General features: G+C 36.0%; 1 protein-coding gene and 1 pseudogene across 1 annotated transcript in view; one reads left to right on the top strand and one right to left on the bottom strand.

Annotated features, from left to right (window-relative positions):
• Positions 1 to 366, bottom strand: part of LOC149551617 (uncharacterized protein At5g65660-like) — a 1,467-nt gene extending 1,101 nt beyond the window's left edge. Inside the window, exon 1 of the mRNA XM_089789717.1 lies at positions 1 to 366. This exon is cut by the window's left edge and continues 69 nt beyond it. Within this exon, the coding sequence (XP_089645843.1) occupies positions 1 to 258 (258 nt within the window). The 5' untranslated portion in view covers positions 259 to 366.
• Positions 367 to 31,883: 31,517 nt separating this feature from the next.
• Positions 31,884 to 81,729, top strand: LOC149551616 (pentatricopeptide repeat-containing protein At5g48910-like; annotated as a pseudogene).
• Positions 81,730 to 144,179: the final 62,450 nt, after the last annotated feature.

Genomic DNA, 144,179 nt, shown 5'->3' with positions numbered 1-144,179 from the left:
ATCTTGCTGAGCCGTTGTAGTAGAAAAACTGAAACTGGCATGGCGGCCATGGAAGCTTCTAATCTTCCCCCAGTGATAGCAAATAGAAAAAAGAGCACTGATGCCCAAAACAATCAAGAGAACAAAAGCAGTCCCCAGGGGAAATCCCAAGTTGGGCTTTTTTGAATCTGCATGTCTGTGTTGTCCGCCACTTAAATCCTCCATTATTATCCTCCTCAAGCTTTCAAGCTTTCCTCCATTAACGACTTTGGATAACATGCATCATACTACTTTCCGGTGGGCTTAAAAATCTTCTTTTTGTGCTCTTTTCATGTGGGGATGGATTTCATGTGATGACAAAGTTTAAAAGTATGAGACCGTACTCTGTGTTGCCGATGTGCCGTAAGCGAATAAGTATTTAACTTGTGGGATTGTGTACGAAGTTGAGAACGTTCTCCACGGCAAAAGATAAGGCTGTCCTCTCTTACAAGGAGAAGCGAGCATTGATGGTACATCCTTGTCTTCATGGAAAACAACTACGAAATGACAAGGTTTGAGCTTGCTAGGGATCCTTTCAATGCATGCCCACCACTTATTAATGTAGTACAGCCAGCCAATGAACTTGCAGTTGTTAGATTGGAGCTCTTTTTACTTGGTGGGTAATAGAGTAGGAGGGACATTGTTTCCGTCTGGAATTGGCTTTGGTTAATTAAAAATCTAGTAAAAGATGATTGATATGATTGAAGACTTGATCTCTATGGTATCGAAGATGGTGTGATACCTAGTGTAGTTGTGGGGCACTCTAGTAGTGCAAGGTGGTTGATGCAATAGTTGAATAAGAATTGATTGAGAAAGTCCTCATTAATAATTTGCATGGTATAAGTTATACTATTTTGCATCACGGTTTAATTCTTAGGCTTTATAATTTTCATATTCCCCTAGCTCCACCCTGTTCTGTCATTAATAATCAGGGCCCACCTTATTCGTCTAGTAATGGCGGGGGTTGTTATGTGGCCCCCACTCCTCAACCTCGTTCACACCCTCGAGAAATCTAAAAAAGAATGGTATGCAAAAAGAGGAGAAAATTAACCTTATAGATTCAGAGGAAGAAAATGAGGGGGGTAGAAGCAAATCTAGGAGACTTGCCAAAAGTAGGGTCGAGATGAAACAAAAAGCCAGTAGGAACTAGGAGCTTAACGAGGAAACAGAGTCAGAAGCTAGTGATAGAGAAAAAAAGGAAAAAAAGAAAAGAATGGGGAAGGAGAAAAATTTAGAGGGGACGGTGATTGAGGATGCTAGCTCGACATCAGAGGAAAAAAAAATTGATAAGAAAAAGAAGGTGGTTAGCTAGGATACAACTCTTGTGTCAACAAGTTTCACTATGAATGTGTTGGATTTTACCTCCTATGATGCCCATTCTCCGGGGAAACATAACCTAATGATTCACTAATGACAACTACTCCCCTGTGCGTGTGGAAAAGAACACTAAGAAAATAGTTTTCACTAACCCCACAGTAATGTAGGTTCAAACTACAAAGGTTGGGAGAGGAAAATGTGTTGGTTGCTAGGAGCTATCCAGAAATGTCAAGGACATTAAGTAGGAGATGATGGCCTTTAAGGAACAATTTGATACTTTGGATGAGAGTTTCATGACTCTATCCGAGTTTTCTCTTAAGGTCACTCATACTGTTGTTGTCACACTCCAGCTTTTACACTAGGAGAATGAGGAGGAAAACCTTGGTGCAGAGTACTTTGCTAAGCTCTATGGGCTTCTGGTGGATCACTAAGCCATAGTCTTGTTGGCCAAGAAAGGGAAGGAAAATGCAAATGTATAGGCATGGTGTCTTTTGACTATTTCTCAATGATTCACTGCTATTGGCTCTGTCCAACTTTTACTTTTACAATTGCTCATTAGGCCTTAAAAATCGTTTACATTTTTGTTTTAAACATTTAAGTAATTATGCTGGTAGATGCCTAGGTAGAATAGCTTTTATTTTCTGGAAGAACTTTATTCAACACGATAGATAGTTTGTTACTTATATTTCAACTATGCTATCCACAAGTAATTTTTTGGCTATTACTAGTGGATATGTGAATATGTTTGTTGGCATTTTGTTAGGTTTTCTGGGTGGGGTAGTATGTTTTTGATATTAAGAGAAGGGTGCTTTTGTTGGTAGTGTTTTTCTATTAATGTGTTGTTAATGGTTTATCCATGGTGATGTATTGAGGGCCAACCCCCTTGTTTTGGTTGCTTTTTATATATAAAATACGTCCTCATTACGATGCTTTGTTAATCTTGATATGCTCATCTTATCAACACTTAATTAATCTTCATATATTCATCTTATCTTCCCATAATACATAAACAAAGACCAAACAATACTCACACGACAAGATTTGAAAATATCATTTATTTAAACGTTTGAGAAATTATGCACTATGCTCACCACTTAATAATATTGGACACCCAACAAAGTACCAAACTTGTAGTTTCCCAAAGGGAAATATTTTACATGGTGGGGATTAAAGTACAAAGGATGATGTTCCAATTACAATTCATCCAATTTGGCTAATTAAAAGTACACTAAAAAATCTAGAAATGATAAAAGACTTAATTTCTGTTAGGTCAAACATTAGTTTGTGTGATACTTAGGGGAGCATTGAATAATGGAGGCTAGTTTGATAGTTAACATGCAAGTTGATTAGAATGGGGTCCTCATGGGAGCACTTATTAATCTTAAATATACATCTTATCTCCTAAAAGTACTCAAATGGAGACCAAACATTGTTCATATGATGCATCTTATCTCCTCAAAGTACTCAAATGGAGACCAAGCATTGTTCATATGCTAAGATTTGAGCTTACCAAAGATTTCAATGTTGGAGAAACTATGACTGCCACTCGATAATGCAATGCACCAACCAAGTAATGTGCAGTGTGAAACTCTTTTACTCAATGGGGACTAGAATAGAATTTGATAGTTCAAAGGTAGTTTGTGGGACATTAGGGGGAGGATCCAAAAGTGGAGGAGGGTTCAAAGCTAGCGTGTGGGGCACTAGGCATCGAGTTAGCTAGTAGAAGATCATACATAAATAGTTTATGAGACATTAGGGGAAGGTTAGATAGTGCAACACAATTCTGTAGTCAATTCAAGAGTTTTGTGGAATGGGGTCCTTATTAGAGCACTTGGTTAATCATAACATATCCATATTATCTCCCAAAAGCATTACAATGTAGACCAAATAATGTTCACAACATATTGTTTTTATAATTATAATTTGTATTTATCCTAAAAAATTGGCAATCAAATTTTTTTCTAAAGTCAAACAAAATATTGTGTGCATCCAACACAAATGATGCACAATCCACATTGCAAAGATACACAACCTTCATATAATATTATGCACATATATGAAAACATGAGCTTTATCTATATTCCTAGCTACATATGGTATGATGAACCAAACTTAAGTTTGTGAATTGAAAGGATAACTTATTTTGTCAACAAAAATCAGGCCAAGCTACTCCATCATATAATGATATATGACCAATTTAGATTTCTTAAATCTAATTGTGATTAATAGTTGGGTATGTGCAAGATCATGGTGTGCCAAAAAGCGGCAATTTGAAAAAAATAGAGTTTGAAAATGTCTAAAAACATTTCAACATCTGCTCTGACTTTTTTTCACCCATCCTGGTACTAAACCTGGAAAGTAGGCCCCCAACCTTTATCGGGTATCAGATCCCTGATATTATCAGATATCCGATAATATCAGGTATCTGATATCAAATTCGATACCTAATAACTATACTGTTATTTTAAAAAAAACACAACCCAAGGGTTGTTTTGACAACAATATAGCATTTTTGAGCTTGGATATCCGTTTTGTAAACAAATACACGATAATAGGTTTTAAAAAAAAATGTTTTAAATCAATTTTAGTATAAATTTATCAAATTTTATTATAAATTTGTTAGTTTTAGTTGAATTTGTTAGAATTTAGATTTTTTTTGATAGAAATTGTTAAAATTTAGGTTTTTTTAATATAAATTATGTTTTGCGAATTAATAGGTATGGCTGACCAAAACGATGATATTGAGGCAAGGAATATTGTTCCTCGTAACCCCCCACCAAACAATCTAGTGCCCGGTAAAATCATCCACCAAATGATCCTTTACCCCCTCAAAACCCTCCTCGAATCGAGGATTTGATATTTGAAAATCTTACCGAATTGAGGGCTTTGCGAACAACATATAATATTGTACCCACATTGGCTCCTATGTTATCCACATTAAACACCATAGTGGATAACATTAAAATGCTTACCGAGGAACAAAATGCTACTCTTCATTGACATGACGAAATGCATGAGATGTTTGATGATGGGTTGAACTATTATGAGGTTGCGACCCTCAATATAAGTAAAGATGATTTGGTTTCCATTTTTGTGAACCCAAAAACTAGTTTACCAGTTGACCGCAAAAAGCTCGAACTATCAATTAAATGGTGCACAAATGACGCCATATGTGCAAACTTTTGGGATCATTGGTGGATGGTTTTTGACATCCCTCCACATAGCAATTTAGAGGTGCCATTTTATTTCCTTAGAAAATTGTATGCAGAATTTGTGTTGAAACTCAAGGTGAACTATTGGAGCATGAAGCCCAACATAGGTGTAGGACTAGGAGCTCCTCAGGATAGACCCTCTTCCCAGCAGAAGAAAGCTGACACTTTTTCCCCCCCTACTGATGTCTCCCCTCCTCCTTGAGTGAAACATCCTAATATTATCACAAAGGCTAGCTCTCAGACCATTAGAGCCATCCATAGATTGAGTAGCCTACTGATATCTCAGGCTAGGTCAATCTTGCCTCCCTGTGTTGATGATGTTGACACGAGTTCATCATCGACTAGCTCATCACAGGTTTGTGTGCCTCATACTTACATTACATGCAAGAATATTTGTCTAGGTCCCATAGGCGATCTTCCTGAGTATTAGTTTGTATTAGATGAGGATACAATAGACAAACGTGCAGAGGCTACAGACCCTAATGCAAGAGAGGAGGGGCATACAGAGGCATGGACTCCTTCTGTGTTAGTACATGTATACATTTTTTTGTTATGAAATATGTGATTTAAAGTTAATTTTTATAATAGAGTAATTTTAATTTTTAAGCCATACTAACTTATACATGTATGTGATATTCATTCATGTTTAGTTGATGACTAAGGAGGAGCTGAGACAGGTTGATGATGCCATGCTCTCGACTATTTCATTTGGCCTTGAGACATCTACGGTACATTATGTTGTGTTCTCATTGTTTTTTCTATTTGATATTGTAGCATATATGGTTTCTAATTTTTCTTTTATCTTGCAGGTACCACCTCTCCCTGAGGGACAAAGTGCGGGGGATGAGCTAGGACCAATTGACAAAGGAAAGGTAATTAGGTGCTTTCTATTTGATTAAATATCGATGCATTCTTGTAAACTATTTGTGGTAATTAAAATTTAATTACATTATTTATTGTATAGGGCATGGCTACTGGTAATGAGCCCATGCAAATTCTGTGTCATAGATGCTTAGGCATTTCCATTCACACTAAGAGCCACATTGTATGTATAAGTATCATTTATTTTTTATTTTCCTTATCTTCATAAATAAATTCAAAACTGATTTCTGTGATATTAACAACTACTATTTTGTATCTCATACAAAACTCCTAGTGCACACAAGGTTGGATGGGAGAGTTTTGTATTTTTGATGATGCAACCACTATATCTTGAGGAGGAGCCTACACTAGTAAGTTGTAGTTTGAATTCTTGATTAAATATGTTATAAATTTAGCATGTTATAATTATAATATTATAGTTTAAGTTGTAGATTCATCTAACAAACATATTTGAACATACATAGGCCACAATCAACAAGGTACAAGCATTGTCGAGGGCATACAAGAGGACTCTTGACCGGCGCAGGAGGTCGATGAGAGAGGTATTTATTATGAAAGTTTAATAGTATAAAAGATCATTAAAAAAAAGATCATTATTCATTTGGGTAATTCAATGTTAGATACAAAGAATCATATAAATTTAGTAGTCTAACTTTGGGTTTTCCTTTTTTGTTTATGTAGGAGGCATCTGATCCACCTAGTGCAGCAAAGAGGTTGCATTTTGATCATCCACCAGTAGCCTAGGATAGTATAGTTGTCATAGGATGTGTCATGAGGCATTTTGAGATGGCATATGCCACATTGTTTACAGAAACATTGATATTATACACATTCCAATGGCATGATTAGCCACATTTTGTATATGGATCTATGTATTTTGATATATATTTGTGTAATTTGTCTATGGATACTTGAACTTTGATATATATTTGCGTAATTTGTCTATGGATACATGTATTTTGATATATATTTTTATCATTTATGTGCACAATGATATACATATTAATTTAGTATCTAGTATTGTTCAATTTATCGTGGATCATGTGTATTGTTCATGTTTATGGAATATCATTAATTTTGATCATGTTTTTTATATTTGATTCAAATGTAATAATTTTTGAATAACATTTTAACAACCTTTATTATCAAATTTGGATGCAATGTTTAATTTGAAGTGCTATTATGACATAAACACACTTGTTAACCTCCTACACAAGGTTCACATAACCCCAAATATGATTTTAAACTCCACCTTCAACCTTGAAACTAAATCTTGGCTTCAAATCTAATCTCAACACACTTAAGAACTCCACTCCTTAACCATGGATTCTATTCCTAACTACAAACACATTCCTAGACTCATAATCTTTGATAATTAGCCCTTCACTTTGTTACTATCCTCATACTACAACTTTTCAATTTCAACATAACCTCAAAATATCCCAACTTAAGAGACTTGATTGGACCAAACCTTTTTAACTTGGTTCCCCAATACCATATCCATATGAATAACATCTATACATTTCTCACATTGATCAGATTACCCATACTGATCCACTTAACAAAATGGGCTTCATTAATGCATGTTATCATTTCACACCTTATGTAGGTGTTTCCAACCTTGTATTCTCATGCTCAAACCCCTAATTGACTCTTTGCACTCATTTTCACTTTGCAACAAAAAGTTGTAAAAGTTGCAAAATTGCAATTTTGCAATTTTGAGCAATTTTTTCTATAACTTTAAATTCTTAATTAGATGTGTTCACCAAACTTGGTAAGGGGTTATCAATAGCTCGCACAAGCTTCGAGTTACAACCAGAAGATTGACCTCAAAACACACTTAGAGCATCTTAGAGTCTCCTCGGTACAGGGTGGCTGCAGACGATGGATGGTCTTTGTGGCCAGAAAAAGGGTGTCACTAGGGTTCACCTGCCCATTCGAAGCTAATGACACTAATGATTCGATGCCAAGATCAGCAGTTTCAAAGTTACGCTGTGGTGCACTTATGAACTGAGGCACACTACGAGTTTTGGCATCGAGTGAGATAGTTGTGCCGAATCCAAATGGAACATGATCTCTCAAAAATGAGATAGGTTATTTTAGGCCTTAGCATCACTGTCCCATAGCATTTGATTCTTCATTGATAGCCCACATGAGCTTTGAGTTATGACCCTTGAAAGATTGACCTCGAACCGCACTTATAGCACCTGGGAGTCTCCTCGGTACAGGGTGTTCATGGATGATGGATGGTCTCTATGGTCAGAACAAGGGTTACCCTCCCATCTAGAGCTAATGGCACTGACAATTCAATGCCAAGATCAATGGTTTCAAAGTTACGATGTGGTGCACCTATTAACTAAGGCACATTGTGAGTTTTGGCATCGAGCGAGATTGTTCTGCCGAATCCAAACATAATGTGATCTCTCAAAAATGAGATAGGTTATTTTAGACCTTGGCATCATCATCCTGTAGCATTCAATGTTTCATCAATATCCCTCATGAGCTTTGAGTTACGACCCTCAGAAGATCAACCTCGAAACGCACTTAGGCAACCTTGGAGACTCCTCGATATGGGTTGGCCACGGATAATGGATGGTCTTCGTGGCTAGAACAAGGGTTTCACTAGGGTTCACTCACCCATCCAAAGCTAATGGAACTGATGATTTGATGCCAAGATCAACATTTTTAAAATTACGCTGTGGTGCACCTATGAACTGAGGCATATTGCGAGTTTTAGCATCGAGCAAGATTGCTATGCCAAATCTAAAAGGAATGTGATCTCTTGAAAATGAAATAGGTTATTTTAGGCCTCAACATCACCATCCTATAGCATTTGACATTTCATTGATAGCCCTCATGAGCTTTGAGTTATGACCCTAGGAAGATCGACCTCGAAATGCACTTAGAGCACCTTGGAGACTCCTTAGTACAGGGTGGCTATGGATGATGGATGGTCTCTGTAGCTAGAACAAGGGTGTCACTAGGGTTAACCCAACCATCTAGAGCTAATGACAATGACGATTTGATGCCAAGATCAATGGGTTCAAAATTACGTTGTGGTGCACCTATGAACTGAGGCACACTGCAAGTTATGGCATCGAGCGAGATCACTGTGTCGAATCCAAACATAATGTGATCTCTAGAAAAAAAGATAGGTTATTTTAGGCCTCGACATCATTGTCCTATAACATTCGACATTTCATCAATAGCCCTCACAAGCTTCAAGTTATGACTCGTGAAAGATCGACCTTGAAATGCACTTAAAGCACCTTGGAGACTTCTCGGTACGGGGTGATTGCAGACGATGGATGGTCTCTGTGGCCAGAACAAGGGTGTCACTAGGGTTCACCCACCCATCCGAAACTAATGGCGCTGACAATTTGATGCCAAGATTTTAAAGTTACATTGTGGTGCACCTATGAACTGAGGCACATTGCAAGTTTTGGCATCGAGCGAGATCGCTGTGCCAAATCCAAACGGAATTTGATATCTCAAAAATGAGATAGTTTATTTTAGTCCTTGGCATGACCATCCTGTACAATTTGACATTTCATTAATAGCCCTCATGAGCTCTGAGTTATGACCATCGGAAGATCGACCTTGAAAAACACTTAGAGCACCTTTGAGACTCCTCGATACAGGGTGGCTATGGATGAAGGAGGGTCTCTGCGGCCGGAACAAGGGTGTCACTAGGGTTAGTATTAAAAGCAAAAACATTATTTTTTACCTCTCTCAAATTTTTGGCATTTGGCACAATCCAAATTTGGTGTTAATATGTATTAAAATCATCATTTTTTAGGTCCCACCACATAAATTGCATTAAATAAAATCATCTTGATTTCCTACATTAAATTAACAAGTTTACATTTACAATATATCAAGTGTTTCATCATTATTACATTAATACACAACAACAAATAATCGTTGTAAAAAATAGTAGTGTCAAAATCGTACTATCAATAAAAGTATTGTCAAAAATCGTAGTTTCAAAAATAGAATAGATTTTTCTTCATTTTGCTCCTTATTTAGTTTTTTATCCTCATGCATGGCTACTCTTCATGATGTACCTACGTTCCAATATCATAAAAAATATCAGTAACTTATTGTATTAAACAAGATAATCATTGCTTCACTGAATCATTATGAAGAAAATAACATAAGAAGTAAATATACCTAGTCAAGTGTTCCAGTAGGGGCTTCTCTCTATTTTAGGGCCTTCTATAGGGCTTCATGATCAACATTAATAATAGTAAAAAGTTCTTTTACTTTTTATCTTCCTTGATACTTCAACAACTTTACATTTGTTGCTATAATAAGATGCGAATATATGAGAATTATTTTGTGCTTTTGATATTCTTCAAATGTAGGAATTCCATTCCTTCTAAGCATGTATGTTTGCAGCCATGTTCCAACAACAACCATTGAACTAGTAGGATATGTGAATCCATCATCATCTGTGATTGGTTGTGGAAGCTTTTGTTTACCTCTTACACAATTTGCTAACCAATAATCAGATTTCTCATCATTCCCTTGTGGTGCAACCAATGCAAAGACATATCCAGGCTGAAGAAGATCTGATAGATGGTTATGTTCAAGTGAACTTTCCATGTCATCATTTCTAATAGAGGGTATGATAGACAATGAAGTAAGATAATGTGGAGCCCATGTGTCCGCTCACTCACTCGACTCACAGTGATCCCAATCACACTGAAAACAACTAGGACAAAGGCAAGCTAGTTGTTGTGTCCAAATGGTCCATGTACTAGAATCAAAGCTCCAGAATGAATACATTTTTGATGAGTCTCTCAATGTAGCACAATCTAATCTATCACCTATGGACCCTTCCTCAACGAACCAAAAGAACCTGCCTACCACTGAATCAAGAGTCCCCCCTTGTGATAATGCTAAACTACACCAATCAACAATGCTATGAGCATCAAGAAGCTCTGGTCCTGAAATCTTCAATGGCTCCTTAACTAGTACTCTCTTCACACATGCCCCTGCTCCAACATGTTCCCCTTTCCCATGGCTAGACTAAAAAAAACTCCAAATATGAGGCACCCCACTCTCTACGTGCATCCTACACAACTAATAAAATATGCAAGCATTCTTGAATTAACTTGTACAATTATCTGACCAAATGATATGTCTATCCATAGCAATTGTATGCTCTTATAAGAAATCAAAATAATTCTTGAAAAAATGTTGCACAAACTCGCGAGAGTGAGATCTATCATCACTCATATAAAAATCATACTATCTAATAATCTTCTAATTACCTTCCGCACTATCAATGGCATGTCTATATGTTATGGGGACGAAAATAACAATCTGAATGGAGTTATAATATTGAGATCGTGTCTCATTTTGAGGTTACAATGTGTAGTTCTCAGCAAAGTCAACAATTGATATAATAGTGCCAATGGGAAAAGTCTCCTTACACATTCTAAATTGTTGATCCAACCACTGAGACTTGTAACTATGTCTTGCATACTTGTAGAAAAGACTTGTGTTGAAATCTGAAATAAAACTAGCCACATTGATTTCTTTTGCAATGAATTCACATCTAGAGCCCTCACCCCCACTCTTCAATGTGTATTTCACCATTTCATATACCTTTTTTTTTACTATTTTCTTTCCAAGATCTTGTTTGGACCCCTCATGGAAAGATGTGTCAAAATTGGATAAGCCACCACATTCTGAACACTTCTCCTTTAAGCAAGCATTTCTATAAAAGAAACAACAATCAACTCTATGACATAAAAATTGATCGACATAAAAATTGATCTAACAAGTCTCTTGATGATTTTGGACTCCCACTAACACCACAATTCTCCAACATTTTTGTACTATGCAAAGTAGAATGGATGGAGTGTAATAGTTCATGGTGCATAGAAAACTTGACATGGTATTTTCAACAATTTGTATTTTGAATTTTAAGTGGCACACAATAAAATGGCTTCAAAGATTCAAAAGCCCTTTGTGATATATGAAGACTTGGATGACTCTTTCTAAATTGTTTGAACAACATAGTTTGACTTACCTCCAAATAATGTTTAGGATGTGGTGTGTGGTCTCTGATGCCAATTCTCAATTCCAACACGTCTTTAGCATTGGGTGATACTCTTGAGCTAGAGTGCCAAAATTGTGTAATTTCTTCCTTCACATCATCGGATAGATTCTTATTAGAATGTGGAAGTATCCCACCAAAAGCCCATGTTTCATTTTGAAGAGGATCATAAATTCTCTCTCGTCTACTAAGTGCTCTTCTCAAAGTAGTACGATTTAGGTTCAAGTCAATACAAGTTTGTCTCATATATCTACCCTTTCTCAAATGATGACTTACCAAAGAGGTTGTAATAACCCTTTGAGTAGCTCTTGTATCCTTTTCCTTGCTATTTTTCCCAATACTATTGAGAGCACTGAAAAGATTCTTCACAATAATGGCATTTTTTTCCAATTTTTTATTAACACAAATCTTCAATTTGGAAAGCACAAGTCTCATCTTTTACATCTTTAATAAGTGCATAAAAAGCTGATGTTGCTCCACCACTGTCTTGTTGCTGAAAAACATCTTATATAGTCTTGAAGCCCATAACCGAATGGTTCTTTCTAATTTTTTCCCTTCCAAATTGGTAATAATTGTTTCATGAATTTTAGTTATCCATTTTGGTGTTCTATAACCTTCATGTCAATTATAATTAAGAGATATGTAAGGTTCCTATGCATTGTCATGTTCGACATGGTCAATCATGCAATTTACATTATGACCTCTTAGTATTTCATCCTTCAAATTTTCATTCTCTAAATTTTTAATCCCAACATTATCATTATCAATTGGTACATTTTCATTTCTCAACTCCACATATTCATTATCTGACTCTATGATTTCACCTTCAACCAATTCATCATCAACTTGACTCACATTTAACATACCTTGTCTTTTCCTTCCGTGATTCACATTGTCCCTTTCCCTATATGCCGCAATGTCTTTATTAGATACATTCCTTTTGCGTTTACCCTTTTGATAACTATTGCTCCCCATTTAGATGACAATATCGAACACCTAATGATATATTATCAAACCTTTTCCGATTGTTTGGGCCCCAAAATGTGAGTTTTCCCAAAACTTGTGAAAATGGCCCACAAAAAGCAATGTTGTCAGGTCTGTAGTGATAGGGAATATTTTGAGAAAATCATGCCAATTTAATCGGGTATTCGATCTAAGATTAGATACACGATAATAAATCAGATATCCAATTTTAGATCGAATATCTGATATCGATGCCAAAATTTTGGAGAGAATTAAGGGGAATGTATGATGAGTAATATTATTTAGGATTATTGTTATGTATTATATATTATTATTAATATATGTGATTATTATATTATAGTATTATTAAATATAATAATATATCTTAATATTATTATTATAATCTATAAATATAATAATAATATATATATTATAATTATATATATATATATTATAATTATATATATATATATAATTATATTAATAATATATATATAGTCATAATAATAATATATATTATAATATTAATATATTATTATTATTATTATATAAAAATTATATATATATATATAAATATTATATTATTATTAATTTTACTATATTATTATTAAATATAATAATGTAATATATATTATATATATTATTAATATATGTTGTTGTTATCATTATTATTATTAAATATAACAACATATATTATTATTGTTATTATTATGACCTATGATCCATCTGGTTGGTTCTAAAATGCATCAAGAGGGGTCATAGGTCAACCTATGACTCCTATCGATGCATTTTATGACAGCGTATGTCCCTACGGGCCCTACGACCCCTAGCAACACATATGGCTGGTTCTAATGTGTCGAGAGGGGTCATAGGTTAACCTATGACCCCTCTCGATGCATTTTATGACAACCTATGTCTCTAGGGGCCCTAGGACCCCTACGAACGCATTTGGTTGGTTCCAATGCATCTAGAGGGGTCATAGGTTCATAGGTTAAACTATGACCCCTCTCGATGCATTTTATGACAACCTATGTCTCTAGGGGCCCTAGGACCCCTACGAACGCATTTGGTTGGTTCCAATGTGTCGAGAGGGGTCATAGGTTAACCTATGACCCCTCTAGATGCATTTCATGACAACCTATGTCCCTCGGGGTCCTAGGGCTCCCAGGGATGCATTTGGTTGGTTCTAATGCATTGAGAGGGGTCATAGATTAACCTATGATCCCTCTCGACGCATTTCATAACAATGTATGTCCTTAGGAGCCCTATGACCCCTAGGGATGCATCTGGTTGGTTCTAATACATTGAAAGATTTCATGACAATGTATGTCCCTAAGGGACCTAGCGACCCTAGGGACGAATGTGGTTGGTTCCAATGTTTCGAGAGGGGTCATAACATATGACCCCTATCAATGCATTTCATGACAACGTATGTCCCTAGGGGCCTTAGGACCCCTAGGGACACATCTGGTTGGTTCTAATGCATCAAAAGGGGTCATAGGTTAACCTATGACCCCTCTCAATGTATTTCATGTCAACCTAGGGCCCTTAGGGACCCATGTGGTTATTTCCAATGTATTGAGAGGGGTCATAAGTTAACCTATGACCCCTCTCGATGCATTTCATGAAAACGTATGTCCCCAGGGGACCTAGGACCATAGGGACACATGTGGTTGGTTCTAATGCATCAAAAGGGGTCATAAGTTAACCTATGACCCCTCTTGATGCATTTCATGACAATATATGTCCTTAGGGGCCCTAGGAACCCTAGGGACAAATGAGATTGGTTCTAAGGCATCGAGAGAGGTCATAGGTTAACCTTGACACCTCTTGATGCATTTCATGACAACTTATGTCCCTAGGGTCCCTAGCACCCCTAGGGATGCATTTGGTTGGTTCCAATGTGTCGAGAGGGGTCATAAGTTAACCTATGACCCCTCACGATGTATTTCACGACAACGTATGTCCCTAGGGGCCGTAGAAAATTTAGAGATGCATTTGGTTCCAATGCATTGAGAGGGGTCATAGGTTAACCTATGACCCCTCTTGATGCATTTCATGACAACATATGTCCCTAAGGGTTCTAGGACCCCTAGGGATGCATTTGGTCAATTCCAATATCTCGAGAGAGGTAATAGGTTAACCTATGACCCCTCTCAATGCATTTCATGATAACGTATGTCCCTAGTGGCTCGAGCACCCCTAGGGACACATTTGATTGGTTATAATGTGTCGAGAGGGGTCATAGGTCAACACATTTCATAACAATGTATGTCCCTAGGGGCCCTAGGACCCCTAGGGATGCATGCAGTTGGTTCTAATGCATCGAGAGGGGTCATAGGTTAACCATTGGCGTGCATGTCCCTAGGGGCCAAAGGACCCCCAGGGACACATGTGGTTAGTTCTAATGCATCGATAGGGGTCATAGGTTAACCTATGACCCCTTTTGACACATTTCATGACAGCGTATGTCCCTAGGAGCCCTAAGACCCCTAGGGATGCATTTGGTTGGTTTCAATGCATTGAGAGGGGTCATAGGTTAACCTATGACCCCTCTTGATGCATTTCATGACAACATATGTCCCTAGGGGACCTAGGACCCCTATGGATGCATTTGATTAGTTCCATTGTGTCAAGAGGGGTCATAGGTTAACCTATGACCCCTCTCGATGCATTTCATGACAACATATGTCCCTGGGGGCCCTTGGACCCCTAGGGATGCATGTGGTTGGTTCTAATGCATCGAGACTTGACACATTTCATTAGAATGTATGTCCCTAGGGATGCATTTGGTTGGTTCTAATGCATCGAGAGGGGTCACAAGTCAACTATGACCCCTCTTGACGCATTTCATTACAAGTATGTCCCTAGGGGCCCTAGGACCCCTAGGGATGCATTTGATTGGTTCTAATGCATCAAGGGGGGTCACAGGTCAACTATGACCCCTCTTGACGCATTTCATGACAAGTATGTCCCTAGGGGCCCTAGGACCCCTAGGGATGAATTTGGTTGGTTCTAATGTGCCGAGAGGGGTCATAGGTTAATCTATCACCCCTCTCAATGCATTTCATGACAACGTATGTCCCTACAGACCCTATGACCCCTAGGGATGCATGTGGTTGCTTCTAATGCATCGAGATAGGTCATTGGTTAACCTATGACCCCTCTTAATGCATTTCATGACAATGTATGTCCCTAGTGGCCATGGGACCCCCAAGGATTCATATGGTTTGTTCTAATGCATCGAGAGGGGTCAAAGGTTAACCTATGACCCCTCTTGACGTATTTCACGATAACGTATGTCACTAGGGGCCCTAAGAACCTTAGGGATGGATGTGGTTGGTTGTAATGCATTGAGAGGGGTCATAGGTTAACCTATGACCCCTCTCAACATATATCACAAAAAAAAATGTTCCTAGGGGCCTTAGGACCCATAGGAATGCATTTGGGTGGTTCTAATGCGTCAAGAGGGCCTCTCAACACACTTCATGATAACGTATGTCCCTAGGGTGCCTACAACCCCTAGGGATGCATATGGTTGGCTCTAATGCATCAACAGGGGTCATAGGTTAACCTATGAACCCTCTCGATGCATTTCATGACAACGTATGTCCCTAGGGGCCCTAGCGACGCATGTGGTTGGTTTCAATGATGCATTTTCTAACAACATATGTCCCTAGGGGCCCTTGGACCCCTAGGGATGCATTTGGTTAGTTTTAATGGATCGAGGGGGTCATAGGTTATAACCCCTCTCGGTGCATTTCATGACAACCTATGTCCCTAGGGGTCCTAGTGACCTTAGTGACCCTAGAAACACATTTGGTTGGTTCCAATGTGTTGAAACCTATGACCTCTTTCAACCCATTTCATAAAAATGTATGTCCCTAGGGTCCCTTAGACCTCTAGGGACTCATTTGGTTGGCTCTAATGCGTTGAGAGGGGTCATCAATTAACCTATGACCCCTCTCAACACATTTCATGATAATGTATGTCCCTAGGGGACCTATGACCCCTAGGGACACATATGGTTGGTTTTAATACATCGAGAGGGGTCATAGGTTAACTTATGACCCCTCTCGATGCATTTCACAACAACATATGTCCCTAGGGGCCCTAGGATCCATAGGGACGCATTTGGTTGGTTCTAATGTGTCCTATGACCTCTCTAGATGCATTCATGACAACGTATGTCCCTAGGGGCCCTAGGACCCCTAAGGATGCATGTGATTGGTTCTAATGCATCAAGAGGGGTCATAGGTTAACTTATGACCTCTCTCGACACATTTCACAAAAACGTATGTCCCTAGGGGCCTTAGGACCCCTAGGGACAGATGTGCTTGGTTCTAATGCATCAAGAAGGGGTCATAAGTTAACCTATGACCCCTCTCAATGCATTTCATGACAAAGTATGTCTCGGATGCATTTGGTTGGTTTTAATGCGTCGAGAGGGGTCATAGATTAACTTATGACTCCTCTTGACACATTTCATTATAACGTATGTACTTAGGGGCCATAGCACCCTTAGGGAGGTATTTGGTTCATTCCAATGCGTCAAGAGATGCATTTCATGACAACATATGTCCCTAGGGTCCATACAACCCCTAGGGATGAATGTGGTTGGTTCTAATGCATCGAGAGGCATCATAGGTTAACCTATAACCCCTCTCGATGCATTTCATGATGACATATGTTCCTAGGGGTCCTAGGGACGCATTTGGTTGGTTCCAATGCGACAAGAGGGGTCATAGGTTAGCCTATGACCCCTCTCGATGCAATGGAACCAATCAAATACATCCCTAGGGGTCCTAGGGCCCCTAAGGACATATGACCCCTCTTGATGCATTTAATGACAACGTATGTCCTTAGGGTCCCTAGGACTCCTAGGGACACATGTGGTTGGTTCTAATGTATTGAGAGGGGTCATAAGTTAACCTATGACCCCTCTTGATGCATTTCATGACAACGTATGTCCCTAGGGGCCCTACGACCCCTAGGGATGCATGTGGTTGGTTCTTTTGTGTCGAGAGAAAATGCATTTAATGACAATATATGTCTCTAGAGGTCTTAGGGCTCGTAGGGATGCATTTGGTTGGTTCCATGTGTTGAGAGTGGTCATGGGTAACCTATGACCCATTTTGATGCATTTCATGACAACGTACGCCCCTAGGGGCCCTAGGACCCCTAGGGACACATTTGGTTGGTTCTAATATGTCGAGAGGGGTCATAGGTTAACCTATTACCCCTCTCAACACATTTCATGACAACATATGTCCCTATGGACCCTACAACCCATAGGGACACATGTGGTTGGTTCTAATGCATCTAGAGGGGTCATAGGTTAACCTATGACCCCTCTTGACGTATTTCATGACAACGTATGTCCCTAGAGGCCCTAGGACCCCTAAGGACACATGTGGTTGGTTCTAATGTATCGAGAGGGGTCATAGGTTAACCTATGACCCCTCTCGATGCATTTCATGACAAGGTATGTCCCTAAGGACCCTAGGAACCCTACGGATGCATGTGGTGGTTCTAATGTGTCGAGAGGGGTCATAGGTTAACTTATGACCCCTCTCAATGCATTTCACGACAACATATGTTCCTAGGGCCCCTAAGACCCCTAGGGATGCATTTGGTTGGTTCCAATGCATCGAGAGGGGTCATAGGTTAACATATGACCCCTGTCGATGCATTTAATAACAACATATGTCCCTTGGAGCCCTACGACCCCTAGGGATGTATATTGTTGGTTTTAATGCATCGAGAGGGGTCATAGATTAACCTATGACCCTTGTCGACACATTTCATGACAAAGTATGTCCCTAGGGGTGCTATGGCCCTTAGGGACATATGTGGTTGGTTCTAATGCATCGAGAGGGGATGTATTTATTAGTTAATTTTCAATGAAGATGATTGTAAAGTGTTGATTGACATAATGATTGAAAAATAGCTATAATTTTTAAACGGTATAACATTTTTTAAATCTAAGGGTTGTGTTGCATTCTATGCTTTGCCTAGTATAAGGAAAAAAAATAAATTTGGTAAAGTTTTCAATGAGTTAAGGTGGTCAAACATGTGAATTTTTTTTTTCTGAAAAAGTTTTACTAGAAAATTCATATTTAATTATTTATTTGGAATAAAAATACCCAAAAATATGCGTCACATCTAGGCATGAGTCTACTTTTTATATCTATAATTATATTAAAAAATATTATCATTTGATTTTGATTAGGGTGGTCAAACATACACATACTTTTTATTTTCGCCTTGAAATTTTTGTTGTACTGTATTAAAATCCAAACTTTTGACCAATCAAATATTTTTTTCTCTAGATAAGGCCTAGTATTTTAGAAACTACATTCAATTTACTACAGATCATTTTCTTACAACTTTTTGATATAAAGTCCATAACCACTTTAAAATTATGTGTCAAGTTGACATAACCCTAATTTGCTGATTTTTCACTGCCACTTAAGGCCATAGTTTGGTTGACCATGATCCTACACATACTTAGTTACAACCTATAAAATTGAGAGTAACCTTTATACTCAAGAAACCCTTCCTAGATATGAAATACATTTTTTTTTTTTGACCCAAGATCATAAAATTGAAACAAGTTGACATAATAGAAGCACTATGACAATACTTAGATTGCTATCTATCTAATAGGAGGACATTTATACACAAAAATATATATTCATACTTACAATAGAATTATATCCTTTATTTAAAATTATCAACTAATACATAAATGATTACAAAAGCTTCATCTATTGTGGTAACAAATAATGTCTAAAATAATTATCGTTGTTTATACTAAAAATGAACTGAACTCATTATATAATCAATTCACTAATATTGTTTAGTGCTACAAGAATTGCGTGCAGATAAATGGTATAATTAAACACATTCTAAGAAAAATTATAAGTTGAACTAATTAAATCCTATTTAACATAAGATAAAATATGGAAAGTGTAGCACAAGTGAGCCCCCTAAGTATACCCAAAATATAATCAACAACAAGAAAGTACTAAAGCAATATATATATATATATATATTCTTTAAAATAATTTTTATCCTTTGTTACAACATACAAGGTTGCAATATAAAAAAGCTTTGAAAGTCTAAAACATTCAACCTCACATGTGCATGACTCCTTAGATCTAGAAATAAATTTAAGACTCACAAAGACAACATAACCATGAAAAATAATCCTAATGGATCTGATTAACCTTAATTGACTAAGACAAAACTATTAACTCCATACACGTCATTAAAATAATAATGATTTAGTTTTTTATCAACTATAAATTATGACTAGAATGAGTCTTCCACACTTTCATAATTTGATTGATTAACATGGACATATCAACCTACAAGATTGAATCAAATTTGTGTCCTATTTGGCGATAGCATATTTACCAATTTGAAGGTGAACAAATTATATCAATTTGTTATGCCCAAGTACTAAAAACCTAGTTAGTATGAAAATAACCATATCCATAATATCCATTCACATTTTTAACAAACATACACACATGCACTGTAATGTTTTGGAGGGAAGATGTCCCCCCAATACTACCCACACCACACTCAATGTGCATGGAAACCACTTACGACACCTTCCAAAGTTGACATGTCCATCAAAAACTCCCTGTGTGCACCTCCTTAGTCCATACTATATCTTTTATTGCACCCATATTGTGATTAGAGGTTATATGATGTATGTCATACTATTTGCACCCATACAATTATTATGGTGTCATACAATGTAGATAATAATCGCACAATGATGTATGCCAATGCCTCCATGTGTTGTAGTATCTATACATCACACTTCCATGAGGTGGCTAAGTAAGTTGGTCCCCCTTTGTATGACATGAAATTGTACATCTTCCATCCTTCCTTCAATGATTGTATGAATTGTTCCCTACTTGTGTACTTTAAATGCAATGATGTCACCATTCAAAAAAATACTATGAAGTGGTGTGTTACATTGCCAAGAACTAAGAAATCAATATTCAAATAGAAATCAAGATTCAAAAATACAAGAGGAAATGCATTCAATACTGATGACACTTCTTGTTACAATAAGTTTGGACCAAGGGAAGAGAAACAAAGGGGGAGGAGTGTTCCCATCAAAACTATAGATGCCAAGTAGGGAGGATATTTTACCTCCGACAAGGCATACAACTAAAATCCAAAAATAATTCTCACATACAAAAAAGAATACCAAATTTGTATAACTACGACAACTACCAAATCAACCTTATATATATCTGAGAAACTTCTTCAAGGAGTACTAATTTATTGACATGGTCAAAATATTACAAAAACTTAATTAGAAATGGGCTTGAAAGATTCTATTTTAAATATTGAGGCCACACACAAATAAACCTATAATTGAATTATTTAATTCTATTGGGGACATTGCAATCCCGCCTTCCAACAATTGCTTGAATTAATTAATTGGAAATTTGATCATTAGAATCTAGCTAAGGGTGGATAACGAATCTCTTTTGTGCTCATCTTCTTTAGTTTTGAGTCAAGTACATAATAAATTATATTATTTATAGAAAATGACATCATCAACCACCATGTATATGTCATCTTGTATGTGAAAATCCATCACTTGGGATGAAAAGGTGTTGTTGGAGTACTTTACCAACAATTGAGACCTCCAATGATTTAAAGTTTGAAATAATAGGCCTAAACTAGGCATATCGAGTAAAGTGTTGTTTTCCAACTTATACTTGAATCATATCTTCTTTAAAAATTCAATGTAGAGAATCCAACAGAGTCATTAAAACCTCAAGGGTATGCTGACCCAAAATTGAATTCAAGAACTTTAACTTGACTCAAGAGGCATCCAACAATATTAGTTTCTGTTCTTTACACAATATGATCATCAATGTCAACAAAGGCTTCACTTGCTCTTTAATGATCACCATACAATATCTTTCCATTCTTGACCCCAAAAATTATTGTACCATCTTAGAATGGAAGCGCCCATCATTAAGACCTTTTATCTATCATCATTTAGTGCCCTTATGGACCATGGATGGGTTCATGCTCACCTCTTTCTTCTATTCTATCTCCTCTCTTCCATTTCCATCCATGGAGTTTCTAAGACCCCAGGGTTAGCTTCTTGTGAGATAACCCTAGAATAGGTCAACATAGGTTGACCTATTTTGGAAGAGGTCAACCTAGGTCAACCTATTCCTTGAAGACTTTGGGTCATAGGGCCAATCTTGTCTTGAGGTTATAATTTTAGAAATTGGGCGACCTAATCAACTTTCTTCATTTTTGTGCTAAAAAAATAGTATAAATGGAAGTCTAGGTACCTCAATTTCACATCACATGGACATAAAAATACATCCATTAACATCAAGATACATCTAATCAATTTCAAGGCATAATTTCAAGCATTCAAACAAGCATTTTTTTTCAAGCATTAAAGATTCAAGGATCCTTTGTGAGCATATCTATAAAATTTTTGGCCATCAAGGGAGGACATCTGGATTGAGACATTCATCATCTTTTTTATTTATTCACATTTATATCCATGTCTTCCTGATGTGGTTTTGGTAGATCCATTAGATTTTTGGATATTTCTTACATCCTTCATTGCAAATTCAACATTGCCAACACACAAACATTGAAAAATCCTTATTGGTAAGGGTTTCTTCAAGAAAGGTGGACACTTATATTTGTATTTCTTCATTTCATATTTTACATTTTAATTTCAAGGTTGATTCCTTAATCTAGGGCTTGAGCAAGGGAAGTCTTCATGAAACCAAAAATAAAAATAAAGTTTTGTTGTGTGCAGGAGCAAGATATTTGAATTGCAGCCACAAATATGGAAACTACTTACCAAAACATTTATTGAGAAGTTGGGTTGACTTTGCTACTATGTCCTACAAATATGTCCATATTCCTATAAAGTGTCTAGACACTTCGTGTCTAGGTTGATGTCTTCCTAGAGGCTTGAGAAAAATAACATTTATTGGGTTTTCTATTGTGATCACAAATTCATAGTCAAAAGTTTAGTCATAGGCTTAAATCCCTAACTTTTTGAGAAAAAATGCATATTCCTTTGCACATTTTGAGGTGATTACTTTATCATTCATTTTACTTTTTAGTCTAGACCTATTTCCATGTCTTAATTAGGTTGATTGCAAATATTTAGCACCTAGATCTATCTTATACTTCTCATTTAGTTGATTAGTTCACTTTCACATTCACATTTACATATCTTAAATCAAACTTTGTATTGCATGAAAGAGTAACTTCTTGTGTACTTCCTTAATATAATTTAAATTTAGTATTGACACCCCTTTATCTTACTTCATTTTTCCTAATCTAACTTAGATTATATTGAGAATTATGTTTGGAAGACCCTCTTTCTATTGTATTTTTCATGTTAGTGTAGAAGTGATTAGTTAATGAATTCATCTCACATAGTTTATATTGTTAAATTCATTGGCTTGCATTTCACCACTAAACATTTTGGTGAACTTGATGTCCTACATCTCTTTCTTTCATCTTGGAGTAAGATCTTGGTATCTTGAAATCTCTCTTTTTACTTTGAAGTTAGATCCCTTGATCTCCTTTTTGCATGTTTTCAAAGTTAGATTTAGCTACATTGTGTGGTTATATTTCTCTTTTTATTCTCTTGGTTACATTGATATTCATGTGGTTAGATCTAGTTAGAGTTACCTTTCATGATCTCCCCTTTTATGAAATTTATTATCTTAAGTCGAACTATAACATTCCCATTAAGAGAAGTTGTTGACTCGTACCCTCTTTTGATCACGACTTCTCTTTTTTTCTTAGGACCCATGATGATAGTGATATTTTTCCTTAATATATCAATCTTGTCATGGAGAATAACTCTCCTCACTTTTTTCATGGTGAAGTTAAATCTTTAAGAGTTCCTCCTTCCCATGTTGATGAGTTGTCTCATGAGTTTGATAAGTTGGAAACTTGGCTTTTGCAAGAGAACAATTTTTTTGATAATGTTTCCACCATTGAGACTATTGAGAAACTTATTACTCATGATGATAATAACATTTCTATTTTTTATGGTATATCTCACCTTATTGATACTCATGTTAACCTTTGATGGAATGTGCTCAAGAGTTAGATTCATCCCCCTTCCACAATAGTTGAACCTTCTAATCCTATTTCCACCTCTATTCCTAGAATTCTAACTGGTGCTTGGCATCAACTAAACTTTACTTGGCTTACACTAAGTTCACTTAGCATACATTAAATTTTTACTTTACTCAACTCTAACCAATTTTTTGCTCGACTTGCACTAACTCTGCTCGGCACCTACTATGCACTTAGTCAAACTTGGCAGACTCAATTCTTCTTACTTGTTCTTCTAGACTTAAATCAGTGTATCCAACATTTGTAGCCTTAAGTAGATAATCAATACACTATATCATCACTGTCTTAATTGATCTGCTTACTTCTTTTTCATACCATAACTCAACCTTTCCTCTAGGTGCTCTTGTTATCTCATTTGATCAAATTCTCTTCATTAATCAAATAAATTACAGTAATCAAATCAACTAAGTAGTTGTCTTACCAACAACTAGTAGGTTTGACATTAGAAACAAAACAATGATTGAAACACATTCTCATACTTGTATCAATTTTTTCTCAACAATCTCCCTCTTTGGCATTGATGGAAAACCAATACCAACAATAGTACAAAAAAAAATTAATTCCTTGTATTAAAATCTCTCCCTCTATCATCAACTTTCATCTTCTGTATAGGCTACAAAATTCTGTTATGGTCAATAGACAACCAATTCTTCCTTATGACTCCCTTCATCGATCATCTTGCAGGGCTTCTCCTTCTGACTTATATCTCCCTCAATACTTTCTCCCTCTTACTAGGTAGATGTATTTCTTTTAGTCATTTCTTCTTCTTTAGTAAACATTATGTATACTATCTCCCTCTGAGTAGATATTTCATATTCTTTCTCTTTCTCATTGTGTTTGGTATTATTTATTTCTCCCTTTACTATTTCTCCCCATTCCTATATATCCCTCTTTGACAATAATGCCAAAGACTTGTCATCTCAACATGCAGATGTTAAAAAATTCAATTTCCCCCTATGTCACCTTACTTTTGATTGTCAATCTTCTATTCAGTTTCTTGATTACTTTAGGCAGCTCCTAAAGTAAGCTACACTACATCAATGTGTAAGATACAACATTCAACTCCAATTGATGCAAGGCATTACTAGTGCTTCTCAAGCAACTTTGGATAGTGGTATCACCCCTAGTTTACCTCTTTGATACTCATGAGAATCCTTAGGTAATACTTTACTAAAGATATTAGCTATCTACTCTTTTGTATTTGCATATTCCATCCTCACTTCTTTGTCTTGAACTAACTCTCTCAAGTAATGATACTTGATTGCAATGTGCTTATTCTTTGTGTACATCATAGGATTCTTTGATATATTTATAGCACTTGTATTATCACAATAAAATACCATAGGTTCAATGATTTCTTCTTTCATACCTTTGAATAGCTATCCGATCCATACAATGTTTGTACAATTTACTGCAACAACCACATATTCAGCTTCAATAATAGATTGAGATATGCAATTTTGTTTCTTGCTAGTCTAGGTGACCAACCCCTTTCCTAATAAAAATGATCCTTCACTAGTTCTCTTTCTGTCATCAACATTTCCAGCCCAATCAACATTAGTATATGCTCTCAACTCAATTTTTTTTCTCTTTTAGTATAGACGATAGTCTTCTGTTCCTTTTAGATATCTCAGAATTCTCTTTATAACCATCAAATGATTCTCCTTAGAATTAGCAAAAAATATTGCAACAATCTTGATAGATAATGTAATGTTAGGTCTTCTATGTACTACATATTGCAATTTTCTAATCATAGGCTTGTACAATGTTTGATCCACATTAGTTGAATCATCATTTTTTGACAACTTGTGTCCCATCACCATAGGTGTGCTAACTAGTTTGGAGTCTTCCAATCCAAAAATTTTCAATATTTCCTTCACATACTCAGACTGAGTGATGTATATATCATATTTCATCTGATATACTTGCAAACAAACAAAGAACTTGACCTCTCCAAACATAGACATCTCAAATTCTTTCTTCATTTCATTTGCAAATTCTTTACATAATCCATCTTGACCTCCAAATATGATATCATCAACAAAAATTTGAGCTAGTAAAATACCTTTACCTTTTTCTATCTTCAAGTGTAGATTGTTGTTATCATCAGTCCTCTCAAATCCAATCTTTACAAGATAATTGTGAAGCATTTCATACCATGTTCTTGGTGCTTGCTTTAAACCATATAAAGCTTTGTGTAGTCTACATACCATGTTCTTTTTGTTAGCATCAAAAAATCCTTCTGGCTGTTCTATATACACCTCTTCTTCTAACATGCCATTTAGAAATGTAGATTTCACATCCATTTGATAAATTTTGAAATCTTTGTATGTAGAATAAGCAATTAAAGTTCTTACTCCTTCCAATCTTGCAATAGGGGAGAATATTTCTCCATAGTCTATTCCTTCCTCTTGTGCATACTCCTTGCAAACTAATCTTGCCTTATTCCTTGTGACTTCACCATTCTCATCTAACTTGTTTCTGTACACCCACTTGGTTCCAATCACATTTTTATCCTTTGGTCTAGGAATTAGAGTCCATTTCTTATTCTTATCAATATGCTCAATCTTTTCTTTCATGACTTTTCATGTCTTTACTCTAGCATTCATTGTCTAAGGCATCTTTTACTGACTTAGGCTCATGCATGCTCACTAAACATGTATCACTTCTTAGCTTGTTCCTTGTCATTGGTCTAGCATGTTTATCTCCAATAATTTATGTAGCAGGGTGATGTCTCTTGACATATTTTGACAATCTTGGTTCTTTTCTAATTTTCTCACTAAGTCTATCAACTTATAAATCACTATGCACTTCTCTATCAAGTATTTCAATACCTCTTTCACGTACACTAATCTCAAAATCAGAATTTACCTCAACTTTAGTCTACAACTTGGCACCTAACTATAGCTTAGTTTCTAAATGCAACTCGACATTCATTGTATGTGACTCAACAATCATTGACACTTATTGTTGATTTACAACTTGATTTACAACATCTTCATCAGTAGGCATACCTTCATAAAAGTATACAAAATATTTGTATTCATTTGATTCCTTCATAGGTTCAACCTCATGTACCTTTGTATATCCATCAAACTTCACATTTGCACTTTCTACAACTTTGTTAGTGTTAGTATTTAAACACTTATAAGCTTTACTTCTTGTGGAATAGCCAAGGAATATACCTTCTACACTTTTATCATCTAATTTACCATTCCTAAAATCTTTAAGAATGTAGCACTTGCTTCCAAATACCTTAAAATATTTTACATTGGGTGAGTAGATCCATACCATTATTCAAAAGGTGTTGAATGAGTATCTTTCTTTACTTACACGTAGTCCAAGGTATTAACAATTGTACTTATAGCCTCTCTCCATTATTTCAAAGCAATATTCTTCTCCGTCATGTCCTAGCATAGTCCATTATAGATTTGTTCCTACTTTCAACAATTCCATTTTCTAGAGGTGTCTTAGGTGCAAATGTTTGTCTTTTGATTCCTCTGTCATTACATAACATCTCAAACTCACTTGATGTAAATTCTCCACCTATATCAGATCTTTGACATTTCAGGATTTTTCCTATTTCCTTTTCAACTCTTGCTAAGTACCACTTAAACATTTGGAAAGCATCAACTTTTTATTTTAGAATCATAACTGTCATCATCCTAGAATAATCATAAACAAATGACATAATGTACTTATCACCATTGTAACTTTGCACTTAAATTGGTTTGCACAAGTTAGTATGAAAAATATCCAAAATTCCTTTAGAAGTATGAGTCTTACTTTTAAAACTAGATTTTGTCATCTTGCCTAACAGACATTGTTTGTAGATAATATTGTTAGGTTTCTTCAATTTACATAAACCTCCCACTCTTCTCATGTTAGTGATACTTACTAAGTTATCAAAGTTAACATGACATAACCTCTTCTTCCATAACCACACATCATTAAATTCTACAACAAGACAGGTAGCATCATTCATATTAATATACAATAGATCACCTCTAGTTTGATCACCTTTCACAATTAGTTTCCCATCAGTATCATAGATCTTAGCTATCTTGTTCTCAAACTCAACCTTACTGTAGACACCTAAATTTTATTACACTACTTTGGTAATGTAATTTAGCCATCTCTAATGGCATCATTAATTAAATTCTTATTTAATTAATCCTTTGCCATCCCTAGTTGATTAATTTAATTAATCATCTATAGTCCTAATTGATAAATCAAATAATCTATTATTTATCAATTAAATCCTTTTCTCCTATCTAATTCCAAAAATCCCCATTTATTAAATAAATCTATTTGATAAATGAAATCCTCAAATTCAAAAACCCCTAACCTATCTCTAATCCTCCATTTAGCCTAATCCACCCCATCCACCCATACTAACCAAGCTTAGCCACTAACTCACCCACCCTCATTAATGCCATCCAATTGCACATCTCTAACATCTCTAATTTAATCCTAAACCCAAGCCTAATCCACCCCCTAATGTTGTCACATTCCTTAAACAAGTTTAAGACTTTCCTAATCCAAACCAAAGTCTCCCCTCAAAAATCCCGACCACTAAGTCATGAGTGCTCTTACAAAACATAAAAGACTCTTACAAGCCCACTCATGACTCTTACACCCATCTTCCACACTCTTCCCTCTTCCACACTCATTCCTCTTACATCCCTCTTACATACTCAACCCCACTCATCATGCCTTTAACCAACCCTTTACCCTACCCTCTCACACTCATCCTCCTTGTGACAAGTGTCACCTTCCCATTGGTGCTAAACAAGCACAATCCATGTGCTCCCCTTTGAGTGCATCTTAGCCCTCCTTAAGCCTTCATCCATCCTTGCATCTAAGCCCTCCATCCCTCTACCCCTTATCCTATAAATTGAATCTCATCCCAAGCCATTTCATCAACAATCTTTGAGCTAAAGTTACCATGCTATTTTGAGAACCAAAGCCATCAATCTTACCCTTATAATGCCAAATTGAGAGCTCACAAAGCTACCAATTTGCCATTACCCATCTCCATTGAAGCAGCTTTTGAGCATCTTGAGCATACATCCATAGCAAAAGGACACATCTACAGAATCCAGAAAGCATGGAGTGTTTTCTCTTGTGAGGTTTGCACTTCTTGTTTGCTTTTTTTGTCTAAGCATAAATGTGAATTTAGTTTTTGGTTTGTGAATGTTTACTTTATTTGTTAATGTTCTTTGCATACTAAATCTTGTTCTACACTTACAACCTGAACTATTCAGTTGTGACACACTCAACAAATTATAGTTAAGTCTTTCAACAAAATAAGTATTATCACACAATATCTTTTCTATGAGTTTGATGGATTATTTTCCTTTTATCAGATAGGGTGCATCATTACCAAACCTTACACTATTTCCACATAATAATTTAGGGTAATGAACTTACTTTTATCTCTGGTCATGTGATGTGAACACCCACTATCAATGATCCATCTATCAATTTTGTTCACATTAGATACGAGTGTAGTTGCCTCATCCTCATCTGAATCACCTTTCATTGCAACATATACCACTTCACCATCATGATCATCAGATCCATATTAGGTTTCTTCTTCTGTAATGTATTAAGACTTCTTGCCTTTGTCTTTGTAATCTTTGTTGGCCTCATCTCTTTTACATTTGTATTTGTCTCCACTTCTATAGTTCTTCTCTAGACATCAAGAAACAATATGACCAACCTCATTGCAATTAAAACACATGATAGGTAACTTACCTTTGATTTTTCCTTTGCCTCTGTGAAATCTCCTTGATAATAGTGATTCAAGTTGTTTTACATCCTCCTCATCTATGCCACTATCACTAGAAAAATATTTGACCTTTTTCTTCTTTTCTTTAGGTTCCTTTAATGACAACTTAGCTTTGAAAGTAGATTCAACATTTTGAGGTTTGAAGTTATCAAAATTAGAGAGCTCAAAGGTAGTGAGCCTATCTACCTAACCTTCCAGAGTTAGATTTGAACCTGGTATACATCTCAGTTCTTGTATTTTAGAAACTCTAATAGCATAGATGGGCAATAATGTTCTCAGTGCTTTACTCAATACGGTATCATCATCAATAATACTAGTAGCTCCTCTTATAGAATCAACAACATCTTTTATTCTGGAGAAATATTGAGAAACATTCTCACTTTCTTGCATCCTCATGTCATCGAACTTACCTTTAAGACTTTCATATTTGTCTCGCAAAACATTTGTGTCTCCTCCATTAATAGTGTGAAGAGCATCTCACAAATTTTTTGCACTATCACAACCCTTGATGCCATCAAACTTAGAATAAATTAGGGAAGAGGCAATATCCAACATTGCCTAAATATGTTCGTTCTTCTTTTTCAGATCTTCAGCAATTAGGGCTCCAATAGGATTGACATGGTTAGTAATAATGGTAGATTATGCATGGTCTCCAAGAACTCCTAGGTGTAGCTTCATTAGACTTTTCCATGTAAGGAAGTTCTCCTTGTTAAGCTTGGGTACCTCTCTTTTTGACATCTTGATGTTTTGCTTCAAGTACCTTCAAACTAGTCCTCTTGACCAGATGGCTCTGATACCAATTGTTGGAATTCTTTAGGATAACTGAGAAGGGTGTGAATCAGTTATCCAAGGTCTAGATGTACATATACAACTTTTCACAACTTAGTGAACCCATATCCATAAAAAATTTTCATGCATGCATCCATTAGATCATCCAACACTTAAACTTTGTAGGTTACTATCCTAGGTCAAAATAACTTTGCATAAATGTTAACATGAAACATAACAAATTCAATAACACATTTGACACATGGATTTTACATGGAAATCCAATTTGGGAAAAACCACTAGTAACATGCTACTAATTCTAACTTCTCTAAAGTGATGTCCTGTGAAAGGCCAACCCTATTAAAGGTTACAATACACACTATTAAACGTGATTTGGTTAGAGGATTTCAATCACCCTATTAGGATTGATCCTTGTTAGAGGACTTTATATCATTCATTTGGAATGTCACATGGTTAAAGTATTTACAAATGATTTTTTGTTCAACCTTAATCCAAAGGATTTACCCTAGACTAATACAATGATTAGAAAGTAATAGTAAGGCTTGATTTGATAAAAAATTACAACTCACTTGTAGATTACAGATCTCTATTTCAATCCTCTATTCTACTTGGCTTTCACAGACTTTAGCTTTGATAGATTTTTCATCCTTTAAGCACTCATACTCTTAAGCCTTCTTGCTTTTCTTTCCAATAAAAATCTCTTGTGTTCGACCACTGAATAAAGCAATACCCTAGACTCCTTATCTTCCTTAGGTTCTCACACATGACAACCTTTGCTTCTGACCAACCCTCTCTATAAATAGAAATTTAAGATGTTTTTCCATTTTACCTCAATCATCCATTTTAAGGTTAGGTAGGGTTAGGTAAGATACAATGAATCTACCCACTCTTCCATTTGGTTCCTCTAGAAACTTCTTCTTCACACTAGTACATTTGCACTTGTTTTTCTACCAAAATTTTTGACCAAAGCTATGAATTTCTTTTTTTTTGTTTCCATTCCCACATTGGTAAAATTAATAATTATATGCCTGATTTGGTCAAAATTTTGACCAACTTGAAAATCACATTATGTTTTAAAAAAAGAAAAGGGTTTATAATGTGTAAAGCTATGTATGAGCATGGGCAGTTTTGTTGGGGCTTCATTCACACGAGAAATTTTGCTAGGGTTTCATTGGTGCATCTGATAATCCATGGAGAAATTTTCCTCTTTGGTAATCCCTGAGCACATTGGTTTATTGGAGCAGAAGAAGTTAAGAATCGTGGACAATATCATTGGAATTGTCATTCTATAAATTGCATGGAATGGAAAATCATTCAAATTGTAATACAATCTCTTGCATCCAAAAGTTAAAAAATATAGGTAAGCTATCATTTCATTGAAAAACTTGAATAAATTTTGATTGAAGCAACAACTTCAGTTTTTAGGAGAAAACTCAAAAGTTTAATGTGCTACATCTAGGAAGAAATGAAGTGGTAAAATGAATCATCAATTGAATAACATGGTAGATAATACCTGAGATAAGTTTTTCATTAATGGAATCCTTCGCCAAGGTAGCACAGGAGTTTGTCGAAGCAGCTAGATTTTTCTTCTAGCAAGTTAAGTATCAGTATGAGACCTAGTTTCCAGAAATAAATGAAAGGCTCCAGAACCCGTAAGAGTATTAAGACAATGATAGTGTTTGGTTATAACTATGGTAGAAGAGGGATTAAAATAAATGACACAGGCTTCAAGTATAATCATACAATGCAAGCCATTTCTAATCTCAATTTTAATGTGGGAGTACCATGTAGAGAGGGATGATTGGAGGAGGCGGTTGATGTTTTTCTTAACACACATAACCCTCCTCTAGACTCTAACATGTATCTTCAATTGCTGAGCACCTCTATTGCAAAGAATGCACTTTCATAGGGAAAAAAATCTAGTCTTTCATCATAAATAGGGGATTTCCATTTGCTAGAAATACAATTTTCCAAAATAAACTAATAAACATGTATCTAAAGTGTTGCAATTTAGGTGACACTCGTGAAGTGTTTGATGAAATGATAGAACGAGATTGCTTTTCATGGAATGTGATGATTGCAGCTTACTAAAGGAATGAATATCCTCATGAAGCATTGAGAATGTTTTAGCAAATGCAACAAACAAATGTCAAACCCAATCAATTCACCTTTGCCAACATCCTTCTAGCCTATGCCAAAATACGAGCCTTGGAATAGGGTATTTATATTAATCAGAGTATAGTGGAATGTGGGTTTTTATTAGATGTTGTATGCAAGTGCATTGGTTGATATGTATTCAAAATGTGGAAGCATACACAAAGCATGTGAAGTGTTTGACAAAATATCTCAACAAGATGCAACCTTGTGGAATGCGATGGTTGGTGGATATGCATAAAATGGAATTCTTGATGAGGCTTTAAAGCTTTTCAAACAAATGCCTCAACCATGTGTAGTCTAATTTAATGTGATGATTGTAGGGTATGCACAAAATGGACATGTTGAGAAGGCTATGGAGACTTTGAAGCAAATGCAATTAGTAGGCATAAAGCCAAATTCCACAACCTTTGCCACCATCCTCCCAGCCTATGCCAAGATGGGATCTTTGGAACAAGGTATGAACATCCATCAAAGCATAATTGAAAGTGGATTTTTGTCAAACATTGTTGTTGCAAGTTCCTTGACAAATATGTATGTAAAGTATGGAAAAATACAGAATTCATGGAAGCTATTTGAAAAAATGCCTCAGAGAAATGTGGTTTTGTGGACAGTAATTATTGTAGGCCATGACACAATGGTATGCTTGATGAGGCTATAAGGCTTTTCAATGAAATGCCAAGATGAGATGTGGCCACATGGACTATAATGCTTACAAGATATGCACAAAATGGGCTTGTCGACAAGGCCTTAGACACTTTTAAGCAAATGCAATTGGTGGGTGTTGAGCGAAACTCCATAACTTGTGTTAGCATCCTCCCAACCTGTGCCAATGTGGGAGCATGAAAACAGGGTATTGTCCTCCATCAATGTATCATAGAAAGTGGACTTTTGCCAGATTTTGATAAATTGTCTCAATGAGATGTATGCAAAACATGGAAACATAAAGAAGGCACACAAATTATTTGATAAATTGTCTCAATGAGATTTCATCTCATGGAATGCAATCATTGCAAGGTATGTACAAAATGACCACCTTGATGAAGCTTTGAGGCTTTTCAAAGATATGCCTCAATGGGATGTTGTCTCATGGAATGTAATGATTGTAGGACACACACAAAATGGACTTGTGGTAATGGCCTTGGAGACTTTTGAACAAATGCAATTGGCAAGTGGGAAATCAAACTCCACAACCTTTGCCAACATCCTCCCAGCCTGTGCTAAATTGGGAACTATGGAGCAAGGTATGGACATTCACAAAAGCATAATGGAAACTAGATTTTCATCAGATGTTGTTGTTGCAAGTTCCTTGGTAGACATGTATGCAAAATGTGGAAGCATACATAAGGCACACAAACTATTTGACAAAATGTCTACATGTGATGCAATCTCATGGAATGCAATGATTTTAGGATATGTTCAAAATGGTTTTCTTGATGAGGCTCTAAATTTTTTCCAAGAAATGCCACTACCAAATGTAGTCTCATGGATTGTAATGATTGTAGGATATGCACAAAATGGAATTTTTGAAAAGGCCTTAGAGACTTTTCAATAAATGCAATTCACAGGTATAAAATCAAACTCCACAACCTTCATCAACATCCTCTTGGCCTGTGTGAAAATGGGGGCTTTGGAATAGGGTATGGATATCCATTAAGGCATAATCAAAAGTGGATTTTTGTCAGATCACTACTACATTTAACATCATTTTTTGACCAAAAATTTTAACCATCAACTAAATAAATTTAGGGCGGTCAAAATGTAAAGGCAAAAATTTCATTTTTTAACATATAAGACCCGTGTTGGTCAAAATTTTGACCAACACAAGGCTTATACATCTGCAAAGTTAAAAAAACATTTGCCCAATTATGTCTTTCACGCCCAATTTCATTTGACATTTTTGTAGCACTTTTGCATGGTTATCTCTACATTTTCACATGGTTTTCTCTAAGCCCAGTTTCATTTCAGGTTTTCTCCACCCACTTGATTAATGATGCCTACTAGCCCTGGGAATAATATGAAAGGGGGCCCTACATTTGCATCAATATAGGGGGGGCGAAATAGTAGTTCAAAACTCTCGATATTGTCTTTCTTTCATTCTTCCTAATGTGCTCGACTTCAAAAGCTCTCCCATTCACGACTCCAATCACACCTGCATCTCCGGTGGTTGAGGAGAGGGATTTCTCTTCGAGCATATTTCCATAGGTACATGTGTATTTTTGTTGTAGGTTTTTATGATAATATTGAAGATGGAAGTGAATACTATTACTATCATTATTATTTTTTATGCCAAAGTTCAGCCATTGTTGTGTAATATAAATGGGAGAGTCTCCGCTCAAGTGTTTTTTCTCAATGATGTTTTGATGATAAGTGTTAAAAAGAGTCTAGTTGCAAAAATAATGTAATGTACTTGTTGTTTCATTTTATTGAAAGTGTGTAGATGCAGATTTATCATTTGGAATGTTGGTCTATTGTAACAACTATTATACTTTTTTTTTATAGTAATGAAAGAAAAGAAAGGAAATGTATATGCAGAAGCTGTAGTTGTAAAAGCTTAATAGAAATAATAATGACAAATTTTTTGTTTTATAAATATAGTTGTGTTGGTATCATATTTTTCTTGTATTTTTTCTTTAATAATACATAATTATATTGTATCATTTAGACAATAGTTTCATATTCAAAAAAAGAACAAAAAGAAAAAAAATTGAGTGTGTTTCTCTCTTCAACTCTAGAACATTCAACTTAAACATCAACACATAAAGATAATAATTTGAAATCTGGTGTGTTTAGTGCTTAGAGTTGTACCCTCAATACCTAGGCCATGTGGGCTATAAAACATGATATTCATGTGATTCTATGTTAGATGATGATGATAATGAATAATCACCATCTACTACTAGCTCATGTAGTGATAAAAGGTCTTCAATGCACCTCTAACTACAAGTATGCCATGGAAAACTTGTGATGGAGATGACTCCTCAAACTAATAGACAATCATGGAATTTTTTTGATGAAGATGACACCTACAAGTACTGGACTATCTTCAAAAACTTATGATGAAGATGGCACCTAGATTTACTAGACTATAATTGAATTGATGTACTTTGGATCCTTCACTGAAAGTCTTTGTCTTTTTGTTAGAAGATGATTTATCTTCTAGTTCAACTAAAAGAATCTCTCTCCTATATTTCAACATTACATTTAATTTTTGCATTGTAATTAGGTCTTCCTACAAGGGTTTCCATTTCGATGAATAACAAACTTGTTGGTGTTTTAAAACTACTAAGCAACAAAATGCTTAATACCAAGATGACAATACTCACACAATCTAAAGACTAGCCAATTCTTATTATTAATTGTATGTGCACACCATTTGGGTCCAAATTCTACAAAACCAAGGGTGGTTTTCTACTCTTTTGGCTCTGCAAAACCAGGGTGGGTATACCCAGGGATGATACAAGACTGGGAAAACTGTATGAGAATTATCTTAGTTTCATTCTGATTCTCATCTCAAATTTTCCAATACATGTACATTCTTGATACTTTAATAAACACATCCCATATAATAGATATGGCCAAAAATCTTCTATAGGTCTGCAGATGTTCTCAGCAATAATGGCTAACTAAAGCTAAAATATTCCATGCAAACAAGTAGAGGCCAACTTTGAAGATCTACAGGAAATAAAAGTAAAGTTGATTATAATTCTGCATTTTGACAATCATGTGTGACACATTTCTCTTTCAACTGGATTAAATTTGATTAGTGCCTAATCCATTGGGGTTCAGAGTCTACTGCAAATCTCTAGATCTAATTTGTTGCCTTAAAACAAATTTTATCAGCAATTCTTATCAGAAATCATCATTCAAAATCCTTTCCACTACTACAGCAACCTTATCAAATTCATCAAAGCTTTTACTTAATCCATTGAATTAACAGCCATGATAAACAGATATACAACCTAATTGAACTGCATTCAATTGCACAAGCCTTTACTTATACAACATCAAGATAACCAAGTAATCAAAAGGAGACAAAGTTCATAAAGAACTGATATGGGGACAATTCATGATTTGTATTCAATTTCCTTGAAAATCGTATACAATTTACAATAGACTCAGAATGACCTTCAGAAAGAAACACAGATCATTGTATATTCATGTATTCTCAAGATCTGACAGAGAAAATACATCATGAATTTTTGCTCAAAAATGGTGGACCAAAAATAGACTAAGTCTATCACTTAGCAAATAAAATTTGGACCTTTTCTCTTGCCCTGGAATTTCACTTATATAGTGTTAAATGCAACAAACTTCAGGCTAAGAGAAACTGGCAAGTGTCTTTTACAAGGAATATCTACATACACCTATCACAAAATGACAAAACTATGGGTAACAGAAGATATCAAAATCAAATCATTCCTTTCGGTGGGTCAACTTCTGTTACATGTTCTGATGTTGCTGAGTTGGCTATAGATCTGATTTATCTTCATATGTAATTGCTAAATTAGCCAATGATGAAGCTTGTTCTGATGAGAGCACATTAACCTCCACCTGTAGGCTTCCACCACCTTCACTCTACATGGTAAGGACAACTTCTACCTTTTCATTTTATTTAATTGTATTGTCATCTTGTGGTCCCAGATCTGCAACTGAAAGTGATAGGTTTTTCTTGTCTTCTTATTTTTATTGGGTTTGAGTAGTGATGGTACCAATTATTTGGACTTCCTCACCCTGCACCTCATCACTGTCAGTTTCATCTACATCAAACTGTTCAGTAGAAGCCATTTCTGCCATCCACCTGTCAAATAATGTATCATCTAGCCAATTGAATTGCAAAATATCCTTTTGTTTCTTTATTATATAATCGACCTCATTATGAATATCAACAAATTCTTATTTTAAAGAATCAAAGAATATTTTGACTTTCACCATTTCTTCTATTGTGGTGGCCCACCGTGCATGCCTTGTTCCATTTATGACTTGATTCATTCTTAAACAAAATAAATCATCAAGTTCCTTTGCCCATTCCTCTTTGCTTTTCAAACTATTTTTCTTATCTAGGGCATGAGGAAATAAATTGAATTTTTGGCTCTTATATTTGTCAAAGTAGCCTATTATTATCTTCTGTAAATGTATCCTTTTGGTATCAAAATCAGCAAGATCAGAAACAATGTCAAAGGTTTTATCAATCTGATCACGACAATTATTTATAACAAATTGACACAAGAAGGTTATTGCTTTCTCCCTTCTCACCCATTTGTTCACAATAGGCTTCAGAGCCTCATCATCTTCTTTTAACTCCTCCCAGATGTTAATCACCCTGGCCAATTGATCGTGGATTAGTGGCCATTCAACCTTGTCTCCTAAATATGTAAGAGCTATTCTTAGTTTATCTTCATATTTAGATTCTAGCTCTACATGTAAGGCCCACAGTTTACTCTTTTCTTCTTCAAAATCCTCAGTAGTGTAATAATGTGGCCCTTGGGGTGTGTCTGGTATTTCAATGAGGGGGGTAGATTTGAAAGGTTCAACAGGGGGGCAAGGGTATGTTATTTTAGGCCTGGTGGATTTTACTTTTAGCTTGTTTTCAAGCTCAACTCTCCTTTTTACCTCTTTATTGTAGGCATCCACAACTGCCTCATATTTACTTTGTAATTCAAACATTTCCTTTTCCTCCCTTTTAGCAGTAGCCAAGGAAAACTAAGAATAATCCACATTCATGTGGGCTGCCTGTACATGTGAGGTATCAACAACTCTCCTCACAATAATATTCCTTATCAATCCCGAACCATCAGGCTGTGCTGATACAATCCTGGATCCTCTTCTTAATGACCACATAACAAGAGCAACTTGATCATCACTAAAAGCAGTCCTTGCAAATTTCTTTTTATTTGGGTCTTGTAACTCCAATCTATTAGAAATAGAGTTGAAAATCAATGCATCTGCAATATCCCAATTAGGCAACAATAGTATGTTAGAAGTTTTTACCATTTGCCTTCCCTCCTCAGGGGTAATGTTTTGGAATTCTTGCATCATTTGCTCCTTTATTTGGTTTTGGATGGAGGATTCATCCATTTCTGGATGCTCTATTTTCATGTTCTTACATCTTTCCTCAAAATTGTGGATGTTTTCCCTCCAAGCAAATTGATGGAAAGCCCTAGACCTTACAAAACTGTCATCTAACAAAAATTGCTGGTTGGCTTGTTCCAAGATAGGGTCCAATTCCCTTCCCTTAAAATCAGCTACAGTCAACTCAAGGCTTGGCATAGGAGGTTCCTGGGGGTTCCCTTCATCGATCTCTGCTTGAGTGACAAAAAATCCCCCTTGTGATCCAATTTGTTCAATTTTCTCAATAGTGAGCTGCTCCTCCCTGGTTCTCAAAGGGGTTTATAAAGGTGAATACTCCTCAACATGAGAATCCTTCTCTCTTATTATTTGCCTCCTCTTAGAGGAGGGCTTAGTAGGCCTCTCTTCCAAAACCCTACTAGTGGACTCAATTATTTGTTTTCCTTTGTCCACTGTATTCTTTTATTTTGAACAATAGTATATCTCGGCCTTTTTTGGACAGTTAATTGACCTGCCCTTATATTGGGAGTAAAACCTAATCTTCCCATTACTTCCCTAGCCTTATCTAGGTAGAACCTAATTAAGAATTGCTTCTTTTCATTCATTGCCTCTATTACTTCAGGAAAATTATTCAAAAGTTTTCTCATCTTATCTACATTTGTAACTGCATTGTCCAAAGGACTATAATCTGGATCAAAACAATGAATGAAATCCAAAATTTTAGAAAAGACTTCCCACTTTTCTTTCCTAGTCTCTTGCTCCTGCAAGGAGTACTCATTCCTTATTAAGTCTTCAGGAAAATAAAATTCATGCTCAATTTTACCAAGCTTAATTCTCTACCTCAGAGCCAAATGATAAAATCCTTCAGAATCACAAAAATGAGGATGGGAAGTGGCCATCTTATAAGGATTCAAAATCTTGTGCAGAGAAAGCCAACCTCCTTTTGTGATTACAAAATGATGAGCCACTGTGCAGGTAGGAAAAATTGACCCCTTTTGTCTTTCCAATAGAAGGGTTTCCTCCACTCCTCCTAGCTGCCACAATATCTCAGCAACTCCTACCTTCAAAGGCACTTGGTAGGGTAGCACGTGAGGTATTCCTTTAAAACCATGTATTTTAAATATAGTAGAAACAGAATATGGAATGACATCTCCCCAATTATGTGAAACTTTCAAACCACTTGGGTTGTCCATAGGCCTAATGAGATTCATTAATGCTTTGGGGATTCTAGGATTGTCCCTTAATAGGAGGCATCTTAGCTTTGAAGCAAAATACCTATCAAACATGACAAAACTGGCATTCTCTGCATCCCAAGTCATATCTGCACTCCACAATTGAACTAGTAATGCTTCCCCACTCTCTTCTCTGTCTAATTCCATTTCTTTACTAAAATATGTTACTCCCTTGAATAGGAACATGTGCATTAACAGAGAATAATGGCCTAAAGTTTATTCCACCTTACCCTTAGCAATTCCAATCAGTCCAATGTGAATATCCTCAGCTAAGTAAGAAGTAAAATAAAAAATTATATCCACACCAAGAGAGGAAATCTAAGTAATCATATACATAAAATCCATAGGCATGAACTCTTCTTCATCTCTCCCAAAAACTTTACACACAGACCTATATATTTCTATAGCCCTAGAATTGAAGTATGCCCTTTTGAAAGGCTCCTTGGAGGATGCTATTATTGCTGGCAGTGTTCAAATTCTACCTATGTGTGCACTCAACGCTCCTTGCCTAACTGCATCTCTCTTAGACATATACTCATTTTCTAACCCTTTCAAATCAATGGGCACATGATAATCAGTGACAGGCCCCAAATTGAAAACTTCCCTAATCTCCTCTGCGTTGATTGTAATCAAGATTTCACCATCAGTTCTCCTCACTACCCTAAGGGCTTGGTTGTAATTCTTAGCTACAACTTCCAAAAGATCATAATCCATGAAAACACTAGGAACCACCAATTTCCCTAGACCAAAATTCTAGATGTTGGCATGTGGGGCAAAAAGGTTCCTCTTTGAAAACCATTTTTTGAATAAAACAAGACCAGTCTATGGAGTTGTTGCATCCCTAACCCAGTTTCCTTTTTCATACAACCCATCTGCTATTTTCAGCCTAGGATTTAATGAAGTTAGCCTCTTAACTTCTATAGTTTCAATAGTGGAAGAAGGGAGCAGTTCAAGCAAATCATCATGGACATTCCTATCCAATAGTTCTCTTGACCAAAAAATGCTTTATGTTTTGGAGCCATTTTAATTAACTCTCGAAGGAATTGAAACAACATAAGGATTATAATGCAAGTACTTACTTTGAATTTCTCTCTAGTTCTGCTCAGTGTTATTGCAATCTTTTTATGAACAAATAGCTTCACAATCTTACCAAATCCATCACGATCTTTTGAACAACTATTTTTGCTTAGAAATGCTCTGAATCTTTGTTTGAGTATGGTGGAATTAAGAAAATCTTCTGTGTTATACTCTATTTTTCTTCACACGTGAAGCTTTTATCTCTCATAAATGCACAGGGTGGCATCACCTTCTATATTCAAATTTACACCGTCGATTTATTAAAAATCCTACGACCTAGGGATGCAAACAAAGACAACTCATGTTCCTCTTGACAAGCTAGTAGTCAACCCAATGAAAATTTTCCATGTGTACCTTTCTTTCATTGTTGGCACCTCTAAACTGGACCCACAAAACTCTGAGGACACATGTCACTTAGGCTCTATCTCGCTATACATAAAGAGTGAGCACCTTGCTATAGCGAGATAGCACCCGTCATTGATCCTGATTTGATCATGCGGATGACATTTGATGCATTTCTCAAAAGAAATATGGTGGGCCCCTTGTTGCCATGTTGCTATTCGTAACCTTCATGCAACTCACCATAGCGAGATAGCGACGATCATAGATCTGAGATAGATTTGACGATTAGAGTCTTTCATATATTTTGTGAATAGGGCATGGGTCCAATCATTGATGACATGATGAAATCCTACCCCGTTGGCATTTGGATTAAAATTTTTGTGGACCTGGCTATATTACCATGCTGTTTGGGGCCCATATTTGTTTATTTCTCAGCTGAGCGCTATGTCGCTAATGACGAGAAGAACAAGTTCCTGATAACGACATAGTGAATCCTGGTGTCTTCACTTTTCTCAATGTATACATGTAGCCCATTAGATGCCAGCATGTTCCAAATCTTTATAATTGATATTTGATGGAGTACTTTCTGGGACCCACTTACTTTGAAAATTTTCCACAGTACTACTTTTCGTCTAGGTGCTATGTCACTAACGGCGAGAGACACCAATTCTTTGATAGCGACATAGCGATTTCTGGTGACTCATCAAAATTCAGGGTCGGAAAGATAAAGGCGAGTGAAGTCATAACTACCCTCGTTAATGCATCTGACACATAATAAAACAACATGTGCACCACGCAGCCTAAAAAACTTACGATCATCAAAAAATTTAAAAGTGACTACTGGCCATTATTTTTGATGAAGGCATCATGTTGCTAACGACGAAGTGCCCAATTTCTCCAATAGCGACAAAGCGACTAATTGAAAAAGCTAAGATTTTAGTTGACGCCTTTTGTACCTCAATTTTGTAATTCCTTTTCAGGTTCTAACATGTTTGTTATAAACATGATGAAATATCTCTGAAACAGTAAAATCTTCGGTCATCGTATTTCCATTTGACGGCACTGCTTTTCAACTTAGTGGTGGTCGCTATGTCGCTAAGGGTAAAATATTTGTATCTTTTCATAGCGAGATAGTGATTGTTGTAGATCTTTTAGGGATTGAGCGGTCAGAAACACAAAAGAAAAGATGTGACTCAGGGTGCAGAAAGTTTGAAAAGGATGGGAATCTTCGTATATTTTTAGTTTCATGCCCGAAAAATTTAAAAGAAAACAAGACCTAGGGTTTCGACAAAAATTTGCTTCAAAGACCTACAAAATATGACTTGGCTAGAAAACCTATTCACCATAGGTGGATCCCAATTTGAATTCTTCTATACCTTGGACAAAGGAATTCGATTATGCAAAAATTCAGACCAACAAAACTATCATGGAAAAATTGTGATGAAGATGCCACCTACAACTATTAGACTATCATAGAAAAATTGTGATGAAGATGACATTAAAAACTATTGGACTATCATGTGTAAAAGTCACAAAATGATTCCAACATATGAAATTAAGTGTACTACATAGGATAGTGATGACTGAATTTCCATGCCCTCCAAATTTGGTGGTTGTAACATTTATACCAATTTCATTTGTGGGATACACACTCTTGATAAGTTAGTTAGCCTTGCAACTAAGGTCGATGGGGAATGTTGACACATGCAACCTGAGCATGAGTTTGAATTTGGTATTTCCTTGGAGATATTTACTTATTTTCCAAATAGAAGGTATCATCTCCATTTTGTTTGTCATGATAAGTTGTCACAAGTTTTTTGAATGAATTTATTTTCTTATGTGTATTTCTTCTCATAGAATGAACTTAGTCGAATGAAGCTGAACATGTGAATGCTTGATGACCTGGTTCAAGAATATTGTGTATATAGAGGCCTTGTACATTCTAGTATAATTTCTCCCTCATATAAGGTCACTTATGGGTTCAAGAAAATGCAAGATGCATTTTCAAAGGGTGTCTTTTGTTAGTTTTGAGACACCAATAATTATTGAAATAAATAATTTATCCTCAGCAAGATATTACTTCAAATTGTCATAATCTGTGACTTTTGTTGACAGGTTTAGACATCTCTCTCACAAGTAGATCATTGAAGCTAATTACAGATGATACCAATCCAGATAATACATGCTCAAAGGAATTTTCTACTATTAACATTAGGAGTGGATAAGAGTAGGTAGTTATTAAAACCATTTCAAATGACGTGGTGATGTATGAACTCCCATTAAATTTCTCACATAAGCATGATTAAGATGTTGAATTGAGATATCCAATCGAACATGTTCATGGTAGTGAAGCTTGTAGCTCCAACAAGACTTGTTATATTGATAAATTAGGAGTACATCTAGAAAATCATCCTAGGTGGAAAGGGAGACATAATGAGAGTGAATTACAAGGGAATTTAATGGTGGATTCTACCAAACACATAGAGATCATAATCAACTTCTTTCTGAAATCAGTAGTCAGACTCTTGATCATGTACATGTGAGCAAAAAAAGATCAATTTTCTCTTAAGGAGATCATGTTTTCTTAGATACTTACCCTCAATTCTTTTTGATCTTTTATTTAGGGTATTTTGAATTAAAATTATGCTGACAAAATTGAATTTGTATTGGAGATGCAAGAACTGGTAAATAAAGGCATATTTGTTATGGTTGTTAAAAATATCAAGCAGTGGAATTCAAACTTCTTTGAGGAAAATCTTGTGTTTCTATTTCAACTAAAGAAAGTATTGAGATGTTCTCATTGATTATAATTTTTAGTATATTTGATATAAAAGGATGGTCAATTATTTCTATGTTCACAATCATGATATTTTTAGACTACTAGTAATGATATACAGGTTGAGTTTCTTAAACTTGTAAGAGACATGGATTATACGGGGACTCTTAGAGTTTCACGATCTGGCATGGGTCCTTTTTCTTAAAGATATTCAAAAAAATTGAAACCTTTGAAAGAGATAATACTGACATTGATAGAGCTAGATTATAGTGCATCAATTAATTAGTGCATTTTTTTAATTTTTCTTGCGACTTCGCTTCAGGTATGATCTAGAATTTTAATGACAAAACTATTAGTGATGTTATGACATGAAGGACTTGCTATTTTGGTGCATCATTTTCTTATTAATAAACTTGTGCTATATCAGAAATGCTATCATAGTACAACATGATTATTTTATCTCTAGCTTAACAATTTGTCTTATTTTATTACCACATATTTCATCTCTAATAGTGGACCCTACTTTTCAATCCATGTCATTTCTTAGATTACATACCATCTTATATCTATGTTGTATATTTATATTTGATGTCTTCATTGCTGTGTAGAATTTTTACTCCTCTTCCATGTGAATGTGGCAAGTAGATTCCATTCATCCATATCTGATGCACCACATATTGCCTTCAATGTAAGACTCATTTCACACATGGAGATATTTCTCTGTCATAATCATCTTTACCATAATCTTCATGTTGCAGATGTGCTTTAAACTCCATGACATTAAAGACTTCTTTTACTGCAAAATTTTAGTAGAATATAATCATATCTTTCTGACATGCCCTGTGTAGGGCCATGTCCCTACATGGCTTCACCCACATAGCATCTTATATATACTATCAAGATCGCTGACGATTGGAAAATGCAAAAAATAATATTGAAAGTGATTTCAAGAAGATACTTATAGTTCTAGTAGTCAAACTATATATGCAAAACCTACAAGAAAAATTGATTAATCACATCATCAAGAAGATACAACTTAGTGGATTCATCGCATTAAGGGTATTCATATAATTTAAGAAGGTATTAAATTTGATCCTAATTTCCTTAAAAAATTCAAGTCGAGGATAACACACATTGGTAATAGAGGAATCTATTCATTAAGCATCTTACCATGTTGCTATATTTTCTGCTAACATTATGAACACCCACACAATGCATTAAGAAGCAGGCATTGTATTAGATTTACACATATAATATGAGAACTAAACCTATTAATCTTCAAAGAGTGTATATATACAATATTTTTGAAGTTGTTTTGTGCTAAATGAACCTTTTGTGATCAAGTCTTGTAAATATCTTGGTTGGTACAACTGCAGATTTCTTATTGCTTTGTACTAGTACCCAAGATTAACATTGATGACATTAGTAGAATTCCAAGTTTTGCTCTTGTATTCCTATTAATTGTACTTGATTTTCGAATATGTTAAAGAAGAAAAAAATGCCAGTTAATTTATAGACTGTAACAGACCTGAATTGCTTGATGTATTTTTTAAATGTTGAGATGCATATACTAAGAATTTTTTGTTGCTGAAGGCCAAGCCATAGTTGACAGATAGGTCAAAGCTTCCAACTATTGTGGATCTTGTGATTAAAGAGTTGCTGAACTTGAAATATCTTCAGCAAGTAAGTTGCATGCAAAATATTTTTTTTGAAGGGAATTGACATTTTTTTTAAAAATACATTCAGTTTATACAATTTTACTCATGTTTTGGTGGATTAAAACTTAACGTTCTTCCACATTTCTTGCCCATTTTATTGCATATCTAAAATAAGAAATGTCTTTAACTGTGATTGGAATTTGGCATAAAATGTATTTTTTAGGTTAGATTGTCAGCTAGTTCTAGTTGATTGCCATTTGAAAATTAGAGGTGCTAATCCTTTCATTGAAGAAAAAATTTATAGTGCACTACATATCATCACACTTACCCAAAAAATTTGAACCAAACATTTGATTATCTAGATTGAAAGTCATTGTCCACTTCATAATCTTAGCAAGAAGAACACCATAAGCGCTTGTGAACCAAGTATTTATGATGAAGCAAGAAGGAAAGAAAAATGAAAAAATGTGTTGAGTCGAGAGATAGACATTGGAAAGAAAGCCATTGATTATAAAAAGTATTAAGATCAAGTTTAAAAATAATATTTTAATTGACAAGCAAAAAGAAAGATTAGTAGCTAAAGAGCAACAAATTTTCCTTGTACATCCGTGCACTATCTCCATGATTTCATGTTTGGTTCTTAGCCTCTTTGCAATAACCACATGATCGATGATTGCCAAATAGTGCCAACATACTATGTGGAAAGGCCCTTTCTAGATCATATTTAAATGCAACAATTTATCAAATGATGGCGCTTTGAGGGGACAATGATCATTTTCAACCGTATGACTTTGGCTCATTGCTTCAAATTTGCTAGAGGATATAGAAACTTACTGACTATAAACAACAGGTATGTTCTTAGAAAAAAAACCCATACTCATTGTAAACAACAGGTATGGACTTAATGCATATTTTATGAGTTGTGGTTCATAAAAACCCATACTCATCAGCTTGAATTGTTTTTTTAATACCCAATGCATTGAGGTGATGCTTACAATTTGAATTCATAACAACCATTTCTCATCAACTTAAATTGTTTGTTTAGTACCCATTGCATTGACGTGACACTTACAAGGTTGAAGTATTGCAACTTCCTAGAAGGTCTGCCTATTCAATTCCATGATAATCCAACTTTCCTTGATCCTTGGGAGAATGATGCAGGAGCATCAAGGTCAAGGTTGAAGGAATGAGAAGACATTAAGGTCTCAAGATAACCAACATGACCATGTTAGAGTAGTTGATGTAATAAGACCCTGTGAAGGTCCTTTTTGATATGTTTGTAATCATTTTAGTTACATTTGGAAACATTTATTAATAGAAATGATATGTGCAGATATAAACATTAATCACAACATGTTCAATTTATTTGTAGGTATATTTTCTTGTGAAGAAAGACCACGCCTGACAATATGAATCTAGAAGAAAATAATGAGACAATGGCTATATTGTGGGCTCAGTTTCAAAGAAAACCTGATAAATTTTATTGTCCTTGCAAAAAGTGTAAGGGTTTAAAGAATCGAAGAATTCTAATCACAATAGCCCAAAGTCATTGTAGGCAATATGGTCATGTTGAAGGGGGCCATTATTTTCGTTCATAGCTAAATGTGGATTTCCTACTGGAGGAAAATGGAAGTGTGAATATTCAAGCTGAGGATAACACTCGCATGGAAGAAGATGATAATGTGCCAGAGGACATGATTGAAGAAGATGGTATTGGGGCAAGTGATGAAGAGGCTCACAATGATGGTACTAGCGAATTTGATAATAATGATCAAGATGGTCTTGATATACCTTTACTTGAGAAGGCACACAAGCCCTTATACCTAGGCTCCCAAACAACTCTACTGTCGACTATAGTGTTTTTGGTGAACTTAAAGGTTATGAATAGCATATGCAATGTAGCAATGTCACGTATGCTAAGGTATGTCATTTTTGTCATCTTCAATGTTAGCATACAATTACTATTCATTATATTAAAAATGCATATTTGTTGTTGTAGGTTGATTAGTGAGTTTTTGTTACCACCATCAAACATTTTGCCTCATTCATACCGAGAATTATCTAACATTATGGATCGGATTGGAATGAAGTATCAGACAATACATGCATGTCCCAATGATCACATTCTATATCATAAACAACATGAATTTGCAACAGAATGTCCTGATTGTCATGTTAGTAGATATCAGTTAGATCAAATAGCAAAAAAAGTACCTCACAAGGTTCTTCGGTACATTTCCATGATTCCACATTTGGAATGGTTATTCAGGTGCGCTAGCTTGGCACAATTTATAGATTACCATGCACGCAATAGAAGTTAGGATAATATTATGCGAATGCCTGCCGATGGTTCTGCATTTAAAGAGATAGAAGAAACATGGTCACACTTTAAAGAACTTCATAATCTAAAACTTTCATTGGCAACAGATGGTGTCAATCCATATGGAGATATGAGATCTGTTTACTCAGTATGGCCTATTTTTGTTATTAACAATAACATTCCTCCTTGGATGTCCATAAAGAGGGAGCACATAATGTTGTCAATAATTGTGCCAGGTTTTTTTAAATATTTATAGTTATCTAAATTAATTTATAAATAGTGCATGAAAATGGTTATAATAATTACATAATGTTTATGTTCATTCAATTGCTAGGTAAATACCAAGTTAAAGATATGAACGTGTATATTGAGCCCCTAATTGATGAGTTGTTGAAGTTATGGAATGGCATCACTATGTATGACATCTCTAGACCGATAGGACATCGACAATTTCAATTCCATGCAATGCTTGTATGGACAATACATGATGCCCCTGGGCTAACTCATTTTTGTGGTATGTTATATTGTTAAGATCACATATTTTTGGTCTGTTATAGTGCTTACACATTACTATTGAATGCTTAAGTTGCGCATGATAATTGTACATGATCCAATTATACATGATCTTTTAGGTCTTCGGACAAAGGGAAAATTTGCATGTCCAGTTTGTGGTCCGAAGATGAAATGTCGTCATTCGAGAAGTTTAGGAAAGCAGGTGTTTGATGAGTTTAGACACTTTCTCTACAATAATCATAGGTATCAAATTGCCGAAAAACATCTTTTCAATGGGAAAGAAGAGACATCATCAAGGCCACAAAGAATGACACCTCATTTATGGAAGTTGGAATACGATCAACTAAATTGTCAAGGTAATGTCCAATTTATCGTCCAAAGTTTACAATTTGTATTTCGATATTGTCTTATATTTACTAATGCTATAAATGATGCTTGTGTTCCTCCACAAAGCAATCCATTTATCCCATAGCCAGTTTATGTTCCTCAATCCCAACCTCAAATCCCATATCAACATCAAGCCTCGCAACACATGCAGCAATATGCGCCACCTCCCCCTCAACAACCCGTCATCCACCATGCAGCTGCCCAAACAATGTACAATCCCTATCAGCAAATCCCTCACAGCCATCCATATTCAGTGGCCCCATCCAGCACATACCTACCTCAAGGCACTCCTACATTGGGGGCACCCCAACCATCACCTATCAATTCAGAGTGGGAGCAAATGAAGACAGCTCTGAAAGCCATCCAAGAAGGGAATGATCCAAAGACATTCAAGTTTGAGAATGTGTGTCCTTACCCATTTGACAGAGCCATTACCATGACACCATTTCCCAAACACTTTGAGGTACCTAAATTTGACAAATTTAGAGGAAAAGGAGACCCTGTCACACATATCAAAGAATTTTACATGCATTGCCAGGACGTGGCATACAATGATGTCTTCCTCTTGCGCCTTTTTCCCAAAAGCTTGGCTGGACCAGCTCTTGAATGGTTTTATAGAATCCCCTATGGCACAATTAAAAACTTTGCTGAATTATTTGAAGCATTTGTAGCTCAATTTGCCCATCTTGTTGAAACAGAGCTATCAATAGTTGATCTTGTCTACACCAAGCAAAAAGGTGGAGAAAGCCTTGCCGAATACCTGCAAAGATGGCAAACCCTTACCACCCGCATATCCTGCACCTTGCCAGAACGCCATGTGGTGAAAATGTTTATTGATAATGCACATCCCAGCTTGGCTCACCACATGACCATGAACTGTTTGCAGACCTATAAGGATATCAAAGAGAAAGGAATGATCCTTGAGCAAGGACTCATCAAAGATGGTGTGGTAAAGATTTACAAAGAGGCCAACCAAAATCAATCACATTCCAATGACAAGTCTAGGTATTGGAACAAAAACAAGCATGTTGCAACAGATGGGGTTACTGACACTAGACATGTGAATATCGTTGGTCCTTCTCAAAAATAGTCTAACCCACCATATCAAACAGACAACCAACAAGCTATCAATTACCAACAACGAAATAACCAAAGCTATCAAAACCACAATACAAGACCCAACTTTCAAGGGTCTAACAATCAAGCTAATGCCATCAATGTAGCTGTAGGGAAAAAGCCCAGATTCCAACCTGCACCTAGAAACTATACACCCCTTGGTGAGCCATTGGATGTTAATTTTGAGAAATTGGCTAAGGAAAACCTCATCAAATTTCCTCCTACCCAGCAAATTGATCCAAGCCAATCCAAAGCTGCATGGTACAAGGACAATGAGTATTGCAAGTTCAATAGGGTAAACGGTCACACCACCCTCAGATGCATGAAACTGAAAGACTATGTGCAAGACCTCATTGATCGGAAGGAAATCACTGTTGGTGCCCAAACCTCTCCCAATGCAGGCTTACAGATTTATCAAAATGCTTTTCCTCCACACAACAACCAAAATCTTGGAAAAGCACCTATCCAAAACAACACCAACAACCCCCAGCCAAACCGATAGCATGGGAAGAACAATGACCACACTTCATCCTATATAGACTATGGTAGCCTTATAGGTTGTATATCTAAGAAAGAGCCTTCTGTCAATGTTATCAATATCTGAGGACCAGACAATGAGTGTGCGGTCACCACTCGAAGAGCGCAATTTAACATCGCAGGCCCACCAGTTTCATCAACACCATAAGCTCCATCAAAAAGCTGGTACAATATCTTGGAACACCTTGGGAACATGCCAGCCCAAATATCCATTTTAGACCTTCTCCGCACTAGTCCTGTGTACAAAGACATCCTTGACAGTGCTCTCATAGAATCCCGTGTCCCTTCTGATATCAATGCTACTGATTTTCGTAATCTTGTTGGACACCTTTCATCCTCATGTGCCCTATCTTTCAAACCAACCGACATACCCGCGATTGAGCCAGATCACACCCTTCTGCTTCGCATAGCCATCATGGTATCCAATTTTTCCATGAAAAGAGTAATGATAGATAATGGATCAGCCTTGAACATTTGCACCCTAAAATTCATAAAACAAGATGGGTATACTGAGGCAGATATGATCAGTGAGGTTATCACCATCAAAGCTTATGACAACTTGGAAAGGACCACAGAAGGGACTATTTTGCTACCAATCAAGGTTGGGCCAGTCATCCAAGAGACAGTTTTCCATGTTGTTGATCTAAACCTACCATTTAACATCGTCCTCGGTCGCCCATGGATTCATGCTATGAAGGCCATTCCATCCACCTACCATTAGTGCATCAAATTTCTGCATCAGGGCACTGAGGTAACCATCCATGCCGATCCAGAACCCTTTGCTTACTGCAATGCGGTTGAAGCTTCATATACAAACCATTGCCCTGGAATAGACATCGGCACATCCATCGCCAGCTCATCCCACACTTGTAATGATGCAGAAACCATCCTTGCCTCCACCCTATCTACCGTAAAGATCAACTACAAAGGTTGTGGAGAATATAGTCTGTCAGATGCATTTGCTGTCGGAGCAATCCCACTTGATCCACATACCCATGGACGGCCAACATATCACAAAGCTAAGGAGATTCCACCTCCTCAATACAAATGGTTTGGCCCAACCACCTTTGTATCCTCAAAAATGCCTCTTCATGAGGAGCTCACTCTAGATATCAACAATTGGTTACATAAGGATGCACCTCCAAAAAATCAAGCACGCCTTGATCACTTCAGCCAAAAGTATCCCCAGCAACATAAGCTCATCACTAAAAAATGGAACTATTAAGGAGGTGGACTAGGACCAGAAGAAAGGGGCATGCAATGTCCCATCGAAGCACATAATTGGGAAATGAATTCAGGACTTGGCTTTGGCATACCCACAACTGGGGGCACCAACGAGAACGGTCACGCTTTTTCGAACATCCACCGCGACCTTGTCAAAATCGAAGAAATTCTTGAGGAAGTTGAAAAGAGAGCCTACGATGATATCCCAGACCAAATCTTCCTAGGAGACTCTATTCTCCGAGAACTATCCATCCATCTCATTGACCTACCACTTGCTCATCCACAACTCTTAGATTGGGACCAACCAAGTGTCATACATATTGATGAGTTTGCATCAGAGGAAGCACTTCTAAGATTCATGGGAGCTGAAACTCCTCATAAGAAGATAAAGCCAGATTCTTCCTACATCTACAAGATAGATCCCAAGGGGTATTTTGGAGAAAATCCCCAACCTAGTTTCGATACACCCAAAACTGGAACTAAGGTAAATCTGGGACTAGCTAAGGCAGCGAAGAGAACCCCTCAGCAAGAAAATCCAGAGCCACAAGCAAAACATGAGGATTTAGTATTGCCTCCTCAAGATAATCAACCAGAGGTGTCTTCTATTCTAATAGAGGATACTAGAGAAGTCAACATTGGTTCTTCAGAGATCCCTAGAATTGTTCACATTGTTGCATCCCTATCACAAGACCAAGCTGACCTCCTCTTTGAGGTTTTACGAGAGAACATTGGCTGATTTGCATGGTCATATCAGGACATGCCAGGACTTGATCCAAAGCTTGTAGTTCATCATCTTACAGTCGATCCAAAGATCAAGCCCGTCAGACAAAAGCTTAGAAAAATGCACCCCAAGGTGGCATTACTAGTCAAAGTTGAACTAGAAAGAATGTTAGTTGCGAAGGTTATCCGACCTATCGACTACTCAGAATGGATCTCCAACATGGTCCCTGTCACTAAGCCTTCCGGTGACATCAGAACCTGCACTGATTTTAGAGATCTTAACAAAGCTTGTCCAAAGGATGATTTTCCCTTGCCTAACATAGATATGATTGTAGATCTTACAGCTAGACATGAAATTTTGTCCCTTATGGATGGATTTTCTAGGTATAATCAGATCAAGATTGCAGAAGAGGACCAACATAAGATAGCATTCACTACCCCTTGGGGAACCTTTTGCTACACCATGATGCCTTTTGGCCTAAAGAATGCTGGGGCTACCTATCAAAGAGCTATGACAACCATTTTCCATGATCTTATCCATAGCATTTTGGAAGATTATGTGGACAATAGCCTAGTCAAATCTCACACCTTCATGGATCATCTTGCTGACCTGGAAAAAGTCTTTGATAGGTTGGCCCAATATCATCTCATGCTAAATCCCAAGAAGTGTGTCTTTGGGGTCACATCTGGCAAGCTTCTAGGCTTCATAGTTTCTAAACGAGGTATAGAGATCGACCCCAAAAAGGTCAAGGCTATCTTAGACATGCCTCCTCCCCAGACACTACGACAGCTTCACTCTCTTCAGGGAAAACTTCAATCTATCCGGCGCTTCATCTCCCAACTTGCAGATAAGTGTACACCATTTTCACACTTGCTAAAGAAGAATGAGAACTTCAAGTGGGATCTTTTATGTCAGTGCAGCTTCGATCAGCTCAAGCAGTATCTCACACATCCCCCTATCTTGGTTCCACCAGTTCCTGGTCGTCCCTTGATCTTGTATATATCAGCAACACCTACTACTCTAGGGGCACTTCTAGCACAACATGATGATTATAGAGGAGAGAGAGCCATCTACTATATCAGTAGAACCCTAGTTGGTTATGAACTCAATTACACTCCTATGGAAAAAGCTTGTTTGGCAATTGTTTTCTCAACTCAAAAGCTTCACCACTACATGCTAAGTCATACCATCCAACTAGTCTCTAAGATTGATCCTCTCAAATATATGCTCTCTAGAACAACACTCACAGGTCGGCTAGCAAAGTGGGTTATGCTACTAAGTGAGTTTGAAATCCAGTATGTGGACAGAAAGGCAATCAAAGGGCAAGCTATCGCAGATCACCTAGTTGATGCACCTCTAGTAGATGCATATCCTTTGCTCACAGAATTCCCAGATGAGCATATCTGCCTAATTGAAGAACAACCCCCATGGAAGCTTTATTTTGATGGCTCATACACCTCTCGTGGATCAGGGGCAGGAATATTATTAGTTACACCTCAAGGAGATTACATTCCAAAAGCCTTCAAGCTACAATTCCCTAGCACCAACAATATAGCAGAATATGAAGCTCTTGTAGCAGGATTAAAATAGTTGCAGAATGGAATATCACTGAGTTACAAGTCTTTGGTGATTCCCAGCTCATCATCAAACAAGTCTTAAATGAATATCAAACCAAAGATGAAAAGCTATTACCCTACAAAGAGCTAGTTGATCAGCTGACCCAGCATTTTACAAAGCTTCAGTTTACACAAGTGCCTCGAATGTAGAACAAGGCAACATATGCCATGGCCACTATCGGCTTGCTCTTGGAAATTCCCCAAGAAGCTACGTAGTATGAGTTTTTAGTTGAGCAGCTCCTCACACCTGCCTATGCGAATGAGGATTCAAACCGTGTTTGTATCTTGGTTGGTCCCCAATCCCCTTGGTACCATGAAATTCACGCTTACCTTAATGATGTTATCATATCCCCTCACCTCACACGTACCCAACGCCAGAACCTCATCCGAAAATCATCCCGCTATGTTATCATAGCCAATACCCTATATCGTCGGGGTTATCATGATACTCTCTCTTGATGTTTAGATGAAAATGAGGCCGCGATGGCATTAAAAGAAGTACATTCTGGACTTTGCGGTGCCCACACGAGTGGTGTTTTCCTAGCACGACAAATCCTTAGAGCAGGCTACTATTGGCCTACCATTGAAGAAGACTCTTGTGACTTTGTCAGAAAGTGTCTCCCATGTCAGCAGCATGCAAATCTTGTGCACGCTCCAGCACAAGATCTACAGCCTATTGCACCACCTTGGCCTTTCGCTTGTTGGGGCCTTGATCTAGTTGGAACTATCACCCCTCTCTCATTTGATGGACATAAATGGATAATAACAGCTACAGACTATTTCACTAAGTGGGTGGAAGCAGTCCCCCTAGTCTCAGCTACAGGAGTTCAAGTCTCCAAGTTCATCTTGTACCACATTGTTTGTCGCTTTGGCATCCCATCCACCATCTTCACTGACCATGGAGGTAACTTTGAAAATCTCAACATGGAAGAATTATGCACTTCCCTCCGCATCCATCATCGCTTTTCTAGCCCATATTTCCCACAAGGTAATGGCCAGGCAGAGGCAACTAACAAAACCCTCCTCAAAATCCTCAAGAAAGTTGTCAATGATTCCGGCCGTGATTGGCACCTTCAAATAAATTTGGCTCTATGGGCCTATCGAACTTCCTTCCATACATCCACAGGCACAACTCCATACTCCCTAGTCTATGGTGCCGAAGCGGTATTACCTATAGAAGTTGAACTTCCCTCACTACGCATATCTTTGCGAGGGCAAATCTTAGATGAAGAATACAGAGTAGCTCGACTCACCCAGCTAGATCTCTTAGACGAGAAGAGACAACAAGCCTATGACCATCTCACAGTCTACCAAACTCGTCTCAAAAGGAATTTCAACAAGAAGGTGCTCCCATGACACTTTCAGCCAGGTGATATGGTCCTCAAAGAAAACATGAAAGTCCAAGCAGATCGAGAAAAGAAAGGCAAGTTTGAACCTACATGGCTTGGTCCCTATGTGGTTACTGCCTCCTTTGGCTCCGGAGCCTATCAATTATCTACACCAGAAGGAGAACTCTTGAATGATCCCACTAACATCATTCATCTCAAGAAGTTCTATGCTTGAAGATCCTTGGTATACCCAGCTTTTGAAAAAATAAAAAAAAAATAGTAAAGAGAAATAAGTGTCCAATGGTGAAAACTTGGCAATTCAAGCACCTTGGATAGGTACCTTGGTGAAAACCTGGTAATTCAGGTGCCTTGTGTGCTAAAGACTAATCCATTATCTATCACTACCCTATCCCTCATCCATTCACCCACCATCCCATAAAACACCTACTTGTTCCCTTGGTGTTCCAATCAAATATCCAAAATCTAATGGAGCTTATCAATACCTCCTGTGCAGCTTGTAAATCTTGTACCAAAGCTTGTATTATACCTTTTAAATCTTGTACCATACCTTGTATATATTCGAATCTTGTCCAAAGCTTGTACCATATTCCAGCTTCTAAATAATCTTGTATCCTAGCCTGTATCCTATCACATGCACACACAGAATCCCATTTTCCTTAAGCTTTTCACAAACCATCTACCTATCCACCTATCAACTATTATAGACATCCCATCCTTCACAAACATTTCCATCTCACAAAAAACCAAAACATGAACAAACTTGTACATTTGTAACATATCTTGGTCTGTCAGCTTGTACATCCTCTTTAGCTTAGTATCATTGTATCTATCCAGCTTTCATGTTAGTTCATCCTTGGTCAACATCTTGCACACATCGCACACTTTGGTTAGATATTCCAATGCATCCTTTAGCTAGATCTCCTGTCACCAAAGTGTTATCCTTCTTAGTTCAGCTTGCCAGACGCATCACTCATCCAGATCCATCAGCTTAGGTGCTCTTTGATAGATCCTTGCAGGATATAGCTTTCCTCATGTCTGATCTTGGTCCATTAGTACCTCGTCCTACCGATCTCATTGGCAAACAGTCCTCTTTTGGATTTTCGCTTTCTTTTGATTTGGGATCTTCCCTTTTGGGTCTTGAAATATCTTTTCGAAGCAATTTCCTTGTTCCCTCCTCAAGGTTGCCATGATCTTCCATATCATGGTATGCTGCAAATGGGGCAATTAGAGCATAAGGTCTTGATCAGGTCTTTTGCTTGTTTACTTTTTCTCTTTTGGGTTACCTAGTGTCGTTTCCACGCTGCTTCCTCTGGGATTCATGTGTGATATTGGGGCAATCCTTGTGTGTTTTTTTTGAGTCAGTTTGTCAGTCCTTTGGACGTTTGGTAAAAAGGACTTGATGTTCTTGGTAACCCTGGCAATTAACCAACAGTCCTATAGCAAATCTAGTGCTCAACTACATGGTGGTACTTCTCTTTGAAGTACCCCCCCCGCTCAAAAAGCTTCAATAGATTCCCTTCATCTCCATTATCCCCCATCCATATCCTACATCTGTCGCTCCTACCCCAACTTATGCATTAGTATCTCTTTGAATCACTCCTCACGCTTAGCTTTAGGGATCCACAATCCTAGTCTTAGGGATCCACCAATCAAATCAATCCACCAAGCCTCATCTTTCGAGATCCACAATCCTAGTCCTAGGGATCTCCGAAACCCATCTTCTGCCAATCTGACTCTTTGAAATCCTATTGCATCAGCTTTATCATTCTATCATCCATCTCCCTACCATGGATTCCTTTTATAGCGCTCCGCTCCTCCATTTCCCCACCCCCCCCAATCCTGGAAAGTCTTAAGCTTGCTTTACTATTGTGCCTCCGATTTCCCTTTATCATTCTCCCGTAGTGAGAGTTTGAGCTAATTCAGCCCCTTCTCTTCGCTAACCTGCATCTCAACTCGTCTCAATTTCTTGTACTTTTCAAGAAGTCGTCGAGCCTCATTTCTCTCCCTGCCGCCTTCTTGAGGGGGCATCATCTAAGTCTAGTCTCTCCTCTTCTTATCCGAGACTGGGGCAACCTTGTTGCTAAAACATCTTCCTCGTGTTGTCTTCATTCAAACTTCTTTGAAATAGTGTTGTCTCAACACTATGTCAAAGAGGGGCAAAATGTAGACACCTAAATTTGATTACACTGCTTTGGTAATCTAATTTAGCCATCTCTAAAGGCATCATTAATTAAATTTTTATTTAATTAATCCTTTGCCATCCCTAGTTGATTAATTTAATTAATCATCTATAGTCCTAATTGATAAATCAAATAATCTATTATTTATCAATTAAATCTTTTTCTCCTATCTAATTCCAAAAATCTCCATTTATTAAATAAATCTATTTGATAAATGAAATCCTCAAATTCAAAAACCCCTAACCTATCTCTAATCCTCCATTTAGCCTAATCCACCCCATCCACCCATACTAACCAAGCTTAGCCACTAACTCACCCACCCTCATTAATGTCATCCACTTGCACATCTCTAACATCCCTAATCTAATCCTAAACCCAAGCCTAATCCACCCCCTAATGTTGTCACATTCCTTAAACAAGTTTAAGACTTTCCTATTCCAAACCAAAGTCTCCCCTCAAAAAACCCAACCACTAAGTCATGAGTGCTCTTACAAAACATAAAGACTCTTACAAGCCCACTCATGACACTTACACCCATCTTCCACACTCTTCCCTCTTCCACACTCATTCCTCTTACATCCCTCTTACATACTCAACCCCACTCATCATGCCTTTAACCAACCCTTTACCCTACCCTCTCACACTCATCCTCCTTGTGACAAGTGTCACCTTCCCATTGGTGCTAAACAAGCACAATCCATGTGCTCTCCTTTGAGTGCATCCTAGCCCTCCTTAAGCCTTCATCCATCCTTGCATCTAAGCCCTCCATCCCTCTACCCCTTAGCCTGTAAATTGAATCCCATCCCAAGCCATTTCATCAACAATCTTTGAGCTAAAGTTACCATGCTATTTTGAGAACCAAAGCCATCAATCTTACCCTTATAATGCCAAATTGAGAGCTCACAAAGCTACCAATTTTCCATTACCCATCTCCATTGAAGCAGCTTTTGAGCATCTTGAGCATACATCCACAGCAAAAGAACACATCTACAGAGTCAAGAAAGCATGGAATGTTTTCTCTTGTGAGGTTTGCACTTCTTGTTTGCTTTCTTTGTCTAAGCATATATGTGAATTTAGTTTTTTGGTTTGTGAATGTTTACTTTATTTGTTAATGTTCTTTGCACACTAAAATTCTTGTTCTACAGATAGAAGGCATGATAGAGAACAAATTGCTAAAATTTGTATTGACATTCATGAATATAATCATGCACTAAAAGTTTTCATTGAATCAAATAGGAATGGAGATCGCATAAATACCAGTGCCCTTCCTTGGTTACTAACAAAGCAACAAAGTGATGCATTAAAAGAAGTCATAAAAAAAACAAAATTTCCAACAGGATTTGCTAAAAATATAAGCACTCTTCTATCAAAGTAAGGTGATTTTGGGCCAGGGTTGAAGACACATGATTGGCATACCTTCCTCAAGGTAAGTCATGTTTTCTATTTATAGTATATTTGTAAGATTGAATGTAGTACCAATTGCATTATTTAATAATATATTGAAATGATCATTTTTTAATGATTGTAGTTCATCCTACCTCTATCCCTTCCACAACAGTTTAACAACAATATTAAACAAGTTATATATGATCTTGGAAAATACATGAGGTTAGAAGAGTTTTTTTTCTTAGATTTGTAGCTTTTTATCTAAAATCTTTTGTATAATTTTATTTGAAATCTCCTCTATGTGTTTTTGCGTGTTGAATCTCATTTAGGTGGTTATCATCTAAAGAAATTGATAAAAAAAATATTAAATATTGGAAGAAAAAAATTCCATAGCTTATGTGTGAAATGCAAAAGTGTTTACCTCCAACGTTTTTCAATGCTCAAGAACACTACCTCATACATCAAGTTGAGGAGATTGAATTGTGTGGACCTGTACAAGCTAGATCAATGTGGATGGTTGAGAGGCATTTGAAATTTATGAAGGGCTTGGTTCAAAAAAGAGCATGTCCTAAGGGTTCTATGATAGAGGGATATATGATATACCAGACCATGGTGTATATCAGTGAATATCTTCCAAAGTTTGTAGTAGGTATCCATCTAGATTACATTTGGGATCCCAACTGTAATGACAAATTCAAAGGGGAATACCTGACGAGGAAAGGTAGATTGAGGAGGGTGATAGGTAATTATAATTTTTTTTTTGTAATTTAACAATTCCTATCCATCATCAATATATATAAGTTGTTTCTAATTGGTGTAATTGTCTTCTTTATAGTTGGTCGTGAGCGGGATGTACTACACTTCTATATTGCAAACAATCTTGATTGGATGACAGTGTGGATTAAACAGTCTCAAGAAAATGGTTGCTCATTAACATGGGATGGTGTTGCATCATTGGTTAAAGAATCTCATCATAATGGAGATCCCAATGTTATGCCAATGGTACTTGATCTAATATATGACTTAAGAGATACAAAGGTATGCATAAGATTACTAATCATGAGACATAAGTTTAATATCAACTCATAGATCAATGAGAAGATTCTTGACATGTTTGAATAATTGTAGGTCAAACACCACAAAGCTATGTACTGCCATGGCTATAAATTCTGCACAAAAAAGTTAGACGAAATGAAGAAAATGTGTGATTTCGAGATAAGTGCTATCTTCGCAGTCACCAATATTTCATCTAGAACTAACATACATCCTCAACAATTTGAAAATTGATACTATGGCATTTTGGATGATATACTTGAGTATGACTTTAATTCATTCAGAATAGTTCTATTTGTCATCAAATGGTTTAGGTTACGACTGCATCGAAATGATCTCGATAGCACTGTTATTGAACATGACCGTGGATTTACTATGATTAATACAAGGTCATTTGAGCTAGTCAGAGATGAGCCCTATGTTCTTCCAAGTCAATGTGAGAAAGTGTTTTAGTTTGGTGTTCTAGACAAACCAGGTTGGTCATTTTTTGTTAGACATGACCCAAGAGGAAGGTTGGTAAAGTGTAAGGTAATCGAAGAAGAAGATATTGAAGAAGCACAAGAGGAAGTAAATGATTATCAAGAATGACAGTTACCTAGTGATGAAGAAGAAGAAGATGGTGATGATTTTGGTCATGCTAATGATAATGGTGATAATGATGATGATGATGCTGATGACGATCATGATCATGGTGACGAAGATGGTGATGATCATGGCGATGATGGTCATGATGATGATAGTGATCAAGAGGATGATGATGGTGATGAAGATGGTGGTGGTGACGATGATGATCAAAGTGATGAGTACAATGATGGTGATGATGATGATGATGATGATGATGACATGGATGATGATCATGATAATCAATGAAATCTTCAGGTACGATCAATGTCAACTATGATGGGGTCTTGTATGACCAAATATTTTTTTCCAAACCATATGTGCACACATAAACATTAAGTAGAACATGTCAAATATTTTTTTAGATATAAACATTAGTTATGCTAAATTTTTAACTGAAGACAAATGATTTACATATAAAATCTACTTTATTATTAATATTTTTTGGGTAAGTCTATTACTTTAATTTTGCTGCTGATTTTTAAGACTTACTAATTTTTTTCACAGGGCGATATGGATGCACCATGTCAGACACTTTCAGTAGAGGTAAACATTAATTATTGTAAATTTTAATGTTAATATAGAAAAAATGTCCTATTATTATGTTATTTTCTTTATGGCTTTGGAGTTATTTTGATGAAAGTATACGAATATTTGATGTCACAAATGATAGGAAAAAGATACAATGATCGCTGATCAAATGCAATCTGAAATACAGGCATCATATCTACATGACATTGGCCTTAGTACTGACCCTGTATTCATCACCCAACAAATTACACAAAGATACACTGATGAGCTTGTTCAAATTATCATCAAGGGTGACATAAGTGAGGACAAAGAGGCACTTAGAATAGAATTGGACCGTAGAATCCAATCTTTCAAAGTAAGCAATAATTCGACTAAAGCAGTAATAGAAGTTCAATAGATATTAATATTTTATAGTGTCTTATGGATCATGATCTTTGATTTTATGTGTTCTTGTATAGACATATGTGCCAGTTGTGACATCACATGCTGAACATGGTTAGGGTTGTTTCACAGTACCTTCGTGTAAGTAACACTTTGTTTGTTTTGATCAACATTGTAACACTTGCCTTTTTTTTGTCGATGTTTCTCACTAGTATCCCATTTGATCTTTATCCATTGCAAATGTCTTTGCTAACAATATTTTGTTGGAAATGATTGAAAAGATCATGAGGGAGATTGTTGGAAATGATCATATATAAAAAGTAATGGAACTGGTAAATAATGTTCTCAATCATTGTTTTGTCATTGATTTCAAACTTGCTACTTGTAGGAATGACAATTGCTTTAGTGATCCAAACACTATCAAATGGTTGATTGACAAGGAGGAGGCAATCAATAAGATGTAACTAGAACACTTAGAGAAAGGTTGAAGTTATGATGTTGTAATGAAGTACAAGGATCAGCTAAGCCATTAATGAAAAAGTGTATTGATGACATACTCTAAGACACAGAAAATGGGCACATTGAAACATATCAAAGATGCAAGGTTTTAGCTAAGTCATTTGTAAAGCCTAACTAAGTTCATTAGAGAGAGAGAGATGAGCAAGCTAGTAAGTACCGAATAGATTTCTAGTTGAATCTGAGAAGGTTCAACTTCAGTAAGTGTTGAGTGAACTTCAAATGCCGAGCAGCTACAAGTGCCGAGCAGATACAAGTGTCAAGCAGATACAAGTATCGAGCAGATACAAGTGTCGAGCAGATACAAGTGCCGAGAAAAAACACGTGCCAAATAGAAACAAGTGCTGAGAAAATTCAAGTGCTGAGTAACACAGAGATGCCGAGCATCAGTAAACCAATAGTGCCGAGTTGCTGCATTATTTCAAAGATCAAAGATTCGTCAGATTTGAGCCAACAAGGTTGTTATCTTGAATTTTGTGAATTAAATAGAAGATAAGAGTGATGAGCTGGTGACATAGAACACCATGTAGAACATTTTTTGGGGAATATAAATGGACTCTAGAAAAAGTTTCTAGAAAAGAGAAAGATATGGGGTAGTTACATTGTATTCTACCTAATCTATATGAAACCCTAAAGTTGGAGAGGGAGAATTGAGTGGCAAACGCAATCCAGATTTCTATTTAAGGAATAACAAGGTCATGAAGCAAAGAGAGAGGAGAGGTCAAGCAAGAAAGTATAAAGTGCAGAAGGAGGTGCTAAGGAGTAAGAAAGCATAGTTACTCTGCTTCAATAGATGACCACAGATATGATTGCATTGGTATGATGAGTAAGAAGACTCAAGGAGATGAAGCTTGAGATGACAAGCTGTTAGAGCTGAAGTGATTAAAGCCAAGCAAAGGATTGAGCTGAAGTGTGATCTAAAATCTGCAAGATATGTTGTAAGTTGTATCAGATCAAAAAGCCATTATTATTACTTTCTAGCAATTGTAACAGTTAGTTTAAATCCTATGGACTTATGTTGGTTTAATAGCCATGTTGTAAATCATTTAACAGGGTGACATTCCAAGTGAATGTTCTAAAGTCCTTTGATCAAGCCCATTCCTAACAGTATGGTGAAATCCTCTAACAAGGTCACATTTAACAGTGTGTTGTAAGCCTTTAATAGGGCAGGCTTTTAACAGGGCATCACTTTAGAAGAGTGAAAATCAAGTAGCATGTTACTGGTGGTTTTTTCCAAATGGGGTTTCCACATAAATCATTGTGTCATGTGTTGATCTTGCATGTTTTATCCCTGCATATTGATTTACTATAATTTGCTAAGATGATTGATTTAAGCTTGGATGGATGAAAAGTTTATGGATTCACTATAATTTGAGAAAAAGTATTATTAGGGCATTTGGACCTTGGATAACTGATTCACACCCCCCCCCCTCTCAATTATTGTAAAGAATTCTAACAATTGGCATAAGAGCCAAACTGTTGATTCAGTTTAAAGGGACTAGAAGCAGAAAAGATCAGAATGACTAAGAGAGAAGTCCCGAAGCTCAACAAAGACAACTTTGTTGCATGGAAAAGTTTGATGAAGCTACATCTTGGATCCATAGGAGATTATGCCCAAAATTCAATTGTTACTAAACATGTTGATCCAACTGGTACTCTTACTGCAGAAGATTTGAAAAACAAACAGGAACATAATCAGACAATGTTGGAGATTGCTTCTGCACTCAACTATGCTAAATTTGATGATATCAAAGGATGTGACACTGCATTCAAAATGTGGAAAGCCCTATCAGACATCTATGGAGGAGATCAGAATGTCCAAAGAGAAAAAAGAGAAAGCCTCAGAGGAAAGTTTGATGATATGAAAATGGAGGAAAGTGAGAATGTTGCTCAGTATGGCGCAAGAATAAAGGAAGTGGTAAGTGCAATAAGATGTTTGAGTGGTCAATTGGATGAAGATACTATTAATAGTAAGTTCTTAAGAACCTTGCTCCCTATCTATGCTATTAGAGTATCAGTAATACAAGAACTAAGATGTGTACCAAGAAATAATCTAAGTTTTGAAGGAATAGTGGGTAGACTGACTGCATTTGAGTTATCTAACTTTGATAACTATAGACTTGAGAATGTTGAATCTACTTTCAAGGCCAAGCTATCACTAAAAGATGCTGAATAGGTAAAATCAAAGAAAGGAAGAAAAATGAAATATGTATCTAGTGACAGTAGCACTGATGAGGAAGATGCGGAACAATTGGAAGCATTGCTAGGTAGAAGATTTCATAGAGGCAAAGGAAAATTCAAAGGTAAGATGCCTATCATTTGTTTCAATTACAATAAAGTAGGACATATTGCTGCAAGGTGTACATAGAAAAAGGATTACAAGGAAGGCAAAAAATACAAATATAGAAGAGAAGATGACAAGAAAGATTACAAAGACAAAGGCAAGAAGTGTTAAATTGCTAAAGAGAATTCTAATGATAATGATGATGAAGTTGTTTATGTAGCCATGAAGGATCAGTCTAATGAAGAAGAACCTACAACACTAGTAACATGTATGAACAAAAATGAAAGATGGATCATAGACAGTGGATGCTCACATCACATAACAGGAGACAAAAGTAAGTTTGTTAACTTTACTTAGTATGATGGAAATAGTGTTAGATTTGGTAATGATGCTCCATGTCAAATAAAAGGAAAAGGATCCATTAAGCTTACAGAAAAAATTTCATGTGATAATGCATACTATGTTGAAGGATTAAACTACAGTTTGCTGAGTGTCTCACAGTTAGGCAATGTAGGATGCAAAGTAGAATTTGTAAACAAAGCTGCAAAAATCTATTATACTGATGGAAAATTGATAGGAAAAGGAGATCAAACAAGAAGTAATCTATTTTACCTTGATACGGATGATGTTTCTTGTTTTGTTGCAAAATTTGATGATGAGTGGTTATGGCATAGAAGGCTATGTCATGTCAACTTTGACAATCTAGTCAATATCAGTAAAATGAAGAAAGTCAGAAGTTTACCTAAATTAAAAAGACCTGACAATATCATGTGCAAAAAATGTCAACTAAGAAAGATGACAAAGTCAAGTTTCAAAAGAAAAAACTATACATCCAAAGAAGTACTTGAGTTAGTTCATATTGACTTATGTGGTCCAATGGAAGTACAAATCTACAAAGGAGATAAATACATAATGTTTTTTGCTGATGACTATTCCAAGATGATGACTATTATGTTCTTAAAGAAAAAATCTGATGCTTTTCAAATGTTTAAGTGGTATGTGGCTAGAGTGGAAAAGAAAATAAGAAAATTTTTGAAATGCTTGAGATTAGACAAAGGTGGTGAATTCACATCAAATGAATTCAAGATATTTTGTATTGACAAAGGAATCAAAATACAAACGTCAACTCCTAGAACTCCCCCACAGAATGGAATTGCTGAGAGAAGAAATAGATCTGTGATTGACTATGCCAAAACATTAATGATGGAAAAGACTATTGCTCTAAAATACTGGAGATAAGCTGTTAGTGTAGTTGTTCATACACTAAACTGAGTACAAGTCAAGAAAGGTACTAGTGCAACACCTTTTGAATTATGGTATGGTCACTCACCCAATGTAAAACATTTCAAAGTATTTGGTTACAAATGCTTTATCCTTAAAGAATCTAGAAATGGGAAATTTGATGCAAAAAGTGATGAAGGTATATTCCTTGGTTACTCCACTAGAAGTAAAGCATACAAGTGTATGAATATTAACACTAACAAAATTGTGGAAAGTGCAAATGTAAACTTTGATGAGCATACAAAAGTCCAAGCTAAAGAACCAAAGAAAATGGATGAATATAGAACCTTTGTGTATTCTTATAAAGGAATGCCTATTGACGAGGATGTTGTCAATCAAATTGAAACTCAACAATAAATTTTAGTTTCAGCCAAGTCACAACTAGTGAATGCTGAGTTACATTCAGAAGCTGAGTTATAGAATGAAGAAAATGCAGAATCTGATTCTAAAGTTAGTACACATGAAATAGATGAAGAACAACTTGACAACGAAGTGCATAGTGACCCTAAATCTAAAAGATCAAACATGCAAACAAGGACAGAACCAAGATTATCCAAATATGTAAAAAGACATCACCCTGCTGAACAAATAATTGGTGACAAAGATGCAAGACCAATGACAAGGAACAGAATAAGACATGAATTATGTCTGATCAAAAAAATTGAACCTAAGACAATATATGGTGCATTACAAGATGATGACTGGTATAAAGCTATGGAAGAAGAGATTGATCAAATAAAGAAGAACAAAACCTAGAGTTTAGTTCCCAGACTAGTTGACAAGAATGTGATTGACACCAAGTGGGTATTCAGAAACAAGCTATATGAGAATGGTGAGATTACTAGAAACAAAGCTAGACTAGTATGCAAGGGTTATGCTCAAGAAGAAGGATTAGACTATGGGAAAACATTCGCTCCTGTTGCTAGAATGGAAGGAGTAAGAACTTTACTTGCATATTCTGCATATAAAGGTTTTAAAGTCTATCAGATGAATGTAAAGTCTGCTTTTTTAAATGGTATACTAGAAGAAGAAGTCTATATTGAACAACCAAAGGGATTTGTTGATGAGAACAACATGGATATGGTTTGTAAATTACATAAAGCACTCTATTGTCTGAAACAAGCACCCAGAGCATGGTATGAGAGACTTCACAAGTATCTAGTGCAAATAGGATTTGAAAGAACTGATGATAACAACAACATGTACATCAAATCAGAAGAAGGTAAGGATATTATTATATCTGAGATCTTTGTGGATGACATAGTTTTTGGAGGAAAGGAAGTGCTTTGCAGAGGCTTTGCTGACAAAATGAAACATAAGTTTGAGATGTCTATGTTTGGAGGAATCAAATTTTTTATTGGATTGCAAGTACATCAACTAAAACATGGTATATTTGTGACACAATCAAAATACATCAAAGAGATACTTAAAATGTTTGGATTGGAGGACTCCAAACTAGTCAGCACACCAATGGCAACAAGAAATAAGCTATCAAAAAATGATGTATCAGCTGAAGTCAATCAAACAATGTACAAATCCATGATTGGAAAACTACAATATGTTGTACATAGCAGACCAGATACAACATTAGCAGTTGGAATAGTGGCTAGATTCTCTGCTAATCCCAAAGAAAATCATCTCATAGCAGTAAAAAGAATAATGCGGTATCTCAAAGGAACTGATAACTTTGGTCTATATTACAAAAAGAATGAGAAATTTGAACTCAATGCATATACAGATGCAGATTGGGGGGGCAACATTGATGACAGAAAAAGCACAAGTGGAGGTGCATTATTTTTAGGTAAAAGGCTAGTTACTTGGACCAGCAAGAAACAAACATGCACATCCCAGTCCACTGTAGAATCACAATATGTGGTAGTAGCAATCAATTCCACAAACATTGTGTGGCTCACACATCTATTAAAAGGAATGAAAGAAGAGGTAACTAAACCTGTGATATTGTATTGTGATAATACAAGTGCTATAAGCATATCCAAAAATCCAGTAATGCATGCAAAAACCAATCATATTGCAATCAAGTATCACTATGTCAGAGAATTGGTAGAAGACAAACAAGTGAAGTTGGAGTACATTCATACAAAGGAACAAACTATAGATATCTTCACCAAACCATTGCCCAAGGATGCTTATGAATATCTTAGAGGAAAGTTGGGGGTAATGCCCCTAACTCAAGCATTATAAAACAACAAGGAAGCTACCCTGCATCAACAGGCACAAATCATTGAAATATCAAAAGAATGATACAGAGGATGACAGCAGGAGTAGAAACTCCAAATTAGTCACAAGCATGGTGACAGAGGAAGAAAACATGAGATGCAAAGCTTATACTTTGCATGTTAAAGATGCTACATCTTTCAAATTTATGTCAAAGAGGGAGAAATATGCAAAAAATTGATCAATACAAAGCAAGAGGGAGATATATATGAAAGAGGGAGATATATGAGATCAGTAGTAAGGATGCAGTAGTCAAGATAATGCATACAATCTTGGTGGTAATTAAGTTGATCAATTGATCAGTTTGGTTTGCCATCAATGCCAAAGAGGGAGATTGTTGGAAATGATTGAAAAGATCATGAGGGAGATTGTTGGAAATGATCATATATAAAAAGTAATGGAAGTAATGGAACTGGTAAAGAATGTTCTCAATCATTATTTTGTCATTGATGTCAAACTTGCTACTTACAGAAATGACAATTGCTTTAGTGATCCAAACACTATCAAATGGTTGATTGAGAAGGAGGAGGCAATCAATAAGAGGTAACTAGAACACCTAGAGAAAGGTTGAAGTTATGATGTTGTAATGAAGTACAAGGATCAGCTAAGCCATTGATGAAAAAGTGTATTGATGACATACTCTAAGACATGGAAAATGGGCACACTGAAACATATCAAAGATGCTAGGTTTTAGCTAAGTCATTTGTAAAGCCTAACTAAGTTCATTAGAGAGAGAGAGCCAAGCAAGCTAGTAAGTGTTGAACAGATTCCTAGTTGAAGCCGAGCAAGTTCAACTTCAGTAAGTGCTGAGTGAACTTTAGATGCTGAGCAACTACAAGTGCCGAGCAAATACAAGTGTCGATCAGATACAAGTGCCAAGTAGAAACAAATACCGAGCAGATAAAAGTGCGGAGCAAATACAAGTACCAAGTAACACAGAGATGTCGAGCATCAGTAAACCAATAGTTTCGAGTTATTGCATTATTTCAAAGATCGAAGATTCGTCAGATCTGAGCTGACAAGGTTGTTATCTTGAATTTTGTGAATTAAATAGAAGATAAGAGTGATGAGCTGGTGGCACAGAACACCATGTAGAACATTTTTTGGAGAATACAACTGGACTCTAGACGAAGTTTCTAGAAAAGAGAAAGATATGGGGTAGATACATTGTATTCTACCTAATCCATATGAAACCCTAAAGTTGGAGAGGGAGAATTGAGCGGCAAAGGCAATCCAGATTTCTATTTAAGGAATAACAAGGTCATGAAGCAAAGAGAGAGGAGAGGTCAAGCAAGAAAGTATATAGTGCTGAAGGAGGTGCTAAGGAGTAAGAAAGCATAGTTACTCTGCTTTAATAGATGACCACAGATATGATTGCATTGGTATGATGAGTAAGAAGACTCACGGAGATGAAGCTTGAGATGACAAGCTGTCAAAGTTGAAGTGATTAAAGCCAAGCAAAGGATTGAGCTGAAGTGTGATATGAAATCTGCAAGATATGTTGTAAGTTGTATCAAATCAAAAAGCCATTATTGTTACTTTCTAGAAATTGTAATAGTTAGTTTAAATCCTATGGACTTATGTTGGTTTAATAGCCATGTTGTAAATCCTTTAATAGGGTGACATTCCAAGCAAATGTTCTAAAGTCCTTTGATTAGGCCCATTCCTAATAGTATGGTGAAATCCTCTAACAAGGTCACATTTAACAGTGTGTTGTAAGCCTTTAACAAGGCATCACTTTAGAAGAGTGAAAATCAAGTAGCATGTTACTGGTGGTTTTTTCCAAATTTGGTTTCCACGTAAATCATTGTGTCATGTGTTGATCTTGCATGTTTTATCCCTGGATATTGATTTATTGTAATTTGCTAAGATGTTTGATTTAAGCTTGGACGTATGAAAAATTTATGGATTCACTATAATTTGAGAAAAAGTATTATTATGGAATTTGGACCTTTGATAACTGATTCACCCCCTCCCTCTCAGTTATTCTAAAGAATTCTAACAATTGGTATCAGAGCCAAACTGTTGATTTAGTTTAAAGGGACTAAAAGAAGAAAAGATCAGAATGACTAAGAGAGAAGTCCCCAAGCTCAACAAAGACAACTTTTTTGATGGAAAATTTTGATGAAGCTACATCTTGGATCCATAGGAGATTATGCCCAAAATTCAATTGTTACTGAACATGTTGATCCAACTGGTACTCTTACTGCAGAAGATTTGAAAAACAAATAGGAACACAATCAGACAATGCTGGAGATTGCTTCTGCACTCAACTATGCTGAATTTGATGATATCAAAGGATGTCACACCACATTCAAAATGTAGAAATCCCTATCAAAAATCTATGGAGGAGATCAGAATGTCCAAAGAGCAAAAAGAGAAAGCCTCAGAGGAAAGTTTGATGATATGAAAATGGAGGAAAGTGAGAATGTTGTTCAGTATGGCGCAAGAATAAAGGAAGTGGTAAGTGCAATAAGATGTTTGAGTGGTCAATTGGATGAAGATACTATTAATAGTAAGTTCTTAAGAACCTTTCTCTCTACCTATGCTATTAGAGTATCAGCAATACAAGAACTAAGATGTGTACCAGGAAACAATCTAAGTTTTGAAGGAATAGTGGGTAGACTGACTACATTTGAGTTATCTAACTTTGATAACTACAAACCTGAGAATATTGAATCTGCTTTCAAGGCCAAGCTATCACTGAAAGATGCTGAAAAGGTAAAATGAAAGAAAGGAAGAAAAATAAAATATGTATCTAGTGACAGTAGCACTGATGAGGAAGATGTGGAACAATTGGAAGCATTGCTAGCTAGAAGATTTCATAGAGGCAAAGGAAAATTCAAAGGTAAGATGCCTATCATTTATTTCAATTGCAATGAAGTAGGACATATTGCTACAAGGTGTACATAGAAAAAGGATTACAAGGAAGGCAACAAATACAAATATAGAAGATAAGATGACAAGAAAGATTACAAAGACAAAGGCAAGAAGTGTTATATTGCTGAAGAGAATTCTGATGATAATAATGATGAAGTTGTTTATGTAGCCATGAAGGATCAGTCTGATGAAGAAGAACCTATAGCACTAGTAACATGTATGAAAAAAAATGAAAGATGGATCATAGACAGTGGATGCTCACATCACATGATAGGAGACAAAAGTAAGTTTGTTAACTTTACTTAGTATGATGGAAATAGTGTTAGATTTGGTAATGATGCTCCATGTCAAATGAAAGAAAAAGGCTCCATTAAGCTTACAGAACAAATTTCATGTGATAATGCATACTATGTTGAAGGATTAAACTATAAAGTTGCCTTGAAGGAAGGCTATAAAGTTCTTGTTGCATGCCTACGTGAAGAATCTGTAAGCCTTGCCCAAGAATCCAGTGCACCAAATGATATCTCACAGGTAAATTGGTTAGATGAAAAGTCAATGAAATTAAATAGTTGAGAAGATTCTTTTTTGGTATTAGTTTTAAATGTAAATTGACTACATAACAATGTGCATAAAATTTTATTGTAGCCTTCATATCCTACCACAGAACCTGCTCCTGACGAAGGCCATGATGTGCATTATAGTAGTGGAGGTATTAATTTGCTATTGGAAATTAATTATGCAATTATGAACACAATTTAACATCTTCAATTGGAATTTGATGTGTATCCTTTTTTTGAATATTTCAGAGCATGTTGAACATCATGTTGAAGTACTGGACCATGTTCCAAGTGTTGAACATGTTGACACGGTGGCAGATCAAAATGTTATTGTACATGATGTGGTATTTTCAGGTAAGAAAAATGCATTTTATGTTGTACTCATACTTAATTACAAACTTGTAGTTGTTAGAAAAAGAAAAAGAGTATTCCAATTTATCGCATTCACTTGTTCTTGCAATAGAGCCCCCTTTAGTGTAGCAACCTCCTGCTCCTCCAAAGAGAAGGAGCCATTGTAATTTGACATTACACGTGCCAAAAGAGGAGGAGAATGAAGCAGATATGGATGTCCCTATGAGCGCTTTTCTTAAGAGAGCTCAGAAAAACAAAAAAAAGAAATAATGTTTTAAAAATCTTCTTTGATAAACCTTGTTGGATAATGAAAGAACTTTGTTTTAAGTAATTATGTATGAATGATGCATATTAATATAGATTTTTATTTTATGTTAATGAATATTGTTATGTGTTAATCAAGTTTTGATTAGTATTGTGTATTAATGAATTTTATATCATATTAATGAATGTTATGTGATTGTATTGATTGAATGTTATAGTTCATAAATGGATGAATGAATGAATGAAGTATGTAGTTAGATGATAATGGGTACTTTAGATTGATGTTAGGGGGAGGGGGGTGAGGCCAGATGATTTTCCACCTTCACGTGGTTGGCCTTATTAAGTAGAGAATATTATAGTATTCTTGAAACCAAGTGAAGATCAAATTTGTTAAGTCTTCAAACACACATCCCAATTCTCTTTAATGAGACTGAAGTTTTTTCGCTTGTAATAGTCTCATTGAAGTCATCTTTTGGTTCCTTGAATATATAGTTCTTGCTTAGTTTAAATCCCAATTATCAGATATTTGTCCACATTGGAGTTAGTTTGGCATAGAAACCTGCAGATTTTATTATATATATTTAGTCAACTGAAAGCAATGTAGAAAGCATTGACATAGTTGATGTCTAACAAAAGAAGACAAGATGCATATACTATTTAGCATGGAAATCCTTGTAGGTGAATTGTGTGTGTTTGTACACACACACACACATATGTATGTATGTATATAACTTCAAACAATGTGTAGACTCAATTAGCAAGAGACACCAACCTCAAATCCTACAATGCAGAAGGAACTGACCTTTAAAATGCAAAGTTATTATAATGTAGGTAGATTTTCCTTAGATCTCCTTCGAGGTCTTCAACAAATTTGCCTTGTACTTATGAATAATCCACCAAGATTTGAAATAGTGTTTTTCAATAAATGCTCTAAACTTGGAATATACCTTCATAAAATTTTTTCCTTAGATCTGCTCATCATATTCAAAGTAAGCCTTCACATGTCTGTTCACTTAGGTCTGATTTAGGTCTTCCACAAATTTGGCTTATAATTATGCTCTTGAATCTCTTAAAATATTCTTTGTATTCAAATGATATTTAATGAATTGATCGATACAAATTTCCTCATACTTGAATCCAAATATCATTGTCATTGTCAAACATAACATAGACATAAAATCATTTTGGTTATTTGCTTGTTATACAAGTTACTCTTATCTTTTTGGTTTTCACAAGTCATGCACTTATGCATCTTTGGGATATACACAAGCTATTAGAGATGTTTGGATGGTTCATGTCCTTATTTTTTTTGTGTTGTTTGTACGGTTTTTGCCATGAAGTCTAAGGACAGACATGTTGGATGTTTGTGATAGACATGTCCACCTATAAGAAAAGTATCAAATGTAGAAAAAATGCAAAGAAAAGCTTCTAAGGGTTTTAGGTGTCTTTGGAAGGGTTAGTGAAGTTATAAAACCTTTGAAAAGGTTAGTGAAATATATTAAAGGCATATATGATTGTAAGTTGTCAAAGTTGACACTTTGTGTCAACTTAGAGAACAGATTTTAGTTTATAACTAACTAGTAACAATTAGATAGTTAGACATCAGTGGTTGTTTACTTTTGTTTGGTTATGTGGAAGGGATTTGTTGAGTGTTTGAGGGAGAAGTAGAGTTGGGGTGGTGAGACAAGGCATTGTGAAAAAATTATAATCAATAAAATAATCTTGTTCTCTGCAATTCAGTCTCTGTCCCATGGAACAGTGAGTTCCTATGATTTATCAAATGCATTTTGACTAATATTTAATGTGAGAACATTTTATTATTATTTTTTATCTTGTCTAATCATTCTTTTAATTTTCATTACAGGTTGAGTAAGGAATAATAGACTGGTGCATTCAAACTAGTGACTGGTTAGGCACAACCAACTGTACTTATTCTAAAGTTTCCAATGTAGATTCTCTCCTACCACCTGTAATCACTATTATTGGTGGGAGAAAATGAGGTTGTGATAATTTATTTGTACTATATTAACCAAATGTAGGAGAGTGGGAAAACTTGGTGCAAGTGCAATGTTGGATGGTAATTGCTAATGGAGGTTTAGCTTGGATTAGACACCAGTCTAATAGACAGTGGATCATTTCATGTTTGAAGATGTTTGGGGGGTGAATCCTTCATGTTTGGGGGGTGTCTCTGTTACCAAAAATGAGACAGTAGAGCACTGCTAGTGTTATGATGGGCAAAATATGTCTTTCATTGTGATAGACTATTTCTAAGTCATCTGTGTTGTTTCTTGCTATTGTTAAGCAGTCTTTGTTTTCCTTGAGACCATGAAAAAAATTATCTACCATTTTTGCTAATGATAAAATTTTGAATTGAACAATGATAAAGTTTATTAGTAATCATTATAGTGGAACAACTTTTGACTTGTTCAAAAATTTTAGTCGAAGGTGTTGGAATTGATAGTGAACCCCAAGCTCCTAGAAATCACCTGCAACCAAAGTGCATGTTACATATGTGTCTGAGAGAGAATATGATCCAAAAAGCATGCCTACTTTGGTGATTTGGCTACTATTGCAGCACTACAAAGTGTTTTATAGTGTTTCTCATTTTCTTAAATAATAGGCAATTAGTTCATGATTTCATCATATCTTATAGTGGAATAACTCCAAGAATCTTGTGTAAATTGCTTGCTATAAGAATTTCTTGTATAAGACACTCAATAATATGGGCTAAGTGGTGGGCACAAAGAAGAACAAGAAAGGATCTGTACAAGTGCACGGTGCAGTAGAATTCAAAAATGAAATTATCTTAGTTTCATTCTCATTCTCATCTATTACCCTCACATACATACATGGCTCACTTCAATTCTTCAATGCTCTCAAACTTATACACATCCCTTATTAGCAGATCTGGTCATAATTCTCCTAAAATTTACAAATATTCCTAGAAATAGAAGCTACCTAAGACTCAGGAATTAGATATAAATGAGTTGAGACCAGCATTTATAATTCTTGAACAAGATTGAAAATAATTTTGAGTTTGTAAGATGATTTGATATGCAGCAGTAGAATTCATCCTTGTTTACTTCTGATTTATAGGACCAGTGCCTTATCCACTGGGCAAGAAATTGACTATTGGCCGGAGATCTAATTCAAATAACTTCTATAAGAATTAATCAACTGCAATCACCCATCTCCATTCTTATGAAATATCCCTTTTATGAACTCATAAACCCTACTGATTTACTGAAGCATTTATATAATTTCTTGAATTAAAAGCAACAATAAAACTAGCATACAACCCATCTAGACTGCATTCAGCCAAATAAACCTTATTTAAATGACTTCAAAGTAAACAAACCCATAAATTGGAGACAAAAATTGATGACACAGATATAGTGTAAATACCCCTTTGCATTATCCTTTTCATATGACTAATACAATAACCAATAGAAAACCAATTGAATGCCTAGAATAGATTGCCATATATTTCAATTTGCTTATCAAAAAGTACAATGGAAGAAAAATCAAAACCTTTGCATACTATTAGACCGAGTAAATATGTACTCTTCTTGAAAGAAACAAAAAATTGCACAAGTTTCAGACCATCACAATGCCTTGAAAACTCATTTATATAGCATGAGTTACAACAAGCAAAGGGAAATTGTGATCTAACAAGTGTCCAAGGAACAAAGCATCATACAAAAGACAAAAAAAATCACAACAGAATGCCAGGTGTATCAAATATTCCTTCAGGTAGGCCCGTTCTAGTTTCTGTTGTGAATCATCAACTTCTGATTTGTCTCTCATTATTCTAGCTCCTCAGAATACATGGCTACCAAGATGGCCAAAGAAGGATGATCTTGTGATACCTCCAAATCAGTTTTCTCCTGCGGGTTCTCACTGCTTTCACCTTGAGCAGGCATTATTACCTTTTCCCCTTCTTCTTTTTTCAGTTCTGGTGCAAAGGTGTCAATAACCTGCACCTTGCCTTCTTGTTTCTCATCATCATCTGAACCGTCCTCCTCTAACTACTTGTCCAACAAAAGATCTGCCATCCAAGTGTCAAATTGTATATCATCCAACCAACTGAACTGTAGGATATCATTTTTCTTTTTAAAAATATAACCAGCCTCCTTTTCAAAACCAACAAATTCTTACTTCAAAGAATCAAAAAATAATTGGACTTTAACCAATTCCTTTGTCGTGGTGACCCACTAGACATACCCCTTTTCATTAATAACTTTATTTATCCTTGCATGGAAAAGGTCATCCAATTCTTTACTCCACTCTTCCTTATTTTTCAATTTCTTCTTTCTATCCAAGGCACAAGGAAATAGATCAAATTTTTGATTCTTGTACTTATTCAAATAAGAAACAATTTTTATAGTTGTAGAGCAACTCTCCTATTATCAAAATCTAAGAGGTCATTAGCAATATCATACAATTTTTCAACATGGTCATTGGAAGACTTTATAACTAAATAACATAGAAGGGTGATTTCCTTTTCCCTTCATCCCCATTTATTAACAATAGGCTTCAGGGTATCATCATGAGTTTTCAATTCCTCCCATATATCTATTACTTTTACCAACTGATCAAAGAATAAGGGCCACTCAATTTTGTCCACTAAATACATTAGAGCCCTTCTAAGCTTATCCTCATATTGCGTATTTAACTCTACATGTAAGGCCCATAGTTTTCTCTTCTCTTCTTCAAATTCCTCAACTGTATAATATTCAAGCCTTTGAGGTGTGTCTGGTATCTCTACAAGGGGGTTGGATTTAAAAGGTTCCACTGGAGGACGGGGTATGTTATTCTTGGCCTTGTGGATTTCCCCATTGCCTTGTTTTCAAGTTCAATTCTCCTTTTTACCTCCCTATTATAGGCCTCAAGAAGTGTTTCATATTTATTCTGTAACTCAGACATAACCTGTTCCTCCTTTTAAGCAGTGGCCAACACAAACTTAGAAGAATCCACATTCCAATATGCTGCCTGTACATGTAAAGTGTCAGTGACCCTTCTTACAAGTATATTTCCCATCAACCCAGACTCATCTGATTGTGATGGTGTGGCTCTAGATCGCTTTCTCAACAACCAACTAACCAATGAAACTTGATCTTCAATGAATGAAGTGCCTTGGAAGTATCTTCTATTTGGGTCTTGCAACTCCAATCTACTTGAAACAAAATTGAAAATTAATGCATCTGCAATATCCCAATTGGGAAATAATAAAATGTTAGATGCCTTTATCATTTTCATCCCCTCCTCAGGGATTATATTCTGCAATTCCTTCATCATTTCTTCTTTAATTTGGTTTTTCATAGAATTTTCATCCATTTCTGGATGCTCTGTTTCAATCTTTTTACATTTCTCCTCGAAAACATTCATTTTTGGCCTCCATGCAAACTACTGAAAAGCCCTTGATTTCACAAAATTGTCATCAATCAAAAATTGATGACTTGCCTACTCTAATATAGGGTCCAACTCCCTACCTCTATAATCAGCTATTGTTAGATCCAAACTTGGGAGAGGAAGTTCTAAAGGGTTACCCTCATCTAATTCTCCTTGAGTAATAAAAATATCTCCCTGTGATCCCATTTGTTCAACCTGTTCACCAGTGAGCTGCTCTTCTCCAATCCTCAAAGGGGATTGGGTGGTTGAATATTCCTCATCTTGAGGCCTTTCTTTTGTCATTACCCTTTGCCTCTTAGGACTAGGCTCTTCAGGTCTCTCCTCTTGGGCTATACTGGTAGATCCTATTATTTGTTTTCCCTTGTGTATAGGAACCCTTTTTTTCTAAATTATAGTATATCTGGGCCTCTTTTGTACAATTATTTTATCAGTTCTCACATTTGGAGTGAAAGCCAACCTCCTCATGATCTCTCTGGCCTTATCAGGATATGAATCGATAAAAAAATGTTTCTTTTCATTCATGACCTCCATTATTTCAGGGAAGGTATTCATGAGCTTACTTATTTTGTTAGCCTCTGTAATAGCATTGTCCAAAGGATTATATTTATTATCAAAACAATGAATGAATTCTAAGACCCAGGAATAAACTCTCCATTTGTCCTCTTTAGTTTCCTGCTCCTGCAATGAGAATTCATTCCTTATAATATCCTCTGGATAATAAGAATCGTGCTTGACCGGTCCCAACTTGATTCTATGCCTCAACATCTAATTGAAAAATCCCTCAGAATCACAAAAATGGGGATGAGAGATAGCCATCATATACTGCTCCAAAATTTTATGCAAAAAGATCCATCCCCCTTTTGTAATCACAAACTGATGGGCCACTATGCAGGTAGGGAAAATTGACCCTAATTTCCTTTTCAGCAAAAACATTTCTTCCACTCCCCCTAACTGCCATAAAACTTCAGCCATTCCCACCTTCAAAGGAACTTGGTAAGGAAAAACATGAGGGTTCCCCTTGAAATCATAGATTCTAAAAATAGTAGAAATAGGGCAGGGGATGATATCTCCCCAATTATGTGAAACTTTCAAGTCATGGGGGTTATCCATAGGCCTAATGAGACTCATTAGTACCCTAGGGATTTTGGGATTGTCACTCAATATGAGGCATCTCAATTTAACAGCAAAATATCTATCAAATTTGAAAAAACTAGAATTACTTGCATCCCAGGTCATATCTGCACTCCACAACTAGACTGGCAGTATTTCCCCATTCTCCTCTCTATTTAGTTCCATCTCATTACCAAAATATGTCACTCCTTTGAACAAAAACATATGCATTAATAGAGAGTAGTGACCAAAAGTTTTTTCCACCTTGCCCTTCATAATCCCAACTAAACCAATGTGAATTTCTTTAGCCAAAAAGGAAGCAAAATAAAAAATAACATCTACACCAAAGGAAGCAATCTGAACCATCATGTACATGAAACTAATGGGCATAAATTCTTGCTCATCTTCACCAAAAACTTGGCATAAGGTCCTATATATCTCTACAGCCCGGGAAGTGAAAAGACTCTTCTTAAAAGGCTCTCTAGAGGCTGCAGTAATTATTGGAAAAGTTCTTATTGTACCAATATGTGCCCTTAGTGCACCTCCCCTAATTACATCCTTCTTTGCTTTATATTCATTCTCTAATTCTAGCAGATTGATTTGCACATGGTAGTCTGATAATGGTTCCAGGTGAAAAACCTCTCTAATTTCTTCAGGAGTAATCAAGACTAGAGGCATACCATCCTTTCTTCTTACAACCCTAATGGCTTGGTCATAATTCTTAGCAATGGCTTCAAGCAAATCATAATTCATGAAAACACTTGGGACTACTAACTTTCCCAAATCAAAATTCTAGACATTAACATGCGGGGCAAACAACTTTCTTTTTGAAAACCACTTTTTAAACAAGATAAGGCCAGTTTGAGTAGTTGTTGCATCCCTAACCAAGTTCCCCTTGTCATATAGGCCATCACCAATTTTAAGCCTAGGGTTTAAGGAAATTAACTTTTTAACTTGTGTAGGCTGTATAGTAGATTCTGGGAGTAATTCTAATAAATCATCGTGGACATTCCTATCCATATAATTAATTTGCCCAAAGAATGGTTTCTTAGGAGGCATTTTGATAGTATTGAGAGAATTGGAATGCCACAGAGGATATAATATGAGTACTTACTTGACTTGCTAAACTTGTTCTTCTCTAAACTTCTAAAATTTCTCTTGAACGACAGAAGAATAGTTTCACGTCTTTACCAGGCTTAACATGACACAATCAATTAGGCTCTTGTGCTCAGAAAATTTGCAATCTTTGTTCGAGTGGGACTAGAATTAATGAAAATCTCTGTGTTATACTTTGTTTCTCCCACACGTGAAGCTTTCACTTATCATAAGTGCACCGAATACAAAAATAGAGTGGTGTCGCACCTTCTTCTTTAAACTTTTGTCGTTGATCCTTGAAAAATCCTACGATCTGGGAATGACAACTAAGCTGACTCAGCTTTCTTCTTAACACATTGGCAGTCAAGCCAATAAAACACCTCCACCTATACCTTTCCTTCAAGGCTAGTGCTTCATATCGGGCCCATGGATGACTATGGACATGTGTCATCAACTCGCTAACTCATTATACATAATTCTCGAGCACCTTTCCACAGCGAGCTAGCGATGATCACTGATCTTACTTTGATCGTGTGGTAGACAATTGAAACAACCTTTAAGAACATGATGGTGGGTCCATTTCTTGTTAACTTGCTATACCTAATTTTTGCACATCTCTTTATAGCGAGTCAACAAGCATCATCGATCCAGACTTGATCTTGTAGATAACAATTTTACTTCAACAGTGGTGGGCCACACTCGCTAACTCACTATACTTAACTTTCGAGCACTTCTTCATAGCGAGTCAATGCCACCCTTTGATCTTGGCTTGATCTCATGATCAAAAATCTTCGTACCTAGTACATGGGAAGTGGGTCCATGATATCGCTATCCCTACAAATTTCTACCAAGCATTGGTTGAAAGTTTGACCAATGAATGGCAAAAAATGTGCTGACAATTCCAACATTTTTTGACCACAGTATTGGTCAAAATTTTGACCAACCTACTGGATGGTCAAATTTTTGACCAAAAAGCTTTCGACCAATGGCATCTAGTTTTCTACCATGCATTGGTCAAAATTTTGACCAATGTTATGCAGATTTTTACCAAGCATTAGTCGAAAATTCAACCAATGAATGGCAGAAAATGACCTAACAACTTCAACATATTTCAACCAACGTATTGGTTGAAATTTTGACCATCCAATAGGTTCGTCAAATTTTTGATTGAAAAATTATCAACCAATTCGTTGGTCAAATTTGGTCAAAGTTTGGTCAAAAAATGGGTCAAAATTTTGACCAATAAAGGTCAAAAAATGACCCAAATGTACTAGTGGATGTTGTAATTGTAAGTGCCTTGTTAGTCATGTATGTAAAATGTGGATGCATATAAAAGGCACGTGAACTATTTCAAAAAATACCTCAATGGGATGCAATCTCACGGAATGAAATGTTGACGGGATATGCAATGCATGGAATTTATAAGGATGCTCTTAAACTTTTTAACTTGATGAAACACTTTGGAACATATCTTGATCATGTAAGCTTAGTTTGTGTTTTATTTGCATGCAACCATGGAGGGTTGTAAATACTTTAGTAGAATGAATGAACTTTATGACATGACACCTGCTATGGATCATTATGTATGCATGGTTGACCTTCTTGGCCATGCTAGCTATCTTGAGGAAGCTTTGAACTTTATCATCAAAATGCCAAGTAAACCTTCTATGGTTGTGTGGATATGTTTTCTTGGTTCTTGTAAATTGCATAAAAATATAGGGCTCAGGGAATTTGTATCAACTCTGCTTCTTGACCTTGATCCTTAAAATGTTGTGCCTTATGTTCTTTTGTCAAATATCTATTCTCAAGTGGGCAGGTGGAGTGATGCTCAGAAAGTAAGGACATTGATAAAAGATAGAGCAACTAAAAAGATACTTGGATGTAGTTGGATTGAAGTCCATAAAATGATAGATGTTTTTTGTGTAGGAGATAAATCTCATCCACAAACACAGAAGATCTATGCAACACTACAAAATTTGTCTTGGGAGACGAAGGAAATAGGTTATTTTCCAGATTCAAGACAAGTACTGAATGATGTGGAGGAGGAGGAAAAAGAAGCATTCCTTTGCTACCATAGTGAGAAGATAGAAAATGCATTTAGGCTGTTAAACACTTCCCCTAAAAAAACCATTAGAATTGTCAAGAATCTTTGAGTATGTGCTAATTGCCACATTGTAACCAAGTTTATCTCCAAAGTTATGGTAAGAGAAATTGTTGTGAGAGATGCAAATTGGTTCCATCATTTCAATCAAGGATAATTTCTTGTGGAGATTATTGGTGATGCTATGTGAAGTAAGTTGTACATATATGATTTCATCATAACAAATTGCATTAACTCAAATGTGCAAGGATAAGGATGAATCAAAATTTGTCTTCTTATATGGAAGGATAAGAAGGAATCAGGTTTTATCTTTAGTTTCTAATGCATTTTTTTTGAAGTTCTCCAAAACTGAAATATGTTGTTGATTTGATAAATTTAGATGCATATAGATATTGATGGGTTGCTTTTAGTAAAGTTCCATTTCACTCCATGGACTCGTCATGAGACTCAAATTTTTTTCATGAAGGCTATTCATCCCTAGAAGGAAAAGAAAGTGAACATAGATACTTAAAGGAAATGGGAAGGTGCTTGGCCAACAGGAAATGTGAGAGTTGGCTTACAATCAGTTCCTTGCTTGGGGACAATAAGGAGAGCATTTTTTGGTCGATTTTTTCCTCTCTGTTTCTGTCACTCTTTAGTTGAATTGAGTGTATCTTTTGTTAATCGTAGGTCTTCCTTTCGGGAAATAAAATCCATTTTCCTCATTTTCTATGCAAATTGATATATGTAGATTATCTTTATTCTTCATTCGAGGTTCAAGATGTCTCATGTTTCTTTATAGAAATTGGAAATTGGGAGAGCTAAAATATTTATGAAATCACACTAATTTTTTTATTTAATTTAATTTCTCTATTTTCTTTTTGTCTCAAAATAAATTATTAGAATTTATATCAACAAAATTAAAAATATAATTTTCATATGCTCTAAATGATGCATGTGTACGATATTCACAACACTTGTAGTTTAAGGTTTATAATTTCTTAGATGAAAATGCAGTTATGTACAAATTTGAAGCAAAACCAAAGTGGCACTGGAATTCTACATTTATGGGATTATAAAATCAAGCACGATAATGTCTATAAAAAATAATAGAACTAAAACTGGTACATAGAGCTAGGAGGAAATGATTCTCACTTAACCTAGTAAAGCTATGTACAACAAAGGTAATTACATGATTTTACATTAGAATCATTTGAGTAAAAATGGAAACTATTTGTGGTCACTATAGGTATGAAATAGGAAAAACTTAGAAGGGTAAGAACCACAATAATTTATGAAGAACAATGCGATTGAAGAACTTGCTAGAATATATTGGGACTGTTCAATTGTTTGATGAAATGTCAAAAATGGATACAGATATCTATTTTGTGGAAGATGCCATTGGGGTGCATGCATATTATTGGAAAGAATGACCAAAAAAATGTAGTCTCATGGATGGATTTTGATGTTGATTAAACCCAATGAAATTGATTGTGACTGGAGCTAATGAAGACAAGCTTCAAGTATTCACACAAAAGTAGTAACTAAGATGGGTGCAATGATTGTGTTGTGTGTGCACAAACTTATGAAGCTATTTTTTGCCCTTTTAAAAGCTTACACAGATTTTAGATAAAGCTAGCAAAAACCATTGAGATCATAAAAAAAATAATATTGTGCAAGAAGTCAAACATGTATTAAAACACATTTTGGAATAATCTTATTCACTCTTTCTATCCTGAATAGTGATTTACTTTTTAAGGACAAAATGAATGATAGAGTCCTACCAAAAGATCAATGAACTACTCCCACCTATCCAATCTTAACTCATCTACAACTAAACACATGTTTGGCATGTTCTTTCTTTTTGAAACATAAATCCTAAATATTTGGTTATTTGACTGCAATTTAACATAATTTTTCTACATTAACACTCTAACTTAGCCAAATATTCTTCAACTAAACTGAGCAAGCAAACCATTATCCAAAATCAGCAACCACCAACTATAGAGGCCCTTAAATATTACATTGCTAATGCCTAGGAAGGACTTGAGATCTCACTTGAGGCATAACAATTTCTTAGGTTCCTGTTGATGGGTGTTTTGTGACACTCTTAGGAAATGCAGAATAAAACACCAAGCATTCAATCTTCTCTAGAACAAGGAAGCCTTAGAGATGCTAAACAATTTATCATGTATGATCAATTAGGAAAATCCCAAGGTTTACATAGAAAACTAGTGATTTTATATTGGATGTAACTCCATGAATAATGTCATATTGTTGGTAACCCAGAATGGGACTTATACTATTTCAATTGGATCTATCAACTTTCTTTCAAATAATGAATGATTTTGCAATGTAGGATCTTCAACTAATCCTAACAAGGGTTTAGAAATAAAATGAAAAAGAAATAGGTTTAGATATCTAATGCACTTCTAATAATGCAAAATTATTGTTGACCTAGTGAAACCAAATCAATCTTTGCCTTGCCAATAGGAATAACTACACAAAGATGATGCAATTTCCCAAGGTAGGGTACACAAATGATTTTTAGATTGCTTATACACATCAACACCTTGAGACATGTAAAAAAATGAGCTTTAAAATGAGTGTAGACTAACCATATAGTACTACAACTTGCAATAAACAAATTACAAATGGTATGAACATAAAGTTTGGTCATGAATCAACAACAAAAATATTCCATTCAATTATTCAACTTGTAAACAAGTCTATAATGAGAAGTAAGAAACCATGCTAACACCCAAAATAACAAAAGTATTCACTAAGCTTCGATGAATTTATATTTCTTTTTGTGGTATCTAAAGAAAAATTTAACAATTAGCTTCTCCTCTCTCCTACAAACAAAATGAGAAATCCTTTATATAGGGCTTTCAATTACAACAAAGGGACCAAATTGATTCAAGATTAATGACCAAGAGAATTCAAGAGAATCCTTATTAGGGTTTTCTACAACTACCAGCTACAAACATTAAATCAAAATGTCATGCAATGAGATGATTACAAATTATAAAGTGTACATGATTTCAAGGATGAACAAGAAGAAAATTGATTATAGTAGAACATTAAATGCCATAATGTGTCCACTTGTGAATGAGTTGGGCTAGATGAAGTTGGACATGTTGACTTGGATACATTTTATTGGTTGAATGTTGACTTGGATCTATTTTGATTTTTCATTTGTTTCTTATGAACTTCTAATGATTAAGAAATACTAGTAGACTTTCCTAGAAGCATTGCATGATTTGAAGACAATTTAAAAGCATTTTCCTTTCACTTGTTGTTGACAGGGTTAAAAGCATTGCATTTTAATAATTTTTTTGAGTTTTTCTAGAAAGCAATCATTCCATGACTATATTGATATGTTTGTCATGGAATGATCATAAATGACATGTATGATATGATACTAATTAAGTTTTGCAAAGTAGTGTTGAAAGTTGGTGATCACTATATGTTATCTAAAATTTGAAGTTAACATGTAGTCAGGAAATTCATTGTGATATGGGCTCTTATAGGGATTAAATTGCAGTACCTTGGAGTCTTAGTTGAGTGGTTATGGAAAGTTTTTTTTGTTGAGATAATCCTCATAAAAAGCTCTTTTTTAAAAGTGTGAAATCATTATTAGGCTGGGACGATTTTTTTTGTTGACAGTAAAAGTTTTCTCAAGAGCAAAAGAAGCAATTTCATGTCTTTCCCTTTTGAGGGATTCAAGGGGAGTGAAAATAGATTCTATGTTGTGAAGGAGGAGTTTTAACAAGCTATGGAAGGTGGTGAAAAAGTGGGAACAACAGTGAGGCTTCCCAAACCCTTAAAAACTCTCAGTTTTAACAACTCTGTTGCACGGTCATTTGAGGACTTGAGACCTCAAAAATCCTTGAGAATGGGTCTAATGTAGAAAATTTTCTTTAGAGTAGGTGAGTTGAATCTTTGAGGGGAAGGAGTTATAACCCTACAAATCGAAAAGGAGGCCTAATTGGGGCTCTTCCAGTAGCCCTATTTATGAAGAAACTATGCAATCAGGTATGAACCCATCCTTACCATCAGTTTAGACATGTTGAAAGTGTTCCAAATAACATCTTAGATCTCATAGAAATTTTTTTGGAGTAGGGAATGTTGTTGAACGAAGTCAAATAAATCCAGACATTAGTCAAATAACATGTCCTTTATGATGGCCATTTTTTCTATTTAAAAGATTAGAGATATTAGATGAATTAGAATTACAATTACTATATGCTCATAGACAACCAAGTCATTTTAATGGTTAATTAGGTTTTTTGTTCCTAATTCTAGGTTAACTGTTCAGCTTCACATTACCTTTCCCAACTTTTTTCTAATAGCTTTCACAACTTATTTAGTTAGAGTAGCCGATGCCTAAACCATAACAGGTTTAGGCTATGGCACTATCATTGGATCTCAAGCTGGTCAAAGATGTTATCTTTGGGTTCTCTTTCAATCACCATGACTTTTCTTTGTTGCTTCACTTTTATCATTGAGCATTTGAAAGTAAATATTTTGCTAATAAAACTACAGACAGGGAGCAATCTGTAGTGGTTCTTAATCAATTCTTCAAAGGACCAAACAATCTATCTTAGGAAAACTGCTAATAAAAACTTCAAATGAGTGTGAATGAAATCTAAATAGAGAGACAATAGACCATGGTTATCTCAAAGTCGAGTCCTACTAATGGACCAAAATGTGTGGTTTTGTATTTTTATTATCTTATCATCAATTATTGTGATTTCTTTGTAACATTATGGATTGTGGAATCTTGAAGTGTCTAAGTATTACTTTTCCCAAAATACATCCATATCCTTGCCAATGTCAAATTATCCATGAGATGGTTCCAATATCATAGACACACTTTTAATCTATACAAAATCTCTTAGCACTGGGGTATATTGTATATTTTTTCCCCACCTGAATGTGTATGATATTTTATATGAGTTTTTTTAAATTTTCACAAAGGTATTCTTGAGAACACAAGAGAAGAGTGTGCTTTTGATGTTATCTCTCTTTATAGACACACACATGTACATAACCTTATGGATATCTACACTTAGCACATAAAACTTCTATGGAGAGAATATCCTTTTTAATGCTGGGACATCTTCTATATTTTTCATTTGTGAATAGTTATCAAATAATTTTTAAAAATTATTCTTGTTTTATCAAATGATTTAGGTTTTATCTTCTATTTCAATTTTTTTTTTATCTAGTACCCTATACTACATCTATTAGTCTTGTTTTCCTGATTTTGTACATTGATGGCTGGTAGGGGTGATTTCCTCACATGAATCTATATAATTCGTTGGTATAAAATCCATCTTTGCTAATCAAAGAGGGAACTAGTAACTAGTTTATTTTTAATGTAGAAACTAATGGTTGTGATAGATTAGTAGAGGAATTGGTGGGGAATATGAAGAAGGCACTTTGAGTTAGTAATGATATGAAGAATTGCTGAGGTCTAATCATCTATGTATACTCAGGTCAAATCATTTTGTATATATATATATATATATATATACTTCTAAATTTCTAATGGAATTTTAAAATTTCTTGAGTACAGGCCTATATTGAAGCTACTGAAGGAATGCTAATAGATGATGTCAATTCTAACAAAGCAATCGGTTTACATGGGGCTAAATTTATTCTATGCTAGACCAACAAAACTTCAATAATATGTTTGATGTGTCCATTTCTTGTGAACTCTGCATGATTCTAACATAACTTAGTGATGTGTTTCGCCAGTCTTGCAACTACTAGATATGGTACTGCTCTTGGTGTGATTCGTGCACTTCATTCTAAGGAACTGTTAGAGACTACTTTTTGCACAAAGATGAGACCATTCAACCAGGTACTATAGATGGTTCTTTGTTAATTTCTGTGACCGAAATCTATATTTTAGTCTATAAGAATTCACTTCATATCAAAAATCTTCAGGAAAATTGTTCAATGTAGTTTATATCTAGATTCTAATAATTAATGTAACTTGAAAAATTATCATAAAAAAATTTGACTCAAAAAGTTATCATAGATTATTTCAATTTAAAAAGTCATCTACTTTAGCATATCTAGTGATTTTCGCTTGCCAACTAATTGTCGTTTGATGTCAAGAGACTATTCTAGTTATTATTTGATCAAGGGTCCTCTCTAAACATAGAGAGTGTATTGATGGTTGACAATTTCATAGGCTTACTAATTATTGAAGAGATTAGGTGGAAATTTTCACAATATTTTATTTTAGCTAGTGCTGCTTGTGCTACTATTTTTGGTTTTTGAAAGCAACATAAGTTTTTTATTAGCATTTTTCCAAGAAACTTCCCTGTTGTATCCCTCAAAGTTGATGAAACATGAAAAGTGTTGAACATTTTGATCCAACTTTGCATTTTATTGAAATTCCATAACTGAACAAATTTATTGCATATGATTTCACTATCAAGATTTATATTGACTTGAAGATTTGTTGCATTTCTTTCACAAATCAAGTCTCACCACATATGAATTGGTCCATGATCACATGCCTGCAATCCTTATAGCAGATTTTGTACCAGTTGCATTACAAAGGTTAGGTCGTGTAGATGCTATAATTGTAGGAGTAGATAGGATTGTAGCAAATGGTATGTAGAATTACTATTAATATCCTGAAATCTCTTTGCTATGTTAAGGCTTGCTAAGTTGGTATTATATTTTCATAGCTGACACAAAAAATAAAATAGCGACATATAATCTACCACTCTCAGCTTTCCACCATCATATCCTATTTTATGTAGTTTCTCCTCTAACCTCAGTCGATCTCTCAATTTCTTCTGGTGAGTATATAATAATTGAAGAGAGGTCACCAAAAGAACTACTCATGCTCTTGGTGGCCAAGGTCAAAAAGTAGCTCCATTTGGGATTTTTGTTTGGAGCCTTGCTTTTGATATTACCCCTGCAAATCTTATCTTAGCCATTATAACTGAAAAAGGTGCATTATCATATCTACTCTTTTGTGAATAAACTATCATTTCGAAAAAAATACAATTTGATCTCAAACTTGGCTTTCTTCATTTCGTACATTATACAAGTGCAACCATGAGATATATTTTGACATATAATATTTAAAATGTGTTGTATAAAATAGGGAATCATTACAAAGAAGGATCCAACTTCTATGTTTGATGTAAAGGATTTCATAGAGAGTATTTCTTAAGGAGGAGATAAAGGATACATTGGACAAGTGCAACTATGATTTCCATAACAATTTAAAGAAACTAAAGTACTCTTCAATCATTCAATTCTTAAAAAAAAAGCAAAATGATTGCACAAGTAAACTTCAAAAGTAGTTGTTCCACAGTAAATTTCAAAAGTAGTTGTTCTATAGTAAACTTCAAAAGTAGTTGTTCTAGTGTTGAAGTTCTTGTGGGATAAAATGCATAATTTTCATATAGTGGTGTTTAGTTTAGGATACTTTTCTTCTTCAACTTATGTACTAGATTGTACTGTACTTTGAAAATTGACTGTCATGAATATGAAATTCCTTTGTTACTTTGATTATATAGTATATCATTATTGATAGTTGAAAAAATTTCTTTCAACTTTGGCAATATCAAGAGTGCATAATGAGGCATGTTACACTTCAATAGTTCTAATTTCGCTTACATTCTTGGATGCTTTCATTCCAAAGAATACATGTCCATGCCATATGTTTATGTTCTTCTTTGTTCCATGATGTATCAAGCAATTGTTTCTTATCCAAGCCATTTAATTTGCAACCTTTTAAATCTCTACAAGATAGAGCTTTACAATTCAAGGACACCTTTGAGAAGAAAAATTCACCTGCTCCAACTTTGTCTTTGCAGAGATTTAAAAGGTTTCAAATTAAATGGCTTGGATAAGAAACAATTGCTTGATACAACATAAAAGAAATTTTGACCAATTCTTGATAGTTTTCTACCAAGAATTGGTCAAAATTTCCACCAATTATAAAAAAAAATTGACCAAACATTGGTGGAAATTTCGACCAATCCTTGATAGTTTTCTACCAAGACTTGGTTGAAATTTCCACCAATTATAAAAAAAATTCGACCAAACATGGGTGAAATTTTTTGACCAATTCTTGATAGTTTTCAACCAAGAATTGGTCAAAATTTTCACCAATTCTAAAAAATTTTTGACCAAACATTGGTGGAAATTTTTACCAATAATGACAAATCAGAGCTAGCAAAAATTTAAAATTTTTGATGAATGTATTGGTAAAAAATTTGACCAATGTATAGGTTAGTCAAAATTTTGATGAGAAAAATTACTACGAACTGCTTGGTCAAAATTTCAACCAACCTGCATCAAAATTTTGACCAAAATTTGTTGAAAATTGAGTTCAAATTTACTACTGTCAATCTCCGTTGAATTCACCTCAAAATAGTTTACCTTGAATTATGTATCACCAACTGATCATAGTTATCTTCCACATGCTTCACACAATTCAAGAAAACAAAATAGTCAACCCAAATTTGTCAATTTTGCAATTTAACATGAATACTAGCACTCGACATTAATATGTTGTCACTTAGTTTCTATACTATTCTTCCACCCATCTTCAACCAATTAACTCGGAAAAAACTAGAGTTTACTGGTGCTTAACATCAACTAAAATTTACTTGGCTTACAATAAGTTCACTTGACATACACTAAATTTTCACTTTACTTAGCTTCAACTAATTTTTTGCTCAGCTTGCACTAAGTCTGCTCAGCACCTATTGTGCACTTGATCAAAAATTGGAAGACTCAATTCTTCTTACTTGTTCTTCTAGACTAAATCAATGTATCCAACCTTTCCAACCTTAAGTAGATAATCAATACACTATATCATCACTATCTTAACTGATCTTTGTACTTCTTGTTAATACCATAACTCAACCTTTCCTCTAGGTGCTCTTGCTATCTGATTTGATCAAATTCTCATTATCAATCAAAGAAATGATACTACTCAAATCAACTAAGTAGTTGTCTTACCAACAAGTGGCAGGTTTGACATCAATGACAAAACAATAATTGAAACACATTCTCAAACTTGTATCAATATTTTCTCAACAATTCATTCAAGTTAGGGTTTGCATTAATGTTGTGTTCTCTATTAGGTGGAATCCAATTGTCTTAGTTATTACTAAAATTTTGAACTCAATCTACATTATATAGCTCGGTCGATTCCATCTAACTTAGCCTATACATAAGTTTGACATTTGCGGTACTCGATCTATATTGCAATGCTTGATCAATATAGATAATTTTATTGATGCTCAACACCCAATGTGTAAATGATTCTTTTGCACTATCTTTCCATAGATATGTTGTAATGCATCTTTCTCATGTAGATATGAATTTTTGCATATTTTATGTTAGGAACTAATATAAGGTAATTCATTAAGTATACAATTCCTTACATACCTTTCTTGACTAGTTTGAGGTGGTGTGATCACCTTTTCCATTGGATTAGGTGATCTTAATTTCATTTGTTCCATTTCTTTTAGCTTCCACCTTTTTCTTCTAGGTTTCAGTCATCTCTTTTTTTGTTTGTTCAATTTCTACTTTATTTGGTACTAGTGCTCAAGTCGTGCAATTTTTTCTCACATGTCCAATCTTGTGACAATTAGACTAGACTTTCTTAGATGCATTATTCTACCTTTTTTTTTTCCAATTAGGTTTTTCTTATGATCTACATTCATATGCTCTATGTCCATACTTTTGACAATTGTAACAATATCCCTCAAATCTAGGTGTAGTAATTGTATTGTTTATTCTTGATCTACACTCATGTGTTTGATGTCCTTGCTTCTTGCAATAAAAATCATAACCAATAAACTTAGGTTTAGGGTTTTGCATACCATTTTTGCTTTTGCAAATATTCACAGTATATCCAAGTTTTACCAAAATGATAACATGTAGGGTTGCCTTTTGATTTTTCATTCCTTAGCTCTCCACTCTTGGATGATTCTCCTTTTTTAGTAGATGAATGTTGCCTTATATGTCCTAGTCCAAAAGTTCTTCCAGATGACATAGGCGATCTCATCAGTTTTTCAAAGTATCTTAGTGCTTTACCAAGCTTGTTAATTCTTTCCACAAGTTCTTTCTCAGATCTCAACTCATTCCTTGGGAGGTCACTCTATGATCTTAGATTTGCTATCTCCATGTCTTTCATATTCAATTCCTAATTTGCAAGCATCAATTGATTCATCATGTCTAGTTGAGTATTTGTATGCTTTTGCACATTAGATGACCTTTTCTCAAGTCTGATAGCCATTTTAATTTTGTTTTCCTTAGCCACAACTTTGTCTTCTTCAACTTTCTTCTTTTTTACAGTCACTTCACATGGCCTTACTGACTAGATTTCATGTTCTCTTTTCAATCCTTTGGCTTCTCCGTCAGTAGATTTGCAACAGATGCATCACTTTCATTGGAATTTCCAGTGTTAAGCAATCCTTGTGCATCAACTTATTCATAAATTGTGTCATTCTATTGAATGGCCATATCCTTTCTCTTTCTTAGGGATTTCCTCAGTTCCTCTCTTATTGCTTCAAGTTGCTACAGTATGAGCTACATGTCAATAAGTTGATTTCTAATAATCTTTACCAATTTGTAAGCCTCCATCTCCAAGATATAAACTCACAAGATGTTAGAATTCTTTCAAGAGAACCAATACTCTGATACCAATTGTTGGAAGTTCATTGGAAAACTAAGATACTGAGAGGGCATGAGAGGCGGGGGGGGGGGGGGGGGGGTGTTGTGAATCAGGATCTATAAAACTTTTAACTTTCAAAATAACTTTATGGCATTCACCATATTAACCATCTCATATGTTGCTTGTGCATAAAGATTAAATGTTTTAATAAATCTAACTAAGTATCACATCCATGAAATGTAAACACATAATACAAAAGATTTTGGTAACCTAGAAACCCTCCAAGGTAAAGTTAAATCTTGGGTGGGCATGACACCCACAAATCTTCACTACTATAGTAACAAAGTTAACCTATTAGGGTTACAATTTTGATCACTTCTGATGATCTACCCTGTGAGGGGTCTTACCTATTAAAATAATTTAGGCTTATTAGTTCTTACCTTGATTAAAGAATTTTACACTTACAGACTCTATTAGAAGATTTATAAAGGTTTGCTAAAACCACTTTGTAAAGAGATTTTCCCTGATTGAATTTGTTAGAACTGATTCAATGCCCAATCCTTCAATTTGCACTTATAAAGCTAATTAAAAATCTTCTCCTTCCAATATCTGATCTGATATTTGATATAGCTTTTCTCCGTCCTTCACTGCTTCATTAGGACATTGACTCTATTCTTCTCAACTTTCTCATGCAACATCTAAAACTGAACTCATTCGCACAATACTTTACTTCCTTCACACACCTGTGAAATAGTTGATGTTGGAGCACCTAGATTAGGTCCAAGAAGCTTAAGAAGAAAATAAGGGTCTAAGAGCTTGGATGGGACTAGACCTATTAGTTAGGAATAAGGAGTCATGAGTTTTTATGGTTCAACAAGAAATACTTAAGGTATGTTGCATTTGTGGTCAAATAGGTGGAAAAGTGCAAAAAAATTCTTTAGAGGGAAAAATAAGGAAAGTTGAATAGGTAGACATGGGAATGGTAAAGATATGACCTATACGTGTTTCATACATGTGTTTGAGTCATATGGTAGGGTCTCACCAAGTCAAAATTGCTAGAATGCAAAAATTGCACATTGATGCAAAATTGCACGATTGGTTAAAATGGTTATTGGGAGGTTACCAATGCTAGGAAGTTGGTTGAGTTAGGTTTGAGAGAGGTATATGAATCCCTCTAAATCATTTTTTATGGTTTACAAATTTTGGTATTTTACAACATCTTGTAGCAGATCAACAAATGGATAACAGTTGGAATGAGAAATTGATTTTTTGATTGCTATATGATTGGAATATGGAGTTTTGTTTACAATTTAGCTTTTACTATGTGCTTACTAATTTTATTTTTTTTTGTAGTAGTTTCATTCAATCCATTTTGTGTGAGAAAGAAATGTTTTTGTAAACAAGCTGCTTGTTGGCTTATCTTGGGTAGTCTATAAAAAAGGTGTCTACTGACATTCCCCATGGTTGAAAGCTCATGAAACCATGAGGAATGCTAGTAGAAATACTCTAGTGTATGTGCAAATAATCAAAAAATCAATAGTGAAGGGCCAAGCCAATTCCTTGGAAGCCCTATGCAAAACCATGAGGTATTCAGCTATAAATTGAGCTAAGGAGAGAGTAAATCTTGTGAGGGCAGAAATTTTTGAGATGAATGAGTGCTATGATCTATTAAGGCATTTAGTGGACCCACTACATGTGGAAGGAAAAATTTCTAAGTTCATCAAGAAAGAAGCAAAAGTCCATTTTTTGATGACTAGTTTAAAAGGCCACTAAACTCTAGCAAACCCTTAAAAATAGGGTTAGGGCATCTTGTAGAAGTTGGAAGTTTGAAACCTTAGGATTCTTAAAGGCCTTGGAAAAGGGCATCAAGATCTAAAGTTCTTTTGGAAACTTCTTGAAGAAAGTTTTGCACAAGATCCAAATTAGTTAGTTAGGAGGGCCAATTAAGGGTTAATAGTCCTAATAGGGGTTTTTGAAGAATTCCAAGGGATTTTATTGAAACCTAATGAAAGAAGTGTATAAAATGGATGGAAAGGAATCCAAGAAACTCTAGATAAAGCCTCCATCGATTATAAGAACATATTAACCAGTTAGGAGGCCAAAATGAAGTATCAAGTTCAGAAGCAAACTTTGAAAGATAGGTTAGGATATGCAAAAAGTTGTTCCAAGTGAAGTAGGGATTTATTGTGTAGGAAGGGATATCTAGAAGGCTTTTTCCATTAACTACATCACCCTAGCCTAATCCTATCAAATTGGTATAAGAAAAAATTCAATTTTTGGAATATCAGTGCATGTCTAATAGTGAAGGAGAAACATCCATAAGATCCACCATGGTGACAAATGTAGAGTTGGCTAAGAAGGTTCAAGAGAAGGATGAGGAGAATGTGGAGTTGAAGGCCAAGACAACAGCCTTGGATAATACACTTGAGAGGGAAAATCTCAAGATTGAAGTAGTGTCCAATAAGGTCAATCAACAAGAGGAATATAGCAAAAGCGAGAAGCAAGTTTCTGATGAAGAAGAGATACCCACACCTAATCCTATTATAGAAGAGGAACCATTTTTTAGAGTCATAAAAGCATTGAATCATAAAGCATTGGCAGGAATGCCACTTTTTAGTGGAAAGTTGGATACAGATCATGTCCTAGAATGGTTGGAGGGCATGCAAAACTACTTTGAAAGTGAGAATGTCAGAAGCCCAACAAGTGAACGTAATAAAAGCAAGGATGAGAGGAGAAAATCTCACATGGTGGAAGTTGTACAAGATGAAAGAGAGAAAGAGGTTAAAAATCCATACGTAAACTGGAAGAGTATGGTGAGAAAAATACAACAAACCTACCTTCTAGAAGACTTTGAAGTGTAGATGCACACTAAGAGACATAACCTCAAGAAGAGGGAATAATGTGGCAAGCTATACTGAAGAATTCCGCAAGTTATGCCTTAGATCCAAGGTGTAAGAAGTTGAAAGCATCAAGGTAGAAAGGTATGTCAATGGCCTAAGGTAGAATATCCAAGAGGAGATTCAATTGTGGACTCCTAATATAATACAAAAGTGTTATCATCTAGCACTCAAGGTTGAGGAAAAACTAAAGAAGAAGCAAGACTTCAGTAATAGAAGTAGAGGTAAAGGCAAAGAACATAGTAGCCAAAAGGGGAACTTTGGTGGTGGCAAAAGCCAAGAATCTAGACCCTTGGGGATAGTAAAACAAGTGAAGCTAGTGGTTCAAGCAGCCTAAGGGGAGGATTCAATCAAAGAGGCAGAGGTAGTAATAGTTTCAGGGACAAAAGTAGTAGTCAAGGTAGGGGAACCTTCATATTTTACCACCATGAAATGTTATAACTGCAACCAACTTAGACATCCCTCTTATAGGTGTCCATAGAAGACATCCTCATTAGGGGAAATAAAGTTGGCCTATGCACAAAAATATGTTTGTGGTAAGAAGACAACAAATCTCCCATTAGATTCAGAAGGAGAGAAATTTGATGTTTAGGAGGACACTCATCAGAGAGCCTATGAAGGAGGAGCGAAGTCAAAGGAGAGTCCTATTTAGGGTCAAATTTAAGGTTTAAAAAAAGGTATGTAAGGTCATCATTGACTCTAGTTCTACTGATAATATAGTTTTAGAAGAGGCATTAGATAAGTTGAAACTTAAGAAGCTATCTCATAACAATCCTTATAGGGTCACATGGCTAAATAAGGGTCAATGTGTAGAGGTGAAAGAACAAGCATGGGTAGACCTTAATATTGGAAGGTATAAGGAAAGAGTGATTTTTGATATACATCCCACAAATGCATGCCATCTCCTTTTAGGGAGGACATGACATTATGATAGAGAGGCACACTATGATGGCATGAAGAATATCTAGAAGTTTAAGAAAGGGGAAGAATCTTACACTATTCAATCCTTGTTGAAAGGGGAGAGCAACACAAAGTTAGAACTTAATGGACTCATGGTAGGTGAGAAGGAGTTTCTTAACACCACAAGAGAAGGAGAAAGTAGAGAGTATGCTATTATTGTCAAGACCCAAGATACAAAGAGCATGGTTAGATCAAAGTTACCTAGGGAAGTGTGGGAACTTCTAAATTAGTTTGAGGACATTATAGGAGATAGAGAATACACATTAACACCTAAGAGAGCTATTATCCATCAAATTGAATTCATCCTTGGAGCATCCTTACCTAATAAAGTATCTTACAAAATGACACCTAGCTAACGTAAGGAGATTACTAAGCAAGTGCATGAGTTGTTGGACCATGTCTTAATAAGGAAAATTGTAAGCCCATGTATAGTACCAACTATCTTGGTGCCAAATAAGGGAGGAAATTGGAGGATGTGTATGGATTCAAGAGAAATCAACAAAATAACTATCAGGTACATATTTCCGACCCCAAGAATTGAAGATTTAATAGATTGTTTGGACAATGCCAATTACTTCACCAAAATTGACTTGAAGAGTGGATATCATCAAATAAGGATCGAGGGAGATGAGTGGAAGATAACTATTGTCACTTAGGTTTGCACCCTTGTCCAAGGCCTATACACGAGGAAAACTTAGTGAAACATGGAAACAACCTCCAAGCTGTGGGACTTGAACTGTGAGGTTGAGTCTCCAAAGAAGGCTGGCTTCCTCTTACTATCAGGGTGTACCTAACTACTCTTGGAGAGGAAAAGGGAGAAGGAGAGCATGAAACCAAATCTACCTAGTCTAATCTAAAGAGGTGATGCACCAAAATAGAGTGTTCAGACCAATCCCTGCCCATATATGCACTACTGAACCAGAATGAAACTAAGGATATACACATCCAGACTTGCTTTGATCTAATAACCACATGCAGATCAGAAAACCAAGATGAATGACACAAGGAAAGAGGTTCACTTATATATTATTCACAGGCCAGCAAAGATACAGTCATGTAGATTATAGATTTTCACAAAACAATGGCGAAGGCAAAGAGTTCTTGCACTTTCGTACCAATGGTTGAAGGAGATAAGTGGAGAATCATACAGTTTAGAGGCACAGGGGAATTTACACTAGAATTGCAGAGCAACAGTAGAGAAAAGTCAGAGAAAGGTCAACCTGAAAAAAATTTACAAAATTTTCCTTTATAGCTCCGGCATAACTGGGATTTTTTGCTCTGCAATTACTGCTCAACAACTGTCATTAAGCCTCGCCCACTGAAAATTTGATCAAGGCATGGGTCTTTCATACAACACAATCTGATATCTCACTGAAAGAGCCTTGAGAAGACAGAACAGTGCCGATGAATAACTTTTGATTAGGTAGATGGATTCGCCATGATGATAGAATGTCCCTTCTGCATTTATCATTCATTCTTGAGTAGCTGAGCATTGATCACAAGATCAAATTTCATGGCAAACTCAACTCTTTCTATTTCTGGTCCATGAATCAGTAGGTTGAAGAGTCAACAAGGTCCCACAAGCCAACTAGGCCACACGGGCCAATCACCTCCTTTCGTTTTGCCACCTGGGAAGTCTTTCTGTGGTTGACCACCTTCCTTTTATTAACTAAGTGCTATGTCACTATGGGAGAAATACTCAAAATTCATGATAGCACAATAGCGCCCATTGGTGAACTTCTATTCAACTAACCCTTTAAACTGTTAACGTTAATTGTGATGTCTCGAAACCTGATTGCAACATTAACTGTCAACTCCTTAACTATTATATTTATTGTGCTTCATCCCTGGGCCCATGAGGACACGTGTCCCTTAGGTGCTATGTTGCTATGGGCAAATAGTGTGCAACTTCCCATAGTGAGATAGCACCCACCGTAGATTTCCATTGATCTAACGATTGCGAAGACTCGTCATACTCTGCACATTCATCCATTAAAATTTCTTGGGCCCGCGATCCACTTGTCACAGCTGGCCTGATGTAGCACCACCCTGTCACATCTTAATATTGCTTGACCCCACTAACCTGCCACATGTCGCTAAGGTGTTGTCACTATGAAAAAAATCACATGCATTTTCTCATAGTGAGATAGCGCCCGTCGTTGATTTGTGTCAATCCAAGGGTGAAGAAAACTACGTGAAACATCTGAAAGATGGCAGGTCCAAAACTCCTGACGTCAAGATCCACCCAGCTGGCGATGAGTCAGGACTTCATTTCAATGCGACCACCCCTCGACATCACCTACAGTCCCACCACGTCTTTGGCTGGCTAGGCGCTATGTCGCTAATGGCGAGAAGCGCCAATTTTTCGTTAGCGCCATAGCACCCTCCAGCGATGCATTACTTTTATGACCCGCCCTTTAACCTCTACCTTGCGAACTAGACCCATCATGCCACATGTTGACAAGGCACTATGTCATTATCATGATAGGCTTTGGAAATCTCCATAGCGACATAGCGCCTAACCATTGATTCTCTTTGATCGAACAATGGAGAGGTTGCGGGCAGTCAAAAAAAAACCTTAGGAAATAAGGGAATACTCTAAGGTTTGAACATTTAATTTTTTCAATATTCCCATGGCGATTAAAAATAACAATAAAGAAAGGAGCGTAATCATTGGGCGGGGTAGCATTTTCAAATTTTGAATCTTGGCGGAGGTAAAAAATGTGGTAACATTTCTGGCGACTCATAGGGGACACAAGCCTACTATGTGGATGACCAGTGGCCTTATGTATCCATTGGGCTATGGAGTCAAAAAATGGGTCCTGTGCATACTGTGAAACCCTAACCCTACCTGTGAGAGGTCAAAACATGAAAACCCTGAAAAACTCTACAACCGCAAATGGAACCAGAAACAAAACTTCCTCTGCAACCTGAAACACCTCAAAATCTACTACCTCACAGGAAGACAGTTGTGCCCGCATAGTTCTTGAAAAGCAGGAAACAACAGAAGGAAACTAAACTACTTATATATAGGAACTCAACCTTCATCAAAAGCAATCTTTAAGATAAATCCCGTTGACTAGAATGGGCAGAACTTCACCATTTGGCCTACTCAATTAAAATGCATTGGCCTGCTTGCAACTGGAAATCAGATAGGGGCCACTCCATAATGCATCAAATTTTGAGTGTCTTCCTGGTTTTTCCCTATCTGCATCCCACTTTAGAACTAAATCTCCTTCTCTAAAGATTTTGACTCTAGCCTTCTTATCAAAATTCCTCTTCATCTGCTACTGATGTATCTCTAGGGTCTGCATAGCTTTATTTCTTTTTTCTTCTAGCTCCATCAGCTCTACCATTCTTACTGTCATAGCATCATTTTCAGTTAGTTCCAACTGATGAGCTAACTCTAGGGTTGGGAACTCCAATGAAATTGGAAGCCTTGCCTCTCTAGCACATACCAGTACAAATGGAGAGTTCCCTAATGATCTTTTAGGTGTTATCTTGTTCGCCCATAGTGTAGTCTTTAGCTTCTTATGCCAACATCTTTGGTTATCTTCTATTGTCCTTTTCATGATCCTGATTAGGTTCTTTTTGGATGACTCAGCTAGGCCATTACCCTAGGGGTAATAATTTGAGGATGTGCTCAAATAGATATTGTGATCCACTACCCATGCACAAATCTGAGCTCCAACAAAAGACTTTGCATTATTTGAAATAATGGTTGAAGGGGCACCAAACCTAGTCACAATTCCATCAAGGAACTCAACAACTGAAGATTCAGTGGCATCCTTCAATGCAACTACCTCTGTCCATCTGGTGAAGTAATCTATAGCAGCTAAAATCCACTTGTGACCAGAACTGGAAGAAGGATTGATAGGGCCTATGAGATCCAATCCCCATTGAGCAAAAGGTTGATCTACCTAGATAGGATGGAGAGGAAGAGCTGCAAGCTTCTGTTTACTAGAGAAGAAGGCACATTTTTCACACTTCCTCACATGTCTATGGCAATCATGGAATAGAGATGGCCAATAATAACCAGCCCTCATGATCTTCATTGCAGTTGTCCTTGCTGAGAAGTGACCACCATCAGGGCCATCATGAAGCTCTTTGACTATTCTTTCAGCTTGGTCTGTGTCAATGCATCTTAGCAGGGCTCCATTAAAATATCTCCTAAATAGGATACCATCAATCATGACATAAGAGATTGACTATAATGTATATTTTCTCCTTTTAGTTCTGTCCAATCCTTGAGGGTATCCATCCCCTAATAAGAAACACCTCATGTCATCTATCCAGCTCCTTGGATCATCATTTCTTACCTCTTGTTGTTCTGTTAACACCATAGAAGCCTCTTCATCAGATTCCTGGCATGATAACATCTATTTGCACAACCCCTTTCCCCTTACTAGCTTGGTAATATTGATGTCAACGTCATATTCCATCACTTTAGTAATCCAACTAGCTCTCTTTTCACTAATATCCTTGTTTAGCAGGAAATCCTTTACACTGGCATGGGGTACTAACAAATGGATTTTATTATGGGATAGGAGGTGTCTAAAATTTTTAAAGGCTCTGATGACTGCAAGGGCTTTCTTCTCTACAAAGCTGTATTTATCTTCATATTCTTTAAGCCCTTCACTGAAAAAAGCTATGGGTTGCTCTTCATCCTTATCGTTTGTTTGAGTCAAAACAATAGAGATGCTCAACTTACCACCTAGGGTATAGAGGATGAAATCCTTTTCAAAATTTGGGTTCATGAGAGTAGGGGTTGAGGCTATGGCTGCCTTGATCTCTTCAAAACATTCCTTCCCTTCCTTGGTCCATGCAAAGACCATACCCTTTTTGAGCATAGCTGTAAGAGGTTTCACCATGGTAGCAAGATTGGGAATAAATCTTCTTACAAAATTTATCCTACCAAGGAAACTTTGTAGCCCTTTCTTGTGTTTAGGAAGAGGGAGGGCAAGTATTGCTTTTGTCCTTTCCGAATCAATGGTTAGACCATCCTCAGATACAATGTGTCCCAATAGTTTCCCTTGATTGGTGGAAAAGACACACTTGCTTGGGTTAAGGGACACCCAAAACTCTCTACATCTTAGGCATACCTATCTTAGATGATCAAAATGATCTTTTGCATTCTTAGAATACATTGTAATATCATCAAGGTAGACTAAGACAAACCTGTCAATCAATTTTTTGAAGGCCATCTCCATTGCCTTCTAAAATGTAGCACTTGCATTGGTTAGCCCAAATAGCATCTTGCAATAAGCATAGGTGCCCCATTTAGTGGTAAATGTAATCTTATATTTATCAGATTCTTTAACTAGCACTTGATTATAATGAGAGAATCCATCAAGAAAAGAGAATCTCCTTGAACCACTGACCTTGGACAAAATTTTCTCCATGGAAGGGAGAGGATGGTGATCTTTAAGGGAAGCCTGATTAAGGTCCCTAAAGTCCACACATAGTTTGATTTCTCCATTCTTCTTCCTAACAGGGACTAGGTTGGCTACCCATGATGAGTGCTTGATGGGAAAAATTATATTAGCCTCAATCAACTTGGATAGCTCTTTTCTCATTAAGGGTTCAATTTTAGGATTCACTGGTCTTTGTTTTTGTCTTATTGGTTTTACATCATCAACTAGATCTATGGTATGCTGAAATAACCTTGGGTTGAAACCCTTTAAATCATCGTATGTCCAAGAAAATACATCATTAAATTCTTGACATAGATGAATAAACTTTTCTTGCTCAGTTTTAGAACATACCTTTCACATATTTAAGCATCTTCCATCAGCAATCGTGACTGGAGTGTGATCATTCCCATTAGCAGCTAGGTTCATGCCTCTACCTCTTGTTTGGTCATCAGGATTAAAGACACTCTCCAAGGTAATGAGACCTTTAGGCAACTTTTTAGAATTGAGGTTGATGATCTGATCGCCATACTAGTCCTGTAGTCTTGATTGGTTTCTATCTAAGAATTCTGCCTCATTCTGCAAGAAACTCACAATTTTATCATCAGACTCAAACACTTGCCAATGAGTGTTTTTGTCAGGGATGGCAGGCCTCACTACCACCTTGATTTGCTACTTCTTCTCCTCCTCAAGATCCCCTGGCACATCATAAGATGCACCTATTGCTGCAAGTCTATCAGCATGTCTATTTGCTTTCCTAGGGATGCTTTGAATATTAAATGCATTGAAACCTTCAAGAAAATCCCATACTCTATGTTTATAAGACTTGAGCAGACCATTCTTGATAATGTTCTGATTTCTCAGTTGGTTAACTACCAACTCACTATCTCCATATACTTTCAAGGCTTGAATTCCTCTCTTTTGGGCAAGTAGGAGACCTTGAATCAAGGATTCATATTTGGCCACATTGTTGGTGCAGCTAAACTAGAGCCTAAATAAGAAGTAGTATCTTATTTGTGCAAGAGAGATCAACATAATACTAGCCCCTGATCCATTTCTATTCCTTGAGCAGTCAAAGTACATACTCCATATCCCACTCATATCTCCATTAGTCCCTACAAGATTGGGGACTACAACATCCTTTTCTAAAATACAGTATGTACTAAGGCCTATCTCAAGAGTTTCTGACATAGGCTCAAACTGATATGCATTTGCCCACTCATCCAAGAAAAAGTCAGGTATCTCTGCTAGGGAAGTGGTGGGCTCATTCACTATGTCATTTTCATCCATCTCTAGGATAGGGCAATTCATGTTGATGGGATTAGGGGTGTAAGTTTCAGTATGATGGATGGCTTGAGGCTCTACTTTGATTGAAGCATTGGCTCCATATCTGGTCTTAAAAGACATATATGACGAATCAGAAGATATGAATCCACCTATTTGGGCAGTGAAGTCTCTTGACAGACAAATAGCAAAGTGTGGCTTGACCTTAGCAATAGATATGTCTTGGGTCACAGTACAACCAGGGCATGCATCTAAGGTGATCTCCACATTCCTAAGGATTCCTACAGTCTTGATAGTACTACCATCCAACTGCAATACATTCCTAACAATGGGATCATATTTCATTCCTAAAGCATCAGCAACACACCTAGGCATTACTAAACTACTAGCCTCAGAATCAATCATGCAATTATGGACTAGCTTGCCCCCTATAATTAGAGAAACATAGAACGAAGGAGGTCTAACCTTTTTGCTTGTTTCTACTTCCTTTGATGGTTGTACTAAGCTTGTGGCACTTTCCATACTAGGTGTCTGATCCTTTGGTTCAATTCTTTCCAATTCTTGCTACAGCAACCTCTTTTGCATGGGTATAGTAGCAACAACATCCCACATAGAGATATTCACATTTGTCTTCTTCATTTTCTCTACCACACTAAATGGCATAGCAGGTGTTTTGGTAGGAACTTTGGGAGCTGCATTTGTATGAGGTTGAGATGGAATAACATGAGGATCACTTGTATCTTTTCTGCCCTGATTTTGTCTTTGCTGCTAAAAGGCACTTGATTGATTGTTTGATGCTTGCTCATGAGATATTGCATTTGAAGTTGAGGCCTGATTGGGAGGAGGAGGGATAACATCTTCCATAGCTCCCCTTTTTCTTCTAATGTTATGAGCAATGGAATCCTGGTTGACATTACAATGCTCCTCCATCTGATAATTCATAAAAGAGCAATCACCCTGTCTTTGCATATCTGAGGTATCCTTAAATTGGTCCTCCTTGTATGCTTGCTCATGAGATGCTGTAGGTTCTTGGACTGTCAAGGCCATAAAAGATTCAGCCTTCTGACACATGCGAAAGGCATAGGAGTAATTGCAAGAGGGACAAAAATCTTGATCCTGAGCCATATTGTTTTGAGGGACTATGGCTCTACTTTGGTTTACATTTGAGGTTGAAGCATGGCCACCCTGCCTATTCTGATCGAAAGAATTGTTCCAATGATTAGGATTTGGGAGCCTACCACTGTTTGGAGTTTGATATTTCAATTGATGAGGCTTACTACCTTGAGCCTGCTGCCTTTCTAAAGTCACCACTTTGTTGCTCACTTTCTGCATCATAGAGAAATTATCCTCCATCCTCTTTCCTTGATATTCTAACTTCCTCCCTTGATCTTGCAATTTTTTATCAAGGTTCTTCTCTCTTTTGTCCATGTTCTGCATCAGAGATTGCATCATTTCTTTGATTTCATCTATCCCATTTGAAGATGTGGAAGCTTGAGGGATTGGAGTAAGAGATTGTGATGTGGAAGTTGTGGGAAGAGGAGCCATTTCTGGTTGGTGATTTGGGATATCAGGAAAGAAGGGCATAGGAGGCCTTGAAGCTAGTTTTCCTCCTTGTATTAGGATGTTCTCTAATTTTATTGCTATATCATAAGCATTAGGCAAGGTATCTCCTCCCATAGTTTGGATTGTAGTTGCAATATCATTGTTAAAATCTCTAAGGTAATGCAAGAAGGCATTACCAGGGGTAGGTTTCACCGAAGTAGGTATTCTATCCCATGTCTTCTAAAATATATAGTTAAAATCAGTCATACATTCATGGGGGGCCCTTTTTATAGTAGTCAACTGCTCTAAAAGTGACAAATAGTCACTTTTATCCTCAAAATGTTTGCACAATCCTGCTCCTAATCCATCCCAATCTGTTATAGAACCATGAGCTAAACCTCTATACCATTGTAGTGCTTTTCCTTTCAAGGATGAGGCTATGAGCCTAACTACAACATCATCCTCTGTAATACCATGGATATTGTAGACGTTTGCAACCTCTTGAATGTGCTCTAAGGGAGAGATAGAAGTTTCACCAGTAAACTCTGGTATACTCTTGAGTGCAGCTATTGATATGTCATGTCTTTGGGCTAATAAGAGAGGGCTCCCACCATTAAAGGTGGAAAAAGTATGAGCTCTAGGCAATGCCATATAGACAAGTGGTCTAATGATATGTATTGATGGCAGTCTAGGTTGAGATCTAATAGCAGGAGGAGTAGAGATAGATTTTGTAGGAGTATTTGTTACTATTGCACTCCTAACTGGCGATAAGGATACTCTAGTCCTCCTTTTTCTAGGGTTTGATAATGAAAGATCTTGGTAATGAAACTTACCTATAGAAGATGCCCTTGTCTTAGCTCTGGGCATGAATCATTGCAACTTTGGTTTGGAACCAGATATGTATTTCAAGCTCAGAGTTGCCAAGTACTTTGAAGAATGAGCCTCTTGAAGGCTTGAATACTGAAGCTAGTACTATCTCTTCAGTATTAGTTTTGAAATCTTCTTTTGACACCAGTAGACTTTAAATCTTTGATAATTTGTCCCACCGGGCATGCCAAAAACTATTGTCACTTAGGTTTGCACCCTTGTCCAAGGCCTATGCATAAGGACAACCTAGTGAAACATGGAAACAACCTCCAAGCTGTGGGACTTGAATTGTGAGGTTGAGTCTTTGAAGAAGGCTGACTTCCTCTTACTATCAGGGTGCACCTAACTGCTCTTGGAGAGGAAAAGGGAGAAGGAAAGCATGAAAGCAAATCTACCTAGTCTAATCTAAAGAGGTGATGCACCAAAATAGAGTGTTCAGACCAATCCTTGCCCATATATGCACTACTGAACAAAAAGAAACTAAGAATATACACATCCAAACTTGCTTTGATCTAATAACCACATGCAAATTAGAAAACCAAGATGAATGACACAAGGAAAGAGGTTCACTTATATATCATTCACAGGCCAGCAAAGATACAGTCATGCAGATTACAGATTTTCACAAAACAATGGCGAAGGAAAAGAATTCTTGCACTTTCATACCAATGGCTGAAGGAGATAAGTGGAGAATCATACAGTTCAGAGGCACCGAAGGATTTACACTGGAATTGTAGAGCAATGGTAGAGAAAAGTCAGAGAAAGGTCAACCTGGACAAAATTTACAAAATTTTCCTTTATAGCTCCGGCATAATTGGGATTTTTTGCTCTACAATTACTGCTCAACAACTGTCATTAAGCCTTGCCCACTGAAAATATGATCGAGGCATGGGTCTTTGGTACAACACAATCTAATATCTCACTGAAAGAGCCTTGAGAAGATAGAACGGCGTCGATGAATAACTTCTGATCAGGTAGATGGATTCACCATGATGATAGAATGTTCCTTCTGCGTTTATCACTCATTCTGGAGTAGTTGAGCATTGATCACAAGATCAAATTTCATGGTAAACTTGACTTTCCATGAATTAGTAGGTCGAAGATTCAACAAGGTCCCAAGAGCCAACTAGGCCATGCGAGCCAATCACCTCCTTTCATTTTTCCACCTGGGAAGTCTTTCTGCGGTTGACCACCTTCCTTTTATTGACTGGCCACTATGTTGCTATGGGTGAAATACTCAAAATTCATGATAGCGCCATAGCGCCCAGTGGTGAACTTCTATTCAACTAACCACGCCACCCTTTAAACTGTTAACGTTAACTATGATGTCTCCAAACCTGACTGCAACATTAACTCTCAGCTCCTTAACTGTTATATTTACTGCGCTTCCTCCCTAGGCCCACGAGGACATGTGTCCCTTAGGCACTATGTCGCTATGGGAAAATAGTGTGCAACTTCCCATAGCGAGATAGCACCCACCATAGATTTCCATTGATCTGACGATTCTGAAGACTCGTCGTACTCTGCACATTCATGCATTGAAATTTCTTGGGCCCGTGATCCACCTGTCACAGCTGGCTTGACGTAGCACCACCTTGTCATGTCTTACTATTGCTTGACCCCACTAACTTTCCACATGTTGCTAAGGCACTATGTCGCTATGAAAAAATCCACGTGCATTTTCTCATAGTGAGATAGCGCCCGTCGTTGATTTGCATTGATCCAAGGGTGAAGAAAACTATGTGAAACATCTGAAAGATGGTAGGTCCAAAACTGTTGACGTCAAGATCTACCCAATTGGCGATAAGTCAGGACTACATTTCAATGCGACCACCTCTCCACGTCACCTGTGGTCCCACCATGTTTTTGGCCGACCAGGCACTATGTCGCTAATGGTGAGAAGCGCCAATTTTTCGTTAGCACCATAGCACCCTCCAGCAATGTATTACTTTTCTGACCCACCCCTTAACCTCTGCCTTGTGAACTGGACCCACCATGCCACATGTTGACAAGGTGTTATGTCGCTATTGTGAAAGGCTTTAGAAATCTCCATAGCGACATAGCGCATAACCATTGATTCTCTTTGATCCAACAATGGAGAGGTCGCGGGCGATCAAAAAACAACCTTAAGAAATAAGGGAATACTCTAAGGTTTAAACATTTAATTTTTTCAATATTCCCATGGCAATTAAAAATAACAATAAAGTGGGGAGGGTAACCGTTGGGTGGGGCAACATTTTCAAATTTTGAATCTTGGCGGAGGTAAAAAATGTGGTAATAATAACTTTTAAAACCACTGAAGATTTGTATGAGTGGCTAGTGATGCCATTTGGTTTGTCAAATGCCCCCTCCACATTCATGAGGCTCATGGATGAAGTGTTTTCTAATTTCTTGGGTAAGTTTGTGGTAATTTTCCTTGATGATATCTTGATTTTTAGTCATACAAAAGAAGAACATTTAAGGAACCTAAGTCTAGTTTTGAAGAGGTTATATGATGCTCAACTCACTATCAATCTGGAAAAGTGTGATTTCATGAAGGAGGACTTGGTCTACTTGGGATTTTTCATCTCATAGGGGTATCTCTTGAAGGATCCTAGCAAGGTGGAGGCTATAGTTAGTTGGCCAATACCTAAGTCTGCATAAGAGGTAAGGAGCTTCCATGGATTATCTAATTCTATAGGAAGTTCGTTAAGCATTTTAGCCATATTTGTGCACCACTATTAGAGATTAAAGGGGGGGTTAGAGCAAATTTTAAGTGGACTAAATAAGCCACTAGAAACTTTGAGGAGTTAAAACATTAGATTACCACCCAATCTATTTTGGTTCTCCCTAGCTTTTAGAATTTGTTCACTATTGAGTGTGATGCCAATAACCTTCCTAATGGAGTAGGATTTAGCCAGAAGGGTAAACTAATTGCCTTTCATAGTGAAAAATTGAATGAGGCCAAGAGGAAGTATTCTTCCTATGACCTTGAGTTGTATGCCTTGGCCCTAGATTTGAGGAAATGGAGGCATTAACTATTGCCTAAAGAATTTGTGGTATTTTTTGATAATCAAGCCTTAAGCTTTCTCAATTCCCAAGAAAAATTAAGTCACAAGAACATGAAGTGGGTGGAGTACATTCAAGCCTATACCTTCACCATTAAACATAAAAAGGGAATTGCAAATAGGGTTGTAGATGCACTTAGTCGTAGGTTGCTGACCGTACAAGAAGTGCATATTAGGAGTGTAGGGATTGAGAACTTTAAAGAAATGTATCCTGATGATCCAGAATTTTCCCAACCTTATAAGGTCTGTATGGATTATGCTAACCATTTTTATCATGAATACTCTAATTTTACTTTGCATGAGGGCCTCTTGTTTAAGGGCAATCGACTATGTGTCCCAAGGGGTTCTATCAAGGAAAACCTCATACAAGAGAAGAATAATGGTGCATTGGGTGGATATTTTGGCATTCATTAAACAATATATTTGGTACAAATGTTCTACTACTTGCCTACATTGAGTAGGGATGTGAACAGGTATGTGAAATGTTGCATTGTTTGTCAAGAATCAAAGGGATTTTCCACTAATGCAAGGCTCTACCAACCATTTCCCATTCCTCAAAGGCCTTGAGAATGTTTGAGCATGGATTTTGTGGTGGGGATACCTAAGACAAAGTAGAGCTATGAAAGTATCTATAGATTTCATTGAAGAAAAATTCAACAAGATGGCTCATTTTGTACCATCTAGGACCATCCATGATGCATGTTCCATTGCTAATCTATTTTTCTAAGAGGTATTGAGGATAGATGGCTTGCCTCTTAGTATAGTGTCTGATAGGGATACTAAATTTATGAATCATTTTCAGAAGACTCCATGGCATAAATTGGGCACTAATTTATCATTTGGATCTGCCTATCATCCTCAAATGGATGGGCAAACAGAAGTGGTCAAGAGAAGCTTGGGAAACCTCTTGAGGTGTTTGACCAAAGAGTATGGTAAGATTTGGGACCATATCATTGCACAAGTAGAGTATGCTTATAATGACACTATCAATAGAACCACTAGGAAGAGTCCCTTTGAAGTAATATATGGAGTGCATCTTAGAGGCATTCTAGAGCTCAAGGATATAAATGAAGGTGCAGAAGTTAGTGGAGTAGCTAAAGACTTTTCTCTTTTGATGAAAGAAGTTCATGACATGGTAAAGAAAAGCTTGGAGTAAAATACAATAACCATGAAGCAAAGAAGATGTCAAGAAGAGAGATGTGCAGTTTCAAGTTGGGGATTATGTTATGTTCCATCTCAATAAGAATTGACTATCTAAAGGTGAATCACATAAACTTCAGACGAGGAAGGTGGGGGGGCTTGTAGACATCTAAATCTGATTACATCACTAATCCTTTCTAGTCATCTCATAAGGTATCATTAATTAATTATTTAATATTTAATTAATCTATTGTCATCCTCTAGTTAATTAATTCAATTAATCAATTATAGCTCAATTGATAAAATCAAATGAAAAATTGAAAGTCTGATTATCAATTAAATCCCTATTCTCCTATTAAACTAAATAAATGTATAAAACTATTTAATTTGATCCAAAAAATCCCCTTTGATCTAATAAATAATTTCAAATCAATTCCGAACCCCTAAGTATACCCAAATCCACACCATTAGCTAAACCCAACCCATTGACCCATGTTAACCCTGCTTAACTAACTAATTAACCTACCTCATCAGTGCTAGCCCATTGGCATCCCTATAACATGCCATTTTCACCCTAATTCCCTCCTAATCTAAGCCTAATCCCTTCCCTAAGCATGTGCACAACTTTAACCAAGGGTTAAGAAAGTCCTAAACCAAACCAAACTCAAAGTTCTATCCTATCCCTCTTGTATTCCTATCCAAGGGCCTTAAAGAATCTTACATGACTCAAAGGCTCCTTAAATTCCCTTTACACCCATTTTCCATAGTTATCTTCCCTCATCCTTACTTATCCTCCCTCATAATTCCCTTTGAACACCCATCTGGACCCTCTTCCCCTATCCAATCCCCTTGTGACACTTGTTTCAAGGCTATGGATTTGAAGAAACATAATCCATGTGTTCTCATTTGCTTGCATCCTAGCCCTCCCTCACCCTTTCTCCATCCTCACATCTCAACCCTCCATCTCATCACCCCTTAGCCTATAAATGAAACCCTCTCCCTTTACAAAAAGATATCCACTTCTATGCTAAAGTTATCATGATATGTTGAGAGCCTAAAAACTACCAAAATACCATTATAATGGAAAAATCTATCCACATTTGTGCTCATAAATCTCCCATCCATTGAAGCTTGAGAAACATTTGAGCACACATCCCATCTTTCAGACACATCAACACCATCAAGGTCACACTCAGAGAGCATACCATTCTTGGTTTGCTTGCCTCAAATGTGTTTCCTTTATCTTATCATGATGTAATTTTTTTATTTCACTTAATCTATAATTATTTAGTTAAAATTCTAAGTGTTTCTTTCCATACTAGTTTAAATAAGCACTACAGGTCCATCTAAAATTCTTAGCAAGTATGGGGCAAATGCCTACCAAGTTGATCTACTAGAATATTTGTAGATCTCCACTACTTTCAATATGGCCGATCGAGTACAATACAAGGGTCCTACTCCATCTTCTACTCCAGTCGAAGATGTAGACTTGTAGGACATTGTAGCAATCCTACCCAAGCCCTCTACCAGAAAGTTGAAAGCTAATAAGATTCTAAGTTCCAAAGTGCACAATTTAACTAAGAACAAGACCTATATGAAGCATCTTGTCAAGTGGTAGGGCAAACCAGAGAGCGAGGCTATGTGGGTTGTAGAAGGAGATTTCAAGAAGAAGGGCACCTAGGTTAGGTCCAAGAATCCTAAGAAGAAAATAAGGGTCTAAGATATTCAATGGGACATAGACATAATAATCAAGAATAAGGAGTCATGAGTTTGTATAGAAAGAAGAAATACTTAAGATATGTTGCATTTGTGGTCAAATATCTGGAAAAGTGCAAAAAGTTGCTTTAAAGGGCCAAATAAGAAAATTTGGATAGGTAGACATGGGAATAGTCAAGATATGAACTATATTTCTTTAATACATTTTTTTATTCATATGGTAGCGTCTCACCAACTCAAAATTACTAGAATGCAAAATTTGCATATTGACAATTTTGCAAAAAGTGTAAATTTTCATGCAAAATTGAAAGATTGGTTAAAATGGTTATTGGAAGGTTAACAATGCTAGGATTTTATTTTAGTTAGGTGTGAGAGATGCATATGAATACCTCTAAATAATTTTTTATAGTTTATAAGTTTTACCATTGTATGACATCTTGTAGAAGATTAACAAATGCATAACAATTGGAATGAGAAATTAATTTTTTGATTGCTATGTGATTGGAGTGCAAAGTTTTGTTTAAAATTTAATTTCTACTATGTGTTTACTAAGTTTTTGATTTTATTAGGAGTTTCATTCAATCAATTTTGTGTGAGAATTTTTTTTTTAGTAAACAAGTTGCTTGTTGGCTTGTCTTGGGTAGTCTGGACAAAAAGATGTCTACTAGCATTCCCCATGGTTGAAACCTCGTGAAACCTTGAGGAATGCTAGTAGACATCATGTAGAGTATGTGGAAAGAAGCATGGAATCAAAAATGAAGGGTCAATCCAATTCATTAGAAGCCCTAGGAAAAACCATGAGGTATTCAGCTAGAAATTGAGCCAAGGAGAGAGCAAATCTTACAAGGGAAAAACTTTTTGAGATGAATGGGTGTTATGATTTGTTAAGGAATTGAGTGGAGCCATTACATGTGAAAGGATGTGTTTTTAAGTTCATTAATGGAAGAAGCAAGAGTAATTTGTTTGTTTATTGGTCTAAAAGGCCATTAAACCCTAACAAACTCCTAAAAATAGGGTTAGGGTATCCAATAGAAGTTGGAAGTTTAAAACCTTAGGATTATCAAAGGCCTTGGGAAATGGTATTAGGATCAAAATTTAATTTGGAGACTTCTTGAAGAAATTGGAATTAGTCAGTTAGGGGGCCTAATTGAGGGCTAATAGTCCTAATAGGGGTTTTTGAAGAATTTCAAGGGATCATAGTCAAAGCTAATGAAAGAAGTGTGGAAAATGGATGGAAAGGAATCCAAGACACCCTAGGTAAAGCCTCCTTCCATTGTAAGAACATATTAACTAGTTAGGAGGCCAAAATGAAGTATCAAGTTTAGAAGCAAGCATTGAAAGATAGGCCAGGATATAGGAAATGTTGTTCCTAGTGAAGTAGGGATTTCTTGTGTAGGAAGGGATATCTAGAAGGATTTTTCATTAACTACATTACCCTATACTAATCCTATCAATAGCTCACTCAGTATATATAGAAATAGGGTTTGGATCTACATATTTAAAGACATCTGTAGAGTCTTCTAAACACTTCTCTTATTTCCTCTTCATCTGATTGGTTTTTCATCCCTCATAGGGATCAGTGATCCACGTCAAAATGTGTAACAACCTTTGTAAAAAACTTTATGATATTTAAATATCATGTCCATGTCAGCTCAAAATGGTTTACCTCAAATTTTGTAACATTCTAAACTTTTATGTTCTCTCTGTGTTACTTGGCACACACTATTTGTAATGCTTGGTCATAATTGTTCTTTCTATTGTTGCTCGACCTTAATTGTACTCAGCTTATAATGAAAGTACTCAGCAACCAAAGACTTTCTTGGCTCCTATAGAGCTTGGCATATACATGATTTACAAGTCTTTACATGACTCAACCTATATAGAGTAGCTTGGTCATAGTGATTACCGACTGACTCTGACTTATATATGACTAAGTATTTGAAACTAATAGACAATAAAACTTAGAGAGATGAACACTTACTAGGAGCTTTACCATTTTAGGGGTATCTTTGTTAAATTTATTTGAACACTAGCTAAAGTGACACCCTATTAAAGGATTTATAAGGATATGTTAGGATCCACTTGGTTAAGGGATTTCACTTTTTGCAACTATTAGGGAACATAGAAAATATGATTTGTGTAACATCACTACCTCCTCTTGGTTAGATCCTCTTAAGCTCAAAATCACTTCTTGACAAATTATCCTTTTCTTGGCTAAATCACACCTTCCACTTCTTCATTGTAGTAATTGGACCACAAACAACAACACATAATTATTCTTCTTTTATTTGTTTATACTACTTACTAGTTTTCCATTTCCACCAAACTAATCAAACTCTATATGTATTACTACTATGAAAGTCAAAATTTCCACTTAGATCGAATAGCCATAAGACATTATCTTATGTTACAAACCACTTTACATAGTCTTACAAACTAATTCATAGAATTTTGTGCTAGAGGTCAAACACATTTTGACTTTTCATATACTTCCTCTAGAATCTTATCTGCACAATGTTTCTTTTATCACTTTAATGATGAATTGTCACCTCTACATGTACATCCATGTCACTTGATCATTATTAACTCACCCCAAGTCACTGCAACCTTGTCATTGATCGTTAATCATTTTTTGATCTACTGCAACTCAAAAAAGCATTCTTCTTTAACCTATTCAACAAGACTTCATATATTCATTGTTTCCAATCTCTATTTCACCAATCATCTTTCCATCTTGGAAATTATCTATCTATAATGATAATGAGTTTCTATTATAACCACATCAAATTCATTGACTTTTCACATCAACCTACAATCACTTTGCTTCATTCATCATGGATTTGAAAAACCAATCAAATCACCAATTGCTTGTCACTTATTATTATAGTAGTTGCACTATGTATTCATCGATCAACTTACTCTTCTCTTTAGCAACACTAGTCAACATATACTCTTCAAGAAACATCCCCAATGTTCTCCTATCAATCACACTCATTGATCCTTAATGGAACACTCTATTCACCATGACTATGCTTGGAAACATACTAGAAATACTAGATCAATAGTTGATATCAATGATAACATAATAACTAATTATCATGTGCAAGGAAATCATCACACATCACACCATAAATTATGCCAACTATCTCCCCCTTTTGCATTGATGGTGTTAGAAATAGTAAGCTTTCCTTGGTTATATTTATTCATTTAATTGGGATAAACTAAGGTATCCCTAATATATTTTTGTCCTCTAGTCCAAGTGTGAGGACATGTCACTTATTTTTCCTCTTTTCTATATGTGAGGACATGTCATTTATATAATTCCTTCATTAAGGAAAATAGTTTATCCTCCTTAAGAGGATTATGACACTTGGAACATATGCTTATGAATGTGTCATTTATTCACTTGGAAATTACTAAATATCTCATTTTTCTCATCTCTATATAAAAGTTGATTCTCTCTTATTCACAACACACACACATTATGTAGTTCTTGTATTGAAATTATGAATCTCTCTCTCTCTCTCTCTCTCTCTCTCTCTCTCTCTCTCTCTCTCTCTCTCTCTCTCTCTAGAATTTTCATCATTCATAGTAATTTATATGGTGTTTTTTTTCTTATTTTTCCCCTTCATAAATATTTTCTTTTCTTTTTTTCTTTTTTTCCTCTTTAGAAATCTTTTGTCTCCTTGTGTTGATGTTTGCAATCACTTTCAAGATTATGGATTTATGGCAACAATTTTCTTTACAAAACTCTCTTATATTCTTTCCTTTATGTCTTTTCATTTGAATATTTCTTACATTGTATCAAAGCTATTTAATCCTTGTTTGAGTTTGTTTTGACGGTTACCATATTCATGGAGACATTGTTGTTGAGAAGAGAAGAAAAGCTTGAGCTTCATTTCTAATCTTTGTGTTGTGGGTTGCATAACTCACTTAAACAAAAATTTAACCATCTTTGGGTGATTTACTATTAAAGACCATTTTTCACTCATTTTTTCATTTGAATGGCTTGCTGCCAAACTTATTAGATTTTTATTTTTATTTTTTTTTTATTTCACAAGAGAGTTATTTTTATTGTGTTCAAGACCCAATTTTAGTCATGAAAATACAATACTAGAGTTGTTCTCACAAGAATTTGATTGTAGGTTTTACATATTTTTATTATCTTTTATTTTTAGTTTAATGTGTCAATTTATGTTTACTATTCAATACTTCACATTGTTTTAAGGCTTATCAACCTAACTTTCTTCTACTCTTCATATATTCATTCAATATTATATATATTTTTTAATTTAAATTAGTTTAGATTTAAATTCAAAATATATTGTTCTTCAACTTCTTAGTAGATTTAAGCTACAATGTATCACCTAACCTCTTTCTAAACTCAAGCAGCAATACCGGATCCTCTATTTTTGCAAAGGCCTAGGAAATAAAGTTGGTATGTTGAGGTAGATAAACATCACTCATCATTAGCTGTCTTTTAGAGTTCAATGATACCTTTGAATTAAGCTCATTCTCATGATCAAAATAATAACATTCTCTATTGTTATTTGTTAGTTTCTTGTTTGTGTCTTAGTTTGTTTCTTTAACTTGCAAATTTTTAATTTTTTTTTAAAAATATATGAATATTTCATTACCATTTCTCATATATCATTTGTTTTTCATTATTAGATTAGATTATCTTAGGCAAGCCAAGATTTTGTATGCCAACCACTATGTACCTTACCTTCGCTCCCTTTTGACCAACCCGTGACAAATAGAGTGAGATTTTTACATGAATGAGGATTTTCTATTCTTTTTCCATTTCTCTATGCTAGAAAAGATCATGCAAAAAAATATTGGGTTCTTCTGTCTCATTTTCCCTTTTGTGACTCAAGAGCTTCTATTGGAGTTCTGACCTCTCTACAAAAATATTTATGTATTCTTCCTCAACTAATTTTTTAAGAATGGCCAAGGTTTGAGTAATGCCTGATTCTTCTCAATTTCATCGTGAGCTTCACATGCCACTATTTGTAGACATCTTTTCTACATATCATACCATTAGTGACAAACATTGTTGGATTTTGTTAATTTGATCTTATTGGAAAAAATAGAACAACAAAAACAAAATAGATAAAGAAAGAACTTCCAACTTAATTTTATTGAATAATAGATGCAAATTTATACAATAGCTTGACCCCAACAATATTCCTAAATAACTGCTAATTAGATTGATAAAAAATAACTTCATTATTTAAAATACACACATAAACTTGACAGCTAACAAAAACTTATGGACACCTAACTCAATACATCTACAATAAAAACTTGATTCAAACTAAAACTCGTTGATTCACACCTAAACTAAACTTATGTTGCCAACAACTCAACAAGGTTTGCCACATGTGCAAAAAATATTATTGACTACTGTTAGAACACTAACTCCAACACCCCCACTTAATGTGACAACTAAAGGAAACATTATGTAGAAATTATACTCTGAAAATATGTCATAAAGGTGTAAAACTTGTTATGCATGTATCATCTAGCTTTGAAACACCATTAGATACACCATCTCTGCATGAAATGTCTCATAAACCTTGTAAAGGTACAATGCCAAGCTTCCAGACTCTTAGATCACCTTGAACTATTGGACACACCATCTCCACATGGAATGCCTCATAACCCTTGTAAAGGTATAACTTCTTCTATCATATAGCACCTCAAACTATTTGAGCATCAATTTAGCCTCTACTATATTCTTTCCAATTTTCAGAGCATAGAATTATTCAAAATAAAACAAGGTCTTCATTTTGAATGATCTCATCATCACTAACAACATCTGGTTTCCCATTCAATCTTTGTTTTGGCATCTGTAGGTACTATTTCAGTGCCATTAACTCTGCCCCACAAATTTTTTTCACTAGCCATATTTGCATTTTCACTTTCCATATATGAAAGTTTTGACCATTATATTTTTCTATAGGTGTATCCATTTTCAAAATTTCTAAAATTAAAATATGAAGATACCTTCCAATGTTGCGCAACAACAAAACATGTAGTAGCATGATACTTACATTCTCATAGTAGCAACTTCCTTTGAAATAGAGATGGATTTGATACCATAATAGAAAAAATAGAACAACAGAAACAAAATAGATAAAGAAAGAACTTCCAACTTAATTTTATTGAATAATACATGCAAATTTATACAATAGCTTGACTCAACAACATTCCTAAATGACTTCTAATTAGATTGACAACAAAATACTTCATGATCAACAATACACAAATAAACCTAACAACTAATAGAAAATTATGGACACCTAACTCAACACATCTACAATAAGAACTTGATTCAAACTAAAACTCTTTAACTGACACCTAAACTAAACTTGTGTTGCCAACAACTCATCAAGGTTTGCCACATGTGAAACAATTATTATTGACTATTTTTGTATCATTAACTCCAACATATATTTTTCTATAGGAATTCTTTGAAACACCATTCACAACCTTTGACTATGAAAGGAAAACAACCTTTGAAAGTTTTATCAAGAAAAGTTTGTATATCTTTCTATCTTGACTGTAGCATGGAAGTATTTTTAGTTGAAAAGTAAAAAATATATTATTTAAACTTTTCTCTTCTCTAAAACAATATGTAGAGATGATTAGTAGACTTTATAAATTATTAATAATGTTCAATCTTTAATATTAATTATATCAAGCCCCAGTTCCTAGTTCCTATTTTTTGAGAGGAAAAATATTTTGTTTTAATCTCCCTTTGGAAGTTGATCTCCCTTCAACATAAAAAATGTAATTACATATTCTAGTAAAAGGTTATCTAGTTCTAGTTTTTTCATTTTAATGGATTGGTAATTGAAACGTTTAAGTTCAACTGAAAGATTGACTTATTTTATAGATATGAGATGAATCAAAACATTTTTTGAGGCTAACTAATTAAACTATTGAATCAATGTTGGAGCCCATGTGAATGTATAACATATAATATAGTACATTTTTCCATTTGTAACCATTCTACTTAGCCAATATATTGTGCATCATTGCAATCATAGACATTTTATTTATCATTTTTCCCTAACTAAGTTTAATCATTCTCACTGTGCATAGTCCAATTATCATTATTTTATATAGTTAAATTTTTTGTTTAAATTAATCTCACTAATTATCATTGCATCCCTTTATGATTCATTTGAACATTATGTCTTGACTTCACAAAAATCAAATTCTTTAATTAAAATCACCTTGTTGTTTCCTTTTTTAATCAACATTCTCCATCCAAGTATTACATATTTCCTTTATAAGGATTCAATCTTAGTTCTATTCATTTAAAAAAAAATACTCTTCATTAATAATTTTTTTCATTAGATTCCTTTGTTCTTTACTCAGTGTGCCTTCTAGTTTTTATTCATAAGCTTAATTGATTCTTTTATTCAATTTTTAAATACACTTTATTCAAATATTTGTTTTCTCTCTTTTATTTATATTTAATTAACAAACATGATTGTATTCTTTAGTCTCCTAGTACTTTGTACTTATTTCTTTTGGAGCCATCATTCAACCTTATATTTTTAATTTTTTTCTCAATATAAATTTAAGATTATGTTTAACTAACATTTAATTATGTCTTTGGCTTATGTGCAATTTTTTATAATAGTAATTTTTTATTCTTGATTCCCAATTTTCATATTATTTTATATTTTTCAATTAAAATTTTCAAATTTTTATTCTATATTAAACTTTATTACTAATCATTAGTTGGGATTTTCTTAAGTGAGGGAATGACCCCTAACCTACCTATTAGGTATTCAAATATATCCTTAGGTAGTGGCTTCATGAATATGTCAGCTACATGTTCCTTAGTTGACACATACTCCAACCTTACTTCATGTGCCTATACTTGAGTTTTCTCAAAGATAGTGATACTTAATGTCTATGTGCTTGGTCTTGGAGTACATTACTAGATTCTTTGAGATATTTATGGCACTTATGTTATCATAGTAGATAACCATCATTTCATCTATCTTCTCTTGTATTCCTTCCATAATTTACTTAATCCATATCACATTTGTGTAATTCATTGCAACAACCATATACTGAGCTTCTATTCTTGACTAAGATACACAATTTTTCTTTTCACTTATCCATGAAACAAGTCTGTCACCTAGAAAGAATTCTCTGCTACTTGTCCTTTTTTTGTCATCTGTATGTCATGCCCAATTAGCATCATTGTATGCATTCAGTGTGGAATCTCCCTTGTGTCCATACCACAATCCATAATTTTTATTACCCTTGAGATATCTAAATCTTGTTACAAATCTAATTGTCTATGTTATACCCAATTTTTTGTACAACATGTATCATAGCTTACTGATCATAGTTTTGTCTAGTGTTTCATCCATAGCCTTAGAATCATCTTCTTTAGATAATGTACAACCTATTACCATTGGAGTACCAACAAGTTTTGAGTCTTCCAGTCCAAATGTGTTCAATATCTCTCTCATGTATTTATGTTGATTCCTATCAAGATTTGAGCTCAATATGATGGAAAGAATCATTGAAAACACATACCAATAAGTGGATCACTCCTATGCTAATAATTACTCATTTACCAATCCTTAGATGTTCTTGTACTTCTTATTACATTTTCCCCATATGTTTGAGCTTATCTCAAGCCCATTTATACATATTTTCACATAATCTCCCTATCATCCATGTACTCATCATACACCTATCATTGATCTCAATATTTGTATTTTTGTATCTTGTGACAATATTGAAATGCTTAATCTAACATTGAGGTATTACATATCAAACCAAAATAAATATCTCAATTTCTAAACCTTTTTCACTAGCCACTATATGCCAACTAGGCAAGTTGTATCAATGATTTTTATGTCTTGATATTTAAAAATACACTTTTGTGCAACTAAACACATAAAAAAAGGAATGTCCTTTCAAGGATTGTTAATCAATGGACAAATTAAATTTGGCACTTAAAAGGAATCTACTCAATCACATTATACCCACTTTTGTATATTGTCTTTGAATATTTATCTTGGTCACACAATTATTCCATCAAGGAGAGAAACTTGATCTAGATGAACTTAACCCAAATAATCTAAAATATTTTCCAAAGATATTTCAATACCATTATCTTTATCGACATTCAAATATCAATAATTAAAAAAAATCAAATTGTAAAATATTTATAAACAATAAAATTAGGTATATGAATGCTATATAACATAAACCCAAAAATATCCACTATTATAAATTATGTATAATAATTAATTTTTTAAATATTAAAAAATGAACCAATACCATCATTTTATAAATACTAATAAGTTATTTATAATAATCTTCAATTTTCATATTATATCTTCTTTCAAAACTAATTATACTTACTCATTTAACTATCACATTTATTTCAGTTCAATTACCAACGTCCATCTCATTATTATTATATAAGCATCATATAGCCACATGGTTTCCAAAACAAGCTAGAATCCCTCCCTCCCTATTGTTTAAGAAAAACACACACATATAATGCATATTACCATGGATTGTATACTTCTCTGAAGGTTATATACTTGTTAGTATTTTTTAAGAAACCATAGGCCAAACTTCATTTTGCATATCAATTTTAAGTTATTTAATTGCTCATAGTAAAAATTTAAAACCAATTGAACAAACAAAAATATTATTAGATACAAGAATATTATTTGAATAGTCTAATAGTGATTGACATGAACATATTTTATATTTAATTTATACTATTGAATAAATTCCAAAATATGAAGTAATTGAGTATAGATTAGTTTAATTAAATTAATTCTTAAATTAATGATTTAATGGAATCATATTCTTTAAGTTGAATATATTTAATTATATTATTATTATAAAGTAAATATTAAAATTATTGATAAATGGTTTAGAAGGATTGTGCTTTTGGTGAGGAGGGTTTTTTTGTTGAACCTTCAATACCCTCTTAGTCTTGTATGGCCTCAATATAATGGAAGATATGTATATATCCTACATGGCATCATAATAATGAAAGAAATGAATGTATTTTATGATCACAAGTAGATGGTTTTCTAGAGTGTACCTATAATCATGTAAGATGGTGTATGTCAAGCTTAATTTTGATAGGGAAACTAAGGGGAATCTAGAAAGATTGGATCCTTGGTTGAGTCCTTCACAACCACTCAAGAAAAGTTCTAATTGCTTGATACTCAAATATTCCTGATGGGTCAAATAATTTGGTGAAAGGAAAATCTCTTTTGGAAGGAATCAAAATGTATGTGGATATGGGTATTTTAGAGTTATACAATGAAGGAAATTCTCAAACTGTGACCTCAACTCTTTATGTTACAAGCTAGGATTGTTGTTACACCAAAAGATCAACTTGACCATGCCTGATACAACCAATGGACTTATAGAACACACGAGGAAATTAAGAAATTTTAGAAATCTTGAAGGGGAACATTGGCAATTAGTCCAACAATCCCTCCCTCAGCATTACCCGAGGAGATTTGAACCTATAACCTGGCTCTAATACCACTTTTTACAAGCTAGGGTTGTTGTTGTACCAAAAGATTGATCTGTTAATGCTCAATACAACCATTGGACTTATAGAACACAGGAGGTGGTTAAGCCATGTCACGAATCTCAAAGGGGAATGTTGGCAGTTAGTCCAAAACTGTCACCATTTTATAGTCTCTTGGGATCTCCACTATGTTCTTCATGAAATATGGAGATCTATGTCTAGTTTCCAATTCTACAATGTTTCTCATTTTTTTAGAGAATAAATCATCTTCCTAATAAAAATTCTAACATGGGTGTTGATTTGGAACATGGAATGGTGATTATGGATGAAACTAAATTGGTCAGTATGTTTAAGAATTCTCTCTTATCAACAAAACTATCAAAGGAGTTGGCATATTGATCTCGACTTGAATAGTCTAAGTCTATCATTAGTTCAATGCAAAATGTTTTAATTGTTTGGATCAACTTAATGAGGTGCTAGTGTGTCTAGTGGCGGCATCACATATAGCTTAATCTTTTTACATTTGTTTGTTGATGTTCATTATCTTTGACAATGTAGGGGAAGTTGTTGGCTTGTTCAAAGGTTTGTTAATTCCAACTTTTAGGTTCTCACATTTTTGATATTCTTTAGTACTAGGCTCAATATTCTCATTAGAAGTATATGTATTATTATATGTAGGTTTAGAGTTGAGGTATCAAGGCACCCTTCTTAGGTGCTTTGGCATATTTTTATGCAAAATGGAGTTTTTATTTGGAGGGGGGGAGGGGTGGCTTTGAAGGGTTACATATAATTAATATTGCAAGGTGGCATAGGCAAGTGTTGGACAACTAAGACTTTCATTATATGGGTACGTGCACCAAGTTGTGGTGCCAAAAGGGGGGATATAAGTGGACACCTTTTTCCTGAAATCAAGAATTTTTGAACTTCAACAAGAATTTGAAGATAGTTACAATCAAAATTTTAAGATATGACAAAAACAAAAGTCATAGTCCTTTGAATCTAGTTTCTAAACTACTGAATTTTTTTTCCAAATGGTTTAGTTTTATGTCCTCAAAAAAGGGGGCCATAGAAAGTGGTACTATTTATTCCAAAAAAATATAAAACAGTACAAAGTGTGGCCCCCAAAAAATTTTAACTTTTTTTTTGAAATCCTATAATCACTCTGGTCAAAAGTTACTGAACACTATGTAGTTTATCCTAGATTTTTCCGGTAAGTTTATAATGTGTATTTTTTTAATGAATTTTTTAACTAGACACATCCCAAAAATGTGAAATATCTGTGTGCTCCCCCTAGAAATAATTGAAAAATAATCTAAAATCAAAACTTTTTTTTTTCCAAAGTATCTAGAATGGAGTCTAGTTTCTAAAAAACTAAGTTGTTGCAAAATTTGATGAACAAGCTAAAATCTACAGCCCAATTAGTACATGGTGGTTTTTGACAAAAAATGAACATACATTCAAAAGAAATTATAGATGAAAGGCTTGAAATAGTTCAAATTAAAAATAAATTATATGGTTATATAGCTAACACACAGACCTATAATGTCATGTAACTCGATCTTATCAATGCCCAACCATGAAGAATCTTGGAGGAGAGCACATAAGAAAAATCAATCATTTTTTGTATGTTTGCAGCAAAAGACATCTCAAACCTGTTTATAAACTCCAAACCTTTGGGTTGGATCTCCAAGGAAAAATCAAGCCTTAGGCTTGGTTTTAATGCAAAGCTTTGGATAGTGCATACACCCTATAGTGCGTGTGTGCTATAGCATGCATGCGTTATTTAAAGCATTTGAATTTTGGTCTCAATAACACATGTGTGCTATAGTGTGGATACACTATTGAGACCTAAATAGTGCATAGAGAAGGAAGAAGAGATGCAAAGCAAGAGCAAGAGAGAGTGGGGTGTGAGAGAGAGAGAGAGATAGAGAGAAAGTAGGGGATGGGAGAGGGGAGAGAGTAGGGAATGGGAGAGCGAGGAAGTGAGAAAGAATAGGGGTGGTAGAGAGAGTACGAGATGGGAGAGAGAGGAAGTGAGAAAGAGTAGGGGTGGTAGAGAGAGTACAAGATGGGAGAGAGAGGAAGTGTGAGAGAGAGTAGGGGTGGCAAAGAGAGAGTGCAGGATGGGGGAGAGAGATTGAAAGAAGGGGATGGGAGAGAGAGATTGAGAGTAGGGGATGGGGAGAGAGAGATTGATAATAGGGGACGGGGGAGAGAGAGAGTAGGCGGTGGGACATAGAGTGGGAGAGGGAGAGTGAGAGAGAGGAGGATGGGAGTGCATGTGTGTGAAAGAAAGAGAGTAGGGAATGGGAGAGGGGGGAGAGAGAGTAGCTCAAGAGAGAGTAGGGGATGGGAGAGAGAGTAGGTGATGGGAGAGGGAGAGAGAGGGGGGATGGAAATGTGTGTAAGAGAGTAGGGGATTGGAGAGAGTGTGAAAATGTGAGAGAGAGTAGGGGGTAGCAGAGAGAGAGTAGAGAGGGAGAGAGAGAGAGAGAGAGAGAGAGAGAGAGAGAGAGAGAGAGAGAGAGAGAGAGAGAGAGAGAGAGAGAGAGTAGGTAGTGGGAGAGGGAGTGGAAGAAGGAGAGCGAGTGAGAGACAAAGTAGGGGATGGGAGAGGGGAGAGAGAGGGAGAGTAGGGGATGGGAGAGAAAGAAAGTAGGAAATGGGAGAGGGAGTGGGAGATGTAGAAAGGGGGGTTGGAAGTGTGTGTAAGAGAGAGAGTAGGGGATGGCAGAGAGTGTGAGAGTGTGAGAGAGAGTAGGTGTGGAAGAGAGAGAGTAAGAGTAGGGGATGGGAGAGAGAGTAGAGAGGGAGAGAGTGAGAGAGAGAGAGAGATAGTAGGTGGTGAGAGAGGGAGTGGGAGGGAGAGAGAGGGGGAATGGGAGTGTGTGTAAGAGAGATAGAGTAGGGGATGGGAGAGAGTAGGCAATGGGAGAGGGAGTTCAAGAGAGAGAGAGAGGGGGGGGGGGAATGAGAATGTGTGTAAGAGAGACAGAGTAGGGGATGGGAGAGAGTAGGTAGTGGGAGAGGGAGTGCAAGAGAGAGAGAGGGGGAATGGGAATGTGTGTAAGAGAGACAAAGTAGGGGATGCGAGAGAGTGTTAGAGTGTGAGAGAGAGTAGGGGGTGGTAGAGAGAGCTCGTATGAGTTGGGAGAGAGAGAGAGATCGAGTGAGAGTAGGGGATGGGAGAGAGTGTGAGAGAGAGTAGGGGATGAAAGAGAGAGAGTGAGAGTAGGGGATGGGAGGGAGAAAGTAGAGAGGGAGAGAGAGTACTTGAGAGAGAGAGATAGTAGGTGGTGCAAGAGGGAATTGGAGAGGGAGAGACAGGGGGGATGGGAGTGTGTGTGACAAATGTAGAGAGTAGGGGATGGGAGAGGAGAGAGAGGGGGGATGGGAGTGTGTGTGTCTATGAAAGAGAGAGTAGTGGATGGAAGAGGGGAGAGAGAGAGAGTAGGGGAAGGGGGAGAGAGAGTAGGTGGTGGGAGAGGGAGTGGGAGAGGGAGAGAGAGAGGGGAATGGGAAAGTGTGTAAGAGAGAGAGTAGGGGATGGGAGAGACATAGTGAGAGTGTGAGAGAGAGTGAGAGTAAGGGATGGGAGAGAGAGAGAGTAGAGAGGGAGAGAGAGAGAGAGAACTTGAGAGAGAGAGAGATAGTAGGCAGTAGGAGAGGGAGATAGATGGGGGGATGGGAGTGTGTGTGATAGATCTAGAGAGTAGGGAATGAGAGAGAAGAGAGTGGGGGGATAAGAGTGTGTGTGTTTGTGAAAGAGAGAGAGTAGGGGATTGGAGAGAAGAGAGTGGGGGGATAAGAGTGTGTATGTCTGTAAAACAGAGAGAGTAGGGGATGGGAGAGGGGAGAGAGAGAGTAGGGGATGGAGGATAGAGAGTAGGCGGTGGGAGAGGAAGAGAGTAAGAGTAAAGGATGAGAGAGAGTGAGAGAGAGAGGAGGGAGAGGGAGATAGAGAGAGGGGGATGGGAGCATGTGTGATAGATCTAGAAAGTAGGGGATGGGAGAGAGGAGAGAGGGGGGATGGGAGTGTGTGTCTGTGTGTCTGTGAAAGAGAGAGAGTAGGGGATGGGAGAGAGTGTGAGAGTGTGAGAGAGAGTAGGGGGTGGCAGAGAGAGAGTACAAGATGGGAGAGATAGAGTGAAAGGATGGGAGAGTAGGGGGTGGTAGAGAGAGAGTACGAGATGGGAGAGACAGAGTGAAAGGATGGCAGAGAGTGTGAGAGAGGGTAGGGGATGGGAGAGAGTGTGAGAGAGAGTTGGGGATGGGAGAGAGAGAGTAAGAGTAGGGGATGAGAGAGAGAGTAGAGAGGGAGAGAGAGAACTTGAGAGAGAGATAGTAGGCAGTGGTTGAGGGAGTGGGAGAGGAGGAGAGAGAGGGGGGATGGGATTGTGTGTGAGAGATCTAGAGAGTAGGGGATGGGAGAGGAGAGGAGAGAGAGGGGGATGGGAGTGTGTATTTGTAAAAGAGAGATTTTAGGGGATGGGACAAGGGAGAGAGAGTAGCAGATGGGAGAGAGAGACTAGGTGGTGGAAGAGGGAGTGGGAGAGGGAGAGAGAGGGGGGATGTGATTGTGTGTAAGAGAGAGTAGGGGATGGGAGCGAGTGTGAGAGATAGTAGGAGGTGACAGAGAGAATAGAATGGGAGAGAGAGAGTGAGAGTAGGGGATGGGAGAGAAGGTGAGAGATAGTAGGCGATGGGAGAGAGTGTGTGAGAGAGTAGGGAGACGAAGATAGAGAGAAGGGGATGGGAGTGTGTGTGATAGATCTAGAGAGTAGGGGATGGGAGAGAAGAGAGAGAGGGGGGATGAGAGTGTGTGTGTGTCTGTGAAAGAGAGAGATTAGGGGATGGGAGAGAGTGCAGGGTGCCAGAGAGAGTATGGGATGCGAGAGACAGAGGGAAAGGATGGGAGAGATAGAGTGAAAGGATGAAAGAGAGTGTGAGAGAGAGTAGGGGATGGGAGAGAGTGTGAGAGAGAGTGGGGGATGGGAGAGAGAGAGAGTAAGAGTAGGGGATGAGAGAGAGAGTAGAGAGGGAGAGAGAGAAATTGAGAGAGAGAGAGAGATAGTAGGCAGTGGGAGAGGGAGTGGGAGAGGAGGAGAGAGAGGGGGGATGAGAGTGTGTGTGAGAGATCTAGAGAGTAGGGGCTGGGAGAGGAGAGAGAGGGGGATGGGAGTATGTATCTATAAAAGAGAGTTTAGGGGATGGGAGAGGGGAGAGAGAGAGAGTAGCCCAAGAGAGAGATAGTAGTAGATGGGAGAGAGAGACTACGTGGTGGGAGAGGGAGTGGGAGAGGGAGAGAGAGGGGAGGATGGGAGTGTGTGTAAGAGAGAGTAGGGTATGAGAGAGAGAGTAGGAGGTTGCAAAGAGAGAATGGGATGGGAGAGAGAGAGTGAGAGTAGGGGATGGGAGAGAGTGTGAGAGAGAAGAGAGAGAGAGAGAGAGAGAGAGAGAGAGAGAGAGTAGGAAGTGGGAGAGGGAGGATGGGAGTGTGTGTGAGAGATCCAGAGATTACGGGATGGGAGAGGAGAGAGGGTGAGAGAAAGAGTAGGTGATTGGAGAGGGAGAGTGAGAGAGAGTAGGGGATAGGAGAGGGGAGAGAGAGAGAGTAGGGGATGGGAGAGAGTAGGAGATGGGAGAGGGAGTAGGAGAGGGAGAGTGAGAGAGAGTAGGTGATGGGAGAGGGAGAGTGTGAGAGAGAGTAGGGGATGGGAGAGGAGAGAGAGATTGAGAGAGAGTAGGGGATGGGAGAGTAGGGAGAGAGAGTTGGTGGGATAGAGAGGGATGTGTTTTGACATAGTGCATGCGCACTATACTATGTATGCGCTTTATAGGGTGTACGTGCTATAGTGCATACACACTATGTGAAATCACCCAAAAATGGTCAAAAAGAAACTTTGGGGCCCATTTTATCCATTCTCTGCTTTTGGTCTATTGTGCATTCTATTATTCTGATAGAAATCACAGCTTTCAACATAGCAAACACTATTTGAAGACTTTTTGAAGGTAGAAAACACCAAATTCAACCATTGGATATGCGATTTGAAGACTTTTTGAATATTTCTTGTATAGAAAAGGTTAGTGCAATCCTTTTTAAATATTTTTTGTTGATATATAGATACAAATTTGATTATAATTTGACATTTTTAATATATGGTGAATTCATTGATTGTATGTTTCAATGATATGTTATTTCAAAATGGTTAGAAATTTGACAAGTTGTTTGATATATATTGTGTATTCATTCAAATAATTGTAATTTTTATATGTATTTGAATAATTTGTAATTTACACATTGTAAGTAATTCATATGTTTGAATAATTTGACATGTAGAAATCATCATCATGCCAAGGAAGAAACCAAAAAATCAAACAAATGAAGATAGGGAGAGAGATTTGGCAGTTAAAAGAGATAAAATGAAACTACTATGTGAACAAAGAAAATTGCAAATCAATAATGAAGAATTGACTTTCAAAGAGGTTCAAGAACCACTGAAACAAAGAAACAAAGAGGAAGAATTGGAAAGACAAAGACAACAAATGAGACTATTACACTCAAGAAGACAATTGAATTGTGAAGCTACACCATCATCCAATGTTGGAGTCATATCATCCTCTCATGTTGAAGAGACATTAATTTGTAGATCTAATGATGTACATACTCCATCATGACATGTTGAAGACACAACATCAACACATCAAGTCGGTGATGTTTCATCTTTTACATCTTATTTCCAAGGCACATCATCTTCAGTTCAAGGTATGCAATACACTTAATCTTATGTTGATGTTCAAAATGTTGAGGGAATAGAAGAGATTATAACACCTTCTAGAATTCATTTTAGAAGACCAAAATATTTGATTGATATTGATATTAACATTTAGAAATCAATGCTTGACAAGATTATCAAGCGTACTTGTCAAAGAAAAGTTAATCGTATGTGGAGATTATTTTTTGAAGAATTAAATATTACAGGTCAATGCCAATTATTTGTTGAAATGACGAAGAATTTGAAATTTAGGCCTATCATGAAAATTCTTAGGCTAAGAATGATGGAAGATTCAAATGAAAAAAACATTGTAAAGAATCTAATGAGTGCTTATGATAGAGTGGGTTATAAATCATGCACCAAAGATAGTAATATCACAAGACGAGTACTTACATAAAAAATAGTAAGTAGCCAAGTGAAGAAAGCTCGAATCATAAGAAAGACATGAAAAACATTAAAAATTGGTAGAGGTACTCTAAGGAGAGCCATGTTAAGGCATGAGAGATTGGAAGATCCAACAAAAAATGAATTATGGACATTTAGCAGTAGACTACCATGAAAGGATAAAGAAATTAGTGAAGCTTTGAAATCATTGATTGGAGTTTTTTGGAAAAATAACACACGTGTTTCCCCTAATCAAGGAGATGTTGTAAGAAGGAGGATTGGTAGCCAAAATCATGACCCAGATGTGAAACATTTTTTGGACTCAACTCAGACACAATTTTTTGCAAAATTTATTGGTATGTATCCTAAAATTCGAATAAGTCAAAGATTTTTTGTGATGGGTAAACCTTTTTATGTCAAGATAAATCACACACACACACAACTTCTTGTTGTAGGATACATATTGAATTTTCTAACCATTTTGATGTTTTTAGGCATATATGTGTGTTTTTGCATTCTACATTTGTTTTGCAAGATTGTGACATGAATGAGTTGCGAAGATCTTCAAGGGAATTCATATCCAACATTTTATGTGAAATAGGGGGCAGCCAACAATTTTACAACACATCATGCTTGGATGGTACATGCTTATTTTGTGGTTCTTTGCAACTTTTATCAACTTGTCAACATATGGATAGTGCACATGCAATTGGAAATGAAATAGTAGATTATGAAAAATTTAAGACAGTGACATATGCTCTAAAGATGGAAAATAGGGAAAAGATGTGATTTAGTCATTGAAAATATTCTAGTGTATGAGTTCATGAAGATTTTTCTTGAAAAGATTATTTACGAGTATGCAAGGCATACACATAGAGCTCGATGCCTAGATTTGCAATTCAAGTTGTGCAAGGATACGTTTCCACTGGATACCATTGTTTCTATTGTAGACTTCATAGAGAACTACACACCACAACCACAAAATGAGGTGCAAGAAAAGTATTATACTTCTCAATAAGTTTCCATATTTGTTCACATAACATTCATACATTCACCTAAAAATATAGAGGATGATAGGAAGATTTTGCGGGAGTACCATTTTTACATCAGCAATGATCGATCACATTTTACGAAGTTTGTACAGGGTTGTTTTCAACTATTTTATGGAGATTTGGCTAATAGGGGCATCACATATCATCAGCACAATATTTGGTTAGACAATTTTGCATCTCAATTCAAGAATGCACAAATTTTCTATTGGTTGAGTAGGATGCACAGGTTGTGTAGAATTCAATATATGTGGAATTTCACAAAGGCTCATCATGGAAAGGGAGAGTATGATGGTGCAGGTGCATGCATCAAAAGAGTCTTAGCTCATGAAGAACTAAAGTACAAAGATGGAGCAATATTGATAGATGCAAAATCCATCATCCAGTGGTGTTATGCTACAATGGGTCCAGGTAAGGAAGGTGAGTCTACGGTTCGTAGATTTTTTAAGTTGATAGATAATACTAACATTGCACCATATCAGAATTGTTGTGCACTAACAGGATCCAGTGAGTTGCACTATTTTAGAAGCTCTAAAGAAGGTTCATGGAGTATCCACACACGAAAAATGGCATGCTATTGTCCATCATGTGCAAAGGAAAATTGTGATGACTATGAGTTGACTAAATGGTTGGATGAATAGGATATATGGGTTTTGGACCCAACTGACACCTATCATCCCCCACAAGAACTGGAAATGGTACAAATGGATTCATCTATTGACTTTGACCGCTTGTCTAATCTAGTGCAATCTGGTAATATATATATTTATATATCTTTATAATTTCAATATGTAACTTTATAACTTTTACCTCAGTATTTTCTGAATTAGTGACCGCATTTTGTACATTTGTCACTATAGGCCATGTTTTTGTTGTTATTGCACCTGAAGAAAATGAAGAAGGGATAGATTATTATTTGTGTCATTGTGGCCAAGACAAACAAAAATGGATCACTTAGTTATAGATGGTGAAGGTTTAGAGTACCATGTCGGTGTGGTGGTTGTAACCAACACATGGCTTAGACGATATTCTATGAAGAACCCTAATTTGTGGTTATTTGAGGATTGGCAAAATGAGAGGAAGATTCTTCATTATTCAAACCTTGTTGTCACGTCAAATGTCCACTTGATAAAATATGGTGAAAAACCACATAATAAGATTCTTTGGAAAGTTCGCTAGTCGGACCATTAGGCAATACTTGAGACATTAAAATGTAGAGCAGATTTAGTTGGCTCATTAGATTGAATAGGGAGAGAGGGAGAGAGAGAGAGAAAGAGTGATCAATCAGATCCAAATATAATGTTGCAACCTCTCCCCCAAGATTGCCCACATGACAAGGTGGACCATATTGCTATGATGTGTAAGTGATGAGATAAGTTTAAATCATAGATTTTATGTTTTGATTTGTTTAGAATCTAGATACATTATTTAAATTTATATTAGATTCTTTAATAGGACCCATTTTTAGATTAGTTATTTGAATAAGTGAAAGCTTAGAATTTGTTTCTTAGATCAAAATGTAATGAAAGAACATGAAATTTTTTAGAATGTGAATGCTTTGTGATGTAAAGTGATTGTGTGCATGTAACTAGAAACTTCAAATTGGCGAAACTAAGGATACAATGAGAGAAGTTTCCAAGACTCATCAAGCCATTTGTTGTAAGTTGCTTGATCATTGTTGGAAGCTCAAACGAATAATTCCTTGCATTTGGAACAATGTTACCAATAATGATATTATGACTAACATGCTTTTATCTTTTAATAAAAATCAAGAGGAATCTAGTGGTTCAAATGCTGAAAGTGAGTCTACTAATAGAGGGACATTTAGGGGTAGAAGATCCAATGGCAGAGGAAGGTCTAGTGGAAGAGGGCCTAGTGTGTTAACTAGTAAATGCTTTACTTGTAACCAAGTAGGACATCAGTCCTTTAGATGTCTTGAAAAGAATAAACAAGGATATTACATTTATTTGGCTATGTTCCTTCTTACAATTTTCATTACCTTATGTGTTTTGGGTTCAAATTTGAAAACAAGACACTCTCATGTGTCCTTTCTTAAATTATTGATGCAGTGTTCTAGAAAATAATTCTTTTCAAATTAGTTTCTTTGTAGAGTTGATCAATATGAAATATAGTTACTATATTCTAAAACAAGTAAGAGAACCTAGAAATGACGCATCTTTTTCTCCGAGTTATCTTCATTTCTCTAATAGTGATCTCAATCTTAGCACTAAAGATAATGCAAAATACAAATCTACTCATGCCAACTACTATTATTATGAGAAATCCATTCAAAAATTAGATTAAGCTTTTTAGAATTGCTGTAGTAAATTATGACATGTCATCTACATTAGGCTCTAAAGAGGCTGAACTATTTCCATATTATATGAAATTTTAGTGTTAAGAGAAAATGATAGATGTTTTACCATGATTCTTGGATCAAATTTTCCAACGACAATGTGGTGGCCTGGGACCAAACTAAATTGTAATAGGCTTGAAACATTGATGAGGTTTATTGAGAATGTTCAATGTGAAATTAAAAAAATAGAATGTTCCTAAGGTCCTTTGGAAGATATTGTATTTGTTACACATTTTGTCTTTGGAAGGGCTAGTATCCTAAAATGCTGCATTATTTGGACTGAGTTAAGAAATCTGAGGTTTGGTTGCTATTTGGCCATGGTTCCTTGGTATTAGTGTCATGGTGAACCACTTAAACATGTTGATTAACCATATTGGTGAGAATCCACCACTCTTGGGTGTTGAGTCAAGTTGTTAAGTGTCAAGTTATATGGATTAATGTTGATCCATTAGTATTGTCTTTGTGTCACGGTGTAGAAGTTTTGGGTGTATATCTATCCTTTTGCATTGAAACCAACATTGTACTTAACATACCCTAACTCTGCATCAGCTTATAACATCATGAAATTATTCCTAACATCCTAAAACCTTATTGTCTTGCTCATGAATCCTTTAGGAAGGTGGTGTAGTGCAGGATCCTTGTGGAATGCCCCATGATGACTTTTCTGCTATTGGAGGGCTACTAATTTGTCAATTAGGTCTCTTAAGACACCTTGGAAGAATTAGGCATTGGGAGTTTTAGCTACTAATTTCTTGATTTTGTTCCAGCATTTAATGTGATTGTAATATTGGTTTGTAACTTAAGGAGGAAAAAGAAAAAAGAGTAAACAAGTTGCATCTGCGAACACACCTACAAATGGAAGTGGAAGAAAATCTAAGGGAGCTAAGGAAGTAAAAACTACAATAAATCAGGACCAAATAGGGATATCATCAGATACATGTGCAAGGAGTTCAAATGACAAACCTTTGGTATGTAAACTCCAAAATACTATTTTTGGTTTTAAACTAAACTTGATTATGCATTTGACTTATTTATCTTGAAAATGCAAAATGCATGGAGATCACCCTCAACAATTGATTTGCATAATTGTTACTGACATTTCTACTAGGGCTAATCCTAGCTTTCTCAATCAAAATCCAGAACTTTTCAAAGGGACACATTATATTTCCATGTCTTTAGACACCCTTTAACCACCTCATAGAGATTCCAAAAGATCAAACTCTGACTCTGTTCCAGCACCAACTAACACCCACTTTGAGTCACAGACCTAATTGGCCAGATTAGGCTGGGTTACAAAGGAAGTATGAGTAAATGGATTCAAAAACCTGACTCCACCCCTTGGAACTCTTCTTCACATCCAATTAATTCTTCTACACCCTTCACCTAGGTCAAATCGTTCATTTTGGAAGCCTGAACCTTCTTTCTTCTTCAAATCTAGACTAGACATATAGCAATGTTCAGTCTAGGGCTTATTGGTAAAAATAGGTAACCTACACCTATAGTTCTAAATCTCCACCATCTTGATTACCCTCTCCTAACTTTCATTCCCCAAAGTGGCATTGAAATCCCACAGTGGAATTGCAAGTTAGGAGGCCATCTTGAAGAAACCCTCAAATTTAGGGTAAATCTGACCAACCTCTACAAAAATTGATGTAACTTTTTTTGTAAATAAGATAAAGACTTCAAACCAAATGAAATGGAACACTAACTCAATCCTCTATCCAACCATACCAAAATTTCACTCCTACCAATCCATACATGTCGTATAGTATTGAAAAAATAGAGAAAAAGTCAAAAAATTTGAGTTTTATTCAATGTTTGTTGTTCACCCGTCCGTACAATGGGTTTCTCCTCTTCCTAGAAACCTTAAATAGATTTCCTCCAATGGTAAAAATGACTTATCAACACTAATGAACAAGAACACTAAAATATTGAACTCAATCATAAAAAAAGATAGATTCTTATACTCGAACTAATGAAAAACACTAGGCGCTCATTGGTCAAGTTGATCACATATAAGTATGGATATATAGTATGGTTGGATATCTTTGTGAATCTTCTTTATATTTCACTTGGAATGAGATTCTAATTCGCTCTACAACTCAAGATATTCCCATTTTACTAACTGTTGTCCGCATTTTGTGCCATTACCTAGGGTTTCATCTATTTTCCCTCATATCTTGAGATTCCACCATGGGAAATTAATGAACCTTGGTGGAATTTGAGTTAGGTTCCTATTGGTTTTAGGTCAAAATAATGAGGCTGGAGAGAAAAACTTGATGCCCTAGGCATGCAAGATCCATGTGCATGCTAGAAATTTATAATAACATCTTCCATAAATTGCTACAGGGAAGGTTTCAAGGCTTGAAAGATGGTATGTGATCATCTTACATGATCCCCCTCATGTTCCAATTTATAGATTGAAGCTTTGCTCAAGGGGTAGGGTACTTCCTTTGTTAATGCATGCCTAATTGCCTACATTCCTAAGTGAGCTTTAAAAAACTCAATTGTTGTATACTTCTCTTGAGATCCCAAGGCTTTAGTATGTTGTATAAAACCAAAAAGGGTATCCAAATCAGTTATTATTTTCTTTGGGTTGTGAGGAGATGTTTGTGATTTTCCATGTTTAAGGCTACAAGCCTAGTCTTGACTTTGTGAAGCAACTAGCCAATGAAAGTTGCATAGTTTGAATCTAATGTTGGATTCATGTTAGTTTGGAACTAAATAGACCCTTTCCATGCTTGGAAGTCACCCCTGGTTGTTATTTGTATTTGTGAAGTTTTGTGTCAAATGAGCCATGTGATGCCCTTAAGAGCAACTAGTGATTAGTTGTCTTTGTGATAGGTTTTCCTTGTGATTGGGGATTCCTAGGAGTGGTTGGGTTTCTTAGAAGGTTATAAAGGTCCTTAGGGTCATTAGGTTAAGTTTTAGGTGTCTAGAAGTTAAGATGTCAAAAATTGCAAAAAATTGCAAAAGATGTCAAAGCAAAATTGCAAAAACGATAATTGGTGAAGGGATGAGCATTTGGAAATAAGTTATTTTACTATTGACAAACCTTTTCCAAGTCATAGAATTAGAATCAAGTAAAAAATGTAAAAATTGCACTTTTTGTACAAAGTCACATTGTTGAAAGTTGTAAAAGTTGCTCAAATTTGCAACTTAGTGGAAAAAGGGTCGTGGGATCGAGCTGTCTATTTTTCTAGCTCTAGGTGGCTAGGTAAACCCTATCCCCAACCTCATCCCATCTCATTGATCACTCAAACATTCTCGAGCACGTTGAATCGAAACATCCCTAAGGGTCACTAAATGCCATAGGGTTGCAACCTTTGACGAGGCATATCTCAGAGCTCATGCTAGATATGAATGAGATTCTAGTTCCTATAGGACTATGTTAGAGACCTACAATAACCTCTCTCTCTTTTTGGAGATCATACTCTATTTTGATTTTGTGACGCTATCTTGGGTCATGCTGAAACTTGTAGTGTTGGCCAGTACAAAGTTGCCAACTGCCAAATCTCTCTCACCTTTCCTCGTGGGATCAAACTATTTTCTCCATTAGCTTTGAGTGGCTAGGTAAACCCTATTTCTAACCTTGTGCCATCTTTTTCAGTGCTTGAATATTCTCAGGCATGCTGAATTGAAACATCCCTAAGGGTCACTAAATGTCATAGGGCTGCAATCTTTGATGGGGCATCTCTCAGAGCTCGTGGAAGGTATGGATGCAATTCTAGTTTCTATAGGACCATGTTGTATAGACCTACAATAACCTCTCTCACTTTTTAGAGATCATACTCTATTTTGATTTTGCGACGTCATCTCGGGTGATACTGAAACTTGTACTATTGGCCAGTACAAAGTTGCCAGCTACCAAATCTCTCTCACCTTTCATTGTGGGATCAAACTATCTACTCCATTAGGTTGAAGTTGCTGAGTAAAACCTATCCCCAACCTTGTCCCATCCCATTGAGCACTCAAACATTCTCAGGAACGCCAAACTAGAATGTCCCTAAGGGTCAGTAAATGCCATAGAGCTGCGATCTTTCACATGGCATATCTTGGAGCTTGTGTGAGGTATGGATGCAATTCTAGTTCCTATAGGATTATGTTGCAGAGGCCTACAATAACCTCTCTCACTTTTTAGAGATCATACACCATTTGTATTTTGCAACTCTATCTTGAGTGATGCTGAAACTTGTAGTGTTGGCTAGTACAAAGTTGCCAGCTACCAAATCTCTATCACCTTTTGTTGTGGGATTGAACTATCTACTCCATTAACTCTGGGTGGTTAGGTAAACCCTATCCCTATCCTTGTCCCATCCTATTGAGCACTCAAACATTCTCAGGCACGCCAAACTGGAACATCCCTAAGGGTCACTAAATGCCATAGAATTGCAATCTTTGACGGGGCATATCTTTGAGCTCATGTGAGGTATGGATGCAATTCCATTTCCTATAGGACCATGTTGTGGAGACCTACAATAACGTCTCTCTCTTTTTAGAGATTATACTCCATTTTGATTTTGTGATGCCATCTTGGGTGATGTTGAAACTTGTAGTGTTGGCCAGTACAAAGTTGCCAACTACCAAATCTCTCTCACCTTCCGTCGTGGGATCGAACTATCTACTCCATTTTCTTTGAGTGGCTAGGTAAACCCTATCCCCAACCTTTTCCCCTCTTTTTGAGTGCTTGAACATTCTTGAGCACACCAAATCGAAACATCCCTAAGGGTCACTAAATGCCATAGAACTGCATTCTTTTATGGGGCATTTATCGGAGCTCGTGTGAGGTATGGATGCGATTCTAGTTCCTATAAGACCATGTTGCAAAGACCTACAATAACCTATCTTTCTTTTTAAAGGTCATACTCTATTTTGATTTTGTGATGCCATCTCAGGTGATGCTGAAACTTGTAGTTTTGGTCAATACAAAGTTGCCAACTACCAAATCTCTCTCACATTTCATCATGGGATCAAATTGTCTACTCTATTAGCTCTAGGTGAGTGGGTAAATCCTATCTCCAACCTCCTCCTATCCTATTCAACGATCGAACATTCTCAAGTATGTTGAACTGGAACATCCCTAAGGGTCACTAAATTCCATAGAGATGCGATCTTTGATAGGGCATATCTCAAAGCATAAAGCATGGTAGAAGACTTGGAATAGTGCATATTTGGGATTTTCAATTCATTTGGTTTGCATTGTGACAATTTCTAGCATGTGGCATATAGATTACTACTTCTAGAAGCTGGCAGGATGGTGTAGTGTATTGTTTGGATTGGTGAGTGGTAATTGATAAGTAGGAATCCAATGAGTCATGAGTGTTCTATTCATTATCATGAGAGATGGGTTCATGCAAACCGCTACTCATGCAACATGGGTCAATGAATTTTACTCGAAAAAAACATAATTGAATCTTGATAGAAATATTTCAATTTGATAGGTTGTGGAATATATATGTTACTTATCAATTAACAAGCTTAAGGGGATTACTGATGAATGGTTCATAAGGCACAACACTTGATGAAGCTTTTACAAATGGAGTTGCAAGAAGAGTGGTTTTAACCATGGGGGAAACTTTTTAGTTAAGTGCACTTGAGTTGGAGTAGTACTAGGATGGGTGACCTCCCAAGAAGTATTGGTACTTCACCTCTCTAAGCATCAATTAGATTCAATGAGTGTTAAGTGTTCTATTAATTATCATGAGAGATCATTTTGTGTAAACCACTACTCATGAAACATGGGTCAATAAATTTGTCTCAAATACTACATAGTTGAATTTTGATAGCAATATCACAATTTAACTTCTTGTAGAAATGTCTCCTACTTATCAATCAATGAGCTTAAGGGGAATTGTAATGAATGGTTCATAAGGCACAACACTTGGTGAAGGCTTTGCAAATTGTGTTGTAGGAAGAGTGGGTTTAACCATAGAGGAAACTTTATAGTTAAGTGTGCTCAAGTGAGAGTAGTATCGGGCTTTAATAGTTTCCTTGTCTCTTAAGTTTTGACAAGATTATCTTATGAACTTGATCTACTTTATGGAATTTTCACAAATGAGTTGGCATTACCATGTGACAACTCTGCTGCACTATGGAATTTGCTAATTTGCATGCCTCAGGTTTTGAACTAGTAAGTGAAACTTTGGAATCCTCCTTCCCTTGTCCTAACCTAATTTTTGGATGCATTGGTTTGGTCTTTCTCACTATATTTTTGGTACTTCCTTTGTTAAGGTGGCCAAATTGGGGCAATTAGGCCTGTATAATAGTCCAGTTTTGGAAGGCTTGTAAATGGCTTCAGCACTTGCCCTTTTGGGGATATAAAAAAATCAATAAAGGATACTTGGAATACTAATTAGTTCCTGAGCTCTTTTGGAAGATATGGTACTTGTTGTCTAATTTGTCTTTGGAAGGGCTAGTAGCCTAGATGTTACATTATGAGGACAAAGTTATGAAATTCATGTTTGGGTTGTTGTTTGGCCATAGTTCTTTGGTTTTTAGTGTTGGGATGAACCCCTTAACATGCTAATCAACATTATTTGTGAGAATCCACCATTCATGTGTGTGAAGCCAAGTTTGCTAGTGTAAAGTTGTATGGATTAATGATTATCCCTTAGTGTTATTGTTGTGTCAAGGTGTAAAATTTTGGGTGTATAGTCTATCTTGTTGGATTGACATTAGCATTGTTCTTATTATACCCTAGACTCTACATCATTCTACCTATAAAATTATAACTTCTATAAGATACAACATTGACCAATTGTGCATATAAGGAAATATATGCATTGGAATACATGTGAGTGCCCATTACAATTGGTATTCTATGATGGTAGATCTAACATATGGAATTAATGAAACCTTGAGAATCCTATTAGGCTCTACATCATAACTAAACCTTAGAATTAATGTAATGTATTGTTTTCAGTTTTAGATTTGTTATATGTTTGTAATAATAATTTATGATAAATGTTTAGATGCATAACATAGAAGGTAGGCTTTAAACGTGAACAAGAAGACCATAAATCAATATGACAATGACATAAATTGTAAATGATAAATTTTTGGCTATATGTAATAATTTATGTTTTGAATTGAAATTTGGTTTTGACTCTTAAAGTATGATTATTTCTAATATATATATATATATATATATATATATATATATATATATATATATATATATATATATATATATATATATATTGATGCAGAGTGGCACAGTGGAGGGATACAATTCCTTTACCCTTTAGGCAACTAGGTTTAAATCACCAACAACCTCCTTAAAGAGTCACCAAGAGTCCTAACACTTAGATGTGTTTTCTAGGGCTTCTCCCAACCTCTAGGATCTCAAACCAATCCTTTCAACACAACCCACAATTTAGAATGGTGACCAAACAACAACTTTGCAAAAATAGGGCTACTAGGCAAAATAAATTTTTTTAAGGTTTTCACTTGAACAGTCTATGCAATCATTGAAGGTATAGTGGATTTTGATGAGGTTTAATACCCCTAACAACATATCCCAAGACCAAAACTTGATCCACTACAGCACTCCAAGGATCTACCAAAGTACATAGACCTAATAGGGTACTAAAAGGCTTGGTTTTTAAAGAAGGACCAAAAGAATGGGTTCATGAATCAAGTGCAAGGCTTAGGATCTCTTCTAGGGACTATTTAAATACAAAATTCACCTTTACTTAGTTTATTTCCTTCACCTACAACTCTAACAACTCAAATTCCTACAATTTAGGACCAAATACATGCAAATATCTGGCCTAGGGCTTGCAAGTAAAATTACCTTCCCTTGGTTTCTCAACTCCAACTTTTTGAATCTATAAGAACAATCCTAGGGCTTTCATTTCCATTAGGTTTTGTGCGATTTGAACTGTACAATTTAAAGCTATAGTCCATCTGCACAAAACCCTCCTGAACCTAGGGTTTCTGGACTAATTTTAGAAAAAATGCTCTAATTTTGCTTAGAAATCACCAATAAACCTCAAATAAAGTGCATAGGATAGAGGACTCAATAAAGTTTCCTCTTTGACCATTCAACCTCCTATCTTGATCCATACAGCACGTGTGGAAGCGAGAATGTAATAATTCTAAGCCAAAAAAATACTAAATTTTGTTAAAACTTGCAAAAATCTGTACATCAAACCAACCTATTCTTTTGGGAAGGTTGGGTGTTACATTTATATTCTTGCTTGACCAATTAACTACCATAGAAATAGTTGGAATCAGTTCAAACTATTGAGATAATGGGTGTTGCACACATTGCATACTATTGTTATTTTATTATTTTATTTTTATTATGTAATGTTGTACTTAGATAGACGTGCAACATGTAAAGATTCTCATGGAATATTCTTGATGAGTTGTATTGTAACATTGTAAAAATATTTTATGTAATTATTTAATATTGGGGAAAAGAATTAAATGCCCAATATTAAATGTGGGGTCAGTGGGTTAGGTAGAACATGGTTTTAGCACATGGTTTATGTAATACCACTTGGTGGTTTTGTGGGACTTGCTACTATATAAGTATCCACAAGGGTAGTTGTTGTATAGAGAGAGAAAGAGTGACAAGGAGAAGACAAAAGGCAAGAGTCGAGCAGGACAAGGCTTGACAGGTTAGCCAAGGGAGCATTTGTGAAGGTTGAAAGCATGGCATGGGATGTGTGGATTCATGCTTGTTCACATAGTTTGCTCGGTTGTGGCTATGGCCATGAAGACTTCCATGGTTGTATGGCAATGATATTTTTGCTGAATAATACATGGTGATGGATGCTTTTGGAGGCTGGGTTTTTCCCTCAATGAGGGTTTCCCAGGATATATCTTGTCACAATTTTGTGGGTATGTTGTCTAATTCTCTTGCATGTGGATTTTAATTCCGTGTTTATTTTAGATTTATTATAGGTTATGTGGAAACGGTTATATTCTTTATTGCCAAGTTTCCTTACAAGTGGTATCAGAGCTATGGTTTTATTATTGTAACCCTAGATTGAATCCATGGGAATGCATGAGAGGATAAAAGAAAAGGGCAAGATATATGAATGTTTTATTGCAGATCTAAGGATTTTGGGTTTGCTGTTATGATGGGATGTTAAAATATTTGGGCATGTGAAATTGTTGGACAAAAGAGTTTTTCGGATGTTTCATTTTAAATGAAGGTTTTGGGGGGTAGCTTGCAGAAATGACCTTCTAGGTAAAAATAGACCTCACCATTGGATCCGGGTTGACATTTCCATAAATTTTGATATATAATATGCCCTAGTTTGGCCATGTTCAGAGGAAATGAAAGAGTTTTTTTGGTTTCAGCCCATGGTGGCCGTCAAATTTAATCCCGTCGGAATTTTCGTCACTGAAAAAATTTAAAAATGAAAAATCGTACTGAAAATGGTAAAAAGACTATCTTAGTAAAATGGCCATAACTTTCTCTCAGAATATCGGATTTCAGAGTTCTTATAAGCGTTGGAAAGCTAATTTAGAGCACTACAATATGGTGTAGGTTTGGTTCTATGATTTTGATATTTTGTCAGGTTTTGAGAGTCCTAAAGTCAGATGTTGTTTATTTTGAGCATGAATTGGGGCATAACTCGGGCATACAGAGTCAGATTTTGGACTTTGAGTAGTCAAAAGAAAGCTCTTGGAGAGCTCTACACATTGGTTTAGATTTGGTGTAGGTTTGGCATGATTTATTTGTTGATATATTGATCTGAATAGTTTATAATTATATTTTGACTATGGTAACATTGTGAGTTTATGGCATTGGAGATTTAAGATTTGATGTCATTGTATACTCAATTCATATTCAGATTGGTCTCATGATGATATGGTTATCAGTGTTTGATTTGGATATGCATGATGACTTGTTGAGTCTACAAGTTGTGTAGTGTTGTAAGTAGTCTATACTTACAGGTTGCATTTATAGCTTGGTTATGGGTTGTCTTTGCCCATTGATCTTTTATTATTGATGCATATTCAGATTGGTGGCTTCGATTTGGGTTGTCTATGCCTTAAGTCACATGATTTGCTAATTTTTATTCTTCATGTAGAAGGGATGAGATGTTGTTACTAGGTACAGTCATGGTGGAGGATTGTGGTTGACTATTTTATGCTGATAGGTTGGACACTTTGAGAGCTAGATGCTCAGTTCATGGATGTGATCATGGTGCCATGGATTTTGGCATGACATGATTGGTTATACAAGTACATCCTTGATGTTCATTAGCTTGGATTTCTGATTTAGTTATGGTGGTATATCTTCTTGTTTGAGGATCATGGTTATTTAATTTCTTTTGAGGAGCTCATGATGTGCACTTTGAGTTCTTTGATGGTTTGATGCCTTGGTTGATTCTCATGGTTAGAGGATGGTTTTTCATCATGATGTCATGGATAGCTTGGATACATGGTTTAGTGGGAGCTTGTGACAGTGATGGGGTGATAGTGCAGGATTAGTTCTTGGTTTGGTTTATATCTTCTTGGTTTGGAGAGGATGGATTCTATGATGCCATAGGTGACTTGGTACCACGGTTGAGTGGGATTTGTTGGCATTGATATATTTATTGAGTGTTTGTAGATGTTGGAGGTTTGTCTTAGATCCTGTTGTTGCAGAAGCATCTTTGACATTTGCATGGTGCACTTGTTATCTTCATGGTGTATGAAGATGGTTAGATCTTGAGGACTCATGAAGTTCTTGGTTATCTTCATGGTATGTGGAGATGGTTCTTCATAGTATGTGGAGATGGTTTTCTTCATGGTGTGTGGAGATGGTTGCATCTTGAGGACTCACAGGGTTCTTGGCAAAGGTGTGATTTATGCTTTTATTTGGCATGTTATCCTTGGTATGAGGATGGTTTCATTATTATGTCATGGTATACTCTTGATACACGTTTAGAGTTGTGACATGTTATGGTGTGTTCATGTGGAGCATGTTATCTCTTTAGTTGAGATGGTAAGATCATGTTGTCATGTTTATGTTCCTGAGGCCATGGTTGGAACTTTGACATTGATCTTGGTTTAGTTTCTTGGTATTGAGTACACTAATCATAAGATGGATACTTCATGATATTGCTATGTTGCATTTGGAGTTGGCATGGATTGATTGGTTACAGGTGCTCATGGATACTTAGAGACGGTGGTGATGCTGATTTCTCTTGGATTAGAGAAGTATTTGTTGGGACGTTTGATGGTTTCAGCAGGAAGTTCGTGGGGCAGTCACCTGATATGGACTTGAGAGGAGATTGTTCTTAGATGAGTCTTGGTTGGAGACTTGGGTATCTTGATGAGCATTCTCATTCCCCACTCTTGGTCTACTCGGCGGTTTGCTACTTGAGAGGTATAGCCCATTGTTTCTCTCAGTTGCATTATATTTATGCTTGTCTTTCATGGATATGGATCTTGAGCTATGGTACATGAGTTAGTTTTGGAGGGTTCATTTGAGAGATGGTTTAGCATTGGTTATCTCCATGTGCATATGTTATTATGCTGGTTGAGTTTGGGAGATGGTTTTTTATTGGGCATATTCCTTGGATTAGGAATGGTTATTCCTTGGTTTAGGAATGGTTTATTGAGTTTGATCTTCTTGTGAGAGGCTTACATCCATGATTAGTTATATGGTATGGTTTGGGTGTTGTTGAGGCTTCTTGTTGGGGTTTTATGGAGGAGATCATACTTGCACAGTTTACATCTAGAGGTGTGTGTAGAAGGACATGATACAGGTTTGATTTGCATGGTTTCTCCGATCTTGGTTATCTTTCTGGATGTTTAGTTTTGACTACATTGGATTTGAGATTGGTTGGAGATTGTGATCACTGGTTTGTGCTCATGTATGTCATGTGAGAGATGACATGGTTATTCCTTTATCTCTTTCCTCTGTTGGTTGTGGTGAACTTGGGAGAGCATTGGAGACTTGTTATGAGAATTTTTCTTGCAAGATATTAATTTATGTATTGTGAATGTCCTTGATGCTACATGGATTCACTTCTTTGAGATGTGTTGAGTG

The sequence above is a fragment of the Cupressus sempervirens genome, chromosome 6 (genome assembly GCF_028749045.1).
Source record: "Cupressus sempervirens isolate cs-2001-9-10 chromosome 6, ASM2874904v1, whole genome shotgun sequence".
NCBI classification, from domain to species: domain Eukaryota; kingdom Viridiplantae; phylum Streptophyta; class Pinopsida; order Cupressales; family Cupressaceae; genus Cupressus; species Cupressus sempervirens.
Note: the sequence above shows the minus strand (reverse complement) of the source record. Positions and strands in the feature narration are given on the sequence as shown.